Source organism: Sus scrofa, chromosome 1, assembly GCF_000003025.6.
Source record: "Sus scrofa isolate TJ Tabasco breed Duroc chromosome 1, Sscrofa11.1, whole genome shotgun sequence".
NCBI lineage: Eukaryota > Metazoa > Chordata > Mammalia > Artiodactyla > Suidae > Sus > Sus scrofa.
In genome coordinates this window covers 181,323,973-181,468,151 of record NC_010443.5, presented here as the reverse complement: position 1 = coordinate 181,468,151, position 144,179 = coordinate 181,323,973, and the positions used below count along the sequence as shown (strand labels likewise).

General features: G+C 40.1%; 1 protein-coding gene and 1 long non-coding RNA gene across 6 annotated transcripts; one reads left to right on the top strand and one right to left on the bottom strand.

Moving 5' to 3' along the window:
- Window positions 27,803–50,801, top strand: LOC106509105. Its single transcript, XR_001306366.2, has 3 exons — window positions 27,803–28,624; window positions 42,076–42,253; window positions 43,480–50,801. It is a non-coding gene; the product is annotated as an uncharacterized LOC106509105 (long non-coding RNA).
- Window positions 51,339–129,748, bottom strand: FRMD6 (FERM domain containing 6). 5 transcript variants are annotated; one of them, XM_021101841.1, is made up of 14 exons: window positions 129,474–129,748; window positions 93,227–93,471; window positions 84,576–84,666; window positions 81,102–81,181; window positions 80,041–80,117; window positions 77,637–77,823; window positions 73,694–73,849; window positions 69,768–69,833; window positions 68,839–68,907; window positions 66,230–66,404; window positions 60,626–60,961; window positions 59,549–59,680; window positions 56,158–56,249; window positions 51,339–54,290 (listed from the first exon to the last, which is right to left on the bottom strand). In XM_021101841.1, the coding sequence occupies exons 2-14, from the start codon at window positions 93,323–93,325 to the stop codon at window positions 54,006–54,008; spliced, it is 1,845 nt and encodes a 614-aa protein (XP_020957500.1). In that variant the 5' UTR covers window positions 93,326–93,471; window positions 129,474–129,748; the 3' UTR covers window positions 51,339–54,005. The 5 variants fall into 5 exon arrangements, with proteins under 5 accessions (XP_020957500.1, XP_020957518.1, XP_020957511.1 ...); XM_021101859.1 differs by having other exon boundaries at window positions 93,227–93,427; window positions 129,474–129,601; XM_021101852.1 differs by lacking the exon at window positions 129,474–129,748 and adding an exon at window positions 129,238–129,374.

Below are 144,179 nucleotides of genomic sequence, written 5' to 3'. Positions count from 1 at the left end.
TAGGATGGTGTCTAGTACATAAACTGCACTCAATAAGCATATAATTGGATAGTCAATTATTTCCAATTATTCATTATTACAAAATATGCAGCTGTTGGTGCTCCTGTTGTGGCACAGTGGAAATGAATCTGACTAGTATCCATGAGGATGTGGGTTTGATTCCTGGCCTCGCTCAGTGGGTTGCGGATCTGGCATTTCTGTGAGCTGTGGTGTAGGTTGCAGACACAGCTCAGATCATGCATTGCTGTAGCTGTGGCGTAGGCTGGTAGCTGCAGCTCAAATTTGACCCCTAGCCTGGGAATTTCCTCAGGTGCAGCCCTAAAAAAACAAAAATGAAAAACAGAAAACAAATGCAGCAATAAAAATTCTTGTACATAAGTTCTTAGGCATTTGTGCAAGAGTTTCTCTAATGCATATTCCTAAGAGCTGCATTGCTAGATAAAAAGTTTGCGCATCTTCAAACGTACTGGAAATTGTCAAAGGGTTCTGTAGAGAAAGCTCATTTTCATCTCCATGAGATGAATATTTTAGAATTCCTATTTTTTTCCATCACTCATTCTATTATTTATTCATTCAACAAGTCTTTACTGAGGAACTACTATATACCACATACTATCCTAGGTACTAAAGATACAGTAGCAAACCAAACAAAGTCCCTGCCTTCAGTGAACTTACGTTTTAAGAGTGGTGGTTGGGGGAGGAAGAAGACAGACAATAAACAAATAAATATATAAGTCAGGTGTTTATAAGTGTTCTGAAGAAAAAGAAAGCAGGGTAAGACAGAAAGTGAGTAGGAGTGCTAGTTGAGGTAGGGAAGTGTGATAACTTCGGCCCTAGGGCAGAGGCACAGAAGACAATTTCCCAGGCCCTGAAAACTAATATTGCTTAGGACCTATGTCTTCCTTCTACATTCCATTTTCTCTCTTTTGTAATAGGAGTGTCTATAACCATTATCCTGTCCCCATCCCACCATTGCATTTTTGAAACCAATAACTTTTCTAGTTTTGCCCATCTACATGGAGAGGAATTTTGTGCCAGGATGGACCATATCCAGAGTCTCCCTTATCCCTAGTTTAGATGATTTAGATGATAAGATTATATATAAATACACACACACACACACACACACACACACACACACACACACACACATATGCATTAGAGGTCATTAGGAAGAAGAGAAACTTGCAAACAAAACAACATCAAAAACCCCAAAACTGAGAAGGAAGGGTAAGAAGAGAACAAAGAATAGTATTCTGAGGCAAAAGACAATGGAGTGGTACCTGAAAATGTCTCAGGAAAATGATTTTCAAAGTGGAATTCTCTGTCTAGCTGATTTACCCATCAAATTTGAAGACAAATAAATCCTCAAGGAAGTACCTCCCTTCTACCCCTTCTGAGGAAGCTACTGGATGAACTGCAAGAAAGTTAACCACGAAGGACAATATGAAGCCCAGGAAGCAGGAGATTCATCACAGGAGAAAAACAAAGGAAGTTCCTAAGATAATGGTGAAGGGAGAAGATAGAAATCTCTGGGAGTAATGTGTTTTCTATGGAGGAAAATGAAATGGACTCTGATATGCTCAATCAGACTTAATTAGGGAGGTGAAAATATCTGTGTGTAAATGCTTTTGTGTGTGCATTTGGTGTAGAGAGAAAGGGTGGAGATGAAATCTACTATACTCTGCTGGGAAGTCAGAAGTAAGATTGGTAAATCAAAAGATAGCAATTAAAGAATATTATTCACTGAAATTTTGGAAGAAAGAGCTAAAGAGAAGTGGTTGCCACTGAGAAACAGGAATAAAGGGATGTGAGGAGGAGGACCATGGGCTTTGGTTTTTTATTAACAAGCTTTTAAGTATAAATTGATTAAATATATACACATAATATTTTTTTTCAGAAGGGTAACCTGGTTTGATTTTTTTAATAGTTAATTTACAATATTGTATTAGTTTCAGGTGTATGGCAAACTGATTCTATTATACATGCATATATACTCTTGCTCAGATTCTTTTCCATTATAGGTTATTATAAGATACTGAATATAGTTCTCCGTGCTACAGTAGGTCCTAGCTGGTTATCTATTTTATATATAGTTGTATGCATATATAAACCCCAAGCTCCTAATATATCTCTTTTAAAAAGTTATTTTAAAAAAGAACAAGAGATAGGTACTGTAAATCAATGAACACAATTTCTTTTTTTTTTTTTTTTTTTGTCTTTTTGCCATTTCTTGGGCTGCTCCCGCAGCATATGGAGGTTCCCAGGCTAGGGGTCTAATAGGAGCTGTAGCTGCCAGCCTATGCCAGAGCTACAGCAACGCGGGATCCAAGCCACCTCTGCGAGCTACACCACAGCTCACGGCAACGCGGGATCGTTAACCCACTGAGCAAGGACAGGGATCAAACCCTCAACCTCATGGTTCCTAGTCAGATTCGTTAACCACTGCGCCACGACGGGAACTCCAACAATTTCTTGAAAATAGTAAAATCAAGTTAGCTGCAGTCCAAGCATTGAACAGTGGGTCTCTTAAAGTGCAAATTATTAGACATTAGCTAAGTGTGCATCTGCAGGAATAGGAGTAAGGGAAGCCTGAATGAAGTTCAGGAAGGAATGAGAGAAAAGGAAATGGATATAACTTGTGTTTTTACAGTTTTAGTGGACTTTGACTCACAGAAGTTTTAATTCCGAGCAATCAAACTTACCCATATCCTTTGTGGTTTGTACTTAGAGTCCTTGTTAAGAAAGCATTCCTACATTTTCTTCTAAAAGTTATCATTTGTGCTTTCTTATTACTTTAAAGACATAAATTTGTTAGGAGTTCCCACTGTGGCTCAGCAGTAACGAACCCAACTAGCATCCATGAGGATGTGGGTTTGATCCCTCGCCACACTCAGTGGGTTAGGGATCTGGCATTACTATGAGCTGTGGTGTAAGTCACAGATGCAGCTCAGAACTGGCATTGTTGTGGCTGTGGCATAGGCCAGCAGCTGCAGCTCTGATTTGACCCCTAGCCTGGGAACTTACATATGCCGCAGGTGCAGCTCTAAAAAAGATGAAAAAAAAAAAAAAGACATAAATTTTTTAATGTCCAAAAATGTTATTTTTAAAATAAAAGATGATGACACTCCAACTTTCTTTTCCCACAGTTTTTTAACTTCCTTGAACAAAAGGTCAAATCATTTTTTTTAAGAGAGGATATCCATTAAATATTCCTCTTTTGGGTATGTCTCATGGGGAAAATTTGAAACAACCCTCTAGCAAGTTTAAAATAGAGAAATGTTCATTGTATTTTTATGGGAAGTTAGTTCCCTTGAAGGAAAGAACAAGAAAGTATGTACTGGTCTTCACTGATTATCAATTCATGGAACTACTAAATTGTAACATTCCAGAACTCGGTATGGTTGCTTAACCCCTTGTTACTTGAAGTGTGGTCCATGAACTTGTAGGTCAGCCTCACCTAGGAGCTTGTTAGAAACACAGAATCTCAGGACCTACCTCAAAACTGCTGAATTAGAGTCTGCATTTTTACAAGGACTCCAAGTGACTCCTATGCTGGTTAAAGCTTGATAAATGTGGTCTTATACCGTGAGACAGGGAGATGTGCAAAGATCAATCTCTGATAATGATCATTTTCTGGGTATAGTGGTTCTCAAACTTGCTGCACATTGAAATCACCTGGACAACTTTAAATATTACTGGTGCCTGAGTCCCTCTCCCAGAAATTCTACCGTGATTGGTCTGGACTACAGTCTGGACACTGAAATTAAAAAAAAAAAAAAGAAAAACTCCCCAGGTGAGTCTATAGAGTGCAGACAAAAGTTGAGGAGTACAGGCCCAGAGAACATGTAAATTAGAAATAATTTCAGCTGCAAGTAATAGCAAAGCCAAGCAGTGGTGGTCTCAAGCCAGTGGTTCTGAAACTTTATTGCACGTTGGAGTCTTTAGGAGATTTAAATATCCTGATGCTCAGGCTACACCCCAAAAGATGCTGGTTTTATTCTCCTGGGATGTAGTGTGGTGGTAGATATTGTCAGGCCGATAGGGTAGCTTGGTCATGTTAACTAGTATGCTGCTCTCTCTTTCCTCTGTCTTCACTGAATGGAATTGTAGCTGGGCTTTGCTAGCCCTCTGCAGCCTGGGTAGCCATGTGCCTATGTTCTTGCCAGTGTCATGTGAAGAGAAGTGTGTGTCACTTCTGGCCTGGCCCCATACAACTTCTTAGGTATGCTATTTCACACTCATCCCTCGTGATTGGAAAGGTCATGACCAGAACAACAATGGAAGGCATGTGTTGAAGATGGCTCTTAGCAAGAGCCCCTATATGCAGGTGGAAAGAAGAGCCACCCACCCCCCTGACACTCCCAACAAGGATTGTTCTATGAAAGACAGTCATCAGAGTCCCTGTGTATTGGGCATACAGCTATTTACCAAAAGTAATGCATCTGACATCACCTTTACACCAGGTGAGGTATTTGGGTATTACAATTTCTTACTTTACATATGAGGAAGCTAAGACATACAAGAGTCAGCAACCTGCTCAGAATCACATAGCTAGAAGGTAGCAGAGAACAGAGAAACTTCAAACCAAGTTTCTATTATTTCAAAACCCAGGCTTTGAATCACAAACCATATTATCTTCACATAGATTTCTGAAAGTAAGAACATTCACAGTTGGAAAAAACAAAGAGTGGACAGTCTGTAGTTAAGGTAGAAAACATCTGTGCTTTAAAGATTGAATGACTAATTCTGCATTTCGCAGCTTGTTTGTCAGTCATTTAATTGCATGTTTCTGGCTCAGCAATCAGGTCCCCCGGCTGCTTCTTTTTCATATGTTCTATACATTCACATGTCTGTTCTACATTCTGCCACTATGATAATCTTCCTAAAGAACAATCTCATGTCATCCCCCTTCACTTCCATCTTCAGAACCTACTACCCAAAGTTCAAATTCCACATCTAGTCTTAACCTGATACATCCTACAGAGGAGCTCTGCTCCAAACTTGCTTATCCCACTTTATTTATTCACAATCATTTGTATCAGCTATCTGTTGCTGTGTTACAAACCATCCTAAAACTTAGGCCTTAAAAAAAAAAGATCTATTATTTCTCACCATTCCGTGAATTAACTATGTGCTTCTTCTGTTGGTTTCACTTGGGGTCACTCATATAACTGACTGGCAACTGGGCTGGACTGGCAGTTCATGAAGGCCTCTCTCACATGACTGAGGGCTGGGGCACCTCCATGCTCTTCCATATGCTCCCCCAGCCCCACGATTTTTCTCATCCTCCCAGCTCCTCCACATGGTTTCTCTCTACAACAGGATAATCTGGACTTCCTCAGGACTGGCTTCCAACAGGAGAAAGGTGGAAGCTACTTTTTAAACTTAGGCCTGTGTCCTGCACAGTGTCACTTCTGCTGCATGCTATTAGTCAATGCAAGTCACAGAGCCAGCTCAGATAGACCATCTTTGGAAGGGAGGAGAGGCAAAGAATCTGTGCCATGTTTAATTCCCTAGGGCCAGCTCATTCCTTCCACAAAACTTCTCCCTTTACCCTCGCCCCCAACCCAATGCTCCTCCTCAGTGTAGCCACATTACAGTGTTTCAGGAGTGGGCCCCAGGCTTGGACTTGCCCATGTTTGAATCCCAACCCTACTACCTTCCTACTCTGTGAGCTTGAGTAAGTTATCATACCTCTCTGTGCCTCAATTTATTCAACCATAAATTGGGGTGGTGGCAGATATAAATCCTACATCATAGGATTATTGTGAGAATTAAATGAGTGAATACAAAGTGCTGGAATAATGCCTGACTTTAGTAAATGCTTCATAAATGTCATCTATTTTTAGTAGTTGGTTGATCTATTTCTTATTTGGTGCAGAACATAAGGGGGTAGGGCTGGGCCTGGGGTTTAGGCTCCAGGGCAGAGGGTGTTAGATGAAGATCCCAAAGGCATCATCCATTCACCAAAATGCCTTGACTTAGTTGACTCCATGGGGAGTATTTTAGGTAGGGGAGGGCATCTATGTGCTTCTTTCACAGCCCTAAAAGTGCTCCTCTAAGAAAGAACCCCTTTGTCTGTAAAGCAGAATCCCACATCCAGGTTACCTAAAAGGTAACCTCAAAATCATCTATAGTTCAGTTTTCCTGGTTTAAGAGTGCTTTGACATCATCTTAGCAAGCGTTGGAAACCCCCAACACTTAAATACCTTTTTTTGGACAAAGGGACTTTTCAGAGCCAATGGAGAAACCTACAGCAGAAGCTTGCCTGCAGCATTCTGGACATTGGCATTTTCAATCTTGGCACACAGAACACTCAGCCCTGAGCAGCCGCAATTTACAGCAGTAGAGTCTGGACAGGAAATTCAGCAGCTCTCGCTACACATGACAGAACCCAGAGCCCAAAGCACACAGACCATGTGGCTAGGGGAGTGGGGCAGAGCCCAGGGAATGACCTGGGAGCTGGGGACAGACCTCTGTGGGCACTGCTAGCCTCTCTGACCATTAGTCATAGTCTGTGGTCATAGGTCTTATTTTTCCAGTTCCATCCTTCCACAAACAGGTTAATCATTGCTCTTAAAAGAGAGAGAGGAGGGGGAAAAAATGATTTAAATTCACTCGGAGGCTGAGGGTAATCATTCTAATGCAGTAGTTCAGATGTTATTTCAGGACAAGTTTGCTATTAGTCTGCCATAATTCATCTGAAAGTTCTGTAATAAGACTTCCTGCCATTATTTATTATTTGTTTTACAGCACAAAATATGCAAAGTGGAGTCCAAGAGATGAAAGCAGCATGTAGAGCTTAGGCCTAAAATTCTGAAATAAGTTAATTTTGTGTCCTTATTTGTCTTCGAGTTATATTTTTGGAGTAGAAAGTATGGATACAGCACTGTACTAGGCACTGGGAGGGGTGAGACAGGAAAAGAGAATGAGCTGTGTATTGAGCCCATACTCTGGTCAGGCACCCTGAGAGAACTGGGTTTGTTTTTTTTTTTTTTTTTTTTTTTGTCTTTTGTCTTTTGTCTTTTGTCTTTTGTTGTTGTTGTTGTTGTTGTTGCTATTTCTTGGGCCACTCCAGCGGCATATGGAGGTTCCCAGGCTAGGGGTTGAATCGGAGCTGTAGCCACCGGCCTACGCCAGAGCCACAGCAACGTGGGATCTGAGCCGCGTCTGCAACCTACACCACAGCTCACGGCAAGGCAACGCCGGATCGTTAACCCACTGAGCAAGGGCAGGGACCAAACCTGCAACCTCATGGTTCCTAGTCGGATTCGTTAACCACTGCGCCACGACGGGAACTCCAGAACTGGGTTTCTAATGGGCCCTGGAAGTTACAGACTGTCCCCAATAGCGTAGACTGTAGAATTGGAGACAGCATGCACAGACATGAACGTAACATATTCTTGTTATTCATAATTCTTTCCAGCTTTATAGAGTCATAATTAACAAAAATTGGATATATTTAAGGTGTACAACATGATATTTTGATATGTGTATACATTTTGAAATGTTTACCACAATCAAGCATATTCACATATCCATCACCTGACAGTGACTTTTTCTTTTTCTTTTTTGGTAAGAATGATTAAAATCTACTTTAACCAAATTTCCAGTGTACAGTACAGTACTGTTGGCTATAGTCACCATGCTGTATGTTAGTGTTTTATAATGCAATCTTCCTGCATGTCTGAAACTTCCTATCCTTTGACCAACATTTTCCTATATTCACCACACCTTCATGTGAACCCACCATGCTACCCTGCTTCTAAGATTTTGACTTCTTTAGATTCTATATATGAGTAATATAATACAGTATTTGTCTTTCTGTGTCTGGTCTATTTCACTTAGCATAATGTCCACCAGGTTCATCCATGTTGTCACAATGACAAGAGTTCCTTCTTTTAAAGCTGAATAATATTCCACTGCATGTATATACACAACATTTTCTTTATCCATTTTCCTGTTGATGGAAAATTGGGTTGTTCCCACATCTTGACTACAGTGAACAATGTTGCAATGACATGGGGATGCAGATATCTTTTCAAAATACTGACTTTATTTCCTTTGACTAAAACCCAGAAGTGGAATTACCAGATCGACAGTGGTTCTATTTTTGACTTTTTGAGGAACCTCCATTCTGTTTTCTATAATGGCTATACCAATTTACATTCCCACCAATAGTATACAAAAGGTTCACTTTTCTTAACATCCTTGATACTTACCTTTCATTGATAATAGCCATCCTTACAGGTGTGAAGTGATATCTCATAATTTTAATTTGCATTTCCCTGTTGACTAGCTATGTTGAGCACCTTTTATATACCTATTGTCTGTTTGCATATCTTCTTTCGAGAAATGTCTATTCAGGCCCTTTAACAATTTTTAAATCAGGTTATTTGTTTTCTTGCTTTGAGTTGAATTCCTTATATATTTTAAATATCAACCCCTTAACAGATACAGTTTGCAATTATTTTCTTCCATTTTGTAGGTCTTCTCTTTACTCTGTTGTTTATTTCCTTTACTATGCAGAAGATTTTTAGTTTGATGCAATCCTATCCACTTGAGCCCCATGGGCTGCTGGGTGCCTGGCCAGGGGAGCACCATATCCTGGGATGTGCCTGCCCAGGGGAGGCCTGTGCACTGGGAAGGGTATGTGAATAAGCATATTCTTTTTGCAGCCAGCACAGAGTTGCTTATTTTTGCTTTTGTTGCTTTTGGGGTAATATGCAAAAAAAACCTCATTGTCCAGACCGGTGTCAAGAAACCTTTCCCCATATTTTCTCCCAGGAGTTCTATACTTCTAGGTCTTATGATTTATATATGGTGTGAGGTAAAGGTGCAATTTCTTTTGCATGTGGATACCCAGTTTTCCCAACACCATTTGTTGCAGAGATCATCCTTTCCCAATTGTGTTTTTTTGACATCTTTGTTGCAAATCAGTTGACGGTACCTGCGTAAATTTATTTCTGTGCTTCTATTCTGTTTCAGGTGTCAAAACACATGCTTTTATGCCTGTAGCATACTGTTTTGATTACTATAGCTTTGTGGTATACTCTAAAACTTAGGCATATTATGCCTCTGGCTTTGTTCCTCCTGCTCAGGATTGCTTTATTTTAAGACAACAGATTAACATGAAGAAATACTTTGAGACTAAATGAGAGTATGAATTTAAGTGTAAGCTCCTATGGTCATGGAAGACTTTCTCAAGGAATAGTGCCCTGGATTTGGACATAACCTAGAGACTGAAGAACATGGGCTCAGAATCCAGATTCAGGGTCTGGTTCTTCCATGTGTCAGCCATGTGAATCTGGCCAAGCTATTGGACTCCTCCTTCCTTTGTTTCTTCATCTGTAAAATGGACATAAGTCACATCTACCTCTCAGGGTGGTTGTGAAAATTAAATGAAGATAAAATACTGAGACTAATCATATCACTACTATCATCCAAGTGCTAGTTATTAGGGGTTTTGGGTTTTTTTTGGGTTGTGACTGATGTTGGTTTTGCTTTTTGGGCCATATATGTGGCATATGGAAGTCCCCAGGCTAGGGGTCAAATCAGAGATGCAACTGCTGGCCTACACCACAGTCAGAGTAACACAGGACCCTGATCTTTAACCCACTGAGTGAGGCCAGGGATCAAACACACATCCTCATGGATAATAGTTGGGTTTGTTACTGCTAAGCCACAAGGGGAATTCCTACTTTTTTGGGGGGTTTTTTTGGTAGACCTCTTGATGATGGCCTAGTTATTTTACTGTGTCAATGGGCAGAGAGGAAAGAGGAGCAATAACGTCAAAGTCTTACGGTTGAGGATGAGGTAAGCCATCTGTTACAGGATGAGGGTAATTAGTATGGTGTTGGCACGGCCCCTCCCACTCTTTACCCTTTTACTCACTTGGCATTTTGGAGCCAGAGAGTGTGGGAAGTAGAAACAGAGGGGGACACAGGATTTGCACTAGTCAATCTCCTGTATTGCCTTTGACATTTTTCAAGAGTTCCATAGGGTTTGGATGGCTTTTCAGCTACTTTCCCCTCTAACTGTTCTTTGTTTAAATGCGGCATGGGGCAGAGCCTGGCAGGCGGGGCTTCTGGTTGTTTCCTCCTAATTCAAAGTGATCTCAGCCATAGCTGAATCTTTGCAGCATTTTGTTTGAACAATTTTTTTTCAACCCTTGCCTAGTCTGAACACCAGGTCACATGATATGTGACCTGGTGAACACCACAAGGGTGAATGCTGGGCCTTACTTGCTTTGTACTCTAACCACAGTGCTTAACACACAGTAGTTGCTAAAATTCTTGTTAAAATAAGGAAAGGGTATTTTCTAGGGTGAGTGATAAGCCCACAATGTGGAAAAAAGTTTCCAACCTTAAATAGTGGAGGTCTTAAGAATTTCATAATCCAGATCTTTTTTTTTTTTTTTTTTGTCTTCTTGCCATTTCTTAGGCCACTCCCGCAGCATATGGAGCTTCCCAGGCTAGGGGTTGAATCAGAGCTCTAGTCACCGGCCTACACCAAAGCCATAGCAACGCCAGAACCGAGCCGCGTCTACAACCTACACCACAGCTCACAGCAATGCTAGATCCTTAACCCACTGAGCAAGGCCAGGGATCAAACCCGCAACCTCATGGTTCCTAGTTGGATTTGTTAACCACTGAGCCATGATGGGAACTCCCATAATCCAGATCTTAAATAGGATTTCTATTCATTCCTAGAACTGGATGGGCATCTTCACTTTGAAGGTAACATGTGACTACTTGTTTTCATGCTAGATACTGGCATGGGGCAGAATTGAGACACCTTGGTCAGCCTTGGGCAAAGAGCGGCACTCCCACACTGGTTCCCTCCTGAAGTACAGCACTTTATCAAGAATGTACTGGAGCTGGGCTATAATGCTATTAATGAAACTGACATCCTAGTCAGATGGCTGTGAACATAACTTGAAGGCAGAAATATATATATTTTGGCTGCAACCACAGCATGCAGAAGTTCCTAGGCCAGGGACTAAACTCCCACCACAGCAGTGACAATGACAAACCCTTAACCCACTAGGCTACCAGGGAACTCCCAGAAATAGAGGTTTTAAGATCAATTGCACTTTCAGCCAGTGATGCTAAGAAATCTCTTCACTGTAGAATATTTAAAAGGCAATTCATCATCCATTCGCAATTTAGAAAATATTACAGAAGAAAATATTCAGATAAATTTGGATCCAATCTATCTTTTCCGGTGGTATCCCTATATAAGAAATTCTTACAATTCAAAACATAGGGGTAGGAGTTCCTGTCATAGCTCAGCAGAAACAAATCTGACTAGTATCCATGAGGATACAAGTTCGATCCCTGGCCTTGCTCAGTGGATTAAGCACAGGCATTGTGGTGAGCTGCAGTGTAGGTCACAGATGTGGCCTGGATCTGGCATTACTGTGGCTGTGGCATAGGCCAGCAGCTGTAGCTCTGATTCCACCCCTAGCCTGGGAACCGCCATATGTTGTGGGTGCGGCCTTAAAAAGACAAATGACAACAACCACAACAAACTAGAGGTGTAGCATAGTAATTAGATATGTATAGCATTTAATTCACCCCTTTCCACTATCCACCAGGCCTGTGGGGATTAATAGACAAAAAGTCACGTTTCAGTGGAGTCAGTTGAAAGAAGGATTTCAGAGAAATAACAGGTACAAGGTAAATCCCATTAATAAGGCAGAGTGTGACCTATTTGTTAAATGCCTTTTTGAGGCGGGGGGCTGTAAAACAGTAGTTTTCAGTGTTGGCTGCACATTAGAGTCATTTTTTTTCTTGTTTTTTTTTTTAAGTAAAAAATAATGTATAGTTGATTTACAATGTTGTGTTAATTTTCCTTTTTTTTAATTTTTACTTTGTATTATATGTTCGGTGAAGAGCACTGATCTTAAATGGAAATCTTAATGAATTTTTACAAGCACACCTACCTGTGTACACTGTCAGATAGGACACAGAACATCTAGCACCCCAGAAAGCTCCCCAGGGGTAAACACTCTCCTGACTTCCATCACCATGGACAAATTTTGCCCACTCTTAAACTTCGTGAAAATAAGATAATACAATATGTATTCTTATGCACCTCTTTTTCTTTTATTGAATATAATGTCTATGTTATTCATCAATGTTGTGTGTAGTTTGCACTTTTATGTTATATATAATACATATTACAAATGCTGTATACTTCAACATATGAATATATAATGGTTTATTCATTCTGCTATTTGGCTTTTTTTCAGGGTGAAGCAAATAGATCTGTTTACATAAGCATGGAATATCTCTGGAAGAAATTTAACAATTGCTCTGGAAAGGGAAACTGAGTGACTATAGGGCAGAGATGAGACAGAAATTTACTACCTCCTTTCAACTCTTTGTAACTTAATTTTGTACAGTGTATCTGCTATATATAATACATATAAATTAAGCAAAATTTTATTTAAAATTAAGTCTTTCTTGTGTCTTGACTTTGGAAATTCATTCTACTCTGGATGGACATTTTGAACTGTTTCCAGTTTTTGGCCATAATGAATAAAGCTTCTGTAAATTGTACGTGTCTTTTGGTGCTATATACACCAAGTTCTCTTTGGCATATACCTAGCAGTGTAACTGCTGAGTTATAAGGAAAGTACATACCTAGCTTTAGTAGATGCCGTCCAACATTTTCCAAGATGGCTGTATTAATTCATATTCCTACGAGCAGTGTATGAAAGTTCCAGTTGTTCTATATCTTCTCCAACAGCTGATATTATCCAGTTTTTAAAATTAGAGTTTAGGGGGCGTCACAGGGTACCATCCCCAGAGAATCTTGTGTGATTCTCCCAGGGCAGAACTCAGGGACTGGTACTTTTGGAAGTTCTCCCAGGTTATTCTAATGTGCAAGCCAAGGCTGAGAACCACCCACTAGAATTACGTCCTAAGTTGGCTGGGTATACCTAGAGAACTTCAAAGGGTATAGGTTCTTGGGTCCTACCACAGACCTACTAAATCACATTTTTCCAAAGGAGAACCTGTGGTTTAACTAGTTCCTGACGGTGATTGGCATGCAACTAGCCCTTAGTTAGGTAACCACAGATTTAAGACATGTGCATTAAGAAATTTAGCTACTTTTTTTTTCCAGTTGAGAAAGACACACATAGTAAAAAGCAAACAAAAAACAAAAACAGGAGTTCCTGTAGTGGCTCAGTGGAAATGAATCTGACTAGCATCCTTGAGGATGCAGGTTCGATCCTTGGCCCTGCTCAGTGGGTTAAGGATTCCTACATTGCTGTGAGTGTGAGTTGTGGTGTAGGTTGAAGATGCAGCTTGGATCCCGAGTTGCTGTGGCTGTGGTGTAGGCCAGCAGCTATAGTTTCAATTCGACCCCAGCCTGGGAACCTCCTCATGCCAAGGCTGCACCCCCCCCAAAAAAAAGACCAAAAATCCCCCCAAAAATAATTCATTTACATACACAATGGTAAGTAAGTCTTCATCCTAACCTAGAACTTTAGTGACCCACCAAAGACGCAACTGTGTTGTTGAGGTTCATGTTCTGTGTGTACTCCTCTCAAGCTGAACATATTATACTTGTTAGGGCCCTTTATGTTGCAAGCGATTGAAAACTGCACACTGGCTTCAATTTTAAAAACAAAACTTGGAAAGAATCGATTCATATAACTGAATAGTTCAGATTTATCCCTGGTTTCAGGTACACTAAGATCCAAAGAATCAAACTCTCAGTCTTGGTTTTTCACACATTTTAGCTTTTTCTTTATCATCAGGCTCATTCCCTTCATGGTAGGAGAATAGCTACAGCAGTTTTTGACCCCAGAACTTCACTTCCCAACACCAAGGCTGCCACTATCTTCCAGTTTCTTCTCTACAAATCTTAATTATTCACTCTGGCTCATTGGCCTGAGTTGGGTCACGCACTCCTTCCTGAACTAATCATTGTGGTCAGAAAAGATGGAAGCTGGTGATTGGTTTAAGCCAATTCCTTAGAGCTGAAGACTAGGTCATTTTACTAAAATATGTGACTCCAAATGTGAGTGCTTCTCCCAAAGGAACATCAAGTGATTCTTCTCCACAGAGTAATAACGGTTAATACTTAATACTAATTATATATATCTGTATACTCTAGAATTAATTGAAAGCCCATTTGAGACAGCATGTCGAGAGTTGTCCCACAGAGTCTGGCCTAACCCCAAAAGGTCTCCATAAGGTTTGTTGTATTGTCTTCTTTCCCCTTCTCTTAATAGTAAGAAGGTGGAGAATATGCTCGCAAGCAGAAGCTGTGGGTTATTTTGGAGATAGGAAAGGGCTGGTTTTGAGCATGTTCTCAAGAGCAAGCATGTCCTCACTCTTACAGCCAACTCTCAGATCTTATTACCCCAACCTAGAAATGAATTTGATGAATTTTACTTCATTCCTGATTAACAAACATTCACTTTTTGTTTTCTTTTTATGGCTGTATCTATGGCATATGGAAGTTCCTGGGCCAGGGGCTGATTCAAAGCTGCAGCTGCCAGCTTATGTCACAGGCACAGCAACACCACTGGATCCAAACCACGTCTGTGACCTATACTGCAGCTTGTGGCAACATGGGATCCTTAACCCAATGAATGGGGTCAAGGATGGAACCTATGTCCTCACAGAGACTACTTTGGGTTCTTAGCCTGCTGAATCACAATGGGAACTCCTAGACATTCACTTTCTGAAGCTGTGGAATTGGGCTAGCTTCCTTAACATGTCCGTTTATACACATACTCTAGAATAGCCTAATCATTGAGGGTACTGGCTGTGGGGTTAGTACAATAACCGTGTGATGTTAAGGGTTAGACTTACAGTTAGTTGCATTTAGCTCCTAGAGACCACACACTCTCCTGGGCACCTTTAGTTAGGGCCAGTTCCTCCTTAAGATTATCCATTAGAGGATCATGGACCTCCTAGTCCAATGATAATGCTGGCCAGAACTGTAACTGAGCAAGGCAAAAGGCCGTTTATTCTGAGTGGTCGACACATGTCCTAGGACTCTTCTACTTAAGACTCATGAACAATACTAAAATTGAAAGATTTTTATAAGCAATCCTAAAAACAGTTCCCTTCACATTTCTATTTACAGTTTATGGCTGGAATGATAGATATTGTCTAAAATTTGAGCAAACATTTTACTGGTTTAAATAGATTAATGAACAGTTTTCTTTGGAGGGGTGGTAACCATACTGAGAACTGATGTGTGTACCACAAACTTCCCTATATGCATTTTATATTACCTGCTCATTTTTGTATCATAATCCCTTAGACAGACATAACTTATTCCAGCTGACTCTATCACTACTATTATTACAATTAAGGAATATTATTATTAATTTATTTTTTTCCTATCTTAACAGTGGGAATCCTCTTTTTTCCCAAATACTAATCTAGAGCTTTCCAAAAGTATTCTTGCTTACTGACAGTTTCAAAATATTTTCAGCCTATCTTGCCTTTCTTCTAAGATAGTTTCCAACATCCTTCAAGGGGCTCTGGCTCCTTTTAGTGGAAAGCAGTGAAATGGGTCAGAACATGGAGTCAATGCTACATTCTGGACATGATCATGACTTTTGGCTGCAGAAGTGACAGTGTCAAAGCAGCAACGTACCAGAGAGCATGGCTCTCCACTTGGGTGGATTTGTCCTCCAGGAGGCATTTGGCAGTGTCCAGGGACATTTTTGCTCATCATGACTGGGGCTGGGGACTTTATTACTGGCATCTAACACACTGAGGGCAGGGATGTTGCTAAATATCCTTCAGGACAGAGGACAGCCACCACCACCAAGAATTATCTGGCTCCAAATGTCAATAGCGTCAAGGTTGAAAATCTTTGCCATAGAGCATTTGCTCATGTGGATGCTTTCAACATACCTGCTCTGGGTCCCTCTCTATTTTTTTTTTTTAATAATATCTTCAGAGGTAAGTTTTCAAATTTTCTATATACTCACAAATACATACACATGATTTATATACATTCCTCTCAAATTTGACATTTTCTATTACTCATCAACACACCAAATCCTGTATTTGAATTACAGTGCTGCCCAGAATGGCAGAGACTATCTCCACACCCCATGAAAGAGCATTTATGGCTGCATTTAGGTTTTATGGTGGCTAGTATGATTTACAAACAGAATACTTGGTGGAAACTTCATTGGGAAAGTGTGGTCATGCTTTTCTTTTTTCTCCTTTCTCTTTTCCTTCTTGACCCTCAGTTCATATGTCCAAAAATTAAATCCAAATAGCATAGAGTTGATGATCTGTTTGCTACCAGCTGTCAGAAAAGGAGAACAAAGCCCAACCTCTCCCTCAGGACACCATGGCAATCTAAGGGCAGGCAGCCCTACAATGACAAGAAGAGCCCCTGTTATAGAACCCATGATTATAAGTTTCTGTTCATAGGGTCACCTTTCTTTCCCTCCTTCCTTCTTTTTTTTATTTTTGTTTTTTTTGTTTGTTTGTTTTTGTTTGTTTGTTTTTAGGGCCATACCTGTGGCGTATGGCAGTTCCCAGGCTAGGGGTTGAATCGGAGCTGCAGCAGCTGCAGGCCTACACCACAGTCACAGCCATGCCAGATGCAAGCTGAGTCTGCAACCTACACCACAGCTCATAGCAATGCTGGATCCTTAACCCACTGAGCAAGGCCAGGGATTGAACACATCTTCATGGATACTAGATGGGTTTGTTACTGCTGAGCCACAATGGGAAACTCCAATAGGGTCATTCTTTTTTCATTCACTCCTTAGTTTTTGAGAATTTTGGGGAAATAGAACATACATAAGGAAGCATGTACATGTCATAAGTGTGTGACTTGATGAACTTTAAAAACCTGATTGCATCTACATGGCTAGCACCTAGACTGAGACTAGCTCTGTGACTCACAACCAGAACCCCCTTTTCCTCCCTTTCGGTCACTACCCCCCCAACCAAGAGTCACTCTAACAACTTCTAACAGCATAGATTAGATTTTATTATGTAAATAAATTGAGTCACACAGGACATACTCATTTGTGTCTGGTGTCTGCCACCCAACATTATATTTGTGAATTCGCTCACATGCTTGTTTGTAGACCCCTCAGTCTCAGTGTTGTGTGGTATTACAGTGTCCACATAGACCACACTATGGCGGATGAACATTTATGCAGTTTCCATCTGGGGGCTACTTCAAAGAGTGCTGTTAGAAACTTTTTTGTAAACATCCTTTGGTGAACATATGTAACACATGAAAGCATTGCTGTTGGCTCCTAGGAGTGGAATTTCTGCGTCATAAATAAGCACATGTTTCACTTTACTATAATATGCCAAACAGGTTTCTAAAGTGGTCCTGCCAACTTACAGACCCCTCATTAATGTCAAAGAGTTCCATGTGCTCCACAGTATCACCAGCACTTGATATTTTCCATTTTTTTTTTCTTTTTAGCTAAAATCATGGGTGGATTGTGGTATTGCTGTGTGGTTTCAATTTGCACTTTCCTTATAATGAAGGCAATGGAACATCCTTTCATATATTGTTTGGCCATTTAAATATTATTTTTTGTGAGATGTCAACTTCCTATCCTTTATTTTTAAAATCCTATGGGTTTCCCTTCTCCATTCTTTTTTATTTTCCTTACTATGTAAAGACTTCCTCCTTCTTGCTCTAACCCCTAGGGAGTCTTTATAACATTCGAATTTTTAGGGTAACATTCTTTCATTTTATTTTTGAGCCTGTGCTAATACATCCTTGGGTCGTTTTTTAATGAGGAGTATTTTATTTTAATGGTTTAGTGTTAGGGCACTAAAGATAAAAAATAAGGGACTCTTTTTCCTTCAGAAACTTAAAATGTAGAACTATAATCTACTAGGCAAAGAAAGGCTTGTTCAAAAGGTTGTCTTTCTGGCAGATAGATTAATTTGAAATGTGTTAAAATGCACATAAAGACTTTTTTGGTGAATGCATACAAGACTACAGATTACAAGGTTCCTTTCTAACTCAGAAAGCTCACATAGAATGATAGACTTACAGACATAAAGAATAGACTAGCGGTTGCCAGAAGTGGGGGAGGAGAACAGAATAAAAGGGATCAAAGGCACAAGGCTCTGGTTTAAGAAAAGTTCTAAGGATAAAAAGAACAGCATAGTGACTATTATTAACAACACCGAATTGTATACTTGTAAGTTGCTAAGGGAGTAGCTCTTAAAGCCTGTCACAAGAAAAAAAAAATGTTGTAACTATGTGCAGTGATGTTAATTAAGCTTATTGTGGCCATCATTTCACAACAGGTACAATGTTGAATTACTAGCTGTCCACATCAAACTTATACAATGTTACCTGTCAATTATACCTCAGTTTAAAATGTAAATCCTGGAGAGGGATCAAGATGGTGGAGGAGTAAGACTTCGTGCTCACCTTCTCCCACCAAAAAAAATCTACATGTAGAATGATTTGCACAGAACATCTACCGAATGCTGGCAGAAGACCTTAAATCTCCAAAAAAGGCAAGAAACCCTCCACATAATTGGGTAGAACAAAGTAAAAGAGAGAGAGAAGGAATCAGGATGGGGACTAGCACTCCTGAGAAGGAGCTGTGAAAGAGGAAAGGAATCTACACCCTGGGAAGCCACCTCACCAACAAGGAGATCAGCTGAGACAGAGGGACTTCAAAGTCGGGGAGAAAAGCACAGCAGCTGGACTGAGGAGAGCAAGGCAGAGCGAGAGCTGAACAGACCATTGGTACCACCTCTCCTGGACACCACAGCCTGAGACACTGGGGCAGGGGCTGGGTGCTGAGTCTCAGGCTCTGGAGGTCAGTTCCAGGGAGAAGTCTAGGGCTGGCTGTGTGGAGTCAGCCTAAGGGGCTAGGGAGCAGTGCAACAGGGGCTGGGGAATGGAACACCACAGCTGAGGGAACCCGGGAGGAGGTCTGGGCCTGCAGGGGAAGCAAGGTGCCACTGTTGGGGAGGATGAGAGGAGGAGGGGTGGGCCACCATAAGAATATCTTTCCCTGCACACTGCAGACTCTCAGAGAGCAGGGCACCTCTGTTGCAGGCTACGGGTGGTGAGCCATGCCACTTACGTGGGCTGCAGGCAACAGAATGCCCCTTGTGGGAGCTATGGGTGGCCAGGCACCTCTTTCAAGGGCTAAGGGAAGTGGGGGCTAAGCCTGATGTGGCACCTCTTGCCTGGTCTAGAGGCAGTGGGGGCAAACCACGAAGTCACCTCAGACATCAGGGGTCCATGAACAGGCATCACCTGTGGCCCCAGTCACCTTAGAGGTTAGCACATTGGCACGCAGGAGGGCACTGCCACCGAGCACCACCTGTTCTTGCTCTCACTCCCCTGGGAATGCACATGCCCTGCTGCTGCCACTGCCACCACTGCCAAACACTCTGGGCACCACCTATATATAACTGTTACTTCCTAGGGCCCTGCAACTAGGAACAGCCTGCGCCATCTTCCCTCAGGTCCTTGCCATTGCCAAGGGCCCAGCAACCAGGCACTGGCTACTAGCCCTGCCCATTGCCTCCATCACACAGCACCTTAAAAATAAACAGTAAGCCCTCACAAAATACCCAAGGGCCTTTGTGCATATAAATAGCCCTCTAAGACCCAGCAAATGTTCCCTAAACTCAGAGAATAAGAAAAATAAAGGCAAAATGAAGAAGCTCAGGAACCATTCCCACTTAAAAGAACAGGAAAAGTGATCCGAAGGAGCAGAAAATGAAACAGACCTATGCATTCTAACAGACACTGAGTTCAAAAAGAAGATAGTGAAAATACTGAAGGAATTAAGAGTGACTAAGAAGGAATTAAGACCAATATGAACAGTAATGCAGATTCTGTTCTGCATTAGAAAGGAACTAGAAAAAATAAGGAGGAGCCAAGAAAAATTAGAAAATTTTTAGAAAGGAACTAGAAAAAATAAGGAGGAGCCAAGAAAAATTAGAAAATTCATTTGCAGTGACACCGCTGAAGAGCAGAATGAATAATGCAGAGGAATGAATTAGTGACTTAGAAGTTAGAATAATGGAAATCACACAATCAGGACAGCAGACCGAAAACCAAATGAAAAAACATGAGAGCTATATAAGAGATCTGTGGGATAATATAAAGTGGGCCAATCTATTCACGATAGGGATTCCAGGAGGAGAAGAAAAAGAAAAGGGTATTGAAAATATATTTGAAGAAATTATGGCTGAAAACTTTCCAAATCTAAAGGAAACAGATATCAAGATACAGAGGGCCCCAAACAAGTTGAACCCAAACAGGCCCACACCAAGACATATTATTATAAAAATGGCAAAAGTTAAAGAGAGGATTCTAAAGGTACCAAGAGAAAAACCAAGCATTAATTATAAGGGAAACCCCATAAAGCTATTAGCGGTTTTCTCTACATAAACACTACACCACAGGCCAGAAGAGAGTGGCAAGACATATTCAAAATTCTAGAAGGGAAAAATTTGCAGCCTAGAATAGTCTACTCAGCAAGAATATCATTTAAAATAGGAGAAATAAAGAATTTCTCCAACAAACAAAAACTAAAAGAGAACGGCAACAACAAACCCATTCTAAAAGGAAATACTGAAAGGGCTTCTCTAAATAAAAAAGTAAGAAGAAATAGGATGGAGGAAATCACAATTTGAAAGCAATCACTTAATAAGTCAGTAGTATACAGATCTAAAAGAAAAAGAAAAAAACCCTATTGTAAAACTGACAATAAACACAAGGAACAGCAAAAGGACAAACATGAATATTTTAAAAAAGGACTTCAAAATCATAAAATGTTGGGAAGGAAAGTAAGAAAATCTAGACTCTTTTTTTTTAGAAAGTATTTGAGCCTATATGACTATCAGGCTACAGCAAGCAAATAGGAAGGGGTTAACATACTTGAAAAACAGAGCAACCACAGATCAAACCAAACATTACATTCACAAAAACTAAAAAGAAGAGGACTCAAGCATAAAATAAAAGGAAATAATCCAACCAAAAAAAAAAACAACAAAGGAGAAACATATAATCAACTGGAAAACAAGAATTTAAAATGGAAATAAATACATATTTATTAATAATTACCTTAAATGTCATTGGACTGAATGCTGCAATCAAAAGACACAGAGTGGCAGATTGGATAAAAAAACAAGAGCCTACAATGTGCTGCTGTCTGTAAGAGACTTACCTTAGAGTAAAGGACACATATAAATTGAAAGTGAAGTGGATGGAAAAAAATATTTCATGCAAATGGAAAAGAAAATCCCTCAACTGAAATAGGACAGATTTTTACATTGTTATAATATTTGTTTTTACTGACTTTTGATTTTTAATTCAATGAAAACTTCAAAATTATTCAGTGAATGAAAGGAAAAATAAAGCTGTTATTCTTCTCCGGCCCACATTACAGCCCAGTGGGAAAAAGCACTGAGTTCAGGCCAAAATCATAAAAACTTTCAATTAACTAATAATTGCTGGCATGTTTCCATTTAAATATCCTTGCCTCATTATCTCTGGTTACTTTGCAGACCTTTAGGTCATTAAAGCCTGCTTTTGAGACAAAAGCTATTCCTTCCCCAAAAGTCAGGGGAAAAATGAGTGATTAATGATATAAGTTAATTATCACAATCATTTTGGTTTAATTACTTAAAGTCCAGTGTTCTTCCTCCAGCACACCTGAAAAAAGCTATCCTCTAGCTATCAGAATTATACTGATGGAAATGCTGTAAAATTTGGTTTTGATGATTTTTGTACACCTACAAATGTAATAAAATTCATTAAGTAATAAAAAAAGAATTATACTGAGATCTGTCATTTTTCACTGAATTTAGAGCTCTCACATACACAAAGAGAAGAAATAGAGAGAATCTTAAGGCAATCCACATAAAAATTACTGTGGGTTGAATCATGACAACTTCTGCATAGATACACCCCTGCATATTTTCAAAAGATTACCTCTTTAATATTAACAATGGAAATTTTATTTTTCCCCAGGGCCGCACCTATGGCATATGGAAGTTCCCAGGCTAGGGGTCGAATTGGAGCTGCATCTGTGGAGCCACAGCAACTCCATATCCATAACCCATTCACCAAGGCCAGGGATCAAAATGCATCCTCATGGATACTAGTTGGGTTTGTAACCAGCTGAGCCTCAATGGGAACTCCCAACAATGGAATTTTTGTTTCCAATTAAGCAATTTCAATAATTCTTTTGAGACACCTTTGCCTAATGAACAATCATTCTTTAACCTTATACTCTTTGAATACTATGATTTGGGATACTATAATTTTATCATTTTAACCATTTTTAAGTGTACAACTCAGTGACTTTAAGTACATTCACACTGCTGTGCAACCCTAACACCATCCATCTCCAGAATGTTTTCATCTTCTAAAACTAAAACTGTTCCTATTAAACAGAAACCCCTAATATCTCCTTCTCCCGGCATTCTACCTTTTGTCTCTGTGAATTTGACTTCTCTACCTACCTCATGTAAGTGGAATCAAATCCTAGTTGCCCTTGGAGTTCCTATCTTGGCTCAGCAGAAATGTCTGACTAGTATCCATGAGGACACAGTTTCATTCCCTGGCCTCGCTCAGTGGGTTATGGATCCAGTATTGCCGTGAACTGTGGTGTAGGTTGCAGATGTGGCTCAGATCCCCGAGTTCAAGCTTCAGCTCCCATCTGACCTCTAACCTGGGAACCTCCATATGCCATGGGTGTGGCCCTAAAAAGACAAAAACAAAAACAAAACACCTAACTGCCCTTTTGCAGCTGGCTTAATTCACTTCGAATAATGTCTTCAAAGTTCCTTCCTTTTGGAAGCTGAATAATATTCCATTGAGTGGACTTACCACATTTTTTAATCCATTCATCTGTCAACAGACATTAGATTGCATCTGCCTTTCAGCTACTGTGAATAATATTGCAATGAACACAAGGGTAAAAATACCTGTTTGAATGCCTGCTTTCACTTCTTTTCAAAGAAGTGAAGAGAATCTCAGAGTAGAATTGCTGGATCCTGTAGTAATTCTATGTTTAATTTTTTGAGGAACTGCCATAGTGTTTTCCTCAGGGTCTATACCATTTTACGTGGCCATCAGTAATGCACAAGGTAAACACTGTTTTATTTGTATTTTAAATACAAATCACCTTTGAATACCTTTTGTACAAATCCCATGACCCCATGGCTGGCATTTGTCTGCCTGCCTGCCTACCTATCTATCTATCCATCTATCTACAGAGATACATAGAATGGAAACATTAATTTGCAACTGGTGGGAGCACCCTGAATCAGGAGGAAGTTTGGCAGATACCTAACTGGGCCCAGTCCTGCTGTGGGTCTCTTATTCCTCTGAGTATCTGAGGCAGGTCATATGGGCAGAGAACTTGCCCTAGCCTGCTCTGTCCCTGGTCCTACTGACACTTTTAATTGCTCTGAGTGACAGAGATCCAGTCTCTTCCAGAGAGCTTTTCTGTGGGTTTATAACTCTTCTAGAGGTGGTCCCAAACAGCACTGCCCAGAATAGCTCTTTATTTACAATTTACTTCATTCTTGACAATCTAGTGGAATTCTGTGTTTCCCCTCCCTCAATTCTTCTAGTTAATTTAATCATGTGTTATTTTTGCCAGTGCTTGTCTGAGAATATGTCTACTGGGTTTCCCAGTCCCCAGAACTTACATACCCTAGGCAGGAAGCTGCTCTGAGAAACTTCCAGAAGGGGATCGTCACTATGATGCGTGCTTGTTAGTTGTAATTTTTGTGAACTCTGGAAGGGCAAGAGGGTTTTTTATACCTCAGTTATCTGGGCTGACAGACTGGCTTCTGTTTGCTGTGTAGAACTGACTTGTGTCCACTGGCGTTGGGAAGAGGTGGTGGGAGAGGTGGAGATAGAGGTGGCACAGGACTTTATCTCACAGGAGGCAGTGACCTCTCTGGAGTTGAGTCCTCATATCTATTTGAACTGCTGGAACCTAAGGATTCTCCTGTGCCTTCTGAAAAGTCTTTCTTCCAAATAGGCCTGTGGCTTCTGTGCTAGATTCCTCTCCTCACAGCCTCTAAATGGTGGGTCCCTGGAGCCCTTAGCCCTCTTCTCTGCTATATTTACATTCATTCCCTAGGTGATTTCTACCAGTTCCACACACTATATAAATCTGTAGGCTACTAACTGCAAAAAGAGTATCTCTAGTCTTTTCCTCTTCCTAAAACTCTACATTTGTTTATCCAACTGCCCACAGTATCTCAAATTGAAAATCTGAGAAGAATGTTGCCTTGAACATGCCTAAAATCAAACTCTTTATTTTTTCCACTCAAGTTCATGTTCACCTTCATCTGTCTTTCCTAGTCCAGTAAATGGCTCCATCATTTATTCAGTAGCTCAGACCACAACTATTATTGTAATATTTGACCCTTCATTGTCAACAGTTATATGCAATTTAATCTGCAAATCCCTGCCACATTTACCTTCAAAATACATCCGAAGGCCTACTGCTTTCACCTGCTTCACGGCTAACAATCTTCCCTGGGACCATCAGCTCCTCTTGGATTCCTGCGATGACCTTCTAACTGGTCACTCTGCCTCCATGCTTGCTCCTCTACAGGCTAATCTCCACTAGTTCCCAGGACTGATCTTTTAAAAATATTAATCAGATCATAACACCTCTGTTCTCATACTTCTAAGAGCTTCTCATTTTATTCCCAGAATAAAACTCAAAATCTTTGTTATGACGTGTAGGGCATGTAAGACCCTATATGACCTGTCTCCATCTCCAGCTGCCACTGTCATCTTATCTCTTACTGTTCTTTGCCCCCACCCTCTACCGCATCCACACTGGGCTTCTTGATGTTCCTTACCCCTGAAAATCTTTTTTTTTTTTTTTTGCAATGTAAATAGCAATTATTTTCCTACAGGAAAACAATCACTCAAAAATAATTATTTTAAAAAATGAAAAAAAAATCAGGAGTCATTGAACAGGTTTCAATCTTTTGAGAGTACATAGAGGGACAGAATCTAAATGGCATTAGAAATAATGAAAAAATTCACAGTTGGCATAACAGTTTTTGTTGTATCTATATTTCAAATTCTACAAAAGATGACAAAAATCAAAATAACAAATTATGACCAGTGATGCTTGAAAACTGTGAAAAGAATTATTCCATATCCACAATAATTAGAATTAAAATTAAGGTCATTTTAACCTATTTTTTTCCCACAACATTCTTTATTATCTGGGCTTTATAACATCATCAAAATCAGAATAAAAAGTCAAGAATACTGCTGGTCATTGCCAAGAATTGCTTTAGGAGTTGCAATTCTCTTGCTGCTTTTATTTTAAGCAAGTAAAAAGAATTTGTGCTATTTCTTAAATTCTAAAAGTTGTTCTCAATCATGTCTGTTCTATAAAGTTTACAAAGAAAAGTCTAGTTTCTTTATCAAATATGCAAATGTTTGTTTTCATTTAATGTGGTCAATTGAGAGTTTTCTGCAAGAAGGAACTGTTGTATGAATCAGTTCTGATGCTTCCACATTTCTTATTGTTTTTGGTCTCAGTATGTCTTTTAAAGCCTGTGGCGCAATCATTCTCCAGAAAATCTATGTTGCGCACCCCTCATAATCTTATAACTTGCTTTCCTTTAAGTCGGGAACACTCTTCCCATGGTTTTTATTTTATTTTATTTTATTTTTATTTATTTATTTGTCTTTCTGCCTTTTCTGGGCCGCTCCCATGGCATATGGAGGTTCCCAGGCCAGGGGTCTAATCGGAGCTGTAGCCGCCAACCTACACCAGAGCCACAGCAACGCAGGATCCGAGCAGAGTCTGCGACCTACACCACAGCTCACAGCAATGCCGGATCCTTAACTCCGTGAGCAAGGCCAGGGATCAAACCCGAAACCCCATGGTTTCTAGTCAGATTCGTTAACCACTGAGCCATGACTGGAACTCCTTCCCATGGTTTTTACATGGCTCATTCCCCAAATGGGTCCAGGTCTCTGCTCAGATGCCAGCTTCTCTGAGAGGCCTTTTCTCACAACCTTATGTAGAATCTCACCCTCCAACAGGACTATAGATGGTACTCTATGAAATCATCAAAAATGGTAGAATAGTGTCAATTACAATTGTTTCAGTGCACACATACAAATAACATTATTGTACTTACCTGTCATGCTTCATATGCTTACCGGGTTATTGTTGATTTATTGGCTTATGGTCTGTCTGCTCCCTGGGAGCATAAGCTATTTAGAAGGCAGGGACCTGGGTTGCTCACCTCTAGACGGTACCTAAAACAAGGAGGCATTCACAGATCATGGGCTGTACACTTCTTCTATCTCTTGCCTTTTGGTATGTTAAGCTCATTAAACTGCTCTCTGCGAAGGCATTTTTGGAGGCCAGTTCCCTTCACTCCTCATCCAGAGCCACCCTCTTATATCCCCAGTATTTTATTTTTGAAATCCCACCTTTCCCTTTCTGACTGTCTGGTTAGAGGATTTGACTGCCCTTAACTCCAGGCTTCTGAGAGCTGTGCTCTGACATTTAGGACTCATGTCGGAGCCTCCCCAGAACTGCTTTTCTTGGGCATTTTAATCCCCCATGTGAAAGACACTCCCTGATTCCCAGGGCCCCAGGTTCCTCTATTCCTGCACTAATGATCTGTTCTTCCTGGAAGGTCAGAATTAAATCTAGCAGAAAAGTTCCTTTTGTTTCTTCCTCTTCCTCTGTAAAATGAAATTATCAGCAAGACACGGTCAAAAAATATATCATGTGTTCTGCTTTTATGCACATGAGATTTCCAGCTGGAACTCAGAGGGATGGTAAGTTCCCATTATTGCTATGACTTGCAAATGTGTCAATTCTGTGATCTTTTTGGGAACAAATTAATCCAAGCTCCATCTTACTTAGCTGAGGCTATTGTATTCACGTATAGTATGCCAGGTGCTTTCCAAACCATTTCCCAGTGGGTGGAATCTCCAATCATCAATGTGACAATGTAGAGAACTTTTCTTCCAAAATGTACCCGAAGACTGTACCTTGAGTTCCTAGTTACACTTGATTCAAAGTGATTTTTGAGCATCAGTGTTAATGAAAAGTCATTTAATGACCCTTGTTAAAGAGGGTAAGTTAGACTTTACTCAGGACCATCGTGAGGGTGCAAGGGACCACAGCAATGGGATTTTTCAGAGGAAGACAAGAGACTGGGCTCAAGGCAAGTGGAAATTTCTAGCCAAAGAACTGGGGGGTGGGAGGATTGTCACTGGATGTAAAATTACTAAGAGGAAACATTAGAGGTGAAAGGGGTTCCTGCTCAAGTGACCTAGGATTCTGCTGTAAGCAGGCCAGGGTGATGGGACATCACCTGAGAGATGGTGGAGGATGAGGAAAGTGGATCAGATATCAAGGGTCAGGGTGGGGATGGTGAAACTGGCTTAGTAGAGTTCTTGGTAACACTGGATTTTACAAGGCAGTGCCCAGATGGCCTAGGGGGAGTTCAGGAGCTTTAATAAAGTTTGATCAGGCAGAGAATCTTTGTCTCCAGGTTGCCAATGGGAGTGGACATGGGAGGAATAACACAGAATGAAAATCAAGGGCCTAGATTTGGAGTCAGACATACTGGTTTTTGATCTTGTTGCTCTTCTGTGCAGCAGTCAGCAGCCAAACTAGTAATTTTAACAGAAAAGAATTTAATAGAGGTCATTGGTTAAAAGGGTTTCAGAGACAGAAAAGGTAAAAAGGAAACACGGGGACACCAGAGAGATAGTAACTTTAGGAAGCAGCTCCTGCCCCCAAGGCTGGTGGAGCAAAGCAGAGAGAATGAGGATATTGGAACCCGGGAGCCTTTTATAACTGGGACCCAGACCCCTGTGAAAGGGGTCCCAGTTGACTGATGCCAGTATTTCTGAGGGGCTGCTTCCAGGAAAGTGAAAAATGACTGCTGGTGAGGCAAAAAACCATGACTGGAATGATGCTGACAGTACCGGGAATTGAACAGGACAAAGAGAGTCTCTTCTCCCTCATCCAGCCTTGGACTCTCCTTCTCACCTGCCAACCAAGAGCCACAGACAAAGCAGAGTCTGGGTTTGCAGAGTCCCAGTCTTAGTACCACAGGGCAAGTGAGAGCTTTTGAAACAGAAAGTGCTTAATTACCGGTTTAATGGCCTTACATAAATGACATAACATCTCTCAGTCTCAGTTCCTCTGCCTGTATAATGGGGAGCAATGCCTCCACTTGAGGTTCTTGTAAGGGTTAAAGGAGTGATGGATACAGATTGCCCCATAAGTGCGTTGACCGTAGCTTCAGATCTGGCTGTGTCCCGGACATCCTGCCTTCAGCCTCAGTCCAGGAGCCAGAGGGTGACAAGGAAAGGGAGAAGGAAAGATGGAGAGAGGAGAGAAGAAAGAAGATGAAAAAAGAAGGGGAAGGGGGGGGGAGATGGGCAGAATGTGACAGGGACCCTGAGCACATGTAGCCACTTGGAAGGGGGCTTACCACCACCAGAGAGAAGCCAAAACCCTGTGGACTAGCCCCAGACTCTTGGGGAAGACTTTCCTGCTTGGAACAAGAGCTTAATGATTCCTGGAGGAGTGTTATGATTTCTGCAAAATCACCCAAAGCAATAAGAGTGGCTGGAGGTATGTAATCATTTTCTAAAAAGTGAAGCCTCGGTGGCTTGGCAAAGGATGACAGCAGAAGGTCTTAATCAATTAGACCACAAATTAATCCTGCCTTGTTTCTCCTTTAACTGTTGTTGTTGTTGTTTTTTCCTGTGTCTTTGGCTGGCTCCAGCAGCTGTTCCAACTGTGTAATTAAGTCATTTCTAGGAGAGCAGAGCAGCTGGTCAGGACTATATGTTCCAGTGATCAATTGCTGTCAGGCTGAAGCTTCAATTAATATTCTGGACAGTTATTGAATTCCCGCTGCCCCATCTTCATGGAAGCCGGCGAGTGGAAATGTTACCAGTATTCTGGCTTCTGCTTTCATCAACACATTCAAAATTCAGAGCCAGCCTGAGAGTGACGATGATATTTCTTTGAGTTGCTGTTGATGTGAAGAATAGATAATACTAAATTTGGTCCAAGGAACAGAAAATGTTATTGTCCACTGTGTCTGCTCGAGCTGGGCAGGCCAATCATCGGGCCACTATACTGAGGTGTTTCCCGGGTCTTTAGGCCTCATTTCCTTCCTGGATAATAAACATAAATTCCCTATAATGCAAAAGGGCCACTTTCTAGAAGTGTAAATTGAAATATGCTGGCTGTATAAACTTGGGAAATTAGCTTTGCTGGTGAAAGAAATCTTAATTAAAGGGCTGCTTTGAAATAAGGAAGAGTAATAAAAGCCTTTTTTTTTTTATTTTGTTCGCCTTGGCACCAGCTACCTTCACTTTAATGATCTAATTTCTATTTTTCTTATTTAATGGATGACATTAGATTAGCTTTCCCAAGAGGTTCATTTCAAGAGAGTTAATGAAGTCAAGCTAAGGATATATGGTAAATCATTAAGGTTTCTGCTTAGAACCTCCAATAGCCCACAGTCCTGGATTCCGCCTTCATTTGCAGACAGGATGAGATTTGTCAGAAAAACTTGTCCTTTTCACACTACTGGCTATGTCTTCTATACTAGAAAATCACAGAAGAGTCACAACTTCAGCACCTTTTCCACTGCCTCCAAATGACTTAATTTGACATGAGATTAGGTTTTTTGTGACTTTCCATAATAAAGAACTGAAGAAAAGTAATAGATTTAGTGTATGAGAATCCACACTTGGGAATTTAAAAATTAATGTATAGTAACCTCTCATCAGGGTGTGAGGGACAGGGTTTTCAGTATTTATTGAAGGAAGTAACTTAGGAATTTTTTTGGGTTTTTTTTGTTTTTTTGTCTTTTGTAGGGCCGCAACTGCGGCCTATGGAGGTTCCCAGACTAGGGGTCGAATTGGAGCTGTAGCCGCCGGCCTACGCCAGAGCCACAGCAACGCGGGATCCAAGCCGCCTCTTTGACCTACACCACAGCTCATGGCAACGCCAGGATCGTTAACCCACTGAGCAAGGCCAGGGATCAAACCCACAACCTCATGGCTCCCAGTCGGACTCATTAACCTCTGTGCCACGACAGGAACTCCCACTTAGCTTTTTATAAAAAAAATTTTTTGTTGTTGTCTTTTTAGGGCTGCACCCACGGCATACGGAGGTTCCCAGGTTAGGAGCTGAATCAGAGCTGTAGCCACCAGCCTATGACACAGACACAGCAAAAAAAAAAAAAAAAAAAAAAAAAAAAAAACAAACCTTTTTCTTATTTTTTAAAGTGAGATCATAATCACTCTCTCTAACATTGGGCTTCTTAAGGAAAGAGCACAGCTTTTGGGGTCAAAGACCTTGGTTTCTTAGTCTGTCATTTCCAGGCAAGATGAAATAACAAAGACTAGATTTACAATCTTGCCTAAAATAATAACAAACTAGAAAAAAAAAGAAACAATGTTTTTTAAAATATGAGTATTAGGAAACAAAGGGCTGTGACTCTTTAGAGACAAACAACCCAGTTTTTTAAATGGGCAAAAGATTTGAACACATACATACCTCACTAAAGAAGATAATGAGTAAAGAGTCTGAAAAAGAACGTGTGTGTACATCTATAAACTGGATCAGTTTGTTGTATGGCAGATATTATCACAACATTGTAAATCAACTGTACTTTAATAAAACCTTCAAAAATGAAAAAAAAAGAAGATACAGGAATGGCCAGTAAGCATCTGCAAAGATCCTTATCGTCATTAGTCATCAAGGACATGCAAATTAAATCCACAATGAGATATTACTATATACTTAATAGAATGTGTAAAATGGGAAAGACTGACCATACTGACTGCTGGCAAAGATGTGGAGAAACTGAAACTCTCATATCCTGGTGATCTGTAAAACGTACAACCACCGTGGAAACCACTTAGCTGCTTCTTTAAAAGGTAAACATATACGTACCCCAATAGTCCATGTCTGGGCATTTATCTAAAAGAAATGAAAGCCTATGTCCATCACAAGGACTTGCACATTAATGTTTACAGCCGCTTTAGTCATCATGGCCCCCAAATAGAAATAGTCCAAATTTCCATCACCAAGGGAATGGATAAATATCTGTGGTCTATCGAGATAAGGGGTAATTCCTCAACAATAAAAAAGAATGAACTACTGATATACACAACAGCATGAATGAATCTCAAGGTAAATAAGCTGCACGAACAAAGCTAGACAAAAAAGAGTGCATACTCTATGTTTCCATTTGTATAAAATTGTATAAGATGAAAACTATTGTGACAGAAGGCACTTTGCCTGGGAAAGGTGGGGGCGAGCGGAAGGGGGAGGGTTTCCAAAGGGGCCTGAGGAAATTAATGAGGGTAATGGATATGTTCATTACGTCCACTGCAGTGATGGTTTCACCATTTCATACATGTCAAAATGTACCAAACCCTAATTTAAACATGTGCGCAGTCTACTGTAGGTCAGTTACACGTCAATAAAGTTGCTCTTAAGAAAAGGCCTGAATTCCAGTCATGGTTGAGTAATCTCAAACACATTTCTCATTTCTTTTTTAAAAACATTTCTTTTAATTTTAAAATTTTAAAAATTGAAGTACAGTTGATTTACAATGATGTGTGTGTTTCAGGTACACAGCCCGATGATTCAGTTATACATATATAGTCTTTTTCAGATTCTTTTCCATAATAGGTTATTATAAGATATTGAATATAATTCCCTGTGCTATACTGTGGGTCCTTGTTGTTTATCTATTTTATATATAGTATGAAACACATTTTTATTGTTGTTGTTGTTGTTGCTTTTTAGGGCTGAACCTGCGGAATATGGAGTTTTCTGGGCTAGGGGTTGAATCAGAGCTCCAGCTGCCAACCTAAGCCACAGCCACAGCCACACAGGATCTGAGCCTAACAGGCCCTACACATCCACAAGGAGCTGCAGTGGGCAGGACCCTATAGTGGCAGCCCTTAGAGAAGCAGTGAGTACATCAGGCAGGGACAGCATCTTGTCCTCTCTGAGAAGGGCTCCATTTTCCTATTAATCCTGCACACAGTGTCCTCTTCCAAGGCTCTACCTTTTATCTTCAGAAATAGAAGTATATGGTTTTTGAAGCTCAGGTGGTCAATCTTTTAAAATGTTTTTATGAACCAAGTTAGATGGGGAGAAACGGGAACACACAGGGGATTAAAAACTAACAGCCCAAGGTCTCTGGCTTTGCTGAGCGCTCAGATGGAAATTGGGCAGCCATCAAGGGACATAATAAATTTCAAGCTGCCTGGCCTATGTGTGAGCACCCCCCACCACACACACACACACACACACACACATACACACACACAGAGTCACATGACAAAAATGATAAGAAAATACATTTTTAAAAATAGAGGAGTTCCCATTGTGGCTCAGTGGAAATGGATCTGACTGGTATCCATGAGGATGCAGGTTTGATCCCTGGCCCCGCTCAGTGGATTAGGGATCTGGCGTTGCCATGAGCTGTGGTGTAGGTCGCAGACACAGCTCGGATCCTGAGTTGCTGTGGCTGTGGTATAGGCCAGTGGCCAGACCTCCGATTCTACCCCTAGCCTGGGAACCTCCATATGCCATGGATGTGGCCCTAAAAAGACAAAAATAAATAAACAAACAAATAAATAGAGACCATCTCAGAGTTCAACAGGTTAAGTATCTGGCACTGGCACTGCTGTGCCTTGGGTTGCCTCCGTGGTGCAGGTTCGATCCCTGGCCAGGAAACTTTCACATGCCAAAAGTGAGCATGGCCAAAAAAAAAAAAAGACAACCTATATCAAAAACCCTCAAAAAACCCAATCAAGAAATGGGCAGAAGGCCTAAAAAGACATTTCCCAAAAAGACAGATGGCCAAAAAGTACATGAAAAGATGTTCAATATAGCTAATTATTAGAGAAATGCAAATTAAAACTACAATGAGGTAATACCTCACACCAGTCAGAAAAGTCATCCTCAAAAAGTCTACAAGCAGGAGTTCCCGTTGTGGCTCAGTGGTTAATGAATCCAACTAGGAACCATAAGGTTGCAGGTTTGATCCCTGGCCTTGCTCAGTGGGTTAAGGATCTGGTGTTGCTGTGAGCTGTGATATAGATCGCAGACGAGGCTCGGATCCCGCGTTGCTGTGGCTCTGGCATAGGCCAGCGGCTACAGCTCCAGTTAGATCCCTAGCCTGGGAACCTTCATATGCCACAGGAGTGGCCCCAGAAATGGCAAAAAAGACCAAAAAAAAAAAAATCTACAAACAATAAATGTTGGAGAGGGTGTGGAGAAAAAAGAACCCTCCTACACTGTTGGTGGGAATGTAAATTGGTACAACCACTATGGAGAAAGTATGGAGGTTTCTTAAAAAACTAAAAATAGAACTATAATGTGATTCAGCATATATCTGGAAGAAACCATAATTTAATAATATAAATGCACCCTAATGTTCATGACAGCACTATTTTAATAGCTAAGACATGGACACAATCTAAATGTCTATCAACAGAGGAATGGATAAAGAAGGTATGATACATATATATATGATGGAATATTACTCAGCCATAAAAAAGAATGAAAAATGCCATTTGCAACAACATGGATGGACCTGGAGATTATCATACTAAGTGAAGTCAGACAGGGGAAAGGTCGGGGGAGAAGGATAAATTATACACTACTACATATAAAATAGATAACCACTTTGCTGTAACCTGAAACTAACACATTATAAAGCAACTACATGCCAATAATTTAAAAAAAAATAATAATAACCATATGTTTTGGAGTTACACCTGACTCATCAATCCCTGGGTCTGTGACTTTGGACAGACCCTCCCTCCCTCCTTCTTGCTGAGCCTGTTTTGTGACATGTGCACCCACTATTCCATAGGATGATGATGAGGAAGAAACAGGAAAGTACCGTGGGCAGCACTTGACACAGGAAGGTGCCTAGGACAACAGTTTCTGAAGGGTACCAGGCCAGATTGTAGAAGTGCTTGAGTAGGAAGCTCCTGGCCCCAGTTCAATTCCCTTTCCACTTTTCTGTTGCTGCTTCGCCTGGCTCATCTGTGATTGGGGGGGGGGGGGCCAGGGATTAGATACCAGGTGGCTTAGGTCAGTCTTGCCACTGTGCAAGATCTTTTTTTTTAAACCGCCATGAATCAGGATTCATTTATCAACTAGGGAAAAAGGCATCTAGAGAGGAAATCATATTGGTTGGGAGATCAGGAAAAATCCCTTTGGATTCTACTCTAATGTTGTTAATTACCCGTTCAGTCCCCAGGGTTCCTCCACTGGTGCACTCTGACTATTAGTCCTGACCCAGGACCCTTTTTAGAGCTGTACCTCAGGTAACCCTGGTGCTGGACTGGGCAGGATGCTATGGGTGCATGCTTGTTGTTGTGGCAGCCCTCCACCACAAGATGGCACACAACTCTCTTCTTTCCGAAGAGAAAGGCTAGTGGAAGTCTGAAGCCAGGCACGTTTCAAATCAGATGGAAATGCATTCATTTAAAAAAGTTTCCTCCCTCACTCTTAAAATGGTAAGGACAAGCCAAAGAGCAGGCAAGGAGAGTCTGCTAAGGCACAAGAGATGCTCGGAGAAGGGGAGACTGATGTGGGGAGACACAGGGGGTTACTTGGAAGCTGAAAGACTTGTCTTTGTGTCTCTGTTTGGTCCTGTAAAATTCCTCCTTGTCCATATTCTTGTCGAGCTCATGACTCCAAAATGGGCTACAAGTGGAGCCTCTGCCCTTGCTTGAGGATTTATTTGAGCCTTGACTAGACTTCAGAATTCCTGAATTCCTTTTCTACTCCATGAAGATGTGAGTTTCTTATCTCTTTTCCTGTAATAATAATGGCATAATTTTTACATTTTGCCCCATGTTCTCTGCTGCTGCAGGTCCTTCACTTCAGACATTATTTATTGTTGTTGTTATGCTGATATAGGTTTAAGAGAGCAGATTCTAATCTCCATCTCACCTTGGACACACCTGGCCTGGGCCTCCATGGTCCTGCTCACCTTCAAGCCATGGCTCCATGTCGCCCTCTGCTGGTAGGGTGATCCTCTTCCGTCCCTGTCCTTTCTCCTCTAACAGCTTATGAAAGGCATGTTAAGGAAACTAAAGTATGGTCACACCTTCTCAGTAGCTCCTAAATCTCACTGTGCAAGCAGGATAATATTTTGATTGCTGAAAGTGATTTTAAGGCCTGCATCTAAATCTGGTATCATTTTCTTTCCTATTAAATTTTGGGGAAACGTGCTACAGATACATAGCAAATAATTGCAATCTAAACATGAGGGGGTAGAGATGGTTCCCAAAGAGCAGGAGGAGATAGGCCTAGGTGGGTGGAGGGGTGGGTATGGGATGAGGAAAGACCCTCTTCTAGGAGAGCACTGCATAGTGGGTGGGAGTGAGGAACAGTAAAATGCAGGCAACCACATCAGGAACTTCTGTTGTGCTAGAGATGAAACACAGGGATACACAGCCCCTGCAAAAGGCAGTCAGTTGCTAGATATAGGAGCCTGTGTGCAAAGTAAAAGGCTGGGGTTCTGCCTCTGAGTAATGGGCTGGACCATTACAGAATTTGATGAAGTTTCTTCTTTTAAAGAGATTTTTCTACACCTAAGGTGGAGGACAGATTTAGGAAGGATTTCCCTGTATGTAGTTGGGATGCTGTTGCAGTAATTCAAGCAAGAGATGATGGTGGCCTAACCAAGACAGTGGTAAAAGTTTAGAGATGAGCCTGTAGGCCCATTCAAGAGGACCCCATTAAGCCACTGAATGTGTGGGATCAAGGGTGACCCCTATGTTTCCTGTATACAGGAGGAAAAGCTGATTTAGAAGACAGGTGATGAAATTGGTTTCATGCATGTCAAGTCTGAGATGCTCAGAGGACATGTGGGAGAGATGACCGTAGGCAGGGGAGAGATACAGCCAAAGCTTGAGGGCCTAGTGATACTGATTTGGGAGACAGCAACAAGATCGTGCAGTTAAAACAAGGAGAAGAATTTCCCAACATGCGTCAGTGGTTAACGAACCCGACTAGGATCCAGGAGGATGCAGGTTCAATCCCTGGCCTTGCTCAGTGGGTTAAGGATCTGGCATTGCCATGAGCTGTGGCATAGGTCACAGACATGGCTCAGATCCTGTAGCTCCTGTTCAACCCCTAGCCTGGGAACTTCCATGTGCCGCAGGTACAGTCCTAAAAAGCAAAAAAAAAAAAAAAAAAAAAAAAAGAAGAAGAAGGAAAGAAAACAAAACAAACAAAAAAACCCCCAGGAGAACAGAGGAGGTTGTTCTGGAATAGAATGAGAAAAAGAAAAGCAGTGGGTCAGTGTCAATCCCTTAACATCAGTGTTAGGGCTAAGTAGAAGACGAGAAGCTATTGAAAAGAAGTCCACAAAGGAGATGGGGGAGTGGTCAGAGAGGTTTAAGTAAAAGCAGGGGAGTGCATTGCCATAGCCACCGGATGATTAGAGTCCGAGGAGGAAGGATTCAGTGGTTTCAAAGGCAGCAGAAAAGCCTGCAAGCTAAAAACTGAAAACTCTCCTTAGCAAAGGGGAGGTTGCAGAAGTCAGATGGCAGTGGACTGGAGTGAGTGGAAGTTGAGGCTGTGGAGATGGTGAGGGCAGATTACCTTCAGGATGGCACTGGGTGAGATGAGGAAAAGAGAGATGGGATGGTGGCCTGTAGCTGGGGATCCAGCAGGGCTCAACTGGATGTAGGGTCAAGGATGCTTTGGGACCTTGTTTGCTAAGTACATGTACTTTTCAAAAAACACTTAATTTTACAGATTTAAAGTAAGTTGCAAAAGCAGTACAGAGAGGTCTCATGTATTCACCATCCAGCTTCCCCCAAGAGTAGCATCATATATTGCTAGAGTATGTATTTTCAAACCAGGAAATCGTCATCCATACAACCTACAGATATTATTCAAGTTTTAGCAGTTTTTACATGCACGCATATGTATATGTGTATGAATAGTTCTATACAACTTTATCGTCTGCATAAATTTGTGTAACCACCACCACAATCACACACACAACTGTTCCCTCACCACAAAGAGCTCCTGCATATGGCCCCAACCGCTGGTGACCACGCATTTGTTCACCATCTCTGTAATTTTGCGATTTGGAAAGTATTACATAAATGGTCCTATATACCATATGTACTATATAACATTTCAAGATAGGGTTTTTTTTTTTTTTTCACTCAGCTCTCTTCACAACATCAACATGGTTGCAAGTATCAAGAGCTTGTTTCTTTTTACTACTGAGTAGTATTCCATTATACAGATATACCACCATTAGTTTGGCCATTCACCCCCTCAAAGACATGTGGGTTGTTTCTAGTTTGGAGCTGTTAGAAATAAAGCTGTGACGAAGATCATGTAGACGTTTTTGTGGCCTAAGTTTCCATTTCTCTGGCATCCATGCTTAGGAATGCAATTGCTGTATGATCTGGTACGTGTATATTTAATTCGTTTTATGAGAAAGTACCAAACTACTTTCCCCAAGACTGCACGATTTGGCATTCCCAACAGCAATTTAGGAGAGATTCAATTTTCACCAGCATTTGGTATTGTCACTATGTTTTATTTTAGCTGTTCTAATAGGTATGTGATATAGGAAGCTTTGGATATGTTTTGTCTGTGGGTTTGTTTGGTGAAGGAGAGCCTTCAGCACATTCACGGGCTGAGGGGAAGGAACGCGCAGAAGGGATGAACTGAGGGTGCAGGAAGAGGAGGAGAATGGACAGGTCCTAACAACGGGAAGGGAGGGGTGAAGTGACGATTGAGCTTTGACAGCCATGGGCCTTATCCTCAGAGACAGGAGGAAAGGATGTGAGAGCACAGAACAAGATTAGAGGGGGAGGCCCTGGAGGATGTTGTCGCCTAGTGGGTGACAGTGAGCTCTGGAGTCAGGCTCATGCTGGGTCGGCTCCCCCACTTCCCAGCTATTTGATCTTGGATACAATATCTGTTCTCCCTAAGGGGTCAGTTTCCTCATTTATACAAAGGGGAAAGTAGTAAATAATGTTAGGATTATGGTGAGAATGAAGTAAACTTCTATGGGTTTGGCAAACAAGAGAGATGATGATAATCACACAGCAAATCAAAGAGCTAAACATGCCACATAAATTCAGAGTCCAGGAGTTCCTGTTGTGGCTCAGCAGGAATGAACCCAACTAGTATCCATGAGGATGTGGGTTTGATCCCTGGCCTTGCTCAGTGGTTAAGGATCTGGCATTGCTGTGGCTGTGGTGTAGGTCAGTGACTGCAGCTCCCATTTGACCCCTAGCCTGGGAACTTCCATATGCTGTGGGTGGGGCTCTAAAATGCCAAAAAAAAAAAAAAAAAAAAAAAAAAAAAATCAGAGTCCAAATAGTGTGATAGTTGTTGGCTCCTATGACTTTCCACAGCCTCCCGAAAGACTAAGAACTTGAAGGGAGGAGTCAGAGGCCTTATTTTTATTTATTTTGACTTCCTAGCATTCAGCTCAAAGCCTTCCTTACAGAGAGCTCTCAGACAAGTGTGCAAACACCTGAAGAGTCAACCCTGAACCAACTCAGGTCCTGCCTCTCAGGCAGAGCTTCCCTTCCACTGACTCTGGGTTGAACTTTCCCCTCTCTGAATTTGCTACCTTCTTTACAATAACTCAGCTTTTTTTTTTTTTTTTTTTTTTTGCAGTCACTGATTTGAGCTCTGTATTTCAGTTCTGGAAATGCAAACACACACTCTTATTCATCATTCAAGTCTGATAATCTCTTTCTGTTGTTACAAATGCCTAAGAATTAAAAAGGAGAGGGAGAGGGTGGTATATTACTGGAGAGACTTCTTTAAATTACCTGTTTTCATGACCACCTGCATCCTGGGAGAGGCTGAGCTTCAGCAAGTTGACAGGTTCCATGTCCTGGTGCTAAATGAGCCTCCCTTTACCAGGTGGGCAGAGGGAGGACTGCTGCCACGGTGAGGCCGGCTCACGGGCTCACTCACTCCTCTGTGGGTTCAGGTGCGCCAGCCGGGTGAGAGGCAGAGTGGACCTGGGCTGATGAGGAAAAGGCAGCGGCATTAGGGAGACTGTGGGTACACCTGTGACCTGTTTTTAGTTTGCGAATTCTGGCCACATCTCCAGCCTTAAAAAAACAAAACAAAAAACAAAACTCCTTGTCCTGCTCTCTTCCCTCAGATGAGATGCAGAAATGTAGCTAAAATGCAACCTAGAGATGTTTGGGGAGGGGCATTGACAGGATGAGTCAACAATGGAGGTCAAACAAGGAATTTGGAAAATCCATAACATACGAATATCTTCCTCCTCAAATCATCCTAGTTTTGGCAATAGAGCCTTTGGTTGCTGAGGTGGAGTTTGTTACAACATTTCCTGGCATCCCAAATAGCCAAAGGTTCTGGGTCCTTTGTACTAAACCACTCACTCTGACCACCAGGGGTCAGGCTGCAGCCAAGAACAGGAGGCGGACGCTCCGGAGCCCAGCTCTGTTTTCTGCCCCCAGGCCCTGCCTTGCTGACGAGACCTCACTCCAGACCCGAGCGCCTCCAGCAGTGGCTTGTGGGATTCCTTTCTCATTTGTAATAGAAGCTGCTTGGAGTTGAGTTAATTCCCTTTGTGAATCATATACTTCCTTCATTTTCATTTGTTAAGTTTAAGAACCACTCACATAAGAATCGTGTTTGGGGGGTGGGGAGCTTATTAAAAAGCAGATTCTGGGCACTGCTTATGGAGGCTGATTCTGGGGTGGAGGGGTTGGGCCCAAAGAATCTGCGTGTTATGCACACTCTGACTGGTTCTGAAGCAGTTGCTGCAGAACCACACTTTGGTAGAAGGCTTCAAGTTCCAATCCAAGCAGCCCCTGAGTGGAGCCTTCAGCTTTGTGCATGCCCAGGACTCCATGAGGACTAGGCCCATGTGTCCTGCCACCCCAGGACTCTAGGCCATCAGAGGCGTGGTCTCTGGCACATTAATCAACACCAAAGTGGGATGGGGGAGGCAGGAGAGGAAGAGAAATTCATACAGCTCAGTGCCCAATGAAGACCACTGGCAGCCCGCCCTGACCTCTACTGACATCCTTTATGCTTTACATTCCTCCTGACTGTTCCTGGGCACTGGTTTCCTTATTTGATTCCCTTTGATGTGCCTCTCTCCTCCTCATTGCTCAGAAAGAGTGTCCTGGGTTTGGAGATAGCTAAGCTACAGAGCTCAGGATAGTGTTTGCTGTCCTGCATTGGTGCTAAGACATGGTTTCCAACATGCGTACTTGATACACTAAGAAAGAGTTTTCAGGTAGGAATGGGAGCGAAACACACCCTCAAACATGCGCATTCACTGTAAGATGCAACCTAGGTCCAGAACAATAAAACATGCGTTTTATTTTTTGTATTTTTAGGGCCGCGCCCATGGCATATGGAGGTTCCCAGGCTAGGATAGCGGTCAAATCAGAGCTGTAGCCGCTGGCCTAGACCACAGCTCACAGCAATGCCGGATCCTTAACCCAATGAGTGAGGCCAGGGATTGAACATGCGTCCTCATGGATACTACTCAGGTTTGTTTCTGCTGAGTCAGGACGGGAACTCCAAGAAAACGTGCATTTTAGAATGGAGAGAAGCATCTCTCTTGTTCGCATAATCCAATGCTGCTTCATTCATTCAACTCAAATTCACAGGGTGCCTGTGGGGCCAAGAACCTGTTTCAGGTGCTGTGGGTGGAGGGTTAGGCAGTGCTGCTATTAATGGTATAGGAGGCAGGTAATAAAATACTAATAAATGAATTAGAAAACCAGAGTTGGAGACTGTGACATTTGCTCTCGGAGAACTAGAGACGGTTACATGGTAGAGACGTGATGGAAGAGCCCGATGTTGAACAGGGTGTTCAGGGACCATTTCTGAGCGGGGGTCATGCAGCTGAGCCTGGAAGGAAGAGGAAGATCATTCCTGGTGGGGAGGACTTCCTGGGGCCTGCCTAGCACCTTGGCCCATGGTGGCAGAACTTGGACCGCTGCTAAACCCACCCTTTATTGAGCCCCTTTTTCATGCCAGGTGGTGAGGGTCCCTCAGGAGGCAGTTGTGAGTGAGAAAGGCGTGGTTTCCACCCTCATGAAGTTTATAACCTGCAATATTTAAAGATAAGTTTCAGCTGATCCTCAGATTCTTCATTTACCATCTATTGTCTTGATCATAGAACATCTGTTTTAGATTTTGGATTAGGACGGCCTTGATGGGAAGGGCCTTGTGACCACAGAGATTAGAACCCAATGGGAAAAACATCAAGAGCCTGAATACAGCATCTAGAGGCTCAGATAAAAAATAAATAAATCCAGCCACAATTCCCTGCCTGCTTTTGACTCTTCACTCTCAGCATTCTTCCTGAGACCCTCCCAGTGCTGTGTGATCTGGGGGAGGAGAAGGCATGGGTTCCAGCAGCAGAGCTTGCATCTTCCATAACTGAATCCAGGCCATTGTGGAGGCATCGTCATTTCTGGTGCCCTCTCTTGGTGCCAAGCAAAAGCACAGATCCTGTGGCTCCTGCTCCTACTTCTCAGACCCTGGAGGCTGTCAAAGGAGAAAGGCTTGTCTTTGAACCTCTCAGTCTCCTTTCAGGGGTTCTCACTGAAGATGAATGATGGGGATAAAAGTGGCAACAGTCTAAAGGAGAGCTTTGCTCCTGCACCTCCCAGGAAGCACCTGCTTCTGCTTCAGCACAGATTCATAACAGACAGATGCAGAGTTCCCATCATGGCAGAGTGGAAATGACTCTGACTAGGAACCATGAGGTGGCAGGTTCCATCCCTGACCTCATTCAGTGGGTTAAGGATCCAGCATTGCCATGAGCTGTGGTGTAGATCACAGATGTGGCTCAGATCTGGTGTGGCTGTGGCTGTGGCTGTGGTGTGCCGGCAGCAACAGCTCCGATTAGACCCCTAGCCTGGGAACCTTCATATGCTGCTGGTGAGGCCCTAAAAAAATAAAAAACAAAAAACACAGCTGACAGATGCTGTCAAACCCCTGCCAGAGATATATTTTCCCTCCTTGTATTTCAGGGAGTTTCTCTTGCATCTGAACTGCTGGTAAAGAAAGAAGAGAAACATCTCAACTAGAGAAAGGACTGCCTTGGAGTCACGGCCAGGAATGGTTTGGAACCGGCTGGCTCATGAGCTCCCAGGGGCAGGCAGAGGGATGAGTGGTGGCATCAGAATCCTGGCCTTACCCTAAGCCATGGTAGGTATGGTGTGGAGGCCTGGAAATCAATCTATCTTTTAGAAATGTTTCTTTGATTCTTTCTGAGACTCATTCCAGTTTGTGAACCCTTGAATTAGGGGACAGACTGATCAACAATCTCTTAGCTCTCCTTCTGTCCTGACATCCTCTGTGCCTCCCCCGCTTCCCCCACCCCACGCCTGAGGTTCAGTTTTCTGCCCCATTTTGGGGTACTATCCCCCAGGAGTCTGTGGCTGAAACCTGAGTTGGCCCCCAGCTCCATGCCAGGTGGAACGATTGACTTGGGCCAGTTCAATAAAGGCTTTGGGTTACCAGACACCCATCTGCTGGCTGTTCTCACCACAGAAATGGGAGACAGATCAGTTTCACTGGGCATCAACCCCACGCCTCCCACTGTGCAGGGAGGGAGACCCACCTCACCTTCTGGTGCTTTCACTGCAAACAACTCCCTTGTGACTCCCCCAAGCCCTTTTCACCAGCATCCCAACACTTCCCAGAATAGCCTGCATGTGCTGCAGGAAGAGCCACCCCGCCCCTGTCATCCATCTGAAAAACAACAGAGCCTCCCTCTCCATTCCACCTTCTGAACTCGGTGCCCAGGTACTCTGTTCATTCAAGACAAATTTACACCCCACTCCTCAAAACGAAGATTGACACCCACCCAAGTAGTGTCCATTCTCTTTAGGAACTGGTCCTGTTCTCTTTAGGGTCTCTGGGAACCCAGGGTTCTATGCTAGTGACTGAGATTGATTTTACCTCCTTAAAAAGAATTAAAACATTTAAAAAAATATATTTCCATAATTTCACAGTCAAATGTACTACAAAGCCTCCGACAAAAAAAACAGCATCCTCTTCTTTCCCTCCCCCAGTGCTAATAATTTCAACTTGAGATGGTTTTAGGAGAAAAGTATTTACCTCCATATTTCTAAGTAAGTAACATTCTTATATATATGCCTCTTTTCCAATTTGGAATCTTATCTGTCAATTTCCTATCATGTAATATGAGGAGACAGAACTTTTACACACACATGCTCTGCCTGTCTCACCACCCCTTCTAGAATCTCCCTCCCCTCCCAATAGTTATGTCCTATTTTTAGTTATCAATATTATACCATGTTTACATTATGCTTATGCAAATGTTATTTGTTGAGCCAATTGTAGAATACTACGATTATGTTTTTCTTGTATTTTTTCTCAGCGTTAATTTCCTCTTTCTGTTTGCTCAGGTATTCTGTGCGTGTATCATCAACATTTCCCACATTCCTGACAGAACTATAAAACCCCTCTCAATATCCTGTTCTCCTTGGTCAAACACATTGAGTGAGCTGTTGGTGTTCTTTCCCCCGGAGATGCCCCTCCTGGAACCCTCCATCTCCCTGCTTCTATGTGGACTGGCTGTTCCCCAAGTCTGCAGGGACAGCTGACAACTCGTGTCATCCCTTGGCTTCTCTCCTGTGTGGGATCCCGTTTCCTGGATCTCAATCTACCTTCCTCTTCATTGATTCACTCCCCTATTCTGTGGGAGTGCATCCTTCAGTGGCTTTCTGAGTATGAAGATATGGGAGATACATTTTAAAAGACTTCAATGTCTTTGTTGTACTTTTACACGTAATTAACTTATTATACAACTCTAGGTTGAAAATTTTTTTCTCTAAGAATTTTTAAAGCATTGCTCATTGTCTTCCAGTTTCTGTGTTGCTGTTGACGATATTGATTCCATTCTTTAAATATGACTATTTGACTGTGTTGCTGTTGACAGTACTGATTCAATTCTTTAAATATGACTATTTTCTTTTTCTCCCTTATCTTTCTTCCTTCCCCCATTTACCCTTCCCTCTCTCCCTTCCTTCCTTCACCCATCCTTCTTTTTTCTAAAAAATTTCTATAATGTATGGGGCAGAGGGTATATGGAAATCTCTGTACCTTCCCCTCAGTGTGGCTGAGAACCTAAAACTGCTCTAAAATAATAATAAAGTCTTTAAAAAAAAAAAACTCAAACAGGGTGGGGGAGGGAATATATGGACACTTGTAAGAGCTTTACCCTTAGTATTTAAAATTTCATGATCTCATGTTCTAGATTGGTCTTTATTACTTACTTTATAGGCACTCCTTGCAATTTTTTCCAGTTTGGAAATGCCTATCTTTCAGTTCTGAAAATTTTTCTTGTAAGATTTTCCCTTCATTTCATGTGTGGACATAAGCTACCTATTGCATTCATGCGTATGTTAACATCTGCCGCTGGATGTATTTGTTCTGCTTTCTGAGGTATTTATCTTCCAACTCCCCCCAGTGGAACATTTATTTTGCTGATGATATTTTGAAGAGCTCTGGTAATTCTCAGTATCCTTATGGTGATCTTCTCCAGTTTTCTGAGTGTAATATTTTCTACCTCTTTGAGAATATTAACAATAGATTTTTTTTCTAAAGTTTTTTTTTTTTAACTCCCCGCATTATCCCTGTTTTTTCCAAGAATATGGAGTTAAACAAAAAAAGGTAAGTAAGTCCCTCTTCCTTCCTTGTCTTTAATCACTCTCCTCTTCAGAGTTACCCATAGTTTAGTTTGTTGGATGTCCCTCTAAGGTCCTTTTTTCATGCGCTTATTTACATTTAAACATACACATACAGTTACATACTTTGTCTTTTTGCATGCTATACTAATGTGCTGCATTATATGCCTTTGTTTTCATACTTAACAACAAATGCTGAAGATCTTTTAATGTCTCTACACCTAAACCACTTATTATTTTTAATTGCTGCATACTATGCCACAGTAAGATTGTGCCAGTATTCATCTGACATTTAGATCATACTACGCATTTCTCTTCACATAAATACTGTTAAGTCTTTTTTAAAAACATGTTTCTATTTCTGTAAGATAAATATCTAGAATAAATGGCTGAGTTGAGTGAATTTATTCAAAATTGACCTACACTGCTAATGTATAATCCTATAAAAATTTATTAAAGAGTCTGTTTCTTCACAGTCTTACAAACACTGGCTATTATCAATTGTTTTGACGTTTGCCAGTTTGGTTGGCTGATTTGTCAATAGGTAAAAAAATTTTTTAAAGCATATGTTTGGTTACTTTGTTACTGGTGAAGCTGAACAGCTAGCTTTTCATGTGTTTATTAACTGTTTTATAGCAACTTATTTTTCTGTGAATTGCCCAACAATATTTTCCCTCATATTTCCACTGTTTTGTTTTGATTTTCTTATTGATTTATAAATAAGAAGCTCTTGTATGTTATAGATGCCAATTATTTGTTTTAAAAGTAGCAGATATTTCTCCCTATGTCTCTCTTTACATTTAGGTGACATCTATTTTGAGGTACTATACTGAAAAGTTGTTAAAATTCTTTTCAAATTTATCAACTTTGTTTTTTGTAACTTGTAAGAATTATGTTATTTTAGGAAAACTTCCCCAACCCCAAGTTTATAAATACCTTTTTATAGTTTTTTAGTGTTTAATTCACTTAAACATGTTTAATTTTAATGTTTAATTCACTTATTTTTATGAATGATATAAAGTTGATATCTATAATTTTATTTTTTTAAAAGAAACAGCTAATTTTTCTGGTGCTAACTACTGAATAATCTACCCTTGCTCCTATAATTTGAAATGCCATCTATTTCATATACTATGTTCCTTTTTTATATTTGGTCCACTTTAGGCCTATTACACTGTTCTAAATCAGGGATTGGCAAACCATAGCTCAGTAGGCTAAATCCAGCCTGCTGCCTGTATCTAAAGTTTTATTGGAAGACAGCCATGCTCATTTGTTCACATATTGTCTGTGGCTGCTTTCACACTACAATGGAAGAGTTGAATAGTTGCAACAGAGACCATTTGGCCCACAAAGCCTAAAATATTATTTGGCCCTTTACAGAAAAAAAAGTTGCCAATACTTGCATCAGTATTATCAATAACAGGAACTCCACAGTATGTTTGGCAGATGGAAAAGTAAATATGTTCTCCCTGGGTCCATACTTCAAAAAATTCTTAGCTATTCTTGGTAAGTATCTTTGGGTGAATTTTGTAATTAATTGACTACTGATACAGTTGGGTTTAAATGTATCAAATTTCTGTTTTTTACTTGTGCTAGTAGTCCTTTCTTCCTTTTCTCCTTGTTGTCTGCTTTCTTTGAGGTTTAGTAATTTTATTATTCTCTTATGATACTACTTTTAGTGCTTGCTTTAGAGTTTATAGGATATGCCTTTAGTCTATCATAATCTATACTTCAAATACAGTATAAGAAACTTATAGCAGTATACTTTCATTTTTTCTTTCCTGATCTTTTTGCTATTATGGCCACACAATTTACTTTTTACCTGTTTTAAACTGCGTAAACACTGTTTTTACTTTTGCTTTAAATGGTCAATTATTTTTAAAATTTTCAATTTCAATTATCTTTTGGATCTAAAGTATGAAAAAAAGATGTGTTTTATATTCACCCATATCTTTACTGTTTCTGGGACTTTCTATTCTTTGTGCAGATACAATTTTTCATCTAATGTTTTCTTTTTGCCAGTAAGACTTGTATTAACATTTCTTGTGCAGATCTGCTGGTGTTGAATTCTTTCAGATTCTGCATGCCTGAAAAAGTTTTTTTTTAAATCTCATCTTTGTTTTTGAAAGAGACTTTTGCTGGGTATAGAATTATAAGTTGACAGTACTTTTCTTTCAAAATTAAAAAGGCTTGCTCGTTATGCTTTGTTAGGCATGACCGGAACCACCTTTAATCTTAGAAAATACCCTTGTATTACATGGTTGTTTCAGTCTAGCTGATGGGAACACAAACTATTTCTGGCCCCATGCATGCTCTAGTGACAGTTTTGCCCTTTGCTGGTGGGTTTCTCTTCAGCCCCAGGCATCTTCCTCACCTATACATGCTCATCAGTGCTCAGATGAAGACCTGAGGGTCCCTTTCTCTAGCTCTCCAGAGCATGCTTTTTCCTTCCCCTCCTGCTCTGTGAGGCTCTCTCTTCTCTGGTACTCTGTCCCCTGGACTCTAGCTACCTTGGCCTCCCCAATTCTCCACTCTGCCTTCTCAGTCAGGAGACCACTCCTTCCTCATGGTGGCCTGGAAACAGGCAGTGAACTGGCTCACCTGTTTCTCTCCTTTTGGAGTTTACTCTCCTGCACTAACCATGGATGCATGTCTAAAAAACATTTTAATGCCTATTTTTGAGTTTTTTACCTGTTTAAGGTGAGAGAGTAAAACTGGTTCCAATTAATCCATCATGATTAAGATGTTTCCTTAGGGATTTTGATTAAAATTTATGGGAAAAATTGATATTTACATCAAGTCTTTCCTTTTAGGAACATGGCATATTAACTGTAATATATTAACAATGATATATTAATTTACTTTGGCCTCCTTTAAATGTCTCCAGTAGATCTTATGGTCTTCCACATTGATACTGAGGTTGCATTTAAAGGTCCCAATATAGGCCTATCTTCTCTCTTATAGCACCTTGTTCAGACCCTGAAGCAATTAAGGGATAGAGTCTAAGAAGACTCTGGAGCTTCAGAGTTGCTGAGAAGCTCATACGATGATCCTTTTCCTCTCATCTCTGTAGATGAAGAGGAGAAGAGGGCCTGGTGACCTGATCTTAGGTGTTAGCTTCATTTCAGCTGACTCTTTCACGATGGCAGGACTGGGCTGAGCAGCTCTGCACTGGAGGCTGGGATGTGGATGAGAAAACACAAGAAGCCCTCAAAGAACCCTAGGGTAGAAACTGGCTTAGAGCTGCTCCATTTTGGCATGGCTTCTGGAAGCCTGCTTCTACTTTAATGTATAGTTGGGCATGAATGGACCCTGAGAAGACCTGAAGACTGAACTCATGGTCTATTGGGTAGTATCATCTTCCTCTGGTGGTGGAGTCACTCCACCAAACTTATTTATAAGCTGGGCCTCTTCTTTGATAGATGGTTACTAATGAGTGGAAAACAATCATCTCTAATAATACCTCTGGGATAAACATGCATTTGCACACTAGTTATGGAAGTGTTGGGGATGTGTATTCTAAATAGCCAACAACCAATTTAGAAGCAAAGCTGGAACATCATTCCTTCCTAAGCTGGGAACTGTCTATTCCTATGAAATCCATCTCTTTCCATAATGACAGTAATAAAACCAGAGACCTTAACTGTCTACAGTTGACACCAAATGGGTAAACACCCAACCTAAGCAATTAGTTGGTTAATTACACCTGTGCCATGTTTATGGCCCTTCAGTTAATCTCTTGAGAGTGTAGAACTCCATCATGTACAATGGCTCATAGCATCTAAGCAGGACTTTTCAGAGCTCAGGCTCCCCCATTAATTCAAAACAAGTGTCTTAGGAATCAAAGGGTTGGGTGGACTTTAGCTTACTATTTTCATTACACCTCTGTGTGGGGCTCAACTTGTATAAAGCATCAGAGAAATAAGGAGGCCCATAAAAGAGTGACAGGGAGGAGAATTTAAAATATTTTACTGATTCTCACATAACTCCCACCCTCATACTTAGCCAGTCATACATATATAACACCCAGGTCTCTATAATGTGGGTGTATTCAGACTTTCTGAAATGGTGAGTTCGGTGTCTCAACTTGAACATTCATTCACTCTCTGACAGCTAAAGAGAAACTGGCAAAAAGAGAACTGTCATTCTCACAAAATGCAATATACCCGGGCACTCTGGAGACCCAACTCATCCCAAGTGTGGGTCATGCTAGCTCAGGAGCAGATAACTGGCTGGTCTATGTTGCTTGGGCTCATCACCTCTGGACCACTGAGTTACAAACCTTATACACACCAGCATCAAATGCAGAACTTTTAGTAGCATATGTCCACCCTAGCCCAAGTAAATCAGCAGCTCTGGTCCAAGCCCCAGGTATTGCAATTTAAAGTTCTCCAGGTCATTCTAACATGCAGTCAGGGTTGGGGACTACTGCTGTGGAGAGGTTAAAACCATTGTGCCAATTTTCAGTGTATTTATGTAGAGTAAATTTTAATTTATATATTATAAATATAATAAAAGCAGTAACCAACTCTTTAGTCCTCCCAAGGATGTGGCTAAGTATAGCAAATTGGCTATTTCTCCATTCTCTAGTTTTGGAGGTGGTGACAACCGTGTCTGTGTGTGTGTGTGTGTGTGTGTGAGTGAGAGAGAGAGAGAGAGAGAGAGAGAGAGAGAGAGAGAGAGAGAGAGAGAGAGAGAGAGAGAGAGAGCCCTGCTATTATGCTTCCTACACGGCTCTTGAATCTTTTTCCTCCCTGCTGCCACATCCTCAGTTCAAATCCTCATCCATCTCCAGTCTTGTTGCTCCCTCTCCACCTCTACCTGCACTGTTCCCATTATTTCTCTCAAACTCCAAACACATCTGTCCTCTTATACCCCCTTCAATGGCTCCCTGCTGTCCACTGTGTCTACATTTGGGCACCCAAAGCCTTTCCTGAGTAGGCTGGGAAGTCATTTGTTACTTGAGCCAGAGGGTCCCTCACAGGTTCCTGAATAGACTCTATTGTCCCCATCTTCTAAGCCCTGCCTGGACAGCTTGTACCTCATCCCATCATGCCACAGGTCCCCAGTCAAGGCTCTTCTGAATAAACCTCTGATCTCCCCACCTCCCATTCCCACCTCCTAGGTCCTCATTGCCTTGCCAAAGAAACCTCTGATTAGGCTGTATGTATGACTGGCAGATAGAGGGTGCTCCAATAGTGTATCCACAAATGCCACTTACTATACTATCAAAATTGTAAGTCTTTCTTTCCTATTAGATTCTGAGCTTTCTCTAAGGACTGTGGGTAACAGGGTATCTGTAGTGGAAAAAGCAGTATTAGGAAAAAAATTTAGGTTGAAAACTCTGCTTTATCACCTACTAGCTACAGGATCTGGGGCAAAATGAAATGTTTCCTCAGCTGCAAAATGAAGGTGACACCACCTTGAATGGTTGTGAGGATCAGATATGATGTGTGTAATATCAGACATAGAGTAGGTGCCCATTTACTTTCTCCTCTTACTTCCAACTTACAATTTACCAGACACTATGCAAACTTCATGAGTAATACATTAGAAATGCCTTGTTTTTTTGTTAAATGATTCCAAATGACCAAATGCCTCCTTTCTACACAAATGTTTGTTAGAAAATTTGAGATCCTTCCTCTCTTCCACCCCTAGTTATCAGGGGCCTATTATACCCATTGAATATACCTTATTCAATTCTCGACAGGCCTTTGAGTTATTCCTGTTGTATAGACAAGAAAGCTGCAGCAAAGACAGGCAAAGCAATGAATTTTTTTTAGGGGAGCTCCTAAAAGCCTTTTCAGAATCCTATTGACTCTAGGCTCTATGCTTTATGCCATGCCACCCTCACGTTTGGTCTTGTGAATTCATGCTTTTAAGTGCATCCATGCATTTTTTTTTCTCTGAAATTAAAACCAACACTCCAATAATGATCTTTCAATAGGTGAAAGTTATTTTAAGAGATGAAAACTATGATTTTGTTTTGTTTTTTAGGGCTGTACCTGCAGCATATGGAAGTTCCCAGGCTAGGAGATGAATCAGAGCTGTAGCCATCTGGCCTACACCACAGCCACAGCAACACAGGATCTGAGCCTTGTCTGCAACCTACACCACAGCTCACAGCAACACCAGATCCTTAACCACGGAACGAGGCCAGGGATCAAAACTGCATCCTCCTGTATACTAGTTGGATTGGTTTCTAGTGTGCCACAATGGGAACTCTATGATTATAAGAAGTGGGTCCTTTCAGCCCCACACTTTGGATGAATGCCACGCCCTCTCCAACTGAGCCTCTAGGAGCCTCCATTCCTTCATCTTTAACTTGAGAAGGGTAACAGTACCTGCCTTATGGGAATGCGAGGATTCAGTGAATTAACACCCGAGCTTCTAATGCATGTGGGGCAGAATCTGGCACATGGCAGGGCTCAGCATCAGCTCTTAGCATCTTCACAAGGGCTGCTTTGCTCAGAATTCTATCAAGTTTCCCTTTAATGTGCTCTATTATAGGAAAGAAGAACACAAAAAGAATATTCACTCTAATGCTTCTTGCATAACTAAAAATTCTAATAAATCACTTCAAAGACAAATAAAAAGTAACTTTATTGATCGCTAATCTATAAGAATAATTACAAAATAATGCAGTTTTTTTTTTACACACTTTTGGTATCATCTTGATATGATGATCCTTTCACAGAAAGGATTATTTACAGTTTATGTAGATATAAAGTTCACTGTTGCAAATACAAATGTAGATGTGTAAAGGCAATATATACCAAAGTGGTATACTGACTAGCGATGGATATCAACAAATGCAGAATAAATAACAGCTTTATACTTTTCCTTTTTTATTTTTAAAACAATTTCCAAATACAAAATGTAGATATTCAAAACAGATTTTCATATACATATATATAATTCTCCCACAAACAGTGGATCAAAAAGCAAAGATGTCCTTAGATGTTCATTTTTGAAAACCCACCAGACTACTAATAAATCCAATTAGAAAGAGGGTGTGCAAAACCACCAAATGCTGGCAAGACCCCAAAGACCTGGTTCTATTTGAAATAGAGAGCAAATAAAGCACTACGTACTTAAATATGTTTTTTCTTGATGTTTACACAGGAAACACGAAGAGCTAAAGAAATGCACCACATTATGATCTGGGATCTTTAGAGTCAAACTGCATCAGGATTTGTTTCTTAAGCATCAAGAAAGGATGGTGGATGATTTAATGACTTATCAGTAAAACAGTCATTAGATGATCTGTTCAAACTTTCATCCTTGTATACAAAGATGGAGATACTCTGATACATTCTAACAACTGAAACTTTGGTTCTTTTAAAGCATCTGATAAAAACAAAGTAATTTCCTGACTATAGAACTCTATACAACTCTTTTCTTTTTTAAAGTGTCAAGTTAAGCCAATTTGACCAGGCTTGCGTGCATACGCTGCCCTGTCACATCCACAGGGGACACAAGAGGGGCAGCACAGGTGGAGCTCGTCCTCGTTCTCCATGTGTTTATAATACTGACCCCCATCCACGGGGACACTGCAGGTTCTGCTGTACCCTAAGTCTATTTCTTTGTTACCTGAAAACTTAATTCTGTATAAAAATATGACTGTTTCTTTAGAAAATAATATAGCTTTTTTTAATAAAACCTGGTAGATAGAAAAAATGGTGTATCAAAATATGGTAAACAAATGTGAAATACGAAATCATTAAAAACATCTGGTAGAAAGACATTGTGCTAAAGTACTTTCCTGAAGTGTGAGCAACACAGTTACTGTACATCGAAAGGTTAGTAAGTTCACTCTCTGGTCTTGGTTTCACGACACATCTGAAGAGCAGTGGCAGTAACCATCTTAAAAATGGCCCTTTTCTCAAACACTAACATTTTCTGTATACTTCAAAATTAATGAAAAAATACTCTGGATTGGTGGTTTTCAACCCTGTTTCATGCTAGCTCCACCTGGAGAACTTTAAAAGAAAAGGCAATTTCACCTGGGTCTCACCACAAGCGACCGGTTTAACTTGTCCATGGTGGGAAACCAGACATGGTCATTTTTTTAAAGCTCCTCAGATAATTCTATAATGCAACCAGGGTTGAGAACTACGGCAAAAGACACATGAGAAAAGAAAAGAGGTGTTCTTAACTATCTATTGATTGTCTGTAGGTATCATTCATTCAATGACACATCCTCTGTATCAACAAGAAAAAACCACATATACAAGACCATCATGGAAGCCAAAGGGAAAAGTAGGTAAGCTTTAAACACATATACACACACACAGTCTCACATATTTATATATGTATAGCATATACGTAGAGTTAGGGTATTTTGGTTAAGCAGAAACCAGCGTTAGCATAATTTGTTCTTGATTTAAAAAAACAAACAAACAAAACACCAAGCACAAACATATTCTAAGACATTTCTACAGTTTTAACAGAAACTGGTCTTGGAAACTCCACCAAATTCATTATGACCTGAACACAACTGATCCGTGACTTGGATGAGGGGCTCAACTAGGTCTGAGAGCATTCTGGGTCCGTGAGCGGGAGGACATGGCACTGACCAGGCGTGAAGGAGTCCCAAGGCATCACGCATGCACAGTCTTTGGGTTATTGCTTGATTCACATCTTCTTGACCCTGGGCTGCACTTCTGCGATGGACACATCTTTGGCGCACTAGAACCATGTGATTGTGACCGCTTCATTAGAGTTTGCTTTGGGACAGCCCCAGTGGGGTGGCGATGGCTATGACTAAGTGATGGTCTCCCCTGTTAAAGAAAGGAGGCGCCTCTCTCCTCCCTCAAATCACCAGCACTTCATGAGGGAGCGGCTAAAAAAAAAATTACAAGCAAACAAATAAACCCAACAATGTCTTTCACATGATAAAAAAAAATGTGTAAGTGAACTGAAAAACAAAACAATGAACAAATACACCATAGTTCAATATTCTGAAGGCTTGGTAATCAGTAAAGCACATTTCCTTCCAAAGGACTGGCGAACTTTTGGGCACTTGTCTTGCTATACATTCTCTGTAGTCCTTTTAAAAACTTCTGCGTAATACTTAAAGTGCAACTGTCCCACGGCTTTTATTTCCGTTGTAAATATTATAAAGAAAGAGTTATGTTCGGGGTGAAGAAGATATGGCACAAGTAAGTGGTAAAGGAGTACCCATGGCTTTTATAGCCTCTAGCAGACAGCAGGCTGTCTGTACAGCTGCACGCCAATACACTTTATACAACAAACTCTGGAACTTCATCGTGGGTGAGATCCAGAGAAAAGTATTTGCTGGTTCTTTTGACTGGGAAAGCATCCTGGATGTTGACACACTGCTGAGCCAAGCAGCTGCTGCAGTAGAGGCCTTCCTCGTCTAGTTCATGGCCGCACCCGAAGGTGTAACTCTGAGCGGCGTCTTGACACAGCCCCGCGATGCGCAAGAAGTCTTTCTGGTACAGTCTGATGTCATCGAGGCTCAAGCTATGTCGATCAGTGGAGGTCTTTGGTTTTCGACATATAGTCTGCAAGATAAGGAAAGGCTGAAACAACTTTAACGGTATAGACTCAAGGGAAAGCTGAGCACTATTTGCTCTGTAGAGAGAGAAGCTGAAAAATCATTAAAAGGTTAAAGAATCCTTGCATGTTAGGAAGTGGTTTCCAATCTGTGGTTTCTGGGCCCTGAGGCCCTGTGGGGAAAAACGCCACCAATGGCACCACCAACTGTAGCAGCAGCTAACACTTAGCCCTCGTTATTGTGCTAGGCTTAGTTAGTAACGCATTTCATCTTATTAGCCCTATGAGGCAGGTGCTATTACTTCCCCCATTTTACATATGAATAACCCAAGGCACAGAGAAGTCAGTGCCACAAGAATCCAATGATCTCCTAGCATCTCAGAAATCCAGCAATTATCCTAAAATAAGGCTGCAGAGGTAAAGATACTGTTGCTTTATCTTTTCTCACATTTAGCAGGGCAACACTCACGCTGAGGACTGTTATTCTTTTAATAAGAAATGGGAAAACAAACCAATTACCATTCAAAAAACACAGTTGAAAGAACTACTTTTTTAAAAGCCAGGATTCTTTGGTAGAACAACAACATGAAGTGTTCTTGGTGCAGAAAAGGCTGGGAGGCAAGCCCCGGGATGAAGAGGCAGCACCCCAACACAATGTAGGTTGCACTCTGCCCAATGCTTCACACAGCAGGGAGCAGACTTTGAGAACTCATCATCCCCAGAGGTGGTACTGGCTGAAAACATAAGTAGGCTGAGAAATGGTTCCGATAATTACACGAATGGAAGATCCTTGATAGGTTATTTATGGAAGGGAGGCATTACATTTCTAATCTACTCGTGCTGCTGAATACCACAAAGGCCCACCTTGTTAGAACAAGGTATCACTTTTGCTTGAGTACCAGGAGCAGAGGAGTCTGAGCCCAGCAACATTTCACTAGGAAGTGTCACGTCTGAGCACCTCCTTATACTGACATTGCCCTCAGAGGCTCCACCAAGATCTCTCACAGAATTCAGTATGACCAGCACAGACTGTCAAGGCAGCACACACATGCTCTCTCCGTTCTTGTAGGTGTGGGATCTGATCCTCAGCTGGGCCCCACAAACGTTTACATACAACAGGAGCTGAGGGTGAGTGGCAGGGCTGGGGTGCAAACCCAGGCAGTTTGACCCTCGGGCTTGTTAACTTGATCATCATGCTATAGGTACTGCTGTAAAATTACTCATTGGAGTTTTCAGAAAAAATATCGAATAAAATGTCACATTCATATGATGGCAGCTTAAATGGAAGAGAAAAAAAAGGATCGAGAGAAAAGGATAGTACTCAGAAGACAGAAGTGAATATCCCTGTAGATTATATCCAAACACTGCAGCCATGAGGTTCACAGTATTTTAATTGATCTGTATCTTCTGACAGTTGAATAGTCTAACAAGTGATCACAGGTTATCAAATGCTTTAGCTTAACATAATTTGAAAATTCAATCTGAATGGAATAATTAGAGTGTGGAAACACTTCTATCATAACATACCTGACGAGAAAATTACTCTTTCCATTGTTGAGATCAACACACACACACAGACATGCACACATGTGCACACAGTTAACCCAAAGCCTGATGACCAGAGGCTTCCCACCCATATATAGTATGAATCAAAGTACATAATTTGTCCAAATAAAAAACCAATTCAAAGATAAACTGAACTAGCAAGTAAAGGAAAATAAATTCAAACTAAAGCTACAGTGTATGTATCTACGTAGAATCATTTCCTTAAGGTTTTTAATTTTTGCTCATTTATATAATTACAAATGTTAAGTTCCTACTTAAAATTTTCTAAAATTTCAGCTGAAGATCTAAAACTTTCAATTCCTTCCATACCTGCGGAAGAGAATCAGCACTCTGGCCGCGAAGTTTGACCACCGTTTCTGAGGAGCTGGAGGTGGAAGAACCAAGTTCTTTCACAATCAACCCTAAAATAAAACACAAGAAAAAACAATGAAGACTTCACATTTTCATACCTCTTGCCACACATCTGACATCTACTACTACCAAGAATGACAGGCCAAGTATTAACCATTCCTGACAACATCACACTGTGAACCCTCTGGTGGCAGATAACCAGAGCGGGACATATTTCATTGTTTTATTCTTCGACGGTATAAACAGGGAGGAGTGAGATGGAGGCTAGAAACCATTCATTAAGCTGTTTATGATGCAGTTAGAAATAAAAACAAAGACTGAAGGTGTTAAGTAGTCTCTTTACTGTGGCTCTGAAAGCTCCTCCACTCTCCAAACAACATGCACTTTGAATTCAACCTCGCTGAACAATGACGCAGCCTCTGGACCTGGTCCTACTTAGACAAGCAGTGTGTAAATGTGGGGCTCTGGCCCCTGCAGTCACACCCATCTGAATGGAAACTGGGTCTCGACAGGTAGGTAAAGCTGTGTGTCCTGGTCAGTGACTGGGGCCCCCCGTGTCTGTCTTCTCCTCTTATAAATGGGGCTGAGCATAGCACATCCACATCCAACAATTTTATAGATGACTAAAGAGCAAGTGCCTGCAAAGTGTCCAGGGCCTGTATATGGAACACACTCTGTTTCTGGAAGCTCTTCTTGGCTGATGGAGACATTGTGGGACATGCCTCCTGCAGCAGGTCCACTGGTAAGACACCAAAATGGGAGGCACGGGAGGCCACGGGGAAAAGTCAGTTCTGGAACTCTGAGATCAACAGAGTTCCTCGTCAGCCCAGTGCTCAGGGGCAATCTGATAGTATTTTAGAAAGAGAAATCCAGGGCTGACACTTTCCTAAGTGACAGTGGCATGGGGGAATAAAGCACCCGGAAAAAAAGTTTCAGAAGGAGAAAGTATCAGTAAGAATTGGAGATGTAAGTGAAGACCACTGATGTTTTTCTTGCAAAGCAATGAAGCAAGTGAGTAGGTCAAGCCCCAGATCCTTAAGGCTAAATGGCTTAAGTACATTTCCAACTTATAAAAAAAGAGCCTTGAGTAAAAAATGTGCTTTCGATTCAGCCACTGCTAGTAACCTACAGAAATGACTTTGTGTTCTATCCCTTCACTCTTTAGAACAGTCTCATAATGATTGAGTATCTAGTATGTATTGTTTGATGATCTATTCAAGTGAAAATGAAATAGGAACATTTTTGGTTTATGTGTAGACAGTTTAAATTAGTCTCAGATGATAGTCATGTTTTGGGGGCTGGTACAAACTGCTTTAGTAGAAGATCATTCTCTGGAAATCTCCTTATCTTAAAAAAGGCATTAAAACTTCTGAACGAATCCTCATAGGAAGATGTGGACTAGTGTACTGGTTGGCACTTGGTAAAGTTCTTTTTGGATTTCCTTGTAAGTATGCCCTTACCTGCCTGTAAAGAATCTGTTTCAAAACCCAGACCTGGCACTAGAAAAGTCAGCATTAAGCCCAGTGCTCAGAACATGGAACCAACTCCTTGCAAACTTTCACAAGAATGAAGGACAGAGGGTACACTACCTCACTACGCCATCCTAGCTCTGGGTTTTAAAAACAATGTTTAAAGGCTCAAATTGCAGTGATTTAGGCAAACTAGGATGATGCAAGGAAGAAAATAAAAACATCCATAACCCCGTCATCCAGAGAATAGGTTATTAATATTTGTAGGCATTTTTGCCAAACATTTTTATAATTTGAGATCATATGTTGTAAAATACTTACTGTTTTTCTTACCTATCACTTATATTGTTAAATATTCTCTGAAAAATATTATTTAATAGCTATCTGGTATTCCTCTTTTATGAACAGAACTTTACTCATTGTTAAACATTTAGGTTCTCTTTTCTTTTGCTATTATAGGAACATTTCAATATACATTTTCGGTATATAAATCTTTTTAAACAGCTATCTTATTTAAATGCTATTTCTATTTAAAACTTTAAAATTAATCTCATAAAAATTAAACAGAAATCTAAAAATAGAAAGTAAAAATCTCTGCTTTCCTCATCCTCCCCTTTTCAGAGGCACCTTGGGTACACTGTTTTAAGACCGTTTTCCTTAAACCCTCACAGTCAGTGATAGCGTGCTCTCTATAGCTATAATGTGCATATACTTGTGCATATGTGTATATATATACATTATATATTGGAGTGTATTTGTAAAGAAAAAAATCAATATAGTAAATGGACCAAAAAGGGCAAAGTTTGGTATAAGAACACTAAGCATGACCAGAGCAACCAGACTGTTGAGTCTTTGTTGGTCAGAAAGAGTGATTCTTGGCAACCACTGGCAGGTCTGTTTCTGGCCAAGCGTCTGAAGGCCAAGGTTCGGCTAGGTGAGCAAACAGAATTCCACAACCCAAGGTGCCTCTTACTCATGCAGGGCATTGCCAGAACAACGGGGCTTTGCATGTTAACGAATTCATCTCCGGTTCCCTGCCCCTGGTGCGTGGCAGAGGCTCTCTATCGGTCACTGTGGGTTCTGACAGGGCAATGACAGGTCACTCCAGGCCTAACAGGGTCTTTCACTCACTCAGTGCCTTTAGCGGCAGAACAATTAGTACCAAAGTCATATCAGCAGTTCTGGTTTCTAAGGCATATTTCTCTAATAGAATAGAGACAAATTCGTGATGTGTGACAAAAGCAGTTAGAAGGCTGAAGTTTAAAAACAAAACCTATACTACTGCTTTTTTTAAAAAGATGATATTGTCCATTTACAAGAAATATATATTATATACTATTCTATAACCCTATAATAGGGTTTTGGCGAACACATGCTTTCTACAAGAATTCATTAAACACAAAATTTAAGAGTCTTTTGGTGCCAATCTTTTTGGACACTTTTTCCTCCAGACTCTGACACCTTGTATAATATATTGAGGAAAACAAAACAAAACCAACATGGAGACCTGACTTCTGTTTCTAGCCACAGAGCCTTTGTCCTCTCTCATCTGTGGGGTTTTCTCATCTAGGAGGAGGCTAGTCTGAAGGGTCTCCAAGTGCCTGATTATCACTTAAAATGTTAAAAACAAATAAGTAAAGACAAAACCCTTCCATACAACTCTGTCCAAGGTAGACAATGCTAATACTGATCCTGAGTGCTTCTCGCCATTCTTTTCCCTTTTCTCCCCAGAAAGCACCTGACCCTGCAGTTTATGACACTGGCATGGTCCTATCTCTGATCTAGAGCTCCCGCCCCGCCCCTTCTATTTTCCAGGGCATCTGCTTCTCAGTCTGGCACGACCCACTAGCTAAGCAGAGGTTCTTCCCACAGGAGCGCACCAGAGTGTCCATTCAGCTTCCGCGACAGGAGCATGTCCTCCGTGATGTAGATGCACATGTCTGGGCTGACTTCCAGGGATTCTTCGTTCATCTGCTCCAGGTCCCTGGGGTCGTCCACCAACATCTCTATTTCTGACACACAAGAAGGAAGAGACGTTTCATGACATCAGGGGAAATGGCCACCCTAATTCAGAGCCACACCATGCGAGAGGGTATGCAATTATTCATACTTAAAAGCAAACTTGCTAATGAGACTCTACAACAGGAAGCTCTGGTGACAACTGTCAACAAGATGTTACTTGTTCTCTTTTTCACAGGGTTGCCATGTTATCTACATGTCTACTAATGCCACGACTTGAGAGTCAATTATTTTTTAAGAAAAAAGAAAGGCTGTACTAGCATGCTGTGGTGACAAAGGGCACATGGGTCGTCTGCCTAATACCAGAGCAGACTATTGATACAGAAGGAATGAGTAGTTCATGACTCTCCCCAGCTGTGTCTGTGATTAGCAATTCAAATCTGAGATCCACATAATTCTGCAATGTTCCTAACGGAGTCAGCCTCTTTTCCTCAAGCCTGAATGCTTGGATGCCATAGCAATTATTGAGACAGAAAAGTAATGTACTTTTTTTTTTTGGGTCGCACCCATATGGAAGTTCCCAGGCTAGGGGTCAAGTCAGAGCTGTAGCCACTGGCCTATGCCACATCCACAGCAGTGAGGGATCTAAGCTATATCTGTGACCTATACCACAGCTCCAGGGCAACACTGGATCCTTAACCCACTGAGTGAGGGCAAGGATCAAACCTGTGTCCTCATGAATATCAGTTAGATTCATTTCAGCTGAGCCACAAAGGGAACTCCAGAAAAATAATTTAAAAGATGTACACAAATGTGAAGTTTGGCTGGTAGAGCCTATAGGTTTCATCTTATCTCCTTAACACATGCTGTATTTCTTTCTTCTCTGTTACCATATCAATTCTACAGCACCGATACTGGAAAAACACTGGGAGAGAAAAAGCAGAGCGCCCGTGATGATGGTTCAACACTGTTAGCTTGGAGGGACCTGGCTGGGTTACCATCGTCCTGTGAATCCTCCTCCAGCCGGTCCTTGCCACCGCTCTCCACCCCGGAAGTGTGGGAGCTGCCATGGCTGGTCATGGAGCTGCAGGTCTTTAGCTTGCGGTGGATGGCGCTGCCAGGGTAGGTGTCCTCTGGGCCCGTGTCCCGGGGCTTGGTGTCGGCCTCAATGCCCGAGGTGTGGGAGCTGCTGTGGCTGGCAGTGGAGTGACGGGACAGGCGCTTGTGTTTCATGCTGCCCGCACTGCTCCCGCTGGCCCGGGACCGCTTCTCCAGCTGGTCCATGTCGAGGTCCAGGTTGTCGCTGATGTAAGATTCCCGGTACTGCTTCTTCTCTGTGTGGGGAGGAACACAGCCCGCCATTACATCCAACCAAGCAGAAGGAATGTTGCTTAGTTTGAGGGAATTATCAGGCTAAGAACAAGAACAGTTTCATACTCAGAACCGAGTGACTAGAAACTGCTGATAATTCTGATAGGAGCTCAAGTTAGGAAGACTGCAAAATGAATAAAGACCAGTACAAAAGATTGGGGGCTATTTAAACTATTTAAAGATTTTTAAAGCTTCAAACACTTTAGAAGAGTGGTATTCAAAGTATAGGATAGCAGATCACTTCTTGTCAGTTACTGGTGTAGAGTGAAATAAGTTCAGAAATTGAGAATAAAAATTTACAAACTTTTAGAGCAATCTGACATTGCCAAGACATCCACTTTTGCAAAGTTTTGAACTTTGCAAAAATATCAGTCCACAGTGGATTCAAAAGTTTTAAAAAATCTGGTCCTTCCCCACAGATAATTTCAAAAGTACTGTTATAGAAATGGTTTAATAAATATACTTATGCTATTTATGCTAATTGCCATTTATTTTATTCATGTGTTCAGTTTGGTCCATTTGTAGCTTAGCTCTAACTGTTGAATACAATTAAAGATAAAATTATTCTTCTGAGACTTTCTTTCAAAATATTCTAGAATTTATATTTTCATGGATGAAGACTGCTTTTCTCCATTTAGGCTGAATCGGTGAGGCTTTACCATCTATTAAGAAAACATAGTACGCCAGCATCATATGCTATCACTTACATGTGGAATCTAAAAAAAAGGACATAATGAACTTTTCTGCAAAACAGATACTGACTTTGAAAAACTTATGGTTTCCAAATGATACAGGTTGGGGGGTGAGGGGTTCTGCTGGGGGTTTGGGATGGAAATGCTATTAAAATTGGGTTGTGATGATCATTGTACAAGTATAAATGTAATAAAATCCAAAAAAAAGAAAATTTCCAAAAAAAGAAAATGATAATCACAACTGGTCTGATGATTTATACTCATGTAGCCTCTGACTGATAGAACTGTTCTTTGATTTAACATGTCATTGGGCTCTTTAATGTAGTCAGAGTCACAATATTGGAGTCCCTATTATCCAATATTGTGCAATATTGTGCAATAGTGCAAAAGTAACCATTACACAAAGGCACAAGTCACAATCAAATTACAGGTGTACAACTGATACAAACATTATTTCTGGGCTTCAGAAATTTAAAACAAAGAAATAGTTTAATTGCCTTGATTTTTTAAAATTTATTTTTAAAACTTCTTAAATATTATAACACAAATTTTGATAGATAAAATATTATAATTTCTCATTTATTAATTTTTTGAGCCATAAATCATTTAGAAAATGTTTTAGAATATCTAAATACATAGATAAAAAGATAGATATGCTTTATTATTAATAAACTATATTGAAGTGTGGTCAAAAGATGTACCACCTTGTATTTTTTTTTTTTCTTCTGTCTTTTTTATCTTCTGAGGGCCGCGCCTGCGGCATATGGAGAGTCCCAGGCTAGGGGTCCAAACGGAGCTGTTGCTGCCGGCCTACGCCAGAGCCACAGCAACACCAGATCCGAGCCACGACTGCAACCTACACCACAGCTCATGGCAACGCTGGATCTTTAACCCACTGAGCAAGGCCAGGGATCAAACCCACAACTCATGGTTCCTAGTCGGATTCATTTCCACTGCACCATGACGGGAACTCCCTGCCTTGTATTTTTAATACTGATGAGAAAATAACACATGAGAACAATGTTAAAAATAGAGAGTGCATTTGGGGAATGCTAAATTGATATTATTTCAGCTACTGCTAACTACTAGACTAACTGGGTTCTCAAGGGCCTATTAATGGATTTAATTGTCTTGTCTCTTGTTAAGTAAAAATACTTGTCCTCTTGATGTCTGAATCCAGCCCTAAAGTATAATCACTACAGGCTTCCCCAGAGATGCAATGAGTATCAGTGGAAAGTGAAGACACGCAGTCCACAATGCAAAATGGAAAAGACGCTTAGAGAAGGTTGTGTGTACGCTGACTCATGTTCATTCTAGGGAATCAAGCTGAAACACAAAGGTGAGTGTGTGGGCACAGAGCAGCAGACTGGAACTGACCACAAGAGCCTAACACACACATCACTGCAACAAAAGTGTGTCCATTTATAGGCCATTTTTTAAGGGCTAGACCAGATTTTAATGGTTCCTGTTTTCTGAAGTCAACCAAAGTTGAGATGAAGGTGAAGAGAAAAGGGATTTGCAAAATTTCCACATACTTTCTATTCAATTTCTATAAATTATTTATTTTGTTTCAATAAAACTAAACTATTTACTTAGTTTCAATAAAATAGCCATGTGGCCCTTGAAAGGGTGGAAAGTGAAGAGACAAAGTGGGGAAAAAAAAAAAAAGTCCTATAGAGTGTTTGAGGTCTAATACAATTGGGGATTGTGGATCTAATTTAAAAGCTTTTCTATCTGTTTACAAATAGCTCTTTTATTCCCAAATTTTTGATAGACTTGGGTCCATTACAGTTATTCTGTATTCACGAACACAGTCAGTTGAAGACAAACACTTTGCCAATTTGTTTTCTACCTTATAAGAGCCTAGCGTTTAATGTGTCAGCACATCCTTGGGGGTTCCACATGCTGGCTTCCATTCCCATCACTGTGCTTTATCTCTTAGACCCTCTGAAAATATTCAAGAAGCTTCACACCCCTCAGTTACAAAATGAGTGAAACGCTGAGACAATTGTGAAATTCATTCTAAGAAATACAAAATGCAACCTCTTACCCTCTAGTAATCACTGCTATCAACAGTGCAGACCATCAATGTGTCAATGTTCTAGTTATTCTGTCTGCTGTAAAAGCCCACAGACCACCAAGTTTTTAGTATATTATTTTGGAATATAATTCAGTCAATGTGACCTCCCGACATAGGACCTACAAATAAGCCCTGGCTATCAAATAAAGTTTAACTGAAAAAAAAATTTTAATGACACAAAGCATTTGGTATTCATCTCTTCTAAACACCATATGATTCTTCTGATCATTTCTTACTAGAAAATGCAAAAATAGTGTTTCAGACAAGGTGACTCTAAATGAAATTTAATTAAGAAAAATAGAGATTCTTTTCATGCTGTTTTTCTTTTTGGCTAATGTTAAGAAGATGGCTTCTTTTGTTAAAATGGTAAGAGTCCTTAAGGGTGGATGAGATAACTGGTTTAAGGCCAAGGTTAGCCTAAGAAAAACTTATAGGTTTTCTTCAGACCTGAAGGGATCTCTAAGTAGAAGAAACTAAAGATGTGGAAGAAAAAAAAAGTTGTTCCCACAAAATCTATCAACACATAAGGGCTCCATCTGCATCTTTATCATTCCCTCACTGCCCCTATTCACGTGGGCCCTCAATGCACTTCTTCCTATGCTTGATAACAGACAAAACCCTCCCCTCTTAAGAACTCAACAGTCTTTGGAACTTTGCTATAGAATCTACAGGGGAGGTCCATTAATTCTTTTAGGGTCTAAAGGGCTCCGGTTAAGGTCACCTAAATAAGAATTTATTAAAGTGCTGCTGGCAGAGAGCTGTTGGAATAAATGAACTTCCCAAGGTGCCAAGCTGACCATTTAGGAATGAAACCAACTAGGCAAAGGATGGACTTGGCATCCAAGTCACCTATACTCAAAAGCTTCTTTGGTGCTTCCGTCCCTTTTAGATCCCTAATATCCATATCACATCAGAGCGATAAATGCACTTATTATACTGATGAGCCATCATGGGTAAGAACTGACCATGTAGCAGCAGTCCTCTGCCAATACACCTGACAGACCAACTCTCTCCAAAGGCAAATGCAGTTTGGTGGCAGACTGTGGAAAATGATTCACTTTCCAATCAGTACTTAGATTATAATGGCACCTCCAGACTGGGTCTCATTTAGACTGAGACAGAGCTTTTGAGAGAAGTAAATCAGATGCAAACCACTCAAAGGTTTTTGTCAAGAGAGAAGACAGGCATTTTGTCTTGTTTCTACAGGAAAACTGAGGTCTGAGAAGTCAAAATTTGTTTCTGACATGGACCTAAGACATGAATTTGGCTCATGTTCATGTAAATACCTCAAATTGAATCTAATCAAATTATCAAAAATTACCACAACATGAACTTGCAAAAAAAAAAAAAAAAAAAAGAAGAAGCCCTTATAGTAAACAAATATGCAAAGAAGCATTTCTGGAGATTAGAAGTTGGAGAGTGTTACATGGAGTAATCACAGGCCATATAACTCAAGATAAAGAGCTAATCATGGGAGTTCCTGTCGTGGCTCAGTGGTTAACGAATCCAACTAGGAACCATGAGATTGTAGGTTTGCTCCCTGGCCTCGCTCAGTGGGTTAAGGATCCGGCATTGCCTTGAGCTGTGGTGTAGGTTGCAGATGCGGCTCGGATCTCACATGGCTGTGGCTGTGGCGTAGGCCAGTGGCTATAGCCCTGATTGGACCCCTAGCCTGGGAACCTCCATATGCCGCAGGTGTGGCCCTAGAAAAGCCAAAAAGCCAAAAAGCCAAAAAAAAAAAAAGAGCTAATCGTTAGGTTAATGCTGTAAAGTTGAAGTCTGCTGTTAGAAGCCACCATCCGTGGTTTCCTTGGCCTCGCCATGACTTGCCCTCTTTTCAAGGCCCAGGACTCTGAAGCCCCTGATGCACTCACTGTTCTCTTCTGTGGTTCAGTAAAGCCCCTGCAGGACTGGCTGCTAAGATCCACGACTGTAAACTTCTCTCTCCATAGTGTGTCATTCTCATTGAGCCAGATTTGGGGCCTCCCAGCAGTCAACATGAGAGGCTGGAGAGACTTTATTGTCACTCTACCCTAAGGAATAATCACACTGGAAGGAATTCCAGAGAGCCTGTGGGTAATAGCACCAAGGTGGATCAGTACATAAGTAAAGCTCTCAGCCCCAGATAAATGCTGCCAGGCAGATAAACCTTGGTCTGTACCTTCACATGGTGGCTTTCTGGAGGGATTTTCAAGTCAAGTGTGGGGAACTTTAGAGACTGTTCTTGAGGGTAGCTAAATGACAGGGCTGATCTCAGACAGGCTGACCAGTGCTGTGGGGGCAGGCCTTTCGGGACAGCACTGAGACAGAAACAGGAAAGCTATTGGGAGTCTGGAGAGGCCTGGTCCCCAAGTTCAGCTTTTCAGGAGACAAAAATCTTAGTTCTTGGTAGCTGTGAAGTAAGGAGCCCTGGGTGGTAAAAAGTGCCATTTGCTTCCCTGCCCGTGATATCATGATACCTTCATTTTCCTCCAGCTTCCGGATGTGGCGCAGGATTGGCTGCAGGTTCATGTAGAGGCGATGGCTGTTGCTCAGGAGCTGCAGAAGGTGGCGGGAGCGCGAGGGGCACCCCGTGTAGTAGATGAGCTTCCTGGCTGATGGCAAGCCATCTGGCAAAATCTCAAACTTCTTACCCTATGGAGAGAAAACATACATCAGATCAGGAAGAAAAGTCTCCCATGTGCCAAGGTCCCCTTCATTTTCTAGTTAGTAAGGACAACTACAGATGCAGAAAAAGATGTATACAGCTCCAGCCAAAACTCCTTGAGGGATAAATTATCATTTTCCCTTTCGAAAACATCAAAGAAGAGAAGACCACCAAAAATTCAGGAAGTGCCTAGCCAGGGTCTTCTGGTTTCATCTTCAGTTTCTCTGGCTGCCCAGTCCATTGACATAATGGAGAAGAAAAGGACCCATCATGAAACTATCCTCAACGGTGACCCCAACGCCCTAACTCAGCAAAGAGGATGACAACTCCTAGAAAGCTAATGCATTCAAGTATTTATTGAACACTTACAATGTACCAGACACTTGCTAGGTCCCTACCCTTGTGTTACTACCTTCTGGTAGGACCGAGGGTAAATAAACACGTAAAACAATTATAGCTTATGATAATTTCTGGGAAGGAAATAAATAAGGTGTTACAATAGTGAATGATATAAGACACCTATTTAGGGGTAAGAAAAGATGAAAAACTCTCTAGCTGGATAAAAGAGGGAGCTAGGAGCTAGAGGGATGGTTGGAAGGATGAGACAGGAAGAAGAAATAAGTGATGGAAGAAGTATACTATTTCTCTAGCAGCAGAAGAATCTCATTCGCTGGGCTTAGGATCATTAACATAAAGTTCTAAGTTGACAGTGAGGGTCTGGTAAAGTTCCTTACACTTCTGGGATATCATGAATTCCTTTAACTTTCCTGATAATGAAGAGGGCAGCAGGACTATAAAAAGGAGTATTCCAGACACAGTGATTCTCAGCTAGAGAGAAGAGGTAAATCTAAGAAGCAGGTATGTTGTAACTACACACTTATGGTCAGATCAAAGCAATATGAACTGTGTAACTCAGAGACAGACAGAATTTTTTACCTCTGTAAATCATTTGCTTTTTAAAAGGAACCACCACTGGATCTCAATGCTGGAATGTTTATAACTTACCTTTAATGGGCACTAAGCATGTATTAATTCATTTAATTCTCACAAGTCTGTGTGTGTGTGGGGGGGGGGAATGGTCAATTATCCTCGCTTTGGAATGAAGAAATCAGGGCACAGAGATGTTAAATGATTTGCCCAAGGTCACACAGCCAAGCAGGGGTGGGCTGGCTGCAGGAAGAATCATCTGGGAAGTTAGCCAAAATAGATTCCTGGTCTCCGCCCCAGACCCACTGAAACAGAAATCTCTATCTTACATTCCTCAGATGAGAGTGATATACAACCAGATTCAGGTACCACTGGGTGCAGGACCTTTAAAAAATTCAATTTCTAGAAATGCATTTTATTACTACTTAATTGGGACAAGCGGGGTAATAATTTGCTCATTTACAAACAGCTCTATTCCTTTCACAAAAAGCTTGATCGAGAAAGAGCCAGTGAGGAGGAGTCAGGTCAGGTCCCATTTAATGTATAAGTAAAGTGAAATCAGATTGAAACTGTGCCCAAGTAATTAAAGTAATGTAAAGTCAGAAACAGGTCTTTTGATTCCCAGGGCAGCCTGGAGTCAGTGCCCAAATGCTATTTGGCAATAGAGCCCTTTATTTATATAGGCCATCTTCCTGATGGAAAGAAGCACATGTATACTAATCCTTATCTTCCTCCTTTCTTTGTGTATTTTTCCCAATAATTTCTCAACAAAGTGAAATTATGAATTTTCAGGACCACCAGATATACATATAAAACTATATTTCTTTGAACACTGCCCCAAAATGGACACAGCTGGAAAAACAGAGAAACAGCTGGGAAAAATCAAGAATTTGCTCCAATAAAAAAAAGTGTATCACTCAATAATCTAAAAATAAAAGTACTTTTCCTGTTAAGAATTATGCTCCTTTCTTTATAATGATGAGTTTCAAACAGATTATTAATAGAAATATCTTTTTATATCACTCTTTGTTCTTTGCCCAAGAGACGTTAACTACCACAAGAACTGGCTAACCCTCAGGCTAAGAGTAATTTACTCTCTGATTACAGTTTTCTGTTTTCTAATCCCTCTGTTGTAAGCTTTTTAAAATAATTTCCATTTGATGAATTCATCTTGAACTTCTCCCATAATGTGTCTTCTACAACTAGAATATCTTAGGGTGGAGTGGTGGGGGCCAGTCACACAAATGAAAATTAGTCATTTCTTTTGCTATGAGACTCTGTGATTTTAGGTTCTCTAGTGATAAGTGGCAAGGATTATAATTATGGTTACATGCATAAGAATATAAGCAAGCTAACTATTTTCATCTTCAATTTTGAAAAACATACCAACTTTTGTACCTGAAACAATATCAATGAAAACAAAACAAAAAACAATAAAAATCCACAAAAACAAACAAGTGAAAAATTTACTTTAGTCAGTTATTTTAAACTTACCACAAACACCAACTTTCCAACATTGGTCCAAGGGAAATCATAAAGTAATTGTTTCTCTTCACCTAAATTCTGCAGAAAGAATTATAAGAGTTAACTTACACGAGTAATGCATATAGAGTTACTGAGGAAACTGACAGACACCCTAAAATAGCTCTAACATTTTTCCTAGAAAATCAAAATATAGTAATTAAAATCTGAACAAGATCCCCAAACCTCTTTGGAGACATGCAGACAGTAATTAAAAGAGGAGTGATACAATTCTGTCACTTTTGTTTCCCAAGTGACTGCATTTAGGGACAGGCCATCTTTTCCTTTCTGGCCTATCCCTAAATTTAAAAAAGTCCACAACTCAAGCATTCAAGAGATGAGATAAGGCACTTAGACTTTCGTAACTGGATATTCTGCTTGAATCAAAGATAAGACAACTTTATATTCTCCCAGGTCTCACAAAGAGAAGTACATTCTCCCTGGCTGATGGCTGGTAACACCATCCCACTTGCAAAAGGACAACAATAACTACTTATTCAAGGGACAAGTTTTATCAGAAAAGTATAACAGAAATTAAAATATCTGGTCAGGCACTGTATTAAAAAGTCATTTTTTCCCCCACAGTTATAGAAACACCAGGTGATAAAAAAGAATATTAAAAATCAATGGCACACATAGAAAAAATGTTTGGATAGTAACAGTCTGTTAGTGATGGACGTGCGCCCATCTTTGGTTTTCTGTTCTAGGTGATCTAATTAGTGTCAAGGATCAGACTGCTTCACTCCCTCTATCCCACACTGTCCACCACCTCTGAGCTAGACAAACAGGAAGTAATGACCAATCAATGGCTAGAAACGGACCAGTGAACCTGCTGCAGGCCCAGACAGGCACTGTCAGAGTAAGACACAGTGGGTACCATCTAACACTTCTCATTAACAAACCTGAAAAATCTGTATTCCCCGCATGGTCAATCCAAGGGTCAGAGAAGCTTCAATTTCCCTTTTATCCTGTGGGAATAAAATTGTATGCAAAAGTGTATTTTTCTCTAAAATAAACGGTTCAGCACCATAGAAAAGAACCAGAAAGATAAATTCTAGGATTTGAAAGCTTTTGACTTAAAATAACTTCGCTTGTCTTTCTGCATCCCCTGTTTGCTATAAGATTTAAGAAAATCATGCACACATATTAAATCAATAATGGTATTTTCTACCTTTTAAAGCTCTGAGATTTCAAAATACTAGTTTTTTTTTTTTTGCTATATCATACACACTTTCATCTGACAATATCCTGAATACCTTTGTGACTGAGAACTCCAAAAAAATAAGATTATTGTGCTGCTTTTACATCATTTTCTAAGCCCTCTATCTTAATGCTTAATCTTTTCTCAGATGTGAGAATCTTGAACATAATGTCAGTTATATTCCGAGATGGACTAGACTTTATATGTTTAAAACTGGGTAAATCTTTCTGAAACCAAAGTTAGAGGCAAACCTGAATTGGTAATGCTCCCTCACAAAGACAGCTAATAAAGCTATAAATACTTTACATTTAGTTAGTTTGGAAAGAAAATACTTATTTTTAAGACATTCAATTATTACTTGCCAACATGATATACATTCTACCAGCTAAACCATAAACTAAAAAAAATATACTATAATAAGTATAGGGAAAAAAATTGTACAATTTAAGAATGTGTTCTGAACCTGACCACATCTTTTAAGTGCCCATCCGTAATAATAAGTGGATTTAAGGTATAAAGTTCAAAATAGAAAATAAAACTGCTAAGTAACAAAATATTTTCATTATGAGATTTCTCTCTAAAAAACAGTAAGAGTTATGTGCACATCTTTATTATGGTTAGTGCCAGTTTTTGCATGAACGTTTTTAGAAAATGCTCCCTCACCTGGAAATAATAAAGAGAAAACATAGCTTACTCTCTCTTTTGGGGCTGTGTTTTTTCCAACTAATACTTAACATCAGTAAAGGCACATACAATATAGGTTTAACAGGAGAAACCCTTCCATCACTGTGAGTTTAGGCCAATTTCCCTTTCAAGGCTGTTCTGATTGTTTCCTGAAATAAGACTGTGCTCATAAAAATGCTGGTTGTGGGAGTTCCCGTCGTGGCACAGTGGTTAACGAATCTGACTAGGAACCATGAGGTTGCGGGTTCGGTCCCTGCCCTTGCTTAGTGGGTAGACGATCTGGCATTGCCGTGAGCTGTGGTGCAGGTTGTAGACGCGGCTCGGATCCTGCGTTGCTGTGGCTCTGTTGTAGGCTGGTGGCTACGGCTCCGATTAGACCCCTAGCTGGGAACCTCCATATGCCGTGGGAGCAGCCCAAGAAATAGCAAAAAGACCAAAAAAAAAAAAAAAAAAAAAAAGCTGGTTGTGTATATGCATGAGGTAACAGGCACAGAAATTGTGTTTATTTAAGTTTCTTGTTTATCTATCTCCATTTTATAAGTGGGCCTTAGATGAATCAGTTTTAATGATAGCCATTTGATTTCTTTAAAGAATGAAAATTCTGCCATAAGGAAAAAATATTTATTTCCCCACTTCTTCAGTGAATTATCATTAGTATTATTATTATTATTATCATTATTCACTGTGCCTGCGGAAGTTCCTGGATCAGGTATTGAACCCATGACACAGCAGTGACAACGCCAGGTTCTTAACCTACTGAGCCACAGGGAACTCCCTCAGTTCATTATTATTAATAACCTTACTTTAAGCAGACAATAGTCATTTTCTATGCTATTTAAAGGTAGCATACTTTAAGCAAATGGAAAGATTAATTTTTACATAAGAGATAAACTGGAGATCTCCACTTCACTCAAGGATTTTTAATAGGATTCTTTAAAAAACCAAACTTCCCTAGCAAACAAAAAGCAACTAATGTTTACTGAACACTCACTAATGTGTCAGGCACTCCATCTGGTTATTTCAGACATGCTATGTATAGGCTCATTCCCACTTAACAGATGCCCAGGACTGTAGCTGGAATTGCCTAGGATTCCAGCAACAGTGAGCACTGATGGAAGGTTTCTGATACCTGATTCCAAGGCCACACTCTTTCCAGATATCATTCCTACTCTGATCTGATTCCAAGGCCACACTCTTTCCAGATATCATTCCTACTCCTCATACATTTTAAAATATAAACTTGTCACAAATGTCATTTATTTGCATCTTCTCATAGAAATTGAGGTGTCACAACAAACTCTCTTAAAAGAAGAAAAGAACTCAGGCTCCTAGGAGCATAGCTGAAGAGAGCTTATAGATGGAACTCCATGCCCTTCAAAGATGACAGGGCATTAACAAGGCATCTCTTGGGCATGAGAGAAAAAATAATATCATTTGCTCTTTTATTAAGTTTTTTTTCAACTAGGAAAATAACCTAGCAATATACCCAAACTACAGTCCAGTTTCTAATGGGCTAGTTGTGCTCAACTTACCATAAAGGGTGTAGGAGAGATAACAAATCTAATAACAATAATGATGATGGTAACAGCAACAAGTTTAACATGCTGAATATGTGCTGGGCAGTGTTTTAAGCACTTTCCACCACACCGATTCTTCAGTCTTCAATAAACCTCAAAGTTGACTGGTTATGTTACCATCCTTATTTATCTATGGGGAAACTAAAACCCAGAGAGGCCAAGTAACATGCCTAAGGTTACACAGCAAGAGGGGAAGCTGGGATATAATCCCAGCAAGTTAGGCCCAATAGACCTTACTCTGAACCTCCTCATTCTGTTTGGTTTGAGAATACATACACCTCTGAGTAACTTAAGTGGGGTTTCAAGAGTTCTTGCAACGGAAACAACACTTGTGAAATGGAGAGGAATGGGGTAGGGGAGAGACAGAACAGGATTAGTAGTATTGAGAGTGATTCCAGGCAGAGCCCACCCCTGTTATTATTTGGGTGTGTGACCTCTGATCTGGGATGGGAAAATGAAGCTGGAGACACAGGAACACAACAAACAAGGACACAGGACAAAGAGAGTCACAAGCTTCAGAGCAAGGGAAGCTTGGCATTCAGTGCTTTAAGCACACAGTCTCTTGCTAAGTAGACCCAGGTTGAATCCTGGCTCCTATGAGTTTTGTGACCTTTGGTGTGTATCCCTGTCCATAAAATGAAGGTTACTGTTCCTATCTTACAGAATTATGATGACTTTAAAAAAAGAGGCCCCATAAACACAATACTCAATAAACATTAGTGGTTGTCCTTACTGCTAATGGATACAAGGCAGATACAGCTTCACTTCGAGGAGTATTAAAAATTACTGGCCCAACAGGTTGCAGTGTTACTCCCCAGGGCAGAAATGCAGATATGGGAAGGAGAAAAAGAATTATTTCAAAATCACTGAGAAGCCAGATGCACAGCTGACAGCCACAAGTTATCATCATCTCAATGTTAGAATCGTTAAAAAGACTCCAACCTGCTCCCAAGGAAAAGCATCACTGACTCCAAGATTGACCTAGTATGATGCACAGCAGTTTGAATGAAACTCTTTTAAATGCCCATTAAAGTAAAACAAAATGGGAGTTCCCATTATGCCTCAGCAGGAAAGAACCTGACTGGCATCCATGAGGATGTGGGTTCAATCCCTGGCCTCGCTCAGTGGGTTAAGGATCAGGCGTTGCCATGAGCTGTGGTGTAGGTTACAGATGTGGCTCAGATCCTATGTTGCTGTGGCCAGCAGCTACAGCTCTGATTTGACCCCTAGCCTGGGAACTTCATATGCCACGGGTGCAGCCGTAAAAAAAAGAGAGAGAGAGAATATAAAAAACAAAGCGACAACTTTAAATAAAAGCTTCTCCTGATCAAGAAGGTGTAGCTGCAGACTCACTGCGGTTTTGTACCTTATACAATCTGTAGTAATGCACGGCGACATCATCCAGCCGGACAGCCTCTTTGATGTATTTAAGATGGGCCTCAGAGGCTGTCAGTGCAAACTGATCCTTGTGCATGTTCGGAATGTGCTTCAGGATGTAGTCCTTCCCTCTCTTGGAAACAACCTGTTGGGACACAACGGGGGTGTAAGGCAACATTTGTGGGAGGGATGTGAGTACTATGCTCACCCCCAGAGGAGGAGAGGATGGGCACAAAAATAGGCCACAGAAATTGGCTGATTTCCATTAGAGAATTCCCACGCTGATTCTTTCTTGACCATCTGTCATGGTACGAGGCTGAATCAGCTAATACTAGAAGCTACAGAGTCAATGTAGCTATAGTACTTCATATCTAAGTAGAAAAATCACAGGAAAAATATGTTCTCTTGGCTCGAAAATCACCAATAAAGAAAAACCATGCAAACTTGCGAAATTCTGTCCACATCAGTGTTTACACTTGCAAAATTATTGGTACCGTGAAATACATCGACCGTCAGCACATCTTCAGGTTCTGGATCCTACTGAACTCTTCTAAAATTACAGCCACAGTGTGGGAGAGGCTAAATGTGAATCCAAAGGAGGCAGGGGACTGAGAGGAATTCTTAGAAACATTTTTGGTTTTTGCATAAGAGGCTGGTTATGAATGCTCTATTTGCATACTTAGGAGCAAACAATTTCACTCAAATATTCAAGACAATTCACTGTGACTTTGGTTTTCACTGGTTTTCTTAGATAGTGGTCTAAGCTTTTGGATATCAAAATATATAGCATCCAGGAGCTGCAGGCTAACAGGAAGGTATGGGTAAATTTTTAAAGTCTTAGCTGATTCCATGAAGAAAGAATTATGCAAAATGAACAAAAAGCATTTTAGTGCTTAAAAGGATCAGAATAAAAAAATTAGAGAACTTTTAGTTTTCCGGATGTTTTTATAGATACTGACATTTTGTTTCTTTCTATGAATATTTTAAGGAGAGCTAAACACGAGGAATTATTGGCCAATGGTCAAGTTTTGCTGAGAACTCCAAGTTACAGATTTTTCTTCCTAGACTCCTTTTACACGGAGATCATCTATATCAGTGCTTGCCAAACTTTTTCGGGTCAAAGAACCTGTAGAAAATATTATTTGTAAAGGGTAATGAAGTAGATGTTTCTGATTGCAAGGGGAGGGGAAGCTGGTACCTCAGCACGCTGGCTGCAATGGCACATTAATGGGGAAGCTCTGACTAAAATGACCAAGGGTCACTGAGTACCTGATGATAACTAGGGAATGTAAATACAGGCTAATTTCGTTTCAACAGACATTGATCATGCCATAGCTTGATGCCTTCTGTGGTTTCTCTTCCATAACTGAAGCACTGTCAGGGAATGAAAGCTTATATTGAGGAATTCTCTTGTGGTGTGGTGGGCTAAGGATCTCGAGATATCACTGCTGTGACTCAGGTTGCTGCTATGGCACTGGTTTGATCCCTGGCCTGGGAACTTCCGCATGCTGCAGGCATGGCCGGAAAAATAAATAAAATTTAAAAAAATAAAACTGAATTTAAAAAATTAGGGGGAAAAAAAAAAAGAGGAAAGCACCATGATATTGAGCACCGTGATAGGAAATGCTGAAGAAACAGAAAAAGCTAAGTTTATGCCTGTCCTTTAGAATACGCTAAAAAACAGTTTACTGGGGGCGAGAGAAAAATAGGGCATTTGAAAATAAAGCACTTATGTTCAGGGTCTTCTTGAGCCCATAGGAGGGGCACCAGGTACACAGGGAAGCGTGCCTGTGTGGAGTCTCTGAGGATGAGCAGGAGTAGCCTGGTAGAACAGGGAGGGGCTTCACCAGCTCAGGGAACTGAGGGAAGAGAGGCCTGGAGTGTGAGACACCACAGGTGCCGAGACATGGACATTGCTGAATGTTGTCTGAGCACAGCATTCAAGGTACAGGACACCCAGAAAGGAAGCTGGAAGGGCTGCAGGGACCATATGCTGGGAAGTTCCTAGGTTACACCTGGGGGCCTGCACGTCACTCTGCAGGTGAAGCTTTACATCAGAAGATTTTAAATCAACTCCTCCGTAAGCTGTGAAGACTGAAGCAGGGACAAGCGCTGCTGGTACTGATGAGAGCTGGGCAACTGGAGGAAAATGACGGGGATGGGACGTGATGACATTTAGGAAGTTAAGAGAACAAAAAAATACAAGAGAATTTTATGTCTCAAGCTGGCTGCTTGGGGCCTCAATGGTTTGTTTATCTGAGAGGCTGTCCTGGCTGCCTGGGAGGGGCGGAGAGAAAGAAGGATGATAAGGAAGAGTCCTATTTGACTCTTAAATTTCCGGGTGACCAGGCAGATGGCAGTGCCACTAGTGGATGCTGGGAACACAGAGGTAGGAAGCACAGAATTGAGATGGGAGACGAGTTTGACTTAGGAGGAGCCAGCACCTAGGTGGCTGTTAAAAGCATAACTTTTGGATGGGATCTCCTGGGAGGTAAGCGAGTAAGTGTCAAACGCAGCAGCATAACTTTTGGATGGGATCTCCTGGGAGGTAAGCGAGTAAGTGTCAAACGCAGCAGAGACATTCAGGAAAAGAAGTGAAAAGTGTCCTCTGGATCTGGCCACTTAAGGTCACTGGTGGCCTTAGGGACAGCGCCATGAGTGGAGGGGCGGTGAGCAAAGAAGGCACATGGATGTGGGCTGAAGAACACATGTCCAAGTAAAGAAGCTAAAAAAAAATCAAGAGGCCTTACTGAGAAGGGGAGGTAAGAAGGGCAGCTCTTCTTTCTCTCTTTGCTTCCCTGAGGATGGGGAGGTGTGAACCAAACCAAGTATGTTCTGCCTGAAGAAGAGCTGGATTGAGTAGAGGCTGAAGATACAGGCGAGAGAGATGTCTCAGCAGAGACCTGGAGGAAGCAGGGGTGGTGGTGTCCACAGGGTGGGTGGAGAACGGACAGACAGCTGGGAAAGTCAGGGTTCCAATGACTTAAGGTTTCTCACTGAAGCAAGAGGGTGGATCCTCTTTTGAGAGTGAAAAACATGGTACTCAAAGCAAAGATTTTACTTATATCTGTTTTCTCAACACAAGAAAAGCTGTGAATGACCTCATCTTTTCAAGAGTAATGTTTTTCTCCCATTTGAAGGGGGAAAATGTTTTGGATGGACTAGGAGCTTGGGGTTAGTAGATGCAAACTATTACATTTCAAATGGATAAATAAGGTCCTACTGTACAGAACACAGAACTATATCCAATTTCCTGGGATAGACCATGATGGAAAAGAATATTACAAAATAGTCAAGAACATTACAGAGTTCCTGTTGTGGCTCAGCAGGTTACAAATCCAACTAGGATCCATGAGGAAGAGATTCAATCCCTGGCCTCACTCAGTGGGTTAAGGATCCCGTGTTGCCATAACCTGTGGTGTAGGTCACAGATGTGACTCGGATCTGACATTGCTGTGGTGCTGTGGCATAGGTCAGCAGCTGCAGCTCTGAATCAACCCCTAGCCCGAGAACTTCCATATGCCATGGGTGCGGCCCTAAAAAGACAAAAAAAAAGTATAATAAAGAATATTAAAAAAATAAATATACATACATACATACATATATATATATATGTCTGACTGAGTCATTTTCCTGTATAGCAGAAATTGGTATAACACTGTAAATCAACCATAACAACAACAACAAAAAAGAGTAAGTAAGAAGGTCAAGGCCATGTAAATGCCACGTTTGGCCACCTGTAGGAATCCCCTTCCTCATTTCCCATCAGTGGTGTGAGTACAAAGAGAGACTCAAATGTGTATCTGGGCATCATGGAGGGTTTTTCTGGACATGACGCCTCTGGGTTTCCATTTCTTGAAGCAGCGTGAGTAGCTGCACAATGAACGGAGAGTGCGAGAGAAAACACTTAAGAATTTGAAAACAGTGCCTACCCACGATGGGAAGTATGCTTCAGGCTCAAAGTATTTTCCGTGGTGCTCATTCCTTTTGAAGTTCCCAAGATCAGCCTGCAGCGCAAAGGCTGCCAGCAGGAAGTAGGCCTCCTCTCGGAGCACACACTGGGAATGAAGAACTTGTTTTCTCAGGTGCCAGTAATAATAGAATCTCGCTGCTCTGTCACTAGGAAAATAAAGAACTCACATTTTGATGGAACAATTTAAAGGCATGTAAACAGAACCCAAATCCTGCTATCCATCTGGTGACAAGGGCTCTTCTGTTTCTGCTCCCTCCTCCCTCTCCCTCCTCATCCACTGAAAAGGGGGAGGTTGTAGCTAACGCCTGGTTGCTGCCTCACCAGGGTCCCACAGAGTCAAGCCCCAAGTCAGAGGACCCAGGCTGCAAAAACAGCATTTGCTAAGGCCTGTAGCATTTGATACATTCAGAGAATGGAAAAAAGATCTCAATCATTCCACTCCAATGTGGTAAATACTGCGGTGAACAAGTATTAGAATAGAAGCCTAGGCATTTGTGGTCTGTATTAAAATACTCTTCCAACAATAAAGCTGCACACACGACACAAATAAGGACAGACCTGAGGGACAACCCTGGCTTTCACGTTACGCTGTTCGTATGAGTTCTGTTTTTCATCTGAGCACGTGACAAATACATTAAGGCCCTTTGAAAAATATTTGTGTATCTACCCTACAAGAAAAAAAATCTGCTGAACTATAGTGTTTTTTCCCTTCTCTAAGAATGAATGAACTGAAAATGTTCCTTAAATCTTTTGTTTCAAATTAAGTGGATGTTACATTAGTGCTTTTATAGCCACATGTTATAACAATCACGATGGTCCTCACGAATGGAAATATGAACAGTGCTCTCCTTACAATCTACTGAGGTCAGATATAAACACAGTCCCCATTAAATACATTGAGTGAGAAGCGCCGACTGGGGAAAAACACGGTCAAGCTCCAAAAAATGTCACAGGCAAACAGGACGCCTCTGTGATCAAAGTGAAAACACAAGGAAAAAAATGTGTGTGTGTCTGTGTGTGTTTAACGAGTTTTTGCCTCCCTATTATTTTAGGTTGAATGTTTACCTGAGATTCATAGCTTGTTAGTTGATGATAATAAAAACATATGCGTTTATTTTCATCAAGATCATGTTTAAGAATGAAGAGCTTTAAAAATAAAGCATTTATGTAATTGTTTTTCCCTTGGGACAGAGTACTGTTCAGAGCACTTCTTTTTATAATACTGACTCCACAGTGTTCGGACCTGCTCATCACTGTGGAAAAGGGCAGAAGTATAGGAATGAATTCAACATTCATTAGTCCCAGGGGGTTAATTAGTGGCTAAATAGTACATGGGCCTTCTTTCCAGCACATTCCATTCCATTCTTATTGAATAAACTGAGTAAAAATTTTATATACACTGAAAATAACTAAAAAAGTTTCTTTGCCTTTGAAAAAAACCTCTTTATGGGCTATTTATGTTTTACTTTTTAATTTGCAAGTGGCAATGATATATTAAGAGCAAATCTCAGATATAACTCATTAGCCAAATGTAGCTTTGTCTCTTTCGCATGGGGTTTCTCAAAATTTGAAAAAAAAAAAAAAAAAAAAAAGTACGACACAGAGTTCACCTTCTAGTACTTTCTATCAGCCAAGAGAATCACCTCTCTAAGTCTACTAGCATGGAGTCCTCCTCTACAAGTGATAAACCGAGCTTCTGAACTGGTGACTTCTGAGTCTGTTCCAGGTGCACAGGATTATTCATGCACCCACCTCTGGAAAAAGACTCAATTACCTATCCTGGCCAAACTGCACCTAAGATTTTCACAAGATAGCTCCAGTGGGTGTAATCTTAGCTTTAGAGCTACTGCCAGGAACAGAGGCAAGACCGACCCCAAGGGTAAAAAGAAAACCAGGCTATATAAACACCCGTGCATTTTCATAGGTCAGAGTTCTGGCTGCTGCCCTACCCCCGCCCCCCCCCCCCTACCACCACCAGAAAAGAATATCATCCATCAGCTAATTTCTCCACTTTTCACAAAAGTGCTCATTCATTCTTAAAGGAAATACCTTTTTGGTGGCTGATTTGTTATGGAAAATGTGGAATAGAGAAAATGTGAGCCAGTGAACATTTACTGAGAGTCTGGCATTATCATTCATCCACTCAACAAATATTTAGTGAGTTAATGATATTTATCTATGGCACCTCTGTTTTAGGGACTAAAGGTATATGTGTGTGCAAAAAGAACTTTTTAAATCCCTGTTCTTATGGAATTTATATTTTAGCAGGTGGAGACAAACAAACACGGGTAGTTTTATTTGGTATGTTAGAAGACGAGCATTGTGGAAAAACAAAGGTTCAGAATTTCTCCCTGTCCTCATACCTGATCAGCCGGCCATTTTCTACATAGTACTGCACGCGGAAGTGGATGATCATAGGGGGCCCGAACTGGTCGATACCCTACAACACAGACAACAAAACTGAGTTGTTTTCAGTTATTTCAAAAGTAAGTTTCAAAAACAACAAAATACCATCATTTACGAGATACTTTTCAAATGCTGAAAGGTTTTATCTCCTTCTGATGAATGGGGGCTTGCCGTGGGTAGACGGTTGTCCCAGATGGATACCCGGTTCACGCAAAACCAGGAAGTTACAGAGCACCATCACGGTATCTGACACTCATTCACTGTCATGCCAAGGACAACATAAGGGAAGACAAAAATAAATGCCAGTGGAAATTTCTCGCTGAGCTCCAAGGCCTCTCTCAGCTCTGTCCCCTGTGGTGACCATTTGCTCCTCATTACGAGGTTCTCTTGTCCCTCGGACATTCCACAAACCGAATTCTAATATGCTGTTTGTTTATGTAGACATTCATGTTCCTTACTTTGTAGTTGGCTTTGAAGTAGCCTCCCAGTTTACTCCCAGAATTCTTAAATACAAATTGGAGGATAGAGGATTAGACGCTGGGCATTACTGCTGATTTGCAGGGGTGATCCTGCAAACACTAGGGAAATTCCAGTGAATGCTCCCCCATGTAAACAGAAAGCACAGGTCCAATAAAATCACAAAATACTGAATGTAAAGACAGTAAATGTAGATTTTAAAAATGACTAATAATTTCTAGACCATCATTTTGACAACACGGCCGAAGAAGAGGAACAAATCTTTTTCCATGCTTTTCATTTCAAAACATTACCCCAAGATTACTGTTATTATCCCATATTGTTTCAACAGATATCTAAAATCTACTATTAGATGCTCTAAGCTATTAATACTCCACTAAAGTGATATTTTAGAACAGACAATTCATTTCCCTTTCCAACCTTTTCCGTATGAAGTGCTAAGATTTTTTTAATGTATAATGGCTAAAATAAACTTTTTGAAAAATCAAAATAATTTTGCTCATAAATGTAATCTCATCCAAGTGACTTCGCATTGTCATACCTTGCTGGCTTCTTTCTTCCATTCTTTTGGACAATACTTGTAAAGCTTTTGTGACAACTCCATATACACATGTTCATTATCTGCACATAAGAAAAAGGAGACAAGGTGATAAAGAAAGGATTTTTTTTTTGAAAGAAAAGAATATACAAAGAAATGGATTTCTTTTAAAAAGGCCTCAACATTTGCAAATGTACTCTGAATTCACAAAATACCAAGAAAACTCAAAAAAGATACTAGAAGATAAAAGGTTGGTTCTGTGTGGTAGATATTAATGAGATTTTTTATGAATTATTTTGCTTTTGCAGAACAGAACATATATCATTAAAAATATGTAACATTTAGAAGAAATTCATTTCCAACTTGTATTTTACTTAGTTTCTAGGGCCATCAACAACTCACAGTCTAACTGTGGGTGTTAGTCTTAGAAAAACATGCTTTTGTTTGGCTGTCACACTGGGCTTGTCTTATAGATGCAAAGTAATGAAATGGTGCAGGAACACCATCTCAATTGTTAGTAAGAAATGAGAAAATACCAGTGGTAACCATCTCACTTCCAGTGAGAAGCCTGACCCATATGCTTTGTGAAGAGAAGTCTTTAAGACTATTCCTTGTCTGTGTTCTCCACATATCACACAATGTGACAAAATGATAAACCATTACTTGCACTGGCTTTGGGATTGATCTTGTGGGAAGAGGGAAAGAATCTTATGCAAAACAAGAATGAATGCCAAAACATTTCTTCAAGGGAATGATGTTCTTCAGATGAACAGAAAATAAGACTGCTAACAACCCATGTAAAAGCAATCTAAACATGTGAAAACAAGCTGGTAAAGAAAAAAAAAAAAAAGGAAACTTCTTCGGATTTCCCAAAGAGATTCTTGTAAAGGGAGAGAAATTTCATTTGAGAAGCCTTCCTATCTTGTACAAAGTTTTCAATCTTTTTAAATAAAGCTTCTTCCTTTTCCTTTCAGTATCACTATGGGGTCACTCTCATGAACGGCCCTGCCTAAAAAGTGGAAATCCTGTGAAATCAGATTGTTATGATCATTATACAACTACAGATGTGATAAATTCATTTGAGTAATAAAAAAATAAAGTAAAAAATAAATAAATAAAGAAGTATAAGGCTGAAAAAAAAAAGTATTCATTCTAAAAGAGAAGAGTGTCTCTTTGGCTACTGCAAGGATAACACACTTGACCATGCTGTCATCCTTAACTGGATATTGGAGTTTGACTGGAAAAGTGTCATAAGAGAATAGGAAGGGTAAAGCCACTCTTTATCTATGAATGGCATGTTAAGTCAACCAGTATCGATGAAAGGGGTAAGGAAGAGGTCACAGCGATAAGAGGATGCTACTAAAATCCACTTATCGTATCAACTAAAACTATCTCCCATTCCTCATGTTACCAATTAACGTGAAATGCACAAGATCAGACAACCTATGTGTTGAATCTGATTTATGCCTGGCTTTAGTTCTGTCTGAAGAAGCAACATAAAGAAGAGAATTGAGACTGTTCACCATTAACAGTACATACATATATTTTTGAACTACCACTGTGTCTCTACCATCTCACAGTTTGTCCAGAGCTTGTTTTTTGGCCATGCCCACAGCATTTGTAAGTTTCCGGGGCCAGGGATGGAACCTGAGTCACAGCAGTGACCTGAGCCACAGCAGTGACAATGCTAAGTCCTTAACAGCTAGGCCACCAGGAAACTCCCTAACCAGAGCTTTATACTTTAGGAATTCTCACACACACATCAATTTTGCAAAGCAGGTAGAGCTGTGATCTCCATTTGACATGAGAGAAAGTAAGGGGCATTTCTAAAGCTACAGGGCCAGCTAGTGGTAGAACCAGAATCAGGTCTGATTCCTGCTCCAATGTTCTTCTGCCACATTACAATCTCTCTTTTAAAAAGGACATCTTTGAAACCCTTACTTTGAGACCTAAAGAAGCTATAAACTGGTCTTATTAGATTGACCTGTTGAATAACAAAGATAACAGTCTGACTGTAGTTGTAATAAGAAGAATTGACTCTGAGTACAAAATAAAAGTAAAGCTATTTAGGATCTGCAGGGCATCTTATTCCTCCCCGGCCCTTCCTTGAAAGAATGATTGAAAGATGTGCCAATACAGGGATAGAGCTGAGCATTTGTGTTTTTACTGCCTTCACTGCCACAGGAAGGAACTGAAGAGCAAATGGTTGCATACTCTTGTCCTGATACGTCTCTGCTCCATGCTCTCTGGACTCTCCAGAGTTGTCTTTTTAAAACAACTAAAAACAGCTCACATTTTGGAGCCAGCCTGTTGATCAGCTGATCATGATACACTTTCAAACCTGGCAAAGTTTAAGCACTCTGTGGTACTAACCAGGTTCTCAAGGTATCTTAAGACTTTAAATTGAAACCAATTCCAGAAATAGAAAAATAATTCAGGAGTTCCTGGTGTGCCTCAGCAGTAACAAACCAGACTAGTATCCACGAGGATGTGGGTTCAATCCCTGGCCCCTCTCAGTGGGTTAAGAATCTGGCATTGCCATGAGGTGTGGTGTAGGTCACAGAAGAGGCTCGGATCCTGCACTGCTGTGGCTATGGTGTAGGCTGGCAGCCATAGATTCGGCCTGGAACTTCCATATGACACACGTGTGGCCTAAAAAGACAGAGCGAGACAGACAGACAGAAAGAGAAAGAGAGAGAGAGAGAGAGAAAGAAAATTCATAACCAAGTATAAAATATAAATATGTTTCACAAAAAAAAGGTCTCCTTGAAAAACTGAGGTTTGAAAGGTTTTCAGTATCCAGAAGACTAAATTAGAGAAATCTTAAGATACAATTTAAAATAAGAAGGTTTTAAAGAAAGGCTGCACTTACACCCTGGGAACTTAACTCTAACTAAGGTATACTTGGGAGGGGAAGCTTGAAAATCTTCTCCACATAAAGTTTACAGAAGGAACTGAACCAGTATCTCCAAGTTATATATTTTGACTAGAAAAAGGAGAAGGGAAAAAGAGAAAATAAGAGTAAACTGAATAGATCACTTTGTTATACTATATATTTCAATAGCAAGAGAACCAGAATAAAGTCAGTTTTACTATGTCTAAATACCATTTAATACCAACAATTATAAACCAAATTAAATTCTAAAAATATCTAAGGTAATTTCCTACTAGCTCCAGCTGATCCTGAGTGCAAACAAACAAAAATCAAGGTTGGCTCATTAAAACACAAAAGAGAAAACAGAGACTCCTAGAGAGGAATCAATTTTAAAGTTCAAACCATAATAAATAAATGACAAAATTCTAAATCGTGTACGAAACATAGAACAGTTAAGTTTAAAAAAATGACACTAGATTAAAAATGATCAGTTTATGATTATTTTGACAATCAAAATTACATAATATATCCAATTTAAGTTAGAAATGTCATTTTCTCAGGGACAGTTGGCCAAACCCATCAGAGATGGCACTGAGGCTTACTCTGTATAACACTGAGTCCAAAGAGGTGACAGTCCTTGAGCCTGAGTAGATCACACACCTGGACCAGCAACTGGTGACAGAGAATTTTAACCTAGAGAAGAAAAAAAAAAACAAAAAAAAAACCCCTCAAAAACACAGCGTTAGATACAATTCAGCCAAGTCCACACAGTGAGCCACCACCAGGCAATGTAATGTGTCCTAAATACTCGGCTTGAAAGGACAAGCTGACACTAGCAAAACAACAGTTGGTTTTATGGAAATCACTTTAATCTGCAGCTGCGTTTCAATAATGATTATCACAATATGAATTTCAACAACATGGTAATAAAATACCAATGCAATCTTGTATAAGACTCATAAATCTTTTGATACATAGACAAGGCCTTATTCTATTGCCATGGTGCACAATACAGATTTCAAAGGAACCAAATATAACCTAATCAGATCATCAAAATTATTAATTTGGCAAGTATCTTTACAAGGAAAATCTTCCTCTTGATGGTCTAATAAGCAAAATGCTCATATACTGCCCAATGAGTGAATACCTAGCTTTTATTTATTTAATCACTTTGACATATCTTTTTTTTTTTTTTTTCCTTTTTACTGCAGCACCTACAGCATATGGAAGTTCCTGGGCTAGGGGCTGAATCAGAGCTGCAGCTGCCAGCCCATGCCACAGCCATAGCCACACCAGATTCAAGCTGCATTTGTGGCCTATGCCTCAGCTTGTGGTAATGCCAGATCCTTAACCCACTGAGTGAGGCCAGGGATCAAACCTGCATCCTCACAGACACTATGTCAAGTTCTTAATCTGCTGAGTCACAATGGAAACTCCTAACATATCTTTAAAGTACCTAAACTAAGTTCCTTTTCTGAGTCCTGGTATAATTCAAACAAAATAAAACCATATTAATTTGTAACTCTGGAGTTAAGTTATTCTGAAATATAACATGTTAAATGATAAAATAGTCTTTAAAAAACAGTTTTAATGACTTTTCAAATGTTTAATGATGTGTTCTGGGGGACAGTAATTCTAATGAATTCAGAATCACTAAACTTATTAGTGTTGGGATTGACATTAAGAGACCATACAGGTCAATTTCTTCATTTTATAGAGGTAGAAAAGAAAACCTAGAAAACTTAAAGTCATACAGCTAGTAGTGGCAGAAGTAACAACTCAAAACTCTGCTCATTTGTGTATTATAATACTTTTATATATGTATATTACTAAAACAAGTGCAACATGACAGTTTATCATTCTAGGTACATACATTATATGTGGCGTTCACCCTCATGTTTGTACTATTCTTCAATAATGATACCAGTTACATTTTTTGCTTTTTGTTTTTTCAGCCTCCCTTGTGGCATATGGAAGTTCCTAGGCCAGGGAGTGAACCTGAGCCACAGCTGAGACCTTTACCACAACTGTGGCAACACTGGATCCTTAATCCACTGTGTCAGGCTGGGGATCAAACCCATGACACCACAGGTACGATGCCAGATCCTTAACCCTCCACATCACACCAGGAACTCCACCATTTACAGTTTTAATTATTACAAATTCTAAATTAGTTAACTCTGAATTAATGACTTTTTTCATACCTTAAATGTAACTCAGATTAAAAAAATAAAAACATTGAGATCTCTTGATAACTGAAAGCCTAACAATTTAGAATGGTGACAATGTCAACTGGAGTAAGAAAAATAGTTTTACAACTCTTTTCCACATTCATTATTACATGGCTCCTAACTGAAGGATCTTATCCACTGGAAAATATAAAAAGTATTTAAAGCCAGAAAGCACCAATTCAGCTGTTTAATTAAGCAAAAGGACCTCAGTGAGGCTGGGACAGTATCTTATTTTATATGCAGGCTATAGAGATCAGGCACTCAGTATATGTCTGACAAATGAAAGCCAGGGGTCTTATTCCCTCCTATTCCCTCTGTTCCATGACTACAGACTACTTTTTGACCTACAAAGCAGATCATTCAATAAATGTGCTACTCAAGAATTGAGGGAAAAGGTATCAATGTAAACACACCAACAAGACTAGGGGAATACATTTGCCAAGAGAAAATCAGTAACATCTTCATTCACTAAAAAAGACTTTGGGAGTTCCTGTCATGGCGCAGTGGAAACAAATCTGACTAGGAACTGTGAGGTTGCAGGTTTGATCCCTGGCCTCTCTCAGTGGGTTTAAGGACCCGGCGTTGCCATGAGCTCTGGTGTAGGTCACAGACATGGCTCAGATATGGCATTGCTGTGGCTCTGGTGTAGCTGGCAGCTGTAGCTCCAATGAGACCCTTGCCTGGGAACCTCCATATGCCACGGTAGTGGCCCTAAAAATTCAAAAAAAAAAAAAGACTTCAGATTTGAGGTCTACATTACTGTAATTCCATTTTACCAATAAACTTAAATAAAGAAACTGATAAAGGAAAAGTGTCTAATGCTATATAAAACTGAACTATATACTAAAAATTTGATACTTAAAATGTCACACAGTCTAGGACTTTAATCCTTAGTTTTGACTGTATTTAAAAATGTCATATACAAAGCACTCTGGATAAAATGTGATAAAAAGTTAAAAGAAAAATTCCAAACCACATACTGCATACAAAATAAACCATGTTGTAACTTTGGATAGCTGTTGTTCAAATAATGCTGTGCATTTCCTACACACATCCCATATAATTATTATTGTTTCCCTAGTTTAAATCAAGTATTTGGAGCCTACTGATAAAGCTCTTTAACAACTACCAAGGAAGTACAATGTTCTTGTTTAAAAGCTGTAATTAAACAAGGCTGTGGTTCTGAAGTCTTGCCTGCTGTGAAAACAAGCTTGAGTTTTTTGTACTTGCATATTATGAGTCTTTAAGGCTACATTTTAGCTGATGGTGAAAATTTTCAAGTTCTCTAATCTTCAGGAGTAATGGGAACTTTAAAAAGTGCTATAGAGTATGAGGCATTAAGAATAAGAATTAAAACAGTATCTAAAAATACACTCTATATGGAACTTTTTAAATAAAAACAGCATTTGATTGTAAATGTCTATGGTTTGTTATTGAACAGGAATGTTTAAAATATGCCCCAGAAAAAGAACTGTTCTCTCTCATCTCAGTCAAGAGGTGTAAGCTCTTAGCTATGTGTGTATATGTATATGTATGTATTATACACTTTTTTTTTTTTTGGCTGCACTTGTGGCATCTGGAAGTTTCTGGGCCAAGGATCAAATTCAAGCTGCAGCTGCAACCTACACTATAGCTTTGGCAACACTGGATCCTTAACCCACTGCACCACAGTGAGAACTCCCTTAGCCACAATTTTATCACTCAAAAAATTTTGTGATTCTTAAAAAAAAAAAGGAAGTTCTCATTGTGGCTCAGTGAACAAACCTAACTATATCCTTGAAGATGTGGGTTTGAGCCCTGACCTCGCTCAGTGGGTCAAGAATCCAGTGTTGTGTGAACTATTGTGTAGGTTGCAGACATGGCTCTGCAGACATGGCTCAGATCTTGCATTGCTGTGGCTATGGCGTAGGATGGCAGCTGTAGCTCCAATTCGACCCCTAGCCTGGGAACTTCCATATGCCACAGGCACGGCCTAACAAGGGAAAAAAAATAAAATTGTGGTGGCTCCTACATTGACCATCATTCTATTTCTAAAAATTTCCACGTTCCCGGAGTTCCCGCCGTGGCGCAGTGGTTAACGAATCCAACTAGGAACCATGAGGTTGTGGGTTCGATCCCTGCCCTTGCACAGTGGGTTAACAATCCCGTGTTGCCGTGAGCTGTGGTGTAGGTTGCAGACGCGGCTCGGACCTGGCGTTGCTGTGGTTCTGGCGTAGGCCGGTGGCTACAGCTCCGATTTGACCCCTAACCTGGGAACTTCCATATGCCGAGGGAGCAGCCCAAGAAATAGCAAAAAGACAAAAAAAAAAAAAAAAAGAAATGACAAAAAGACAAAAAATAAATAAAAATTCCCACGTTCCCATATTTAGTACTTATCTGATGATAAAATCATTTAGAACAGTCCCTATTAGTTCAAGTCACAGAGAATTAACCAAAAAGACTAAATTACCCCCCCCCCACACACACAAAGGCAATATTCTATCAATTACACTTGTGAGGGAACAAACTTTGTTGGTTTTAAAAAATGTTTAGAGATGATTAAAAAAAATGAGGCCATTAATGAAATAGTTTTTGTCACAGTTAACTTGTTCTACCACAACTCTACAAATATTGACTGCTATTGTCTAAAGACAAAAGTAACACTTTGTAACTCACGGTTACCAAAGGGAAAAGGTGGAGGGGCAGGATGGATTGGAGTTTTGGGACTGGCACGTGTACACTACTGCATATAGAATGGATGGTTAACCAGAACCTGCTGTATTGCACGGGAAATTCTACTCAATATTCTGTGATAACCTATGTGGGAAAAGAATCTGACAAGGAATGGATATATGTACAATGTATAACTGAGTCGTTGTACAGCAGAAATTAACACAGTATTATAAATCAACTGTATGTCAATAAAACTTTAAGATTAAAAAAACAGTAAAATGATAATAATAATAATAAAACGCTTTGTAGAAAACGACAGGCCTCTGACAGCCCTAAATTGGTTTTTGGTGGTGAGGAGCCTCCATACTACTTAGCCCAGCCCCTCCTCCTGCCTTTAGGCCAACCACCAGCTAATGAGGACTCTGGACATGGCAGGGCCATTCATGTACCCTGGAATAGGGACAGGTCTACATGGCATGCAGACTTCCCAGGTGAGTTTCATTAAGTGAGTGCCCTAAGAAACTGAGCACACAGCTCCAAGAAATGAAAACAAGTGCTACTCTGCTAAGTGCTCAGCTCATTCGGTGAGCAATTCCCAGGTTCCAGGTACTACAACAAACACTTATGCATGTTATGTTCTCATACTCCAGCAATGACCCTGTGAGGAGTCAGACTATCTCCACTTTGGAGTTGGAGGTATGAACTACTGGGCATAACACAGGCTTCAGGACGTATTGTACAACATGGGGAATAAAGCCAATTTTCTGTAATAACTGTAAATGGAAAGTAACCTTCAAAAATGTTGTAAAAATTTTTTTAATTTTTAAAGGAAAAAAAAAAGGATTACCTCCACCTTATAGAAGAGGAAACAGAAGCAAAAAAACTACCTTGCCCAAGGTTGCAGAGTAAATTGTGGCATAGGGATTTCCACCTAGATCCCCATGACTCTAAAATTCTCCTTCATCATAGTGATTTATGGTGTTACAGTCCATAATCACAGTCCTGACCATCCTGCAGAAATTATTATACTAATTTTACAAAAGAAGGTAATTGAAGAAGTGTAAAAATTCATCTCTTATAAAGAATTACAATAAGGATAGCAGCTACTATCCATGTGTCAGGAATTATGCTACATGCTAACCCTCAATTCTCACAATGACCTTGTACCACAGGTATTATCCCCGTTTTACAGGTGAAGACAGTGAACTTGAGGGAGGTTTAATGAATTTTCCAAAAGTCTCTAAGACATGGGATTTGAATTCTGGTGTGTATGTGTGAAGTACATTCATGTCTTTCCATTACCATACTAGCTTTCAATTACCCCTCCAAAAGGAAGGAAGCTAATATATATCAAATGCCTATCAGGTGCTAGGCACTGGGAAAGCGGCTTTTACAAGTGAGGAAGATGAATGAGCTTAAACAACTTGTTTAAAGGTCGCAAAATCAGTAAATTATACAAATCAAAATATAGTCTTATTTCTTCATTATGATGGTAGTTATATTATTGTTACTAACAACAACCAACATTCACTTTGGGTCTACTATATATCATGTACTGCTCTAAGGGTTAGGCCACTAACACAGTGTCAAAAATACAACCCAACAGGAGTTCCCATCGTGGTTCAGTGGTAACAAACCTGACCAGTATCCATGAGGATGAAGGTTTGATCCCTGGTCTCGCTCAGCGGGTTAAGGATCTGGTATTGCCCTAAGCTGTGGTGTAGGCTGCAGACGCAGCTTGGATCCCACATTGCTGTGGCTGTGACGTAGGCTGGCAGCTACAGCTCAATTCAACCCCTAGCCTGTGAACTTCCATATGCCGTGGGTGCGGCCCTTAAAAGGGAAAAAAAAAAATTACAATCCACTACACAGAGTTCTATAGAGTGAAAGAGACTAGATGGTACTGGTCCATAGGTCTTCGCCTGTCTGGCTTAAGGTTTTAAAGTATTAATAGCACCTGATTAAGGAATGCTGTTAAATGCAGATGCCTATGTCCTACCCTAGACTTATTAGTTCTCAAAGGAGAGGAGTCCAATAGGCTAGGTATTTAACAATATTCTGATGTAGATCAAGTTGGCTTAAAAACCACTGATCTACAGGAATAAGTAGATTGGCTGCCAGTCTGTTCTCCATAATTATCTTCCTCACCTGAGATTCAGAGTACAAATTAATTTCATAGAAAATTATAGTCAGCTCCTTGGATTCCTCATGAAGTCAGGTTAGTCTTCCTTCTACTCACCTGAGGTCAGTAAGGTTTTGTTCCACATCCTGAATGTGTGTATACACACACACTCTCATATGAACACACATACACATATTCCACTGGGTGGAAAGACAGAAAGGAATGGAGAGAAGTTTCTTAGGGGCTTATGCTGTATGTTTATGTATTTTTAAAAAATTAAGTTGCTGTTTTATTGACATAACTGTAAAAAAGATCTCAAATACCATATTTGTGTATGCATGTAAATTACATGTTAGTATATTTTGTCAGTACCCATTCTGACAAAGAAAGATAATGCTGCCGATTTTAATTAGGTTTTAAATACCAAATGCTACAAAATAATAGTCTATCACTTGACACAACCAAAAGCAACTTTGGGTACCCTGAGTAGGAGTGTAGCTCATCAAAACAAATTCTGCCTAACAGATTGACAAAGTTCACTGAATAGGCAGGTGTGATGCTCAGGTAATTCTTGTGAGCAAAAACGAGGTTACATTAGTAAATCAAGAAACTGTGGTGACTGACAGAATAAAACCTAAATAATTATGGTAATAAGCAGGACCTATTCCTATCTAAACTTTTAATGGAGCTTTTTAAATGTCATATAGAGTCAGTATAACATTTAGAAATATTCTTTTGTACAGTAATTGGGTTTTTAACCCAATATAGTAGCATATAGCAAAGAAAACTAATTCGAGGCATGCACTAAGGCAATTTTTTCCTTAATTCCACCAGGATACAATCAGTGAAAGAAAGAAGATGAAAGTTGATAATCAGAAGAGGGGTTGAAAAATGCTAGCTAGGCATGATTGTGATTACCATAAAATTGTTTGACAGTCTCTACCAAAGCTAAACACGTGTATACTTCATGACTCACAATCCACTCTTAGGTATAAGCCCAGAAATGCATATGTATATGCATACATATAAAATGTTCATAATAGTTTCACTTGTAACAGCCCCAAATTTAACCCAATATCAATAATAGCTAGATAAAGAAACCGGGCAATTTCATACAGTGAAATATTATACAATACTGAAAAAAATAATTACTGTGACATGCAAGAGCATAGATGAATTTCATAGGCCAAATGCTGAATGAATGAAGCCAGATACAAAAGTAAGCACACCACATAATTTTTAGCTGCATGAAGTTCAGAAACAGGAAAATTATGCTACAGTGAGAGAGGCAGCAACAGTTATTACCTCTTGGGTAGAGATTACTGACTAGGCGGGATCACAAAGGATCTTTCTGGGATGCTGGAAATCTACTATGTCTCAACATGGTTACATACACTTGTAAAAATTCACTGAGCTGCACACTTAAGACTCCTATACTTTGTTGTATATAAATTATAACCCAACTTTAAAAGTAAAGAAAAAAAATAATAATAGTAGCATATTCCTCAATGTCCAGGTTAACTAAGAGACTTAACTCTGACTCACAAACCATAAGCAACAGTTTAGTGCTCAAATACAACACAATTCTTGACACTGGCTAGACTTAGGCTATAGGCTACTATTAACATGGAGGATAATGTGAGAAAAAGAATATATATGTATGACGGTCACTTTGCTGTCCAGTATAAATTGACAAAACACTGTAAATAAATTATAATGGAAAAAATAACAATCATAAAATAAAAAATAGAAATAAAAAATTAAAATTTCAAAATAATAAAAAATCAAAGATCTTAACAAATATAAAGACAGTGTTCATGGATTCTAAGACTGAATATAACAAAGATGTCAGTTTCCCCCCCTTAAAAAAAATGACCAAGACGCAAGTTAAAAAGTTGGCAATTATGCATTACCATTATATTTATGTGACAGTTTGAAAATATTTAAAAAGCAAACTCATATGTCAATAAAACTATTTCAATAAAACACTTAAAAACAGCCAAGTATTTGTTCTATAATATAGTAACACAAATTCTCTAATTTTACCAGACAAGAGAATGCTGAAGGCAGCTGAACTTAAGCCATAATTCAAAGTTGGGAACTATGTAGACTATTTCAATATCCCAATTCTCCCATAATATGAATCTCTCATCTGGTAATTATTTCCCCCTGAACCAAGTCACAGCCTGAATGTGGTCACTGGTAGGAACATCATCATTTAAAGATTTCTAACGTGGGATCTACTCACATTTATGATGATGTTCAGAGACTTGTCGTTGGGAAGGAAGATACACACACTCCGGCGGTCTTGCATGACTCTGTTGTTGTGGAAGTTCAATTTGTTCATTGTGTTGTGGGCTCTCTAGTGTTCAGGCCGGGGCTCCGAGTCCTCGGCAATTCCTCTGGTTCCGAGTGCTCCAAAGCCAAACCCCGCTCTTCATCACACGCCCTACAGGAGACGCATCATGATGTTCCACTACATAGGTTTCATAGCTGTAAAAAAGGCCAAAAGGAGGTGGTGAATGAAGGTGGCACGAGTGGTGAGGAGAGAGACAGGAGAGGAGCAGCAGCACATGGCTCTTGTTGGCACAGGCACAGCACTTCCCCACTAGGGCTGCCTGATTCATGAATAAGAAAGCACTGGAACGCCCTCTGTACTTTGCCCACTATCAACTGTTTTAAAACTTTCATTCTCAGCCGTGAATTAAACGTGACACCAATCAGCGCCTCCACATTCAAGGCAGTACCATGCACTGCAGGCTTCATGAAAGCAGAAGCCTGACTTGGAGAAGTTTCTAGCCTCACATGGAAGAGATAGAAGGGTTTTGAAATAAAAAGACAAAAACATCAACAGCAACTTCCATTACAATCAAACTCAAATGTCTGGGCTCTTATATTCCTTCTTCAACCACTGTGGTCTGGCTTCCACTTCCTTCTCTTTGCCAGTATGGATTGGCCACAGGAAGCCAGTGATCTCCAGACCATCAGGAAAATCCACAGATTTACTTTGATTGATTTCTCTGTGCATGACATGTACTAACTCGTTAAGCCCTCTGTACAACCTTTTTCTCCCTGAGTTTTTATGGTGCAGCTCTCCCTGATTCTCTAACTGGACAATGCAAACTTTTCTATTTGTTATTTCAACCAATTAATACATAGAAATGACAAGACTGTATATATCGAACCATGTTTGAATACCGTGGGTTTTGGATACCTCTCACATCTAATTGGTTTAGTAAATCACGGAATTTAATTTTTAAACTTCTCTTAAATTTTCAGTGTATACAATTTTGTTTCCATGTCATGAAGATTTTACCTCCAATTTTCAATAATCATACCTTTTATTTCTGTTTCTTGTCTCGTTGCATTGGCAAGAGAAAATAATTTTAAAACAGTGATGGATATTTCCAACTTTTAATAAATGTGTCTAGTGTTTCACATATTATTGCTAAGATTACATTATTCAACCAAAGTGTGTTAAAACTACTTACCTGTCAAACCATTACTAATTGTTTATACTGTTCCTTTCCAGCTACATCTGTAGGATATGGAAGAACTGCCAGGAATATGGAATCGTTTTACCAGGCAGAAAGTATAACCATACAGTTTTGACAGAAAAGCTATCATCACATAAATCAAAGCATACCTGAGACAGAATCTTGGCCTATTTGCTTAAGGTTCAATGTTCATCTGTTATCGCAGAAAGACAGTCTTAGGTGGCAACATGAGTAAATATAAACCAGTATTTCTTTTTAAAGTATAAAATACCATCCACAAGGGAGCTACACAAACTCAGTAAAAACAAATGTTATGTAAAATTTTAGGTAATTTTCTTACTAGGAAGCTGACCAAAAGCCCCCTTAGGAGTATTCTGTGCTTTTCTTTTCTTTTGTCTTTTGTCTTTTTAGGGCCACACCCACGGCATATGGAGCTTCCCAGGCTAGGGGTCTAATCGGAGCTGTTGCTGCTGGCCTATGCCGCAGCCAAAGCAATGCCAGATCTGAGCCTTGTTTGTGACCTACCCCACAGTTCATGGCAACACTGGATCCTTAATACACTGAGCGAGGCCAGGGATTGAACCTGCAGCCTCCTGGTTCCTAGTTGGATTCATTTCCGCTGCGCCACGACGGGAACTCCATGCACTTTTCTTAAAGCATAATAGCATTTGTTTCACATTAGGCTGTAGCCAGTACATCACCCCACAGGGTCACCAGAGGTTAGTAACACAGGTCTCTCCAGGATGAGTTGGTTAGCCCATGTGTTCTATGAGCACAAACTAGCACTCTAAATCCAATCATCCATCTGAAGAATGTACACTTTCAGTTTTGCAGTTCCAAAGCACCAACTGGAGGACCAGTAGTGCTGGCTGAATCAGCATCACCTGGGTGTTTTTAATAAATACAGAATCTGGAGCACAGTGGCACCGCTATTCACTCATAATCTCCAGGGTGAGAGCCCAGGAATCTTAATCTTTTCATAAAGCTCCCCACATATTTCTGATATGCAGTCATATATTGAAACCACACTTTAGTTAACAGAAAGACGGTACTAAGCAGAGGACTGGATATAATACCTTCATAGTATACACTGGGAACAAACATATCTTTAGGTGTAGTATTAGGGGTAAACAACATATGTGAAAGATAGCACACATCATCACTATGACTGAAAAAAAAAGTCCTCAACATTTTCAAAGGTATAGATTCGTAAAATAGGTCAAATCTGTGTACTCAGAACATTCTCCTGAAAAAATAATACTAAGTGATCTAGGGATAAATAAGTTTGGGAAGCAAGATATCCCATTATATTCCCTCTCTTAGAAATTTAGAAGGTGTTAAAGGCTCTGAGAAGTCCTGTGGGCAACTTTTAAAATTTCTTTAATTTCAGGAGTTCCCATGGTGGTCCAGTGGAAATGAATCTGACTAGCATCCTTGAGGACAGAGATTTGATCCCTGGCCTTGCTCATTGGGTTAAAGGATCCACGTTGCCTGTGAGCTGTGGTATAGGTCACAGACATGGCTAGGATCTGGAGTTGCCATGGCTGTGGTGTAGGTTGGCAGCTATAGCTCCAATTTGCCCCCTAGCCTGTGAACCTCCATATGCCGCAGATGCAGCCCTAAAAAACATAGATATAAAAAATAAAATAAAATTTCTTTACCTTCATGTTTCTCAAACTTATTGGGCACAGAATATTTCCTTCCTCCCCACACAATATTTATTAAGGGTCTACAGAATAATATTCATAGGCATATGATTTGACAAATATAGTTCTAAAACAATTTTATTGTCAAATATTATATTTCATGGCAAAATTTTTCCCTATGAATTGATACATTCCATCATGTAGGCCTCTGATACTAAAATCTTTTAAAGAAATTATAAGCTATTATTAAATGTATCTTAAGTTTAAAGCTTTAAATATTAATCTCAGTATAATTATTTAAATATATTCTTCAGATTGAGTTACTCATAGAATTTTCCATTTCCAATTAAAGGGGGATATTTCTACTGACCTACTTGCTAGAATTTAAAATGTAAACTAGGGAAAAATATCTTCTGAGGTTTGGGATATTTCCAGAGCTTCATTAAAATAATTTTAAAATTTCTTGGGTTTATTAATCTTTATTTATCGGTTTATTTATGGTTTAGATAATGCAGTAACAAAAAAAAAGACTAGAAGAGGATTATTGAAGAAAATTTAATAAAAGCAGAGTCTTTAAGAAGCAGTGCTGCTTCATTGCTGCTTTTTCTGTTTTGAGGATATCAAAACTAGAAGAGCCCTAAAAGAGAGATAGTATAAAGATTTTACTTTACCCAGACCTGCATTAAAGTAAAGCTGATTAAAAGGTTGCACTGAAATAGAAAAATACTCATATTGCTAATGTGCTTCAGTATAAAATTTAATCTTAAATTGGAGAGTCCTGAGGCAAAGAACTAGACTAAATTTATACCAATTTCAACTGTGGAATTTAGCCTCTGAGCCACTGGCCACTTATTCTATGTCCTTAGCTAAGTCCCAACTCAGTTCTGGGGGAGGGGGGCACACATTCTTCTCCAGGGCAGTCCTTGTTTGTTCAACAATTTTGGAAAAACAAACATGTAATATCATATTTTTCAGAAAACAACAAAAGCACTTACACAGTGATCAAACTCCATCCTGCCAACTTACAAATAAAATGTCAAGCTAGGAATTCCCACTGTGGCTCAGTGGATTACGAACCCGACTAGGATCCATGAGGACTCGGGTTCAATCCCTGGCCTTTATTGGTAGGTTAAGGATCTGGTGCTGCTGTGGGCTGTGGTGTAGCTCACAGACTCAGCTCAGATCCTGCATTGCTGTGGCTGTGGCACAGGTTGGCAGCCATAGCTCTGATTCAAGCCCTAGCCTGGGAAGTTCTATATGCTGCAGGTGCAGCCCTAAAAAGAAAAGAAAAAAAAAAAAAAAAAAGTCGAACTGTCAAGTATAAGATTCCCCTACTTGAATTTTAAACCCACATTATCATAAGTTCCTTACTTCCTAATGAGCCCCATTCGCTTACAAAGTTATTTCACTTCTTTTTAAGTGTCCAGAAGCCACCACCTGGTATGGAAGTCAATATTGATTTTGTTCTTTTAGAAATTACTGGATATAACCTTTAAAACTGGGTCACCCTGGAATAAAAATATGGAATTTAGTTCCTTATAATGTATCAGTGCTGGTTCATTAGTTGTGATGAATGTACCACACTCATGTAAGATGTTAACAACAGGGAAAGTGGGTACCTGTGGGGTATAGAAGAATCTTGTGCTATCTTTGCAGCTCCTGTGTATCTAAAAGTACTCTGAAATAAAAATGCTTATTTTTTAAAAACCCAAGGTCACCAGAACTTCATACCCACATAATATGTACAGTCTCACTTTGAATGGAGGCAAAGGAAGATCCTCAATTCTGAGATTGCCAGCCTAAAAAAAGTGAATAGGTGGTAATTTGGTAAGAAAATTACCATAATGCGGAGTTGCCATCATGGCTCGGTGGAAATGAATCTAACTAGCATCCAAGAGGACGCAGGTTCAATCCCTGGCCTTGTTCAGTGGGTTAAGGACCCAGTGTTGCCGTGAGTTGTGAGTTGTGGTGTAGGTCACAGACGCAGCTCAGATCTAGCATTGCTGTGGCTATGGTATAGGCCAGCAGCTACAGCTTCGATTCAACCCCTAGCCTGGGAACCTCCATATGCTGTAGGTGCAGCCTTAAAAAAAAAAAGAAGAAAAGAGAAAATTACTATAAATGGTTAGTAGGCATATTTCAATAGGCAATAAGGTATCTTTATTTCCTAACAAAATCAGGCAAAAATTATTTTGAAAAACTGGATTGCAGGAGCCTTCTGGTTTACTTACTACACATTTATCAAACTCCAGTTACACATGCAGTACTGCAATATTCACTTGCTGAAAAGCAGAACACAAAAGCAATACAAGATGTGCCCCCTACACCCATCAATTCACCATTTAGTTACGGATAGAGCATGGTCAAGATGCTTAAGATGATGACATTGTCCCTGATTCCCAAGAGAATACACAGTCTGATGGGCATTTCTTATGGGAAGGCATAAGAGCTGATGGCATTAAGTACATGAATAATGTGGCTAAGATCATTTTGAAACAAAGCATATACAGTCTTTTAGTGTACAGTATCTTAAAAGTGGCATCAAAATGCCTTTGGTAAAATTATTTGACTATTGTTCTTCATCCATCCATCCATCCATTCATTCATTCTTTCAGCCTATACATGTTATACACCTACTATGTGCCAAGTGTTGTTAGTGTTGAGTACACAGCACTGAAAAAAAAATATCCTGCTATAAAGGAGAGAGACGATATATAATGTAGATGGTGATATGTACTATGAAGAAAAATAAACCCAGAGTAGGTGAGAGAATTGATGAAGATAAGGTGGTAGTGTGAATGCTATCTCCTCCAGGGTGATCAGTGGAAGCACCTCTGGTAAGTTGATATTTGACCAGATACTAGAATTAAGAGATGGATGTCTTTGTCTGTTTATTTCCTTCTTTCCTTCCTTCCTCCCTTCTACCCATCTATCCATCACAGGAAGAGTTTTCCCAGTAGAGTGCACAGTAAATGCCAAGACTCACCTGCTCCTCAGAAAAGGTAAAACAACAGCACCAGTTATACATTTACTACATACTTACTATGTGCCAAGTGCTGATGTTGTTTACGGTACATTTAAGAAAACTGACACTCTCTGCCATGCTTCTCACGGAGAGGCAGCAACTATTCCCCTTCCTTTAAATTAGAGCTGCCCCTGTGACTAGCTCATGCTCAGTCAAAAGTTCTGCCTCATGGATAACTCATTCATGCAAATACTCTGTTACTGAGAAGTACTATCTCTATACAAACAGCTCAGTAGCTCGTAGTTGTTATTTTTCTTGTCTATCTCCTCTATTCAGATTCTCTTAGAGCAGGATCACTAGCTATGCATGTGTGAGAGAGTGTGTGTATTTTTCATCTCCAATGGCAGGAACACAGTATATGCTCATTAAAAGAGAGCTGCTTGGCTGACTACGCTCAAGTCCTTGGACAAGAAAGCCTATATAGCAGAGTTCCTTAACCTTGGCACTACTGACATTATGGGGCCAAATATCCTTTGCAGTGAGGGGTTGTCCTGGACACTGTAGGATGTTCAGCAGCATCCTTGGTCTCTCTCTCCCCACTAGATGTCTGGAGAACCTCCCCACCTCCCAGTTGTAACAACCCAAAATATCACTGGACATTACCAAATGTCAACTTGGGGGCAAAATCACCCATTGCTGAGAACCAACTGTTGAGAACAAGTTTCTTTATAGAGTCACTATGGGCTACTTTTTACCATCCAGGCTAAGTTTTACCATAACTCTTGAAAGATATACACTACTATTGAGTAGTATGATGCTTACTAAACACATATTTTCTAACTAAAGGTCAGCAACTGAGTTCCAAACTCAGAAATCTGGCTTGGATCTTGAAGTAAATTTTTTTAACCTCTTGAATGTCTGATAGCCTCCAGCTTCAGAACAGCTTTGAAGTTAAGCCTTCTTCTTCTTCTTTGGTTTTAAGGGTCACCCGTGTGACATATGGAAGTTCCCAGGCTAGGGGATGAACTGGAGCTGCAGCTGCTGGCCTACGCAACAGCAACAGCCACAGCCATGCAGGATCAGAGCTGCGTCTGTGACCTTCCCACAGCTCATGGCAACGCTGGATCTTTAAACCCACTAAGCAAGGCCAGGGATCAAACCCACATCCTTATGGATACCAGTGGGGCTCATAACCCCCTGAGCCACAATGGGAACTCCAGGTTAAGCCTTCTTGAAACTTCAATTGGAGCATATCACCAAACTTCTCATGTAAGTAGACTTCCATTATTACCAGGTTATTTGTTGCAGATGAGTCCTATATTTTGATCCTAGTACTTACAAATATAAAAACTGACCTGGAAACAAATGGAATCTGATTTTCAACTTGTCTGTATGCTCCATATTCTGAAGATTTCTTTTTTCTTAAGTAAGGGTCATTTGCTTGCAATAGTCATTTTGGAACCACAGAAATATTTTCCTTATTTAATCTGAACCATAAGTGAATTGAACACTTTCTCCTTCATGACCTGTTTGGCAGTTACTGTTTTAGAAAGTAGTTGACATAGATCAGCCAAACCCTCTGGAAAGAATGTCACTCTTTGTTGTGATCTCTTTCCCCCCTCTAACCATTGTTCTGGTAAATAAGGGGCTGTGAAAAGCTTAAGATCACCTCCCACGTGGCTGAACCTCAGGTATTTAGAGACAATAGCACAGAATACTGATTACAGATAGATTTAGCCTCCCCAATCAAACCTGAATTCCACCTAGATTCTACAATATGAGCTGTGTGAATTCGGGCAAGGAACCTAATCTGGGAGCTCGACTCTCCATCTGTAAAATCTATACCGATGGCTTACTGGGATTTCTGGTATGATTAAATGAGATAATGGATATAAAGCATTAGCTATCAGGTTGCTGGGGGAAGCTCAGTAAAGTAACAGTTATGAGTTACCAGCTCCAGAGAAGACACATCTTCAACTGATTGATAAAAACACGTATCACCAAGAGAACTAGAATTTAGACCCTGCTGAGGCAACAGGGCTAAACTCTGGGGTGTCTACTTTGGGGTAGGGAAGTTAGGTGTATTGCTGGCTGTAAATGGGACAGCTGCATTGTATTAGGTGGTGACTCCTTTGAAATTTTATATATTGGAAAAGAGAAAGTATGTATGAGTGCATAGATTCAAATGTGTGCTGAATGGTCAAAGGATGGAATGGAAAAAAACATGCTTCCACTGGGGAGTGCCCCTCTTGCATCCCATATATTTCCAGTGGGGCTACTGACCATAGTGTGTACTCTACCCTGGAAAGGTAAAGAGAGGATGTAGGGTGGGGATGTGACTCAAGGCTGTCCAAACAGGGTACATCACTCTTCAGCCACAGTGCTTGGTCTATAGGATGAATATATAATCCATGCAAGGCCAGAATTCCTCCATGAAATTTGTTATACAAATGGTGAGGGCAACTCCTCTCCTTGGACTGTTGTGAGAATGATATGAGCCTGGAGCTGCTGGCAATCATGTTTACACAGTAAGAACTTTCCTGAAGAAGGAAGACATCACAGAGGAAAGAGAAACTCAGAAAGCAACCTATTACATCATTTGAACTGCTACACCTAGCTGTGTCTGAAGCCAGAAACTATCCCTGGAATTCCCATATAGTGAGTAAATAAATTATCCTTTCTCTTCAGCTAATTCTTCCATATGCAACTGAATGAGTCCTTTCTAATACAGCCTATCCAAACAAGCTGATTTATTGCTTGATACAGTCATTCATTAATTCACTGAATGGCTACTACTACTGGCTACCAAGATCAGTATTTATTTAAAAAAACCCACTGCACTAAGTTTTAGTGTTTCTCTACTCTAAAACAAAGGAGAAAATTCTCTATGATGAATATCCACCCTTAGCAAAAAAGACATGAAAAGTGGGAAAAAAGATCTGAGGAAATGAAAAGTTTAGGTGGTTGAGTTGCTGTTCAGACATCACCACTCTCTAAGAGCACTGCATATAGCAAGTTATTTGTAAGAATAATGCATAAATTCATTTAAGGGAAACTATAAGGGCAATTAATTCATAACAATAATTTTCAGCAGCAAAAGACTATCTCGTCTTGAATACTAATTTGTGGGTGAATAGTCTTTCTTACTTTAGTGGTCTTTAGACCACTGTGTGTTTCTACAGAATTGTGCTGATATGCTTTTAGTGTGTTTTCCACTTGTAATAAGCTATAGTTGCTTCAAAAAATGTTTTCTTTCTGCAAATAAAATAGCTGGAAAGCATCATTGATATACAATTTGGGAAATGGTCAGTTTACAGTATAGTTATAGCAATTTCAGTAAAAATACCTTTAATTTAGGGCCTACTTATAAATATGGTAAGAGGAAAATCACTAGGCTAAATACCAAATGCAATTTTTTTTTTTTTTTTGTCTTTTTTACCATTTCTTGGGCCGCTCCCGTGGCATATGGAGGTTCCTAGGCTAGGGGTTGAATCAGAGCTGTAGCCGCCGGCCTACACCACAGCCACAGCAACGTGGGATCTGAGCCATGTCTGCAACCTAGACCACAGCTCATGGCAACGCCGGATCCTTAACCCACAGAGCAAGGCCAAGGATCAAACCCACAACCTCATGGTTCCTAGTCGGATTCGTTAACCACTGAGCCACGATGGGAACTCTTACCAAATGCAATCTTGTATGAACTATAACCTATTACACTATACAACTATAAGTAGTTGTGTATGTTACTTGAAATGCAGTTATTGTAATAAATAGGTATTGCATATAAAGTGCGAAAATATGTAGATATATGTATTTATCTACTTCAAATATGTAAGTACACATATATCTTTTTATATCAATAGCAGATGCATGTAAACATGGATATACAATATGAGTAAAAACTACACTTGAGATGTAGTTATTGAATCGATGACAAGTTCAAATCAGGAGAGAGGCAATGTAATGTGCTTCTTTAAGCTTGGATTCTGGAGCCAGACTGCTCCCATTTGGATCCCAGCTCTGACACCTGCCACACGGGTGCCCTTGGGCAAGTCTCATTGCTTCCTTTTTTTCTTACCTCTTAAGTCCATTTTTCTTACCTCTTACGCAGAATTGTTGTGAAGATTATTAAATGTGTTACTCATGTACTACCAGGTAACATTACTGACTTCCTATCATGGAAAGCAAGTGGAAGACCTGCTTTTTGGTAATATGTGGTGGTCATAATCTATCCATTTTGTCATTAATCATATCCTGAATTCTAAAAGAAATAGAGCTTTTCCTCCCATTAGAGGCTAACAGATGATCTCATTTTTGTACAATGAGTTTGCTGCACCTTGGGGCTGGGAATGGAAAAGAACCTTCCAATTAAAGTGGACTTGAAATGGTACCAAGTAATGCTTATGACACTCTACTGAATAAGATTATATGACTAGTCTTTGGCGAAAGAAAAAGGAGAATATAAGAAAGGCAAGTAAGCTTTATATTGCAATAAGGAGAAAATGAGTGAAAGTGACTACTCATAAGCTGTAGTTAACACTGAAAAATCACTGCAACCAAGATGATTCTGTAGTAAGAGTCATAAAAATGTTCATATCTTTCAATGAAATAAGCCAACTTCCGGAAATACAGAAGAAGGAAATAATTTAACCAAGGCAACCATACTTTTGATCCAAAGTACTCAATGAACCATTATCCATCAGACCAGAAACTTTTTAAAAAATCTAAATAGTCTAACCACAGAAATGGATTAGTAAATTATACTATATCAAAAATAATATCAATTATAAAAAACCAGCATTGGTTGGGCACATGCCCTCCACATAACAATCACCCAGCCGAAAATTACCCAGTTTCACTGTATGTTTTTAGAACAGAACTTGCTGGAATAAAGAAGTAAAGAAAGTCTCTAAATCCAATTGGTAGGGGGGGAAAAAAAAAAAGAAAGAAAAAGATCACAGGAATTCTGTTACTCAAAGAACAAACATAAGCCACCTGCTATGTGAGCCCTACAGCTCTTTGTTATAGTTTACTACTTTGGGTCTCCTACACCATTTCTAAATTCTGGTCCTTAGAGACTTTATAATCCTTTGAGGAGCTGAAATTAACTGAGTAGAAACAACAGAAGAAGTACAATTGCATTTTCTTTTCTTTTCTTCTTTTCTTTTTCTTTGTCTTTTCTAAGGCTGCACCCTTGGCATATGGAGGTTCCCAGGCTAGGGGTCCAATCGGAACTGTAGCTGCTGGCCTATGCCACAGCCACAGCAACTCGGGATTCGAGCCATGTCTGTGACCTACACCACAGCTCACAGCAAGGCCGGATCCTTAACCCATTGAGCAAGACCAGGGATTGAACCAGAAACCTCATGGTTCCTTGTTCCGGTTCATTAACCACTGTGCCACGACTGGGAACTCCCGCATTTTAAATTAAATGCTGAACTGTAGGATTTGAGAAGTGGCTAGGAATGGAGGGGTGTGTAGCATTCAGGACCATTTTGTAGAGGGAGGGGAATGACCTGGATGCAGTGGGGAGAAGAGAGAGAGAAGGGCAAGGGTGGAAAGCAAGACAGTTAAGGCTTGGGCTGGGTGGGGAAGCAGGAGAGAGGCCTGGGCTCCACGGAGGCTGGTGGATGAAATCAGGTCATGGAGCTCTCCTGCATGTTAAGGCACCTTCATCAGTTCCCTGAGAGGCTTTGAACTCACCTGGACATCACACAGCAGGTTGTTTTTCAGGGGTTTGTTCTAAGTTAACCAATCACCTCCTCTAGCTTTGGCATTGGTTTTGCACCTGTGGTATTCGGACTCCTAGATTTTTTAACTTTCCCCTTCTTTGGCATTATTTTCTGCTGTGACCCTCCTCACTTTTATTCACTCAACTACAGAGGTAAAGCAAAGGATAATGACAACACTGATACTCAGGGAAATGAAACCACTCCTTTTTTTTTTTTTAAACATTTGAGGTTAAAAACATATTTCTGTAAAGCACCATCCCAGTATACTCTCCCTAACCAGAACAGTAAAAAGCATAACTTTCTTTCTCAACAATTATAATGGCTTCTCTCCTGGAGTTCCTAAAAGAAGTAATGAGGATCTTTAAAGTTAAATACTTCAAAAAATTTGGTAAAATGGTAAGTTCCTATGGTGGCTCAGCAGTAACAAACCTGCCTCGTATCCATGAGGACGAGGGTTCAATCCCTGGCCTCACTCAGTGGGTTAAGAATCTGGCATTGCTGTGACTGTGGCGTAGGCCAGCGGCTATAGCTCCAATTCAACCCCTAGCCTGGGAACCTCCATATGCTGCAGGTGCAGCCCTAAAAAGCAATAAAAAGAAAAAAAATTTTTGGTAAAATGGTATATTTAGCTATGGTAATATCTCAAAGGAAAATAAAAGATCATTCACGTAAGTAATTTCAACATCATTTCCAGTGCTTATTTTGATAGCACAATTAGTTTTACCTGCCAGGTTAAAAAAATGAAAACAAATGACTTAATTTATTTTGATAGACAATTTTCCAAACCTAAAGCCCAAGGAAAGTCAGGGAGAGGAAGGGAAACAAGCGATCCTCAGTGGTTGAAAGGCTGGGGTAGATTTAGTTACTACCTATATATTTAGAAAATAATTCCTTAGAAATAAAGCCCTTCCTTCTGTTGAGTCTATCACTTTAGAGGCTTTCTCCTCTGCCTTACCTCCTCACTGTGTTCTCACCTGGATTTCTAAATGTTCTGTCTTGTCTCATTCTTTTGACCTGCCACCCCCGCAATGTTGCCAGGGTGACCTCATTAAACTGTACATCCCATCTTGCATATCACATCCCAGCTCCCATTTGTCAGTGCTACAGCACCTGCACGGTATAAAACCTAAACTCTAGGGCACAGCAATCCCTCACCACGGAGTCTCCTCCTTTCTCAGTGTGAACATTCTCCAATTTATGTTTTATATTGCGGCAATTCTTTTCTTTATGGTTCCCTGAACAAGTGTTGCTCTCATATTTCCATGCTTTTGACCTCGGTGTTTCCTCTGCCTAGAACATCCTCCCTTGCTTATTATCCCACCCACCATTCCTAGTTTCTTCCTGGTACCTTGGACTCACTCCACTTGAAGGCTGGCATCTCTCAGAGCAGCCGAATCACCAATCAACGAGAATACAGAGGCAAACAAGAGTACTGATACTCTGCCTGGACTTCTTAGGTCACAAGCCTCCCCCACCACTGAGCAGGGGCATGGAAGAGTTAGACCTTCTGAAGCCACACAGGGCCCACCTCCAGAGCTAGAGGTGGGGTCATCTTCCCCTGAAGTACATGGACATCAAAACAAAAACCTGGGTACCTTTGGGAAGTTGGAAGATGAGGGGAGATGCTAGATAAGCCACCAACAAGAAGAACAAAGGGAAAATGGGAAAATTCATGAATTTTAAATCAGAGAAACTTGATCTTTTTCGTAGCCATCTATATTCAAAAGTCATATCAGGTTGAGCAACCAGGCGCAAAAATTCCTTTCAACCAAGATGAATTTCTAGTATGACATCGCCAACAAAAAGTGCTGTTCTCAGGGAAAATCTTCCAACTTAGAAGCATCTGCTTCTAATTTTCACAATGAAATCTTTGATTCCTTCATTCATGGAACTTACACTCAATTCCCTCTGACACAGGAACTGCACTGCAGCTTTCTAGATAATAATTTTGCTGTGAAATTCTCATTATCTGGTGGTAATACATGGAGCTCTTTAAAGATTGATTTAAGCATTTGGGAAGTTGCTAGCTTTCTTTTAACACTGCAAAAGGATTTCCCATGTCATGAAATGGTTCTTAATAGCAAGAATGAAATGAACTTACAAACTGGAAACACCTAAGCCCACTGGCAGAATAAGTCAAGTATGGTATATTAAAACTATCCAGCAGCGAACATTAATGAACTACAGATACACATTAACAAGTCTGAGTCTCAAAAACAGTGCCGAGCAAAAAAAGCCAAGCTGCAGAAGACTTTATATGCTATGATTCTTTTATATGGATATAAAGTTCAAAAACAGGCAACTAAACAATGATTCTTTTAGGGATACATATATATGTAAGACTACACAGAAAGGCAAAGGAACAATTAACCTCAAAATTATAACAGTGGTGCTGAGGGGGTGGGAGGAGGCTAGAGTAGGGAATGTCTTCAGAGAGGGGCAGGGACTTCAAAAGTGCTACATAAATAGTCTTTTTCTTAAGCTTGGTAGTAAAAACAGTGGTGTTCTTGTATAACTCTTACTGTTTACAATGCACATGAACATTCTAAACACTCTTCTCTGTGTGTATCTCACAATTTACAAAAGTAATCAGAGGTACTGATGTGAAAATGCTGTAAAGAATCACATATTAGTGATTAAACTTTAAAAAGATATATATAAAAACCAGTTATGTAAGAGCTAAGTCACAACCCTCTATAGTCACCCACCAACAATGCATCCTGAAAGGAATGCAGGATGCAAAAAACAGGATGAGGCACTCTGTGCTTTAGATAAACAAGCCCCTAGATAGTTAGATGCATATCTCAGGAAGAATTTCGATGACCCCAGCTTCTCATATCTTCCCATACAGAGAAAAGCACTAGAATCATTAACTTGCAATGTCTGTTCTTTGTGATTAGGAGTCACCTTCTACCAAATATGTATGCTCCATCATCTGTATTTTCTAGGCCCCCAAATTCATAACTAGACCAGCTCCCTGCCTACCTCTTCAGAGTAGTTTACCCAGAGCTACTGAGTGGATGCTTCCTAGGCTATAAAGTCTTTAGTGAGAACTGGAACAAACTTAAGCTCATGACTCTCACATTGTGTGTTTTTCTTTCTTTAAGCCAACAGTGGCATATACATGGGTTTCCATCGACAACTAAATGAAAAAGTAATGCAGTAAAGTACAACCAAATGAAAACCTGACCACTGAGTCAGATCTCAGAGATATGGTCTAGTCCAACTCTTTAATTTTATAAGTTAAACTGACACTGTGAGAGAATGACTGGACCAAGGTGATACCAGGTGGTTTTAGGCAGCCGGTATGCTTTTCCTTCCCAGATTTTTCTTCTCTAAGTTCTATTTAAAAACTCCCATGGGTAGGAAACAATTTAAATTAGTCTCTTTCCAGAGAGTTCATATTTTATATATTTAAATAGAAAGCTGAGCAACATGCTAAAATGATTTACTGAACATACCCAAATGCCACCAAAGCCTGCCTTTGCTCTAACAGTTGTGGAATGATATGTTAAAAAAAAAAAAAAAAAAAAAAAAGTTTATGAAGCCAGAAAAAGACTTTGGAATGCTAAGAACCCAATTTTTACCCTTACACATATAAATTATGGGCTGAAATTATTTTAACTGGACACACCCAAATGAGGAGATTACCAGGACACACCCTCGCACAATCACATGTACTGTGCATGGACCAAACGTGCCGAATGGTGTGAAGTGGGGCTCACAGGGCCAGGCACCCTCTACAGTAAAAGATCAAAAGCACCATCTACAGACTTCAAAGGCAGAGTCCTCTAGACAATCTAACAAGGCTTTATAGTGCTACAAAAACCTCATTTAACATTCCTTTGGGCTTTTGCTGTGAATATGTAAGTTAGAAACAAAAGAGTCACATGAATATATATAAAGATCTGGAAATAACTTTAAAAGTCAGAGAAAAACAATGATTATTTTAATCATCAAGGGTCACTCTGCTGTACAGCAGAAACTGACAGAACACTGTAAACCAACTATAATGGAAAAAATAAAAACCACTAAAAAAAACCCCTAGAACTCTGATTTATAGTTTAAAAAACCCATAAGAGAAATAAGTATTTCTTTTTTACATATGGCTTCTTTTTTTTTAAATTGAGGTAGAGCTGATTTACATTATTTTGTTAGTTTCGGGGTACAGCAAATAGATTCAGTTATTTATATATATTTTAGATTCTTAATTTTTAAATTCCACATATAAGTAATATATAATAATTGTCTTTCCCTTTCTGATTTACTTCACTTAGTATGGCAATCTCTAGGTTCATCCATGTTGCTGCAAATGACATTATTTCATTCTTTTTTGATTGAGCAATATCCCATTGTATATGTGTGTTTCTTTATCATTCATCTGTTGATGGCCAGGTAGATTGTTTCCATATCTTGGACATTGTAAATAGTGCTGCTATGAACACTGGGGTGTATGTATCTTTTTGAATTAGTTTTTGTCTTTTTCAGATATATGTATAACTTCTTTATTACAGCTTCACAAAATAGTTACCACTGCCATTGTCTGTCATGCAGAGATTCACCTGCAGCACGTTAAAAGACACTCACTCCTAACAAAGCTTTTGGTTAACCATTACCAGAGACCAACAATCTAAACTTTAAAAACATCCCCCTCCCACCCTCACCTCACCTCCGTTCCCCCGGGGTATCATCAAATCATTAGCCAATCTGCTCTAAGGAGTTGGAAGTGGCTTGTGTTGTTCTGGAGAAACATGAATACAGGACTGTTAAGAATGCCATGAAGAACTTCAAGGGGAGTCAGGGCTGCATCCTTAGGTTTTTCTTAAGGGAATCTTCAATCAGAAGCTGGCTCTACTCTACCTGCCACCCAGTGTTTAATTCCCTTAGCTTCTGGAAGACAACTACCATGAATTTGCCATTTCCATTGAGGGTGAAATCCCATTTTCCACTGGTAATTACTTACGTACTAACATTCTATTTCCCTCATACCAATTCACAGGACTTAGTTCTGGAACTCTTCTCCACTAGGGTTTTGAAATAAGATACAAACCAAGGTCAACTCAGCTGTTACCACATATTCCAAAGGGAATAGAAACAAAAGCCACTTAACAGTGAACCTCTGGGCTCTCTAGTGTGTGAAGTCCACAAAATCCAATAGTGAGTCACTAAGTAGCCTGGTCAAGTCGCCTCCATTTGACCTACCTATTCATTGGATTTTCCGGTTCCGTGCTGTGCATCCCCCCTGCACAGTGTCAAAGGAGCATTCCTTCTTAGAGTAATCATCCTTGAATGCTTTGAAACTTAAAGTCTGGTTTTTAAAGGGTGTGGAGGAAGGAAATCAGAATTACACCTTACCCTACACTAACGGGGTTAATCCTCCATGAAAAATGGAACCACAGCTCAGTTTTGAAGGTTATAGTTAAAAAACAAACAAGCAAACCAATCAAATGAACAAAAAACAGAAACCACCCAACCTCTGCTCAGTATGGCTTTTTAATATGGTTTTCATCATGCTAGAAAGGCAACTAGTCCTGAGACCGACCTACAGGCTTTATTCTGGAGAAACCAGATGAGTAGCCTACTACAAGGTCAGCTATCACTCCTAGCAGGAAAAGTGCCCAACACCAAAAGGGCATCACTGCCATCTTTTCCCCTTAATCCTACCAAGAAAAGGCTATATGTTGCCAGCGACTGCCTTGGAATCACCTCATCTTAATTCCAAGACAAAACTATTCAAGTGTTCAAAAAGTAGTCATTAAGAGAGAAGTGCCTCTTTTCCTTTGACTGCCTCATTTGGAAGACTGAATTCAGAAAACATGGTGCTGGTCCTGGTCATGGGCATTTCTAAGAAAAGCTGTATGAAAATTCTTTTTTCAGGTATAAGATTGAAAAGTTTTAAGTTATTTACTGGCTTTGTACCTTCAGTAAAAGTCTCAAGAAATTCAGGAGATAAAATTCTGAAATTCTTTCTAAGAGTCTTTCCAAAACACCTTCCAATTGAATTAATCTGTCTACAATTTGGAAATTATTTGCTCTAAGAGTATACGAATTCATACACTTTATGAAAAATCTAAAGCTAAAATCACACTTAATGGTAAAAGACTGAATGGTTTCCTCCTAGTACTGGAAACAAGGCAAGGATGTCTGCTCTCAGTACTCACAAAGTTGGAGGACTTACTATTTGCTTATCAGCCTTATTATAAGGGATACAAATTGTAACCAAAACAGAAATAATATTGGCCTAAAGATAGGCTTATAGATCAACAGAGTAGGACAAGCAGTCTATAAATTGAACCATATGTAAAAGCTATTTGATTTTTGACAAAAGTGCTGAGAAAATTCATTGAGAGAATGAATGCTCAATAAATAGTGCAGGAATAATTAGATATCCTTACAGAAAAATACTGGCCTAAACCCATATACAAAAATTACTTTGAACTAGATTACAGATCCAAATGTAAAAGCTGAAACTATTGATCTTACAGCAGCTTTTAGGAAAAGATCTTTGTGATCTGGGGTTTCATAGGGCACGAAAAAAACATGAAATGTTACAAAAAAGATAAATTGAACTTCTTTAAAATCTTTTATGCTGCTCTTTGAATGTTACTTAAAAATGACAAGGCAAACCTCAGACTGAGAAAAATATTTTTAAAACATTTCTCTGATTAAAGACTTAAATTCAGAATATACAAGGAGCTCTGACAACAGAAGACAATGCTCTCAAAAACATGATCAAAGGATTTAAACTGCCACTTCCCCAAAGATGTGCAAGTGCCAAAGAAGCACTTAAAGTGATATTCCATATTAATTCTCATTAGGAAAATGTGAACAAAAACCACAGTAAGACACCACTACACACCCACAAGAATGGTGAGAATTTAGAGCAATTAGAACTCTCAGTCACTGCTAGTGGGGATGTTAAATGGTATAGTCACCTTGGAAAACAATTTGACAATTTCTCATGAAATTAAACTCATTTACTGTGAAACTAAGCTAAATCTCATTCTTAGGTACATGCCCTAGAGAAATGAAAAGACATGCCTACCAAGACTTACACATGAATATTCATAGTAACTTCATTCATAATAGTTCCAAACTGGGAACAATCCAAACATCCCTTAATAACAGATGAATCGATAGACATATGGTGACAACTGAATACTACCCAACAATAAAAAGGAACTACTGATATATACAACAAAATGGGAGAATCCAAAAAGCATTTTGCTAAGTGAAAGACAACAGATACAAAAGCAAGGCAAAACAACTACATGGCATATGATTCTATTTATATGAAACTCTATGAAAGGCAAAACTAAAGATGAGTCTGTCAGGGATGGGGAGGTAAAGGAAAAAGGCAGAGAAGAAAGGAAGCAGAGAAGGGGCAGAGTCTGAAAAGGGGCTGTAAAAAACCTTCTGGCATGACAAAAATGATCTTTATCTTGATGGTGACTCTGGCTACATGATTATACACATATGTCAAAAGTCACCAAATTATCTACCTAAAGTAGATATGTACATATCTACATATGTAGATACCTATGTAAAGTTCATTATGTACAATCTATGGACTATTTTTATTATACATAACTTATAAAAAAGCTCATTTAAAAAGTTTTTATGTGTTAAATAATATATTACCTTAAAACTTTTGCTGCATGGCACAGATATAAACAAAAATGAAACAATACATCAGATAAATACGGCTTCAAAAGATTTAAACTAGACCTTAGAATTAAAATGTAGGAAGCCATAGTGATTGAGAAACAGACTATAATTGTAAAGGATACTAAGTAAAAATAAAGGTTGGCCTTTTATGTTTACAAAAGGTTATCACCCAGCAAGAATTCTGGAGTAACAAAAGAAAATTTCTTGTTAAACAAACACTGCAGAGTTTTTAATAGGAAGTATTTCACCTGTCACATGGTATAACTGTTCATGTGTCTGTCTCCCCTCATCACTCAGATTCTAACTTCTAGAGGATAGATCTGTGCCTTGTGCAGCATTGAATTTCCAGCAAAATGCAGGGAATATTAAATGATTCTTAAATAAAAGAATGAATTGCAGATGTTCTCATGCTAAATTAGGTTTCATGTGCAAAGTCCACATGTAAGTAAAACTTCCCATAGAGGACATATGGTAGATATACTTCAATAAAACACTAGAACTATTTCATTCAAGCTTCAGAGCCTTCTTTATTCTAATTTAAAGATGACAAAGTTCTAAAGAGAAATCAAGGAATTCTGATGTCTCATATTTAAATATATAATGTATAATCATTTCAAAAAACCTTTAATTTCCCTTTACTGACCAATCTTACAAATTCTTAAAGATTTTTTTTTTTCATAGTAACAGCTGCTGTGAACAGAATTGAGAGTGTGAAATTTTATGCATATCTTGCTTTCTGCTGGTAAAATCCAATGATTTAGAATTTTGTTATAAGTTAAATGCATTAACATGGGAACAGAATATGTTTGAAAATATTATTCTATTTAGTTCACATTGACACAAAAATTCTCTATGGCAAAATCAAAGTAAGCTAATTAAGGACCACAAGTTGATTTAGTATCTAATTGACTTACAAAAAGTACTAAAAAAAATAAAGAAATCAAAACATTGCACTGTATTTTGCAAACACTCTAGAAATGTTTTATCAACAGGATGACTATGATTGAAGTGGCAAGAAAAAAAGCACAGGTCTCCGAGTTTGAAGAAGAGTGTCATGTTCTTGTTTTGTCACCAACTGCATCAGGTAAAGGTGTCAAATCATACAAGTTTATTTAACCTCATCTGTAAAATGGAGAGACATTTTTTTTTGTCTTTTTTTGCCTTTTCTAGGGCTGCTCCTGCAGCATATGGAGGTTCCCAGGCTAGGGGTCTAATGGAGCTGTAGCCGCTGGCCTATGCCAGAGCCACAGCAGCATGGGATCCGAGCCAATTCTGTGACCTACACCACAGCTCACGGCAACGCTGGATCCTTAACCCACTAAGCAAGGCCAGGGATTGAACCTGCAACCTCATGGTTCCTAGTCAGATTCCTTAACAACTGTGCCATGATGGGAACGCCCAAAGAAACAGATGAACTTTATTTTTTATTTATTTATTTTTTGTCTATTGTCTTCTTAAGGCCACACCCACAGCACATGGAGGTTCCCAGGCTAGGGGTCTAGTTGGAGTTACAGCTGCCGGCCTATACCATAGCCACAGCCATGCCAGATCCGAACCACATCTGTGACCTACACCACCGCTAACAGCAACACCAGATCCTTAAACTACTGAGCAAGGCCAGGGATCAAACCTCATGGTTCCTTTTCGGATTCATTTCCACTGTGCCACAATGGGAACTCCCTGGAGGGACTATTATTTGGAGGCTCAAGAAAAGCAACCAAAGAAGAGTTCCATTTAAGATACCTATCATACAGATATCCATTATTACGATGCTAGAAAACCTAGTTGAAGGAAATAAATGCTTACCTTCCTTTAGTTTTCAAGTTAAAGATACTACGTATGAATCATGAATCTTAGATATCTGATGAATCCTTGTCCTACAAATGCGTCCGTGTCCATATACATGACATTCGTGTTTAATTTCAGTTTTCAGAATCTCCCTCTCAAGACCTGCAGTCCTGGTTAAGCATCCCTCTGCTGCAGCCTGGCCCAGGTACACTGTTCACACAGTGTCCACACTCCTCTTTCTCCTGCTGTCACCTATACACCTGTCAGTAGTAAATGACCATCCAGATAACTGTGATAAGACCCTGAGGTGTGTCTGTACAAGGTATCATATTTACAAAGCACTTTCAAATACCTTATTTCATCTTAGTAGTACTTTCCATAATTCTTTAAGATTCATGGCTTCACTCAAATATCAGATATAATTCAACCTCTGAACTGTAATTGATTTGAATCCCAAACTCTAATGATAGAATACTTAATCATGCTACATGGCTGTATTTCTATCTACATTTAGGCAGAAAAATCTCACTAATTAAAGGCACATAAACATTTATGAAAACCTACTTTATTTTACATTTTAGCATCTCAGAGAATTGAAAAACACCATTTGTAATTATTACAATTATTCTCATAATCAAACATTTTAACATATATATGATTTTTTAAATTACCATAGGAATCTCATTAATGACATCTTGATTTGTTTCTTTGAGGAAAATGTTCTGTTTTACGGCTACATTCTATTGGTAAGCTTGAAAATTTAAACATTAAACCTCAATACATATCACTGTTATGGGAAGAGTTCATTTTACTTATATGTCATGACTGGCAGATAGGCATATGGGTTTTCATGGATATATTTGTTACTTTTTTTTAGGCTAAACACCTCCCTGGTTTGTTGAAGGTTTAAATCTATATAACAGTTCTCTCACCTTATACAGGTCAGAAAGAATAAAGCCGTAATACTACTGGGCTTAAGTCAAGAGCCAGTGCTTTTCTAGGATCTATGGACAAATTCAAGAGAAGTAGAAATGCAGCATTGTCTGTCCTCAAACAGCTCACTACCTACCTGGGAAGATGTGACTAACTACTCTATCACAGACAATAACATCATACCAGAAAAAGATACACAAACAAGAGTCCCACTATGACATGTCTGGTCAAGATTCAAATGGGATTCAGGCTGATCTCTAAGCAGCCTACTGAGCACCTCTAGAAAATGGGATTCAGGCTGATCTCTAAGCAGCCTACTGAGCACCTGAACAAAATTACACACCCTTTCCCACTCCCTGGGTAACTGAGAATATACTGCAAAGTCTCCTCAGTAGAAAATAAATTATACACTTAAATGCATTAACTTAGATCCTCTATCTATGATACACTGATGACGTCCTAAAACATACTGGTCAGAAACATGAGTCTAATTCAAGAATCCATAAGCCAATTATTAAAGGACATTTTGTTCTATGTTATAAATAAGATAACTTCCATTAGCTTTCCCTGCTGGGTTTCATTCTATAACTGAAATTCACAGAAAAGTTTCTTTACAATGTCTCTAGGCACCAATAAGAGCAAATAATTTAGCAAATTAGAAATCATCAGTTCAACATCTTTACCACAGATTTAAAATGAATGTGGGCTCAATTACTGAATAGTTAGGGTTAAAATTTTATTTTAAACAAATTTATTTGGCATTTATTTTAAATTCTACATGATACTTGACATTTAAAAACTAACAACAACAACAAAAGACCTACTCCATGATCTGACTTCCTTGCACTTCCTTAAGATCACGTTTAGCAACTTTGGGTTTATCTGAACCTTCTTAACTTTTCTGAATCTCCTCTGTAATTACAAGTAACATGAGTTTCTTAACAAGGATTTTAGAAATGACACCACTGAAGCTGACCTTTGTTTCAATCTGACAATAAACTATGCCAAAAATTAACTACAGCACTATATTTAGATGGGTTAAGTATAAAACTCTGTTTTCCTTAAGAAAAAATACTTAAGGCATTTCTGGTTGTCATGATCAAATACATGCAATGACACAAAATTCCACTCTATTTTTTGGCTCATATTTGTCAAAAACTTTATTGCTGAGGTTTTTCACAACAGCATATTACTTCACTCCAAGATTAGACTGAGAAACTATTAACATTTTTCAGTCATGGGTTTGGAAGTATAAAATAAAGGTTCTATCCACTAGTTACTCTTGAGGAAATAAATCAGTTCATTTTTCATATCCTATTTTTGAAAGCCATAAGAAAAGTTCTTACTACAAACACCTTTAAAACAATTAGTTTTATAAAATAAAATTTGTTTTGCAAACTTTCAAGCCCAATTTTCCTTTTTCCTTTTTACTTACTAGAGTTCAACTCAAGCATCAAAGACAATAAACACTAGTGCTAGATATTATAATTCTTTATCATTAACGCAATGTCTAAAGCCAATGGTAAATTCTTTAGAAAAGTTTTTTAAGCTTTTGTTTTGTTACAGAAATTATCCCTTCATTTATTTGTTTCTAAGTTAAAATGTTTTCTTTCAGAATATTTTACAAACTGCTATGGAATTATGAGAAACTGAAGGAATTTGGTCATGTGACACTTCTCGCTTCAGCCCGCACCCCCAGATCAGAGTGTTCTAAGGTCTGAGAGCATGCCCTACTTCTTAGTAATATTTATCAAAACTGAACAATTATACACTCCATCATTTAATGTGTGCCTTTCCAGCTAAAAGGTAAAAGCTTCCGGAGAGCAGGTACCATCATGCCTGTCAAGTTCACATTATCTCCAGGTCCTTTCATATAGCATACACACCATTTGTCAAATGAATGAGGAAAAAAAAAAAAAAAGACATGTGAGACAATAACAGCAATTAGAAAGAAACATAGCTAAAATAATAAAATGCTATTTAGTAATGACCCATTTATTTGGAAACCTCACCTACATAATAGAAGCAGAGAACTGGCAATAAATGAAGACTTTAGTGAATTAATACTTAACTAGATTGTATAAATGTGATTACAAAGTCACAAAGGAACAGACTTAGAAAATTAATTAAGAAAGCCCCATTTTGAGGAAGCAGATATCAAACAATATTTTGATATTTTCTAATCCTTTCACAGCATCATAATAATCACAGATTTCCATATAGTGAATGCTAAATCTAAACAATAGTTAATCTATTAAATCTAAATTTGGTAGACATGAGTAAATTATAATATATGGTCTTTGCCCTGGAGAAACTTTAAATACAGTTGGAGAGAGGAAATTTATATAAAAGGATTAACCATACAAAGTAGCATGTGCTGGGTTCCCATGAAGTGATACAGGCAATAAGCAGCTCAGTTCAGTGAAGAAGAGGAAGAATGACCCAGACTGAGCGTGAATGTGTTTGCCAGACAACAGGGAGAACAATCTGGCTAGACTTAAGGAGCTTTGAGATGTCACTGGAAAATAAGCATCTACCACAGGAGGATAGCGAACTCACATGCCTACAGGGGCAGTAACAAAGGAGTGAAGGCTGCAGGATGAAAAATGCCAACAGCCACTTGGTCTTAATGTTGGAGACAAGAGTTCCTCTGCAAGGGACGGGGTGGGGGAGTAGAGGTGGGGTACTGCAGAGCACATATCCATATAAAAGGGAAGCTGTCACATGGCTCCAACAGATCATTGTCAGGACTTTTTAAGAAAAGGTATAAAATCGCATTTTTTAATTTAAAATTTCTCAATGTTTAAACATTGGAAAATGTCTTCGACACTGTGTTAAACCCCCCAACATGTCTGCAGCCAATCTTGCTGGTGTGCCACAGGGCTTGCAACTCTGATTTGGCACGTTGAGTTCCACGCTAAGAGATCTGGACTTCATCCTGAAGTCACTGACTTAAGAGACTTAACATTTATTTCATAATTTTCTTGGTTTTATACCTCTGCACACCCCAGTATTTACCATGTAAAACACTCAGCACTGCCAAATTATTTCACCCTGGCCTTGTGTAAGTATTTCTCTGTTACAGGCCAATTTCGTTCATTTAACTAACTGTACAGTGACTTATAAGTTTCAGCTGAAATAACATTCAAAATGATACTAATAAAACAGTGTTGACAGAGCAGTACCTAAGAGAATGCTGACATTATACGTATATACCACAACCCACTAGAAACACACATATAATCACTGGAGCTCCACTTTTCAAAAAATATGTGCCATAATCCACTACAAATGAAAAGTCCTTACCCTTTCCAGCATTTTCCCATAATTAGCAACTTTCTAAAAACTATTACGATACAGTACTTTCTTTTACTACCAAACAGCACTCAAACATATGTAACAACGTTTTAATAATACCAATCACTGTAAGCTTTTAATTACCCAAAAACAGTACTTAAGCCTTAAAAGCCATGTTTTAGTCTTTTAATAAGCTTAGGGAAAGAAAAGATAATCAGCATCAGAGACTTGTTGATTCGTTCTGATGATAGTATTACGGAAAGTTAGCATTATAATTCAAAGGTAATTCCCAGACAAGAAAATTCTTAGTGCATAATTATGATACAAAATACAGAACCATGAAAATTGCTTAATCACATGCCTTGAAATAATATTCACACTGAAAGTCATCAAAGTATGAGAGAGATATTAAACAAGCAACGTTTCTATTACTCAACTTGCTCTGGCTTCCCGGGAACCCCTAATCTGAGTCTCCACTCCATGAATAAAGGCTTCCAAGCCAGTGGGGTACTATGCTGTTTGGACTGGTCAGCTCAAACCCACCACCCTTGCTGAAAAAAAAACCAGCCAGCTCAAAGCACATGTATCACTGGGGCTCTGCTGTATCCTTTTCATATGAAAGGGTCGCTGGGTTAATTAAAGAACATCTTCACAAGAAAACAAAGCAAAACAAAACAATCCTACCCACACATTCTACCACTAATAACTAGTGGGAAACTCGAAGGCTCCCATCCCTGATAGAAATTGCTGAAGACCCTCACGGCCCCAGCGTTCCAAAGCCCCAGCCCACATTTTATCAGACACAATAAAATGTACTCACATGCCATACTGAGTATTTATAAAAAGCTGAACTGAAGAGAAGAATTATCTTTTATAAGCTTCTCATTCAGGTTTTTGTCCCCACCCCTCCACTAACACAGCTCTTATCAAGGTCAACAGTGACTTCAAGGTTGCTAAATCGAATGAGCAACTCTCAGTCTTCATCTTCCTTGATGCTTCAGCAACATGTGACACCAAGGATTGACTCTCCTCCCTGGGATGCTTTCTTTACCACACTGCAGGTATATTCTTTTAATTTCTCTCCTATTCTTCTGATTGTTCCTTCTCTGCCTTCTTTACTGGCTCCTCCTTATCAAATCACCCTTAAGTTTGACGTGCCTCAGGCTTGGCCCAAGTCCCTCACCACAGAAAGAGTAACTCAGTTTCTTCTTCCCATGGTGTGGGTCAATAGAATTATTATCTACTAATAATAACACTAGTATTTAGGGAATGGAACCATATAATTAGGTCCACTATGTCAGAAATATGTGCACATTCCCTTTGACTTAAGATACTTTCTTATGAGATTGCTTCCCTTTTCCACAAACTATAAATACTGATGTGACCCAAGGCTTGTTCCATATTCTGCTTTCCTGGTCTGCATACATTCCCTATATGATTTCATCCAAAGCTCATCGGTAACTTCTAAATTTCTCTCTCTAGCCTGGACCTCTTCCTTACAGACCAAATTCCTAAGTCCAACAACCTGCTCAACATCTCCACTTGGGAGTTGAACATAACATGTTCAAAACAGCTCTTGGTTATTGTTCCCACACCAGCTCCTCCATCAGATCCCCATCTTAGTTCATGGCAACTCCCTAAAATGTAAAAAGCCTTGGTGTTAGCCTTCCTCTGCTTTCTCGCCCAGTCCTGAAACAGTTACCCAAGAAATCCTATTGGTTTGATCTGTAAAGTAAATCTCAGTCATTTCTCACCACCTCCTCCACTGCTATTAGCAACTCTCAACTGGATTATGGCCGACAGCTACTACGTCGTATTCCTGCTTCCACCCTTGCCCACCTGATTCTGTTTTTCTATCTCAACATGATGGCCAGTGATTCTACTAAAATCCATATCAAATTACCTTACTCCTCTACTCAAAATTCTCCAGTGATTCCCCACTTTATTCAGAGCAAAGCCCAAAGTTCTTAAAATGGTCCACCAGGTAGGCTGCATGATGAGGCCCCCCCAAACCTCTAAAACCTCATCTACTTCCTGTGGCCTTCTCACCGGTCCTGGAACACACGCCAGGCACACTTCTGCCTGAAGCCCTGGCTGGCCCTTCTGCTGGAATCCTCTCCCCCAGAGATCTCTGTGTGGCCGTCTTACTCCTTCAAGTCTCCTTCTCAGAGGGTCCTACCTTGACCACATTATTTGAAACTGCCACCAGCCCCACGTCCCTCCTCCAGGACTCCTAATGTCACTTACCTTGTTCTCTTTTTTCTTTTCCAAACACACTTACTATTCTCCAAAATACTATAGTTTTGTTAAATTTAGGGCTTGTCTCCTAACAGGATATAAGATCCACAGAGGCAGGGCTTTTTATTTTGCTCATGGACGTATCTCTGGGACCTGGAACAGTGCCTGGCACACTGTAGGCATGCATTATGTTAAATGAAGCAAACACTTAGTGATTTCAATTTCGTAGTTTTCTTTTATTATATGAGACTTTTACTTTTATTATAAGAACATTTTTGTTACTCCTAGAAAAGCTCCTTTGTCCTTGAAGAACAGTAAGATCCCAGCCTGACCCGGCCCAACACAAATCCGGCAGCCTCTGGGAAGCCAGGACCATTCCACTTTGGCCAGCATTGACTCTGCTCCAGGAGTCCATTTAGCCTTTACCAGGAAACACCTAATACCTGCCCACACACATACATTTTGTGCCCCCATCTAGACAAGAAACACTGTAGCAGGACTTGCACAAAGTATTCAACATAGTCCTGGCTACTTCATACAAAAGTAAAACCTGTTTTTTTGAAGGACCTGGCAAACATTTTTGAAGTATTAAGGTTATTAAGTTTAAGATATTATACAACACACGACAGGGCACACAGTTATGCAGGGCAGTCCCCCCCACCCCACCCTGCAACCCTTTAAGGGACAGAGCACAACGAAACGTCATGATTATTCTGGAGGATCCTGTGCCTATTTTGACTGGGTTTGTAATTATGCCGTTTAAATGTGAATGTGTCTTTCTAATGTGCTTAAGTTTGTTTTTCCTAAATACTCCCTTTGAAACTTTCAGACTATTAATTTTCTTTGAATGAATGGTTTAAAATCTTAAGCTTGGGGCCTTGTAATAGAAAATCGTAAAGGAGTCTGACCCATATTATATAAACTCTGCCAATGGTGGGGCTGGGAGAAATAAACAATTGCTTCATCCCAGTAATAGTGACTTTCTTTAAAAGGACTCACATGAAATCTATAGGGCACAAGAGGAAAAGACATGGGCCACTGGTACTCTTTAAGTTTAAAAGTACTTTGTACAGCATTATTCATCATAAAGAGAATGTTTTTAAGTCTGTAAATTTACTTTTTGGCAGCAGGAAAGAAATAACTATCAAGCAGGCAGAAGCTGGGAGAATGAGACTGAAAATGGGAAATAAGGAAAAATAACTCAATCAATTAGTGATCAGTGGGACATGCCAGCTGTTCTTAGTGCAGCAGTATAGATTGCCCAATGTCTGTCACTGAGAAATACTATGATTTGTGGCCAACTCGATCCCATCAAAACGTGAAATAAAATTTCGTGAACAATTACTTGTAAACAAAAGACTTCCAAGAAATACAACTCTTTCTATAGAGCATTTCTTTTTGTCTTAAATAAAACTGTTTCCTACAGGTAAGACCAGGCTACTTGCTTTACATGTGATATTTTATTTAATAATCAAAACAACCCTCTGGGAGAGCTACTATTATTATCTTCATTTTACAGATACAGAAAAAGAGGTTCAGAGAGTTAAGTAACTTCCACAAATTTACACAGTGGAGAATAGTGGAGACTGGATTTGGACCCCAGGGAACTAACCTCAAAAATCTTGTTTTTAGTGTTCATATTTTACTGCCTCCCTTCCATTTTGTCTCCAAAACACTACTCTTTTCTGTAGTAATTTCAATAAGCAACTTGTCAGGGCCATGGCCCAAAGGTAAGCACATTTTTTTTTTCTAAGATTATATATGCTAAGTTTTTGGTGTTATAAGCAGTATCTCATTTGAGAAGGATATATTACTTACTACCCATTTGTCAAACTTCTGATTTTTTTTAAACTTTTTTTTCACCTTCGTAATGAGCCTAAGCTGAAATTCTGAGTCTTTACTTGAACCATGAAAATGGCTTTTTCTCCTTAGGAAAAGATGGAAGAAAATATCTGTATCAATCATCTTCTTTGCAAGCACTTTATTTTATCTAATAGATTTCTCATAATCATATGTTTTACAGTAAGTGCTTCCTGGGAATGGCCACAGACTTCAGCATCAGAATTTCACTGTTGCTTAAGTAGAGGCCAGAAACTGGATATTTCCAGGGATAGTTAAGAAAAGATAACTTGAAGAGAGTAGGGATGGAGGGAGGAGAAAAGTGTATAGAAAAGAGGGGGGCCTAATAGCAGGAAGAGGCAAGATAGATTCTTATTCTTAAGAATAAACTATTCTGAAAATATTTAGAAAGTAGCCCACTGAAATTAGGGTCTATCTCAGATCATTTATGGATGAATGAAACAATGAGCCAGAAAGGACCTCAAGATATCACCTACTTGGCTCTGATAACCCAAGGTCTCACTGGACATCTCTCTAAAGAGAGAAGGAGAAAAGGGTTTAAGAGAAATTCCATAGGCTCTGTATGTGGGGCTGAGGCAGAGCAGGCTTGAGGACGGATAATTCTGCCTTGTGGGAGTCACAGCTCCATTTCCTCTGGACAGGTCTTCTTCTCTCCAAACAGAGCCACAGGGCCTTTGTATGGGTCAGGAAAGGGTACCTGTCCTCTAGGCCGGTGGCCTCACTGCTTGGACTTCAGAGCAGAGGGCTAGGTTTCAGCCCTCAGATAGCAACAGACTACATTAGATGGAAAGTCAGAAGCAGCTTCTCCTCCTGGTGCTGTCATTAGCAGTGAGACTCTGGGTCACTTACTCTTTTGGGTCTGCAGTCCCCTCACCTCTAAAAAATGAAGGGCTTAGCTGTCACCTAAAGTCCGTTTCCTCCTCCCAATTCTCAGGTGAAATCCAGCAAAAATAAGTTGGTATATTCTGAACTGTATCCCTGAAATACTAGGATTCTATGGATTGAGTTGAGCGTTTTCGTGTTTGTGTGACAGTGTATTTTCCCTTTTAAGATTATTCTACTTTCAATCCCAAAGTGCTTGATTTTTCTTGAGCCATTAAAAGGTCATGCCCCACATATCAGCCATAAACTACCCAAATGTCCACCAACAGAATGGATAAAGTAGGTACATTCATTCACAGGAATAAAAGAAAAAATTACTCCTACCTGAATCAATTTGGACAGGACACTAACTTGAGTTAAAGAAGACACACAAATCAAGAACTTTTATTTGACTGTATTAAATTGCAGCCCGAGAAGAGGTTAAAACTAACCTATGGTAATAAAAGTCAGAACAACAGTCATCCTTGGGGCAGGGATCATGACTAAAAGAAGATGTTTCAGGGGGAGGGGACTGTGGGGGGCCTGCTAAGATTCTGTTTCTTTCTTTCTTTTTTTGTCTTTTTAGGGCCACACCTGCGGTATATGGAAGTTCCCAGGCTAGGGGTTGAGTCGGAGCTGCAACTGCTGGCCTAGGCCACAGCCACGGTAACAGAGGATCTGAGCTGTGCCTGTGACCTACACCACAGCGCACAGCAATGCCGGATCCTTAATCCACTGAGCGAGGTCAGGGATCAAACCCGCATCCTCATGGATACTAGTCAGATTCGTTTCCCCTAAGCCACAACAGGAAACCCAAGGTTCTCTTTCTAGAGTTGGATGATGGTTGCCTAGATGTGATAATGTTGTGCTATATACTTCTGATCTGTGCATTTTTCTGGTCATATGTAATCATTCAGTAACAAGTTCAAAGAAATAAAGCTACAGGGATACCTGTTCCCTCCAAACAAAAGCCATCTACTAAAACTGGACAGCATAAGTGCTGCTACCTGTAGAGAGAAAATTGACTTCATTTCATTTAGTGTGAATCAGACCAAGAACCACCTGAGAAGCTAAATGAGAAACTTCATTAATTTCCTGAAATCTTCATCCAGAATTTGCTTGATTTTTATAATGATTTCTTCCCTCAAATGAAACTGTGGCTATAAGGTCATACAAAATACTCCTTTTCCCTTTATCTTCATATACGGGAAAAATATTACTGCACGAAGTTCTATAACATATATGTACGAAGTTATTAGAAAACATCTGAAAATATCCTAGGAAAATTTATTTGGACTATTTAGGCTTGAAATAGATTCTTTTGGTCAGAATTATCCCAATTATCACATTAATGAAACGATGCAGTAACAAACAGATTTCTACCTAGTTTCTTGATATACATTAAAGTCTGCTAGATAGGGCCACACCAGTAGGGAAAGGCATTCCAGAAAATGCTGTGATAGAGAAAACTCCAGGGAAGCACCAGGAAACACCGCCTTCTCCTTTGTTGCATATTTGGTTCATCTGTGAATTTGATTCAGCACCGCATTTTTCTCCCCCTTACGTTATAAAACCAGCTGTCAGCTGAGTGATTTCTTTCCCCTCCCCAGTGTTCTATGATCCCTCTTTGATCAGTATGGTATACTGCGCCACCGCTCCATTTGATACATATGAAAAGTGATTGTACACAAACCTGCATCAGAAGTAATTACAACACTAAATCACAGATAACTAGAAACACAGATCGCTTGTTTCTACTCAAAACTTTATGATAACTTTTGTCATTACTTCTGTAAAGCCATCTAGTCCCATAGCATGGGACATGGGCATTAGCAGTTCTCCCAAATGCTGGGGGACTAATTAAGCATCTCTCAAGTCATTAGAGCTTAGACCAAAAAATGTTTCCAGTCTTTGCAATGGAAAGTGACTGGGGGGGTGAGGAGGACAGTGCCAAGTACCCAGTCCCTGAACAATATTTAATATCAAACTAGTGTTTGGTTCAACACAAATGCAGACAAGATTTTCAGGATAAATACCACTTAGCACTATTTCATGTTGTATACAGACCTTTCAGGGCAGCTTAATTCTAATCTCCTCCCTCCCCAAGCTAAAAAGATCTCATTCTTTAATTTCCACTTTTAAATAGAAAGGTCTCCCTTCTTCAGCCTTGTCCTCAATACTCATCTTCTAAGTTTAGATTTTCCTTGCAATTCAGGGCCCAGAATTCTACTTCTTCCTTCCTCTCAAATTATCCCTTTAACTTGTTTCTACTTATTTTTATAGGCCCCCAAAGCCTCTTCCTCAGGATAATGTGTAATTCAAAAAGCCCTCTCAACTACCCACTTTATCAAACTACAGAAGCCAACAATACCATTTTTCCTGTTTGGGTTTCAGGAAAGATACATTTTAACTAAAATTTCACCACTCATAAATTCCCTCACTAAATCTTTCTCCCCTGCCCCCAACACACTGGACTGTTTTATACACAATCACAATGTAATCAAACACCCAAAATGTATAATTACATAATCATAAAAAGACTTCCTAAAAATATATAACTTTAAGTGGATACCACACACCCTTTATAACTCTGATGTTTGGAGGACAGGCTAAAAATATACTGGACTTTTCTTATAAATTGTGTTTGTTATTTCTTGTTGAGAAAGGAGGGCAGACGTTCATCATACAAGGATCAACTGCTATATCAGAAACCACATCAACTGCTATATCAGAAACCACAAAATCTGTTACAACAGGATTCTATTCCAGATTGTAAACACACTTAAATCTTTTTTCTTTAAAAGCAGAAAGCTGGAATTGCATAAATCAGAGTCAAAGCCACCATGCTTTGCCCATAAAAATACTGGAGTTCCTGCTGTGGCACAGTGGGTTAAGAATCTGACTGCAGCAGCCTGGGTGGCTGCAGAGGTGAGGGTTCCATCACTGGTGCAGTAGATTAAAGGATCCAGTGTTGCTGCAGCTGTGGCTCAATATTTATAACTGGAGATTTGACCTCTTAATTAAAAAAAAAAAAAAAAAAAAAAAAAAGGATACACAATACTGAATACCTCCAGTTGCCCCTTAGGCTTCATCTACCAAAACAAGGCATTTATGAGTCTGGTATTAATAAGTTATAGAAAAAATCCATCTCTGCATAAATGTATAAAACTTTCTATCCTTTAGGAAACTTAAAACAATATTGAAATGACTTTAGAGAAGGCCCATGAAATTTAGTTCTGAACTCAGAAAACCACCTAAGGGATAATTTGTGAATGCCATCTGGGATCCAGGCAGCCTCATATACAAAAGGGAAAAGTTGTTGAGCTCATCCAAACCTAAAATTCACATACATTTTTACATCTGGACTGAATTAATCTTTTCTTGGTACTGACTTTCATGTAATAAAATAATTGTTTGCAGGTTTTATTTAAAAAAAAAAAAAAAAAACAACCCACAGCCTTAGAAATCAAAATGTGCAACATTCAAGTTGAAAACTACAAAGAATTCCTCTATCAAAAAGGTTAGTTGTGAGACAAGACTCATTTACACTAAACTCTGAACCTGACAGCTCAGTCAAAAACAATTGTTTGAAACTTTCATTTCAAGCATCTGCCACAAAAGGGTACACAGACTATTATGTCATAAATTCTGAAACTCAAAAGCTTTAGAAGCCTAGTAAAAGTGGAAACAAAGTTCCGAAACTAGAAAAGCTCTATAACCTCCACGTGCCCCCCCCCCATTCAATCAGCACAATTCCATGAGTTTTTAAAGAACTTGTAGCTAATAATTTTGAGTTAGCATATGGACAGTTAGCTTTCAAAAACTGTAGTCTTCATCCTGGCCCATGCTGTCTTCCTGTACAGCCATGAGCATCTAAAATCTGCAAGCTCAAATTATGTATTTGAAGCTGGTAGCTTACCCCTGGTTGCCCCCTAAAAAGCATGGGAGAGAAACAAAAAAAGATTTCCTGTCCCTTAAAATGTCTGGAGCCCCCCAAGAACGGCTGATTTCTGTGGTCCATCAGTGTCAGATCTCAGGCAATCATACAAGCAATTCGGGGGGGAGGGGAGAAGGATTAGTTCATATTACAGCCGGTCTGCTTTCTGGAAAAGATATCCTACAGATAGGAGATATCCCCTGGGGGACCCTTCTCATCTAATAATCCCAGAAGTCCATTTTAATATGAAATACAAATCCAATATATTTACGAACATCCTGAAAGAGCATTCAAATGTCAGCTGTCTCATACTGTGGAGTATTTTCATTTTTCACCTAATACTTTTATTTCTCAAAACCACATCCATGGAAAATGATTAAATGCTCGAAGTTTTATACTACAAAGGACAGCAGCACAGGCATCTGTTTTCCTGCCTCTCTTCTGTTCTTCTCCCCTCCCCCACTCCTACAGGCGGTTTGTAGGTCTTGGTGGTTGTTAAAATTACTTTCTACAAGTCTCCTACTGCTATAGATTCCAAAAAACTTCTGGTCCTTTAACATTGCTGGCCCTAAATTTATGCTCTGCTCTGAAAAGAGAAATCCAAAAGTCAAAAGCCTATTTAATGACAGATGTATTACGGAAAATTTTCCCCACGAAGTTTTGATGCTGTGAAGTATCAACTCCCTAAAATCACAGAAAGGAAATGACTTACATTCTTGCAAAATGAAGCCACTAGCAGCTTTCTCCAACAGTATTCTCTAATTCCCAAACTACACCCTGTGGCAACGCGGAGTATTTCGTGCAACAACTAAATTTAAATAGATGCTTATAAAAGCAATAAACAAACAGCATCAGGGCCCACAGAAGAATAGACAGAATCCTACACGGGAAATCTAGCAAGAGATACTTTTTGTCCACAGTCAAGAAGGTTGGAGAGCACAGGCTTGAAGTCAAAAGCAACCGACAACACTTGCTGAAGTTTTCCTTCCCCGCTGAGGGCAATGCACAACTCCTAGGGGAGATACTGGCAAAACAGATTTTTGCTGAGAAATGCAAAAGAAAAGAGTGTCAAGGAGCTAATATTTCTTTGGACACTAGCTACGCAAGTGCACGGCCTGAAAACCTGCCAACTTTCATTGCAACTTTAAAATATGCTTATTTTGACAGCTTTCCATTTCTTCCTGCCTTCAAGAAAACGCCCTCACCAGTAGGTTATACTGTCCCGGTAGTCGAGGTGCTGCTCTAAGCCCTGTGGACCTCACCCGGGTGGCCCTCAACTGTCCATTCCTGACAAGTCCTGGCCCCTCCCCGAGCAGAGGCTGGGGGTCTCCATGGCCCGGGGTCCGGCCTGCGCGTCGCCAGCTCCTCCCCGAACACAAATTCTGCAGGCCGCACCCCCGACTCCTAACCCACCGAGGCCTCCTTCCGGCGTCCCCAAGCCCGAGCTCAGTTTCTGGTTCCCCCGACTAGGCACTCACGGGGACGGTGGGACAAGACGCGGCGCTCGGGTCCCTTTCCGCAGCCGGGCTAACCCGGCCGGCGCGCGCACAACAGGCGGTACCGCGCGGCACCCAAGAATTCGCGGCTCAGGGGCTACACCCGAAGCCTGGGCACAGCGACGGGACGCGACGGGCAGGCGCCCCCAACACAGGGCGCCGGCGACCACCGAGCGCGGGCACTGAGCCCGGGGGCACAGCCCGCAGCCCCAGCTGGCCTCCCGCCCTCGCCGCAGAGCCGGCCCCGGAGCTCCGCGCCTCCCTCGCTGGCCGGCTCGGCTGCCCCGGGGCCCCGTCCTCCCACCCCGGCGTAGGCGAGCTCCGACTCGCAGAGAAGCTACCTTCCCGCCCGGTGCCCGACGCCCGGAGCGAGGGAACGCGGAGAAGGCGAAGAAAGACGCAGAGAAGGGGACACTGCCTGGGCTGCGGCTCGCGACTTTCAGAAACCCTCCCGAAGCCCGGTCCAGCCGCCGCCGCCGCCACCCGGCCGGCAGGGGGCACAGTGAGCGGCCGGGGCGCGGTGGCCCGGCTAGGGGGCGGTTTGGGGGAACCCCAGGGGCCGGGTTCCCGCTCGTACCTCGGAGAAAGTCCGGAGCACCAGGTGTCGGACTCCCGTCAGCTCTCCGTGCCTTCCTGCCGGTGCCGCGCCTGCCCCACTGTTCTCAGCCCCTCGGTCAGGGTAGCCGGACTAGCGCTCCACATCCGCCCCGCCCCACGCCCACGCCTCTCGCCCCGCCCCCGCCCACGCCTCTCGCCCCGCCCCCTGAGGCTCCTCCCCCCTCCGCCCTGAGGTAGCGGGGGCGGTGGCAGAGCCGCTGAAGCCCAGCACCCAGCTCCTAGCCGCACGTGGAGCTCCTGCAGGCCCCGCCCCGGGCCCAACCAAGCGTCCAGCGGAGGGGTGCAGCGAGTCCCGGGCGGGAGAAAGCTGAGCATACCACGCCTCCGGGTCCTGCACAAGGATGCTGTATTAGAACCGCGGCGATCTAAGTCTTTCCCTCACCACGGAAACAGTGGCGCAAGGGGACACTGTCAGCTCTCCCACTTTCTGGCCTAATGGCCTTTCTTCCGTCCATCCCCCGCTCCCGGGTATCGCTCCCACCAAAGCTCAGTCGCGCTGGCTGGGGGTGGCTGTTTGGCCTGAGCTTTATTTTACTAATTCAGAATGACTGTGGGGAGGCCGTTGAGAGAGGAGGCGGTACCTGCGGAGGAGGCTTCGTGATTCCTTGCTTCCCTCCGGTCCTGCACCCACCTGCCCACCCACCACTCGGGTCGCCGCTGCTTCGCGGGTTTTATACTGGATGGAGGGGGCGCCGCAGAGGAAGCCAAGTCGCCTCCGCTAACTCTCTCTTGCCAGTTCTTCAGGTAGACGCAGCCTCTATCCGCTGTGGTTTTAGTGTCAGTGGCCCCTTAGAAATTATATTTGCCCGCTCTTTCTCGATGGTTGCCAAGGCAAGTGATGCAGAGGGCCAGTGGAAGATATTTTTATGGCACTAAGACCCAAAATCAGGAGGTTTCTTTACCACTTTTAGTTGTTGGATCTAGGGAAGGGCTAAGCATCCACTGGGACCAGCCTCCACGTGGCCTTCAGGCCCGAGACCTCCAATCTCCTAGGTCTTCTGTGGACTCCTGACCCCTGGCCAGGAGCTACAGTAGTGCTCCCAAAGGGCCCCTCACTAAAGGATGTGTCTGGACATGACAAGGAGACAAGAAGAAGGCAGAGGACCTGAGAAAGGACACTATCCCAAATCAGAAGCCAACTTTAAAATTGCCCTGCTCTTTTGATCAACCATAAATATGTAAAGCTGGCTGTTATTGGTTGAAGGCACGTTTGTGTGCCTTGTTTGCATGGCAAAAGAAATTCCGTTTGTTCATCGCGACTAAAGTTTGTAATGGTTGTTTCATTCAGCTTTTACATTCTGTGAACTGTGACATTAAAACTGAGCATTGAGAATATACCTTCGGAGCTTCTTTTTTTTTTTTTGTCTTTTTGCTATTTCTTGGGCTGCTCCCGTGGCATATGGAGGTTCCCAGGCTAGGGGTCTAATCGGAGCTGTAGCCACCGGCCCAGGCCAGAGCCACAGCAACGCGGGATCCGAGCCGTGTCTGCAACCAACACCACAGCTCACGGTAACGCCGGATCGTTAACCCACTGAGCAAGAGCAGGGACCGAACCCGCAACCTCATGGTTCCTAGTCGGATTCGTTAACCACTGCGCCACGACGGGAACTCCTTTTTTTTTTTTTTTTTTTTTTTTTTTTTTTTTTTTTTTTATGCGGAGCTTCTTTTTCTTGGTCTTGCTTACAGCATATGGTAGTTCCTGGGCCAGGGATCAAACAGGGGCCACAGCAGTGACCCAAGCCGCTGCAGTGACCACAGGGGATCCTTAATCCCCTGAGCCATGAGAGAACTTTCTCCACCCCACCCCCCAGCTTATTTCTGATAAAGCAGAGCAGCTTTTAAGGATGTTGCACTCATGAAGTTATGACTCCATTATAAGACAAGAATTGTGTTCCAATGACTGCCTTTTAAATTAGCTATATTTAACTACTAGACTAACTTAAAAATTTGTTTATTACAATGTTAGCATTTAAAAGTGGAGAATTACACTTTTCCTCTTAACATGCATTCACAAACAGTGCATATTGAACAGTAGTTGGTAAGGTCTTAATTTTATATCTAATGAGATAATCTATTTTTTCATATGTGAAGATAAATGAGACAAGTGAGGAATATATTACTATCTTGGAAAACAGTTCCTAAATCTGATTTCTTTTCAGGTTTCATGCTTAAACATCTAGCAGATAAAAACAACATATTGTTAGATTGTAAAACACTGTTGCAATATAAAATGATTAGGTAACCCAAGGAGCAAAATAATATTAAACCACTTTTTAAAATCATGTGTTTAAGATTGGATTGTCTAAAATTTGATTATAGCAAAATTTACTATATGAATATTTTTCGAATCATGATTATGTTAACAGTATGAATACCATGATAAACATAACCTCTTATGTGGTACATTTTTGTAAACTAAGTACTTTAAAACTCTTAAAATTGGTTTTATAAATCCCTGAAACATAAAATTTGGAAAGAACTGATTTGGAAAACAACACATAATCCATTCAAGATGGAAATGGAACTGAGAAAAGGTGGGTTATTTTACATGTTTCTTATCACAGGAAATTTTTTTCTGTGCTTATTACAATAAAGAGTGCAGTTTTGTAGGTAATCAAAGTTATATTTTTTGACTCTTTGATGCTGATATTTACATTTATTTTCACTGGTATGATGGGAAATTTTCCTAAATATGGGACATTGCCCATCAAGTGAAACATCATCTAAAACACATCTTAAACTAATACGGTCTCCATAGCATTTACATATTAACATAACACTATATTTTTGCTTTAATTTTATTAGGAAGAAGTTACTCATTCCATGAATTTATTGAGAATTCCCATACACCAAGTATGGGGTTAGACACACAGGGTTAGACACCAGGATTCAAATGTAAAATCATTCCTGAATCTTACAGTAATTTGAGGGAACATGTGAGCAAGTACACTGTTACTATATACTTTAATGCTTACTATGGTAGAGATATTCAGGAGGAATAATGAGAAGGCCTAGAATCTTCATAAAAGACGTCAGACATACCCTGTCAACTGAGAAAGGGAGGATGAACAAAAGTTGGGGTACAAATTGGTTGAGGTGTTTGTTCTCAAGCTTGGCAGCACATTGTAACCACCTGTAACCACCTTTCAAAACCTACTGATGCCTGTGTCACAGACATGTGATTTAACTGGTCTGGGATGTGGCCTGGGCTTAGGAATATTTTCAAGATCCCCAGATTATTCTAAATGGAGACACATGTGGGAGCCATGGGCTATGCTATCTCAGGAAGAAGGGAGCACAGAGTGAGCAGGTGCGTGGAGGCATGGTTTTAAAGGACGATAACCATAGATTCATTTTGTAACTGAAGAGGCCTAAACTTTGATGGGTGATAGTTACACATTTTGGTGTAAGTAACACAATTATATAGAAAATGAAGGAGATGCGAATGGCTGTAAGTTACATTCCTTTACAAGTATTTTTCCAAACACGAGAATAGTACATTGAGAAGGTCAGTTCAGAAGATTAGAAAAAAAAATAGTTTTTTTCATCTTTGATTTATAATTCAAGGATTATTTGGGACTTAGAGTGTGTTTTAATGCTGAAATATAAATTCTAGTCAGAGGGGGAAGTCAGTAATTTGACATATAGCTTTTAAAGAATAATTTTCCCAAATTAAATATTGTTCATCATTCTGTCTGAAGGTCGTAATAAAGAAATTAGGTTCTTTTTCTTTTCGTTAATCACTGAAGTTCGTTGAAAAAGTAAAACAAAATGCATTTTAGAACAAAATAAATTTAAGTAAGTCCTATTCTAAGGCCTTAAATGTCCCTTTAGGAAATGTGTATTACTTTGAAAAACAAAATAATCACAGGTGGGAACTTAAATAGTGCAGTGATGTAGTCGTGGTTTTCACTGACTAAAACTTAGTTTTTAAAACTTAAAGTGCCCTTTTTTATTATTCTCAGCTAGTGTATTTCTTGGGTTCTGTAAAAAAAAAAAAATACCAAAAGAGATTTTAATTCTCAAGAAAAGTCAAGAGAATGGGAAAAAAAGTCATTTAATCCAGCTGTCTCGTTATTATGCACTTAGGAGTCCCTAACCAGGAATAGAAAAAATTACAGTTGATTCTTGAACAACACAAATTTGAGCTGTGTGAGTCCACTTACATGTGGATTTTTTTTTTGATAGCAAATACTATATATTTCAGTCTTCTGTCTTCTGAATCTGCAGATATGTAACCACAGATACAGAGGAACCATGTATATGAGGAACTGAGTGTAGATGTGTCTATATGGAGGACCAACTATAAGTTATGCTCAGATTTTCTACTGCATGAAGGGTGGGGACCCCTAACTCCCCCTGCTCCCATTCCTGATATTCATGGGTCAACTGTATTTTGCAGACACAGCATAGCCCTGGGATTCATATTACATACCAATCTAGCTGAGGAAGATTTACCTTTACTCAATTTAGTGATATGAAGTTAAAAATTAGTCATTAAATCAGTTCTCTTGGCCAGCAAATGTTGAGAAAAGATTTTAAAACAGTTTAACTCGATTACCCTGGGACTAAGTTTGGTTTTTACACAGCATGTGAAAGTTTGCAGGAGATATATATGAAGAACTGCTTTCTTTCTATTGCATTATGGTTTTATTTTTGCCACCAATGCCACATTCCAGTTCCTTGAGGGCTTGAATCCTTGAATACTCCAGACAAAATTTCTATAAGATAGAGAGGGTCAGGCTAGACCGGGCCCTTCACTCTTGAGGGGAGGTGGTTCTAAGTGATGCAGCAGAGGTGTTAGCCATTCAGGGAAGGGTACCCCGGCACAGAGAACCGCACTTAGGTCTTGGAGTTGAAAGGCACAGTAGCAGAGGCAGTGATGGATTGAAGGATACCACTGCCCACTAAAATGTCCCGAGGAACTAAGTGTGAAAACAGCACTGCTGCCTTATGCTAGGGCTTCACCTTACAGAGATGATTGAGGACATGCAGAAGGGCCCTTGTGCAGAAAAGTGTCTAGTAGAAGGGACGAGACAAGGGGAGAACTTCCTACCATGTAACACTTCCTAGTGTATGCTATTTGTGTGTTTATACAATGGGCCTTAAAGGTTCCAGAGCAGGTTTCAGTTCTGATTCCTTGAGGCCTCTCCAAAAAGCTGAAGGAAAACATTCCTACCCTCAGAGATGGGAGACAACGTCCTACACTCCCCACCTGAGGAGAAAGGAAAGGAAGGAGGACTCTGGTAACAGACTGGGGACCCCGAGTTACACTTCAGGCACACTCTAATGATCTTTATCTGGGGAGTATTCTGGGTGGAGTGGCTTTTTCACACACATGATAATGTACGGATGTCACTGAAATTCTCTTCAATATTTAATGCCATCTTATCAACAGGAAACAAACTGGACTAGAACAGAGTGGGGAGAGGTGAACATCCATCTTCCTGAATACAGACTCACAGCCTGGCTGATGCTGGCTTTCTTGAGGGAAATTCCATTCATAAAGCAGGTTTATGAAATCTGTCCATTCTATTTTAATTTGGTTACCTTGAGTAGACTGGAAGTATAACCAATGTGCCCTTAAACTTGTTTTCAGTTGCTTAACAAAGAATGATGGACAAAAGTCCAAATAAGATGTGCCAGTTCTGGAATTTTACAGGAGACTCACTGAGACTAAAAGAATGTTGGTGGAGCTTCCCAGGGGTACCCTACCCTCTGCAGTGGTTGGCATTTTGGTTACAACACAAAGTCTGGGCAAGCTGGTTATATTAACTGATAGGATAAAAGGGAAAAAGCATTTGTGAACATTCACATTAGATCCTATTTCCCTTTCACCTGATCATAGTTAGAAACAAAATCTGTAATCACTCTTGTTCAGCTTGGCTGTGGAACCTGATGCCAAAAAAATCTTAAGAACTTCATCTACAGGCAAGGCAGTCATCCCATTTTCCTTTTTCAAGGGTAGCCTAATATATCATGCTATTAGCCTAAACAGAATTCTTATGCTCCAGTTCTTTGAAGAAGGAACATTGGTAATTAGACTATAGAGTCTGAATTAGAAATCAAATTTGGTGAGCTTGTTCTCAAAGGCCCTCCAACGCCAAGGACTGGTTTTGACAGGTTGGAGAAAAAAGTGCTGGTTGAGAGCACTCTTAACCAGATCTAGCTTTGAAGGTTAGACCCTTTGGGGGTGAGAAGGCTTTCTTAAACCCGCTTTCTGTTAAAAATTTTAAATAAAGTATTTGTGACTCACAGATGAGTAAGCCAAACACTCTACGTGATTTCTTGAGCCAAAAAATAGAATCAGCAAATGAATGACTCTCATCTGCCAGGAGTTAGTTCTATATTGAATAATTTTTGTCACTCTCACCCCAATTTCTTAAAGGATAATGGGGATATATACCTACTACATGATAATTTTATATAACTACAGGCTAAATATACAAATATATAATAAATATAACATATTTTATTATCATATCACTTGTTTTCTTGGTAGCATTTTCACTATCTGAAATTATTTATGAATATGTTCACTTGCTTGTCAACTGTCTCTCTCTTTAGAATTTAAGCTTCAGATGAGCACAGTTCTAACCTCTCTGCCTGCCATCGCCCCAGCATCTAGAACAATGTCTGGTACATATTTGTTGAATGAATGAATCCCATAAATTATGTGTAGGGAGGGTGTGTGTGTGTGTCAGTGTGCGCACGTGCAGCTGCCTTGAGAGTGAGGTGGAGGAAAGGGAGAAGGCACTGAAATGAGAATGGGAAAGGATTAACATTTTTTCAGATGGTTCTTGGATATTTTAGGTAATGATGAGAAAGGATCAATCCCTTAAGAAGAGTTTGGATTGATTTGAATGGGACATTATATCAGCCGGTTCTCCTAGTGTTTATATTTAAAGTACAAATATATGATATAATTATCAATATTCTGTCTCTACTGATATTTCTTAATGTACATACTTTTTCTTTTTCTTCCTTCTCCCTGCCTTTAATGACTCACCCTACAGTCTTCTGAGATATGAAGAAGAAAGTCAGAGGGACTTTACTAGAGCAATTAATCAATTATTGAATTCCTCACCAAAGAAACACTCTGATGAGATACCCCTGTGAACAGAATGGTTAGTGTTGAACAAGGGGAAACTAAGTGACCTTTTTTCCCCACCTCCATGTAAACTCACGTCTCACTCCACCTTTGAACACTGGAAACTGCTCTGTCCTCAGGTCCTGACCTTACAACTCTCCCAACAGAGCTATAGTTTGACCTTGAGACTGTCAGTCACTACCCTCCACCTCCAGTTCTTTAAGTTTATTAGGTGTTTTTAGCATCCCTTCTTTACTTTTGGGTGTAATGCCTGGGCTCACTGTTTGAATATATCCTACCCCTTGGTCTCAGTGTCCCATATTTCCTTGACCTTCTAATGCAGCTTCCTTAACAATCCCTAAGTTCAAGTCAACGCAGTCATCCATGTTCTTGTATTTTGTTTTAAAGTCCCTGAGGAAGACTAAAGAAAAGCGAATAGACAAGTCATTTAGTCCCATCATCAAGATGACAGTGGTGTCAGTGGAGCACTCACAGATGCTCATCAACTTCTTACTCATTCCTGGTTGGCCCCCCTTTCCCTTCACCACAACGACCCTTCAGACTTTCGTGGCTCTCAAGTACCTCATCCCACTCTGAAACCTACCACTCTCAAGGGTCAATCTAGCCTTATTCTTTGCTGGTCACTGGTCTACAAGGTTTATAACTATTACCTGGTTGAATTTTGACAACAGCCCTTTGAGGGAAGTACTGTCATTTTTGTGGGTTTAACAGATGCCCATGATCTTAAAGAAAACAAGTGGTTGTGCCTGGATCAGAACACAGAAGATCTGAACTCAGGAATTCTGACTCCAAGCTCCACTCTTTCTTCTTAAACTCTCTTGCTTTCTGGTGCAGAGCTGATTGGGTATTTTCTCACTAGGTCTTGAGTGCTCCCCGCCTCCAAGCTTCTGCATATCTTCCTTTTAGGCAATTTTCTCCTGGCTTTTCTCAGCCAAACCTTCCTACCAAAGCTCTGTATCCCAAGTCCCCCCAGCTATTGGAAGGGCTTCTCCATCATTCATTCATTCATTCATTCAGGAAATACTTATTAAGTATCTGTTGTGTACGAGGCACTGGGGACACAGAAGTAAACAAGACCTAGTCTCCCACACTGGAGTTAAATTTTAATTACCTACTCTCCCTCTTAAATATGCAATATCTGATCCTCTCCTAGACCCTTCTTTCCACCTACAGAATGGTGAAGTCACTAAGAAATATACAGTGACTTCAACTAGCACCAACCCTGACAAGGCAGCAGGTACATGTCAGAGAGATGGATGAACAATTCCAGGTAAAGTCATCAAGGCATGGAAGTTTGTTCTTAGGCCTCTTTCTGAAAAGTGGCCCACTTCAGCTGAGCCTCTAGCTCTTACTATCATTTTGTCTAAGCAGACTTGGGAAGGTTCTGAAAATCAACCTTTTGTCATTATTGACTGGCTACCTGCACTTTAGCTGAAATGTCATTCCACAAAGTTACCTCAAACTGGTACCTCTAGTTTAAGCCTTGTATTCCATAGTTGTGGAAGGAAAGACACAGCCTTATTCTAGGAATTTCAGCAGTTTTAAGGGGGGAGGTATTTGTGAAATAAGGCATTTCTCAAACCCTTATTTTGCTGCTTCTAATTGAGTGGTACTCAAATAGAAGGTGATTTTTACCTGCAAAAGAACATTTGGCAGAGTCTGGAGATATGTTTAGTTGTCACAATTGGGGGGGGGGTGATGCTACTGGTATCTAGTGGAAAAAGGCTAGGGATGCTACTAAACATTCTACATTATAAAGAATCCTTGCCTCCAGTTGAGAACCACTGATATAAAGGGCGAACTTCACAGGAACATTTAGGTGCTTGTGAGTTGGTTTTCAGGGAGGTCCCCATCTGGGGATACTGGCTGAGCCTGCTGAAGATCTGTTGAAAAGAGCTGCTGGAGGTGAGGAATCATTTGGAATAAGCAAATTGAGGTATTTGGGTTCAGCTTCTCCATATACTCTTTTAACTTACCTGAATCTTTTTCAGATACACATTTTATGTCTCGGTGTGTCACCTTTTCAAGTATACAGTGATTTCAAGGGGGAAAATAGGATAATCTTTTGATCTGACAAAATCATTATTTGCATTAGCATAATTTCTTTCCCAGGCTATAAAATTTCTAAGGTGGTAGAATACATCCTCTTTGTGAAGAGAGGTATGCAAGATTTAGCTCAACCCATATTGAAGGATAGCGATATTAGAGAAGAAAAAGTTGGAAACGCTAAAGCTTTCCACTTCAGTAAAGAATCAAATTGTTGAACTAAAATTAATCTTAAGGAAGTTATATTAATAAAGTATAAACTTAATAATCTAACCAGACCTGACTAGTTACTAGCCCTCACAATGAATAATAATTACTTAAATAATTTGCTAAATTTTAAAGCACTGATAGAAATTTCTTAATAGATTAAACATTAAAAATGTGTGTTTTAATATGGATAATGGAATGGACATTCCTTAAAAAAACTAAAAATAGAGTTGCCATGTGATCTAGCAATCCCACTCCTAGCACATATCCAGAAAAGACAAAAACTCTAATTATAAAAGATACAGGCATGCCAATGTTCATACCAACACTATTTACAATAGCCAAGATATGAAAGCAACCTAAGTGTCATCAAGACACTTAGGATAAAGATGTGGTAAATATATACAATGGAATATTACTCACCCTTAAAAAGTATGAAATACTGTCAATTGTAGTAACATGGATCGACTTGGAGATTATCATACTCATTGAAGTAAGTCAAACAGAGAAAGACAAATATCATATGATATCACTTATATGTGGTATCCAACATCTTATAATAATTGATAAAGGAAAGGAATCTGAAAAAGTATATATGTATACATACACACACACGTATATAATTGAATGAATTTGCTGTGCATCTGAAACATTCTAAATCAACTACACTTCAATTTTTTAAAATTTGTGTTTTGAACAAACAGCTACTGCCAAATACTATATAGAAATAAACTTTTAGGAGTTCCCGTCGTGGCGCAGTGGTTAACGAATCCAACTAGGAACCATGAGGTTGCGGGTTCGGTCCCTGCCCTTGCTCAGTGGGTTAACGATCCGGCGTTGCCGTGAGCTGTGGTGTAGGTTGCAGACGCGGCTCGGATCCCGCGTTGCTGTGGCTCTGGCGTAGGCCGGTGGCTACAGCTCCGATTGGACCCCTAGCCTGGGAACCTCCATATGCCGCGGGAGCGGCCCAAGAAATAGCAACAACAACAACAAAAAGACAAAAGACAAAAAAAAAAAAAAAAATAAGAAATAAACTTTTAAAGGATTATTAGGGCTACCAAAAATTATTTGCATAAATCATATTGACCACATACATATTGACTACAGTCACTTCCTTACCTCTATACTCCATTCCACTATTCTTCATTTTACTAGCATATATAATAAAGAATATACATGTATGTATTTTTATTATTATTTTTTTTGCTGTTTTAGGGCCGCATCAGTGGCATGTGGAGGCTCCCAGACTAGGGGTGTAATTGGAGCTATAGCTGCCGGCCTCTACCACAGCCACGGCAATGCAGGATCCCAGCCATGTGTGCAATCTACACCACAGCTCACAACAATGCTGGATCCTTAACACACTGAGCGAGGCCAGGGATTGAACCCATAACCTCATGGTTCCTAGTCGGATTCATTTCCGTTGTGCCACAACAGGAACTTTTTTTTTTTTTAATGGATGTATTTAAATATATTCAAATTCTCATGAAAGTGAAATCTATGAAGAATAGCTATAAAAATACATCATTAAGCACCTTTCACAAGTATTGCCTGATTTCCCCTTGGACTTATTAACAGTGGTTTCCAAACCTATAGATGTATCAGAACCACTTAAGAACTGGTGACAGGGCTGGGAATTTCAAAAAAGAGCAACAGACTCTCCAAATGACTCTGATGCCCATTTGTGACCATATGGGTAATTTCTCTGTTAATGCTGATGCTAATGTAATATTTAAATGAAGAGGCCAGATAAAAGATAATTTTGAAATGTCCAATTAAAGCCCCCAAATACTTTAGGTACTATTACTCCACCATCCCCTTCCAATGCATAAAAATGTGTGTTAGGGTGTGTGTAGGGAAAATGTGTTAAGATGTGTTAGTAAATCTTTTTAACACAATAAGGACATTGATGTCAGTGCATGCAATTCAAATTCTGGAAGAGCTGCCTATTTTTAATTTTCCGTGATGTAAATGGACTAAAACTCTGACCATTAATTTGGTCAAGAAGCTGTTGACTTTAAACAAATAGATGACCAGTTATTTCTCCAGCAAAAAAGGGTTTACTCAAGACCAGCAAAGAATTGCAGTTCAGGGTCTGCAACCATGGTAAGCCACTTGCAAGTCCCAGACAACAAGGAAAGGAGATCTCTTTTATAAAGGAGAGAAGGAAATTAGGAGAGTATAGAGGCCATTGGAGGCATTGAGAGTTCAAGATATCATATCATGGCTTTTCACTGTTGTGACAGTCTCTCATTGGCTGAGCTCTTGCAGAGCAAGAGCAGGAAGTCTTTTTTTTCTTTCTTTTGGACTCTGCTATCATTGTAGGAAGTTTTAGCCCAACTCTATTTTAATTGAGGTTTCTGTTTATTAATTTTTACCAAGCCATTCAACTAAAGATAAAGCCACAGAGCCTACCAGTCTTAATGAATAACAATGAATAATGTGAATAACCCATCCCAGAAGCATCACAATAACATTAAGTCCACAGAAACTTCCATGTGAATCTAATAGGAAATAAACCATGGTCTTAATTAACATTTCCATAAGTATGCTACAGGGCAGCTCTGAGAAAATGGAATATAGACTGAATAGAATATATAAACATCCTAATTTTTACATCTTCCCATTTCATAACTTTGTTCATTTAATGCTGCCTCATAAACATCTACATATTTCATCTGCACTCAGGGCTTTGGAAGGTGACACTTCACAGATAAGTACAAGGCTACATAGATGGATACTATTTTGTTCTATGAATGACAAATGGCTTCAAAAGAGTGGTTTCCAGGAATGCAATTCATTTAAAATAATAATGACAGGTGATTGTTTATTGATTATTTACTTGTTATAGGTACTGTCCCAAGTGTTTTATTATCTTATTTAATCATAACAGTCATCCTATGAGATGGTACCATCGCAAATCCTATTTTCAAAAAAGGAAATCGGGGCACAGATAACATACCCAAATTTAAATAGCCCATTAGTATTGGGGTTTCTAAATAATTGTTTTAAAGCAAAATGGAAAAAGTCACATGGAAACAATGGAAACACCTACATGTACACTTTTTTAGCAAGGTGTTTGATTTTCAGACAGTGAGCTATGGTGTCAGGAAACTTTGAGAAGTACCCAAGATATATGCCTACTCAAATCCAGATTTGTGTATGGGACAAGAAAGACTAGGGACAAAATTCTCAGCCCCGTTTCCAGTGAGTTGGACCCATTTTAAAATAATTATAAAGAACTGTATGAGTTTATAAAGAATTACATATCCTTTGGCAAGAAGATGTCAATGGAGCAGTGCTTGATGACACCTAGTCCACTCCAATATTTTAAGCTTAAGTTTGCCCGTGTTTTAAATTGATATACTGAAGGAGGAATGACCTAAGCTCTTGGGTAAGTTGCTACTGCACCTGCATTCTCTTGGCAACTTAGCTTTTCCCCTTCCAGTTTCCAGTTACTTCATCTGAGCCATACACACACCATAAAGGAGAATTGGACAGTTCACGGTATGTGTGGGGAACGATGACAGTCCCTAGAATCACCTTTGCCTTCAGTCTCTGTGATTTTGTTTATCATTGTAGGAGCTGAGTTGTAAAATGGATCATGTGACAGGAGCCTCCTCTGTCAGCTGTGGCTCCCAGTGTGACTGTCAGCCCAGGAGGAATGTGAACAATGCAGAACCACCCACAGCTGGAGGCTCCCAGTCAGAATGGGGTGGTAGGGACCAAGTTTCTGTTCCCTCTAAGGATCAGGCACCATGCCCTCCCATCTCACTCAAAAGCCATGGAAAGAATTTGGCAAACTATTTCTTAAATCAAGGATTTCCCTATTACTCTTTGCAACTTAAAGAATTCCAAGTCCTTGAATCTCAGGAAAATCCAGTCATTAAAAACTTTTGAGATATTTGGGAAAGAAATGAGTTAAATGGAAATGATTTTTAAATGGTTTTAGATGGATTTATGGATTACTTTCATGAAGATATAAAGATATCAACTTACGAATTTAATTCTTATCCTCAGTTTTTCAGATTGCCCCCATTATTTGTAATTCCTACTTCAAAATAAAACCCCTTGGGCTTTGTGATTCACTATGCTCATTAACAAGGAATAAAATGTTTTCCCTGTTCTCCATTCCCTCGAAGCTTGTTTTTAGATATAGGACATTGCAAGTGTGTGCGGAAGGGTAAAATGCTGTTGCTAATTGTACTGTTCTGTGCTGATTAGATGCCATTTGCTTGATGTCAGTTTTTTCCCTCAGCAACTATTTCCAGCCAGTGGTGTCACTCTTATGTATTACGCTTTGCCCCCCCACCCCCCCAAAAAATTGCAAAAATGTGTTTCTAAAATAAAGGAATGACACATCCATTTAACATCGTTCATTTACATACTAAATGGGGACACATCAATTATAGAGTAAAATCACTTTTTAAAGGATTTTGATTTAATGGCTGTTATTTCAAATGTTTATTCCTTCCCTTAAATAGGAGCATATTCATGCAAATTTCTTGTCAGTTATTTTAAAGAAAAACAAACATTTATCTTTTAAATGTAAAATGCCATCACTGTTTACTTAAAATGTTTATGAATGTGAGGAAATAGTTCAAAATGAATCTAGCCTCTTTTTCCCTCCAGCTGCCTCAGTTGGTCTCTTCTTCCTCAGCCCTTTTGGGGAGCAGGGTATCCCCCCTTTTCCTCTCAGGTCATCCTTTTCTTAGTGCCATGGAATCAGGACATAGAAACAACCACCCCTTGACCCACAGGAAATGAGCACTGTGCCTTGTAATAACAAGAGAACTTCCAGAGCTCACATCCCTCATTCTGGCCTTTTCCCTTTAGATTTTATCTTCAAATTGGACCTTATGAATAATAAATGTCATTTGAACAGCTTTTTGCAGTGTTTAAACCACAGGCATGATCTCTTGGGCCTCACAAAAACAGGATAGGGAGGGAGGTCCTGTTGTGGCTCTGTGGTAATAAACCCAAGTAGTATCCATGAGGTTGCAGGTTCGATCCCTGGCCTTGCTCAGTGGGTTAAGGATCCAGCATTGCCGTGAGCTATGGTATAGGTCGAAGACACGGCTTGGATCCTGTGTTGCTGTGGCTGTGGCATAGGCCAGTAGCTGCAGCTTCGATTTGACCCCTAGCCTGGGAGCTTCCATAGGTCACACCTGTGGTCCTAAAAAGCAAAATCAAAACCAAAACCAAAACCAAAAAAAAAAAAAAAGGACAGGGACTTCCTGAACCATATTTTCAACACAAGTCAGCACTTCACATGGCAACTTCTCTAGAGCTGCCTGAAAT

Coding starts and splice junctions, on each gene's coding strand:
- FRMD6 (XM_021101841.1), bottom strand. CDS start 93,325: ATGAACAAATTGAACTTCCACAACAACAGAGTCATGCAAGACCGCCGG. Junction 81,182..84,575: donor TGGACTCAGTGTTATACAGA/GTAAGCCTCAGT, acceptor TCTTATGTGCAG/ATAATGAACATGTGTATATG. Junction 80,118..81,101: donor GGAAGAAAGAAGCCAGCAAG/GTATGACAATGC, acceptor TCTGTGTTGTAG/GGTATCGACCAGTTCGGGCC.